Source organism: Cricetulus griseus (assembly GCF_003668045.3).
Source record: "Cricetulus griseus strain 17A/GY chromosome 1 unlocalized genomic scaffold, alternate assembly CriGri-PICRH-1.0 chr1_0, whole genome shotgun sequence".
Classification (NCBI taxonomy): Eukaryota; Metazoa; Chordata; class Mammalia; order Rodentia; family Cricetidae; genus Cricetulus; species Cricetulus griseus.
Window position 1 is genome coordinate 168,918,017 of NW_023276806.1, and position 144,179 is coordinate 169,062,195.

General features: G+C 36.4%; 1 long non-coding RNA gene and 1 pseudogene across 4 annotated transcripts; both read left to right on the top strand.

The window, feature by feature from the left end:
• The first annotated feature begins 27,106 nt into the window (after positions 1–27,106).
• LOC103161883 lies at positions 27,107–108,347 on the top strand. Of its 4 annotated transcripts, none has more exons than XR_003480969.2 (5): positions 27,107–30,443; positions 105,879–105,991; positions 106,524–106,542; positions 107,377–107,469; positions 108,028–108,347. It is a non-coding gene; the product is annotated as an uncharacterized LOC103161883 (long non-coding RNA). The 4 variants fall into 4 exon arrangements; XR_003480968.2 differs by lacking the exon at positions 106,524–106,542 and adding an exon at positions 87,646–87,707 and having other exon boundaries at positions 27,111–30,443; XR_004771787.1 differs by lacking the exon at positions 106,524–106,542 and having other exon boundaries at positions 27,112–30,194; positions 30,350–30,443.
• Positions 108,348–137,223: 28,876 nt separating this feature from the next.
• LOC100751617 lies at positions 137,224–139,954 on the top strand (annotated as a pseudogene).
• Positions 139,955–144,179: the final 4,225 nt, after the last annotated feature.

Consider the following 144,179-nt stretch of genomic DNA (forward strand, 5'->3'; position numbering starts at 1 on the left):
ATGTACAACACTTGTGGTCATCGGGGAAAAGCAAGCAAAACAACAATGAAGATTACATTACACAAGTTATGACAGTTCCAAGCAAAAAGATCTCAGCTGCCAAGGACAGTTCAGGGAAACTGGAATACCTCCATACTGATTTTAGGTGGATAGTGCCAAAAAAGTATAAGAAGGTTCATGAAAAGGTTAGCAGTAACACAACATAAATGTGAATTGTTTAATGAGTGCATCAAATCACTTGTTATAGAAGCTCCATCATTATTTGATTGGATAGGAATCACATTACCATCTAGCTAAGGTGGCACAATAAAACACTGAGCTTACGACATATCAGTTCAACATCCTCTTTTATCTTCTAAAATTGGTGTGAACTGACAAATAATTTTGTCTAATACTATAGAACTCCCCTTATCAAAATAAACAAACACTAATATTCTCCCTAGAAGAAGTTACAAGTTCTCGAGTAATATTTACTTTCTGAGACCTTATACAATAAATAGAAATGTCAATTAACATGGTAATACAAAATGGATGCAAATATTTCTAAGTATTTCCTGAAATAGGGACTTCATCTCATTGGAAAGTAGCATGCAACCCTACATATTTTCTTAATGACATAATGTAGCAACTTACAACAGTCGATTATATTAATATTGTTGTTTTGTATTTTGTGTTTTTTGTTTGTTTTGAGGCAGAGCTTCATAGTGTAGCCTTGACTTGTCATGGAACTCATGCTATAGGTCATGGTGGCATCGAATTTACAGAGATATACCTGCTTCTGCCATCTGAGTGCTGGGAATAAAGATGTACACCACCATTGTCCATAATTATGTTAATCTTATTGCTGGCATACTGTACTTGCTACATTTGCTCTATTACTTGCATATAGGTATTTGAAAATATGTAGAATCACACATTTTTTAATTCCTTCCTTTGTGTCATCCAATTTTATCCTGTATATTAGAGTTCTACGTTTTAATGTACCTTTAGGTTTGTTATTATTATCCCTGATGAATTCATACTTTGTTTTTATAGGCTAGGCCTTCTTTCTTTTTTCATAAGTAACAAACAATGTATTCACCATGAAGGGGCTCCAGCTAATGTACAATGATCACATTAATTTACTAGAATTTTATTCTTTTGCTTTGCATGTGTTTAAACTCCCCTACTCTATATTCTTATCCAACACCTAAGAAGTTTGAACTGTGGCTCCTGTTTTCTTCACACTTTTAATTTCAATGTGTATTAAAGTATTCAGTTATAAGTACCCTATGTTCCATCTGAATAGGTTAACAATCTCTATCTTTTTAATTGGAAAATTTGATCTACTTACCATTATTTTAATTAAAATTATGCCTGCTTATGTGTAACATATTGATTTTTTATTTTTGAATGTTTATGTTTGTGTTATTTTCATGCTTTCTTTGGTGTAAATCAAATATTTTATATATCCATTGTATTTCAATTTTATATTTCTAGTTATGTATCCTTGAAATTTTTTGTTGCTATTACTTTGCAAATTAAAACCTGCATCTTTAATTTATAACATTTGATGTAATTGACCACTCTATAAAAAGATAATAATTTTAAACTCTAAAATGTATCTGTTCTTTCACATTCAGAATTTAGAGGTGGATTTTTTTATTCCACCACCAAATCACATATTAATTTATAATCTCAATAATGAACGATGTGATTCCATATAGTGAGTCTCAAAGAATTATACTTAAATGAAGTCATTAGCATGTGTCCAGATGACCAGTGACCTTTTAAGCAGAGGAGTTATCACAGAATGACACAGAGGAAAGATCACAGAGAAGACTGCCAAAGCTAATGTGACAGAATTTGGGCAAAACTAATCATGTCCAGTCTTATTCTAGCCTTCAACTCTATGAGGAATTAAACTTGATTAGTTTACCTATTTTGGTATGGCATTTTGTGAGTATTATCATATTAATGTATTTTTACTGTATTACTGTATTATTACTGTATTATTACTATCATACATTTGATTTCTACTTGCATGATAAAATTCAAATTGTAGACTTATTTCACTAGTGTTAAATAGTCAGATATCTTTGAAAAGTAACTGAGAAGATGAAAGTACTATGTAACCATCTGCATTTCCATTGATTTTGAGCACTTCCTGTATGAGAATTGTGAATGATGTCATAATTCTGTTCTATCAGATGAGCTCCTTTCAGCTTTGTACATTGCATAGGTTTCCCAGAAACAGATGCATACTATAGTGGTTGAGGATGTTTTCCTGGAAAATAGAATTATAGGCTAGTGAGCTGTTATTATTTACTAATGTGCATGAAACTTGTTTACTAACTGCTTTCATTTTATGGAGACATTGCCTACAGCTTCTTCATAGTCTCTGTGGATTTGATGTTATGTAAACCTCTTGATGTTCTTATGCCTTTACTTATTCCACATTAGTTTAAGATGGAACTGTGTGTTGTTCTCTATATTTACCAATTTGACATTTTCTGGACTTCTTGCATGTGTGGCTTGAGGCTTGTAACACACTGGAAAATTTGAAAGCATCATGCACTTAGGTGTTCTTTTGTTGGTATTAAAACCACTTTAAGATGTGAGCCATTAAAGTTTCAATTAGAGTTGATAAGATTTTATCTTAAATTAAGGGGCATGGTTCATTTTCTTTATCTTCCAATCTATGCTTGTTATTAAAAGTTTGAGTATTTAGCTGGGCAGTGGGGGCACCCCTTTAATCCTAGCACTCTGGAGGCAGAGGCAGGTGGACCTCTCTGAGTTCAAGGCCAGCCTGGTCTACAGAGTGAGTTCCAGGACACAATCCAAAGCTACACAGAGAAACCTTATCTCCGACCCCCACAGCAAAAATTATTTAGATCATTTACATAAATTTAATTAATATATTTTCATATTTATATACTCTTTTATCCTATACTATGACTTGTTAAATCTAGCAGGCATTTAGGAAATATGATTTTAGCTTTTATACTTGACCTCTTGATATACTTTTGGAACAATATTTTTTGCTTTATTTATTATAGTTTCAGTTCATTTTATTTCACTGATGACATCATTTAGCTGTTTTTTAAAAAATATTTATTAGTAATTTTAATTGTGTGTGTGTAAAGTATTTGTTTTTGTTTTTTAATTGTTTCTATTTTTCTTAGCTCCAAAATTGGTGACAATCCTAATTTAATGAAAGCAAAACTTAATTATTAAATAACAATAACAGAGGTGCCAAAAAATTGTAGGGAACGAAAAGAACTTAATTAAGTTGTACTGGATAGGAAAGTATTCTTGAAGTAATAAAAGAACTCACTCAACTATGTCATATTCTATATGAGAAAATTAATCTATAATAAATTAAAATAATTTATTTCATGTAGTTATAACTTATTGGTATTATAGTTTTGATAACTCCCCAAAAAGGTAATAAAAAGAATGAAATAAAGTAAGAAACAGGTAACATTAGCACTGTGGAGGTAAGATGTGAATATTGTTGTGAATTTGAAGCTAGTATGAGCTACATTAGGAATTCCAGTCATACCTGTACTACACATACAGTGTGAGATCTTGTTTCTTATGCTTTTTCTTGTGGGGGGAGGGTTTCGAAACAGGGTTTCTCTATGTCTTTGGAAGCTGTCCTGGAACTAGCTCTTGTAGAACAGGGTGGTCTCAAGATCTGCCTGCCTCTGCCTCCCGAGTGCTGGGATTAAAGGCATGCACCACCAACTCCTGGTGAGATCTTGTTTCTAATAAAAAATCAAAAAGAAAGAAAGAAAATCAGAATTTATGTTCCTGCTAAAAATATTGATATTTGCATCTCCTCTGCCTGTCAAATGGCTTCAGGCAGCAATGCATGTACCACTTCATTAGTAAAACAACATGTAAGTCAATTAAGTTGTAGAAAAATTAAAGCACTTCCTAAATGACTCAGGGGACTAAGAATCATAGGAACAATATTCAGCATCACTGAAGATATTGAAAACCACAACAAAATGTATCTAAAAACTTCAAAAACAGTAATATCAGTACCATGTTGAAAACAACACAGGAAAAATAGAATGCTTATTTATTTTGACCTGTAATATAAAATTATATATATATTACATATAATATATATATATATATATTATATATATATTCTCCTATATATAACTATATAGGAAAAACAATTTGGCAATTTCTGAAAAAGACTAAACTCAGAATTAATTTGCACATGAAAATTAACATTGGTTTCCTCATAATATTTAAGATGATTCTGAGTTTCCTCTGTCAGTTCTACTTTGGACCAGAGCTCAAATATTTCTACTAACTTTGTATTTTGTTGTTGTTGTTTTTTTTATTTTCATTTTTATTTTTTTGAGACAGGATTTCTTTGTGTAACAGCCCTGGCTGTCCTGTAACTCACTTTGTTGACCAGGCTGACCTAAAACTCACAGGGATCAATCTGCCTCTGCTTCCAAATTGCTGGGATTAAAAGTATGTGCCACCACTGCCCAGCTTAACTTTGTAATTTCTAAGCATAACCTAACAATGTTTCTGTGTCATGTCCATAGAGAATTGAAATTCTCTTAAAAGGATCTTCCTGAAAATGGAAGTCAAGTCACAGGCAAACATTTCAAGAAAACACTGAATTTACCTCTCAGTAAAATCTCTGTAACCTTTTCTTTCTGACTCTCCAGTATACAACTGATCACTTCTTTTTCATCAACTCAGTAGGATGTCTGTGCTCTGCCTAGACTATAGCATTCTGCACTAAGGTCTGGATAGTCCCTAAGTAAGTAAGCTATTTATGGTTGAGTTCTTTTTATGGGCTCCCTTCTCTCAGACTTGTAGATTTGGACTGATGACATAAAAATGACTTCATTATATATATTTTCTAGTTTAAAATTACTTAAAGACAGCCAGTCTGGTAATAATTACTGTATCATATGAGAAAGTATATTTAGCTGTGATGGCTAATTGCTCACATATCCTTTGCACTGCAATACTAAATATTTTTAAAAGTTTTTAATTATGAGACAGACAGCAAAATGTTAAGCTTCACCATGGTTGCATAATAGTCATTAAATAATTACTGATCATTTTCCATAACCCTTCCTTTAATATCTGCAATTGTCATCAAAGGCAGCTTTTTAAATTTCTAGCTACTTTATAGTAATGTTCTTTTTCCTCCTCTTCTTTTCGCTCTGTGGTGTTGAGAACTCTAGCAATTGGTTATAACAAGAGCAATCAATACTTGTCACTTATGTATCCTATGGAAAATATTAGAAAAGGAAAAGCAATCTCCTCTCACTTGTCTCCCTCAGAAACAAAATTTATAAAAGTCATTTCTATTTCCCCTAAGACAAAATGGAAAATACATGTTTTTTCTTTTACAAGTATAATGTAGATTGTTTCCTTACTATATGTTCTAGTCTGATGTGAAAATAAAACCACCCTCATTTCTTTTGTGAAATAGAATTCCTGAAAAGAAGCCTCGATTGCAGAGCTAGGCTGATTAAAACATCAAAGGTATTGAGAGATTGGATTCTTGCAGTTCCAAAACCTAATTACAATATGCCTCACTCCTTGATCCCCAACCCCATGGGCTTAACATCCTGGCAACAGCTAAAGACCTTTGACATGTATTTACTTAGTAGAAGTCTAGGTTTTACCAGTCAAAGGTCCAAGAATGCTATCTGTTAACATCTGAGCCCTTTAACTGAAATTTCTCGACAGCACTGTAACTGCTTTCTTAATGTTTACATGACTGTGTTTTCAAAATGTCTTGATTTATAACTCCCCCATTGTGTTACCATAAATTTCCATTAACCTGTTTCCATGTTGGATAATATAGATTAGAGGTAACATAAGCTATGTTTTCCTGGGTCTTGGTTACTTGACGATTGACTCCAGAGTACACTCGCTCTTATTCCTTTTGGGTTGGAAGCTATGGTTTTGGATAAATAGCTTGAATTTTAGACTTTTTTCTTATTGAAAATTCTTTTCCTTCATAAGATAGCATTTGCTCAGCTGTGGTAACACAAATAACAACTATTTCCATTACATATTCCAATTTTAATACATTTCTTTTAACATGTCTAAATTTTAGTACACACAATTAAGTAGGAGGTACATTAATTGTATTATTAATTAATTAACTTATATTTACCAAATCCCATTGCTTTATGCAGAACATTAGTGTGGGTTCCTAAAGAAATGTTTAATCTGTTGAGAATAATAGACAAGGGTAGCAGACACTCTCAAGTTGAATGTGTGAGTCTGATATGAGATCATTTCAGTCACTTTAAAGTACTAGATATTTGGATAGCATTAGTGGAGGGAAATAAGATACTTAAATATAAGATAAGCTCATCAGATAACTGACGCTTTATTGAGAAAATATTCTTTTAATGTAAAGGTAAAGAAAAAACAATATCAACACCCAGTTTGAATTGTATTATCATTCTTCATTTCTGGCAAGTAACAGACCATCAAATAAGGCTGCTACGTGGTACTGGTGGGAAAAATGTTTGAAATTTTACAGATCTTGTGTTAAATTCCAGCTCTATTCCAAAGTATTTGTGCTGGTGGGTTCAAGTTTTATTCCATATGAAATGCAAAGGTATTGATTGAGACATCCCTGAGGTAACATGTAAGGTGTTAAGCAAATGAAGCTTGTAGTGATTGTTATAGGAAGTTTTCCTTTCCCCTGTCTTTAACGAACTGAAATCTCATATTTAGAAGAGTCTCCAAGCCAAGAAAAATGACCTCATAAATTTTACAAATATTATATTTTACCCTTATATTTTACAAATGAAAAGCCATAATTTATTTTAAAAAGCTTCAGTGCAGTGCTTAGTATCCAAGACTATCTGATATTGAACTCAGTGTGCACAAAAATTCAGAGAAATAGTATTAATATATATTCTACAAATACATAGAATAGCAGAAAACACAAGGAAAAGTAACACTATATTGACTAATAGTCAAAATTCTACCTGCTGAGCAGTCAAATATTTGAAATTTTTGTAGGGAATAGCTTGCTCACTATTTCCAGCTGTTCAACAGAATTTAGTCAACATTTTCAGATGAGCAGCACTTAAAATATTCACTTTTTAACTCATATTTTTGGAAAATAAAGCTTATGTGACTAATGTTTTCTGACTCATTTTAGTGGCATAGAAAGTTCCCAGTGAACATTTTACAGAATATGTTTTCAGTTATACTGTGCTATATATACTTGTCTAACAAATTAACTATTACACCTTTAATTTTTGAGTCAACTTGAGTGCATTTTAATGTCCCTTGTGAACATTCTGATCTGTGGCTCATTGTGTTATGATATTTAATTATCAAATGTTTAAAGCTAGTCCCTCCTTTTTTTCTTATTTTGTTGTTTAATGTCTGTGGTAATATTTTGTTTATGATATAACAAATAAAACTTGCCTGAAGATCAGAGTGCAAAGGTAGCCACAGCCATAGGGCCAGGCAGTGTTGGCACACACCTTTAATACCAGCACTCAGGAGACAGAGGCAGATGGACCTCTGTGAGTTCAAGGCCAGCCTGGACAACATGAGAGTGAATGAGTCTGAAGGAGAAATAGAGCTCACACCTTTGATCCCAGCACTTGGATTGACATGCCTTTAATCCAAGCAATAGGAAGTTGGAGACAGGAGTGATATGGCTGGGTGGAAAAAGGAATATAAGGTGGGAGGAGACAGGAACCCATTTCAGTCTAGGCAGTTTGAGGAGCAGTACAGTCTGGAGATGCAATCTGAGGACAGGATAAGACGTGAGGTCTGAGCATTGGTAGAAGTGAGAAGTCTCTAGTGGCTGGATGCTTTGCTTATCTGATCTTCAGCTTGAGCCGAAATGTCTGTCTGTGGGTTTTTATTGCCTGTGCTACAAATATCATTCCTTTTCAATACTCTTATTAAAGGATTGAGATTAAATGAAGCTTCTTGTGTGTCAATATATATGTATATGTAGGAGTGGTCTATTGGGAGGGGCATTTGTGTATGAACAGGTGCTGAGGCCAGAGAAGACCCTAAGGAGTCATCCTCAGGACTACTGTCCATGTACTTTGAGACAAGTTGTCTATTTGTCCAAGAATTCACCATTTAGGCTACACAGATGTCAAGCGAGCACTTGTTTCTTTCTCCCAAACCCTTATATAAGTACACACTTCTAATACCTTGTAATTTTACATGGCTTCTGGACATCAAACTTACCTTGTATTTCAAGGTAAGCACTTTATTGCCATGCCATTCCCCAAGGCCCTCTGTGATCTTAAAATGTAAGATTTGTTTTATACCAAAATATAATCTCTCCTAGATACATTATACATGTGCAAATGGGGGAATATTTTCTGATTTTGTTCTTCCATCTTGCACAAAGTCAAATAGGCTCAATTTGCTGATTCTTTCCTATCATTAGATCTTTCCTTTCTTCCTATTCAATGACTGAAAAACTTTAATTTCTTATTTACTTTAGGCTCTGACTACTATCCATTTCTTTGCTTTTTCATTATTATTTCTTCTTGCAATTCTTTCTCTTTTATTATTTTTATTTGATTGTTTTTTATAGAAATCCATGGATACCATAGTTACATCACTTCCATGCTATTCTTAGGCAGAGCACCTGTGATTGGATAATCTGTCAGTGTGCTGGTCACTGAAAAGAAAATTTCTCCCTCTCTTAGCATCTATTGATGAAGTGAAGCTCTTAATCTAGGGGTGGGTTGGAGTCTTGTGAAATTTTCCTAAACACACTGGCATGCCAAGAAAATTTTGCCATTGTATATGTCTTGCTTATGCTACCAAATTGCTGAAATTTCATAAAGTCACCATCCCTGTAATGGCAAAAAATACAATATCATGCAACAGGCATCCAAGTCCCCTAGTATTACAATGTTTCTGCCTTCTTTTGTTTGCTGAGACTTATGTGTAGGTGTTGTATTCTGTCATAACATCCATCTGTTGCATAAAAGTATCTTTACTGATGAGAGGTGACAGATACATCTACCTGTGGGTATAATGATAGGTATTTAGAATGTATTTTACAGGGTATGGGCAAAAGACTCCTGTAACAGTACACGCTCTTGTCATAGCTGTTGTTTGCTTCCCAGAACTAGAAAGGAAGACTATTATCGAAGACACCATACATCTTGGACTCAGGGCTTGGAGGATTCCAAAGAGAACTGACTTGGAAACCTCTACTCTGTTTATTAACTCTCATAATATTGAAACATGCTATCTATGTATGCAATCCATCATGAGAGAAAAGTTATCAACAACTGTACCCAGCTGCAATCACAAAAAGTGATCAGAACAGTAGGATGTCTGAATGATGAAATAGTAGCTTTTGTCACCCTAGGTTACTTATCAGTTGTCTAATTAGGCCATAATTGAGACATAAGAGCTATTCAATACGAGGAAATACATACCTGGTATTGAAATTGTAGTCAACTACCAGTGACAAGAGTCATAGGCTCTACTTCTGCCATTTTCTTAAATACTATTAATCATTTCCCTCACTGAATGCACTTAGGGAAGTTATAACATCTTGGTGAATTAAAGTCTTGTAGGATTTAAACTATGTCTAAGAAATTTTGTTGTGTAAATCTCTTTTTGCTTGATACTATTAAGATCATTTACCTTTTTGTTTACAGTTTAGATAACACGTTTTATTCTTTCTGTATCTTTGTATTCTAAATGATATTTTATTAACAGTATGTAAGAGGATGTAGCCTTTGCTTCAGCATTCATTTAAAATGTGCTTTTCAGACTATTTATGATTAATGTGATTATTAGTATTGCTTGTTTGAAATCTTCAGTGTGGGAAAGTTTTCTCAATTACTTCCTCAAGTTTTCATTTCTTTTCTTTATTTAAGTCAGCTTTTGGGGCTTTTACAATGTAATTTCATCTCCACTATTGACTAATTAGTTTTTAGTTATATTCATTATCTCTAATTATTCCAATAAATTCCCTAGTGTATCTTCAAACCTTTTTGCAACTAACCCTCACAAATCACTGTAAAGTTTCATTCACTATTTTTGAATTTTCTAACTTTGCAATTGTCTCCTTAGTTGACCTTGATGAAAAAATTCTAGATAACACACAAAATAAAAATAGTTTTTTTTCAATTTTTACAAATATTTAGCCTGTAGATATATTATGAGACATAAGTTAAAAATAGCTTCTGAAACTTTAAAGAATATAATAAAGACTCAGTGAGATAAAAATTAATAGCATGGGTATCCTGCAATACTTATAGGAAAATAAAAATGTTAGGAATCACCTTGTAAAGGTAGCAGACATTTATAATCACAATTATTAAACAGCTAATGATGTTTAAGGTAATATTGCCTGTACAACAGTAGTCCTATGAGCATATATTGGCTGATGACAATTTTAGGTCCATGGGACATGCCTCTTTCGTTGCTTACACAATGTTTACAATTCTGTCAAACAAGACGCTCAAGACATATTTATTACTGATTTCTATTTCATTCTGGGAATCGACCTTTTCTCCCTGGAAACCCAGCTCATCTTCCATACAAATTCTTATACAAAGCTGATTTCTGCAGTGTGCTCATCAATTTTGAGCTCCCTGTGGACATGCTTCAGAAAAATGTACTGTATTTATTTCTCTAGATATTTACATTTATATTGAAAATCATAATTTGACATTGTTTCCACCAATGTCATTCCAAATCTACAAGGTTCACCTGACTTCTTTCTTTGTTTTACTTGTGACATCTTTTCAAACAATAAGACTCCTGGGTAACTGCACATAGTGCATTTATGTATTTGAATTATCTCTATCATCACCCACATTGATTTGTTGTCATTACCACACACAACATAGATACTCCTGTGTCTATGTGGGTTCTGACATTTTGCCAGGATTCTGGCTAAGAGGCCTAATTTCCATTATGTCACTATATCATAGTCTATTATTTATATCATATATCTATCCATACATACATAGACAGGTGTATATATGTATATATGTATCTATCTGTCTATCCATCCATGTATCAGTCTATCTATCAACTATCTATCTATCCATCAATCATTTATCTATCAAACTATCTATCTACTTCCATCTACTTTTTAGCTTTCTATCTGTCTGTGTATACTTTATATATGCCTCTAGTTTCTGAGATAGTACTACTAAACCTTTTCAGACGGAAGAGTTAGGAAAATCTTTGAAACAAATGATAACATAAACATTCATTTCATTTGTTCTAGTGAGATTATTTTAGCAGAGCTCTTTTAAAGCCCGAAATGGAGATTTATTGCTAATTTAACCATTAAGAATTCAGAATTGCTTTCTTTATTTTTTCTCATTATTTTGTTTGTTTTGCTACTGGGATAGGGTATACCATAGAGGAAAGGTGCTATTGGCTTTAGGGTGATCACCTGTGCTCCAAGGCCGGTCTGACCCCTGTCCTCATTAAGTAAAATGAAAGAGACAAGCTAAAAGTAAAAGCAGAAAAAGAAGATTGTTTTAATGTGTACAAAATGAGAAGAGGGACAAGGAGATCGAATGACCCCGCACCTAGTTCTGAAGTGAAATGAAAGCTGAGATACTGGGGAAAGAGAATTGTCATATAGACAGTGCCCTCAGCAGACATCAGGAAAGCACATGGCACATATGTAGGCAAATAGGAAAACACTCATATCCACAAAAATGATTTTTTAAAAATTTTATGTATAATGTGTAGGAGTGCTGGAAATTTTGTAGAAAGATTTGTCTGCAAAGAGCTTTAAAACCTGAATGGGTGGAAGATAAAGGGATGTCTCCTATCTAAATGTGGATAATGTTGTCCATGAACAAATCTCCAGTTGTGGACAAAATCCCCAGCAATGTTCTGCACAGATGAAAAAAAAAAGACACTTTATGAGAGCAATGATCTGCTAGCTCCATTTGCCACAGAAGTTTTTAGCACTCAGAAATTTTTTGCTTTAAAACTTGCTTGCGAATTTCAAGATTCCATTCCTTTTTCTTTTTCTGCTGAGTAGTACTCCATTGCCTAAATGTACCACATTTTCTCTATCCATTCTTCAGTTGAGGGACAATCTTGAAATTCGCAGGCAAATGGATATAACTAGAAGAAACCATTCTGAGCAAGGTAACACAGTCATAAAAAGACAGGCATGGTATGTACTCACTCATATGTGGATTTTAGACATAGAGTAAAGGATTGCCACCCTGCAGTCCATGCTGCCAGAGAGGCTGGTACAAGGAGGACACTAAGAGAGACATACACGGTCCCCTGTAAAGGGATAAGATCTCCTGAGCAAATTGGGAGCATGGAGGGAGGGGAAAGGGAACTAGGAAAATGAGAAGGGGAGAAGAAAAGGGGTGAGGAAGACATGATGGGGCAGGGAGATTGAGTTGGGGGAAGATTAGAAGAGAGCAAGATAAGAGATAATATAATATAGGGAGACATTACAGGTTTAAAGAGAAATCAGGCACTAGGGAAATGTCTGGAAGTTACAAAGATGATACCAACTGACAATCTAAGCAACAGAGGAGAGGCTACCTTAAATGCCTGCTCCTGATAATGAGACTGATGACTAATTCATATGCCATTGTATAGCCTTTATCCAGCAGCTGGTGGAAGTAGAAGCAGACACCCGCAGCTTAACCTTGAACTGAACGGGAATTCAGTTGCAGACAAGGAGGACTGATGAGCAAAGGGGTCTATACCAGGCTGGTGAAACTGAAAGAAACAGCTGATATGAACAAGGAAGAGCTCTTGGTCCCCAGATTGATAGCCAGGAAATCAGTATGGGACTGATCCAGACCTCCTGAATGTGGGTGTCAGTGAGGTAACTTTGGAAAGCTATGGGTCCCCTTGTAGTGGATCAGTACTTATGCCTAGCATAGGAATGGACTTTGAGAGCCCATCCCATATGGGATACTCCCTGAGCCTAGACACAAGGGGGTTGGCCAAGGCCCTATCCCAAAGATTATGACAGACTTTGAAGACCCCCTACGGAAATCTTCACCCCCTGGAGAGCAGGAAGTGTATGGGATAGGTAGGGTGTCAGTTGGGGGGGCAGGGGAGGTGGGGAGGGAGAGGGACCTCGGATTGACATGTAAAATAATTTTCTTTCTAATAAAAAGAAAAAAACTGTTTACCTTAAAAAATAAATTATCTTCTTGCAGAAATATCAACAAAATGGTCATTGTTGTATGTTTCTGAGTTTTGTGAATACAGTGACATATACATCCAATCAAGCTGGCAGAAGTAAGTAATTAAACTTTTCTCCTTGGTTACTCTTATTCTGAAAAGACTTCTAAATTATCAAAGAGCAGAGCTGAATGTTTTCAAAAAGTTGAAATAAGAAATGAGTAATAGAAATTAAAAAAAAAAAACATAATCGCAGCTCTTGAGGATCTGGAAAAGGAGGATTACCACAAGTTCTGGGCTATCCTGGATTACACAGTAACCAACTGACCTGAGCGGTTTGCACAGCAAAAACTTCTCTTGGGCTGTAGATCCCTGAAAATAATATTAAAAAATAAATCAAGAAATAAAATTATAAAGTCAACTGTTATGGTGTGTAAGACATAGAAACTTGCATTTATTTATGTGGAGAATATGCTTCCCACAGTTATAGAGCCTAGAAATCCAGACCCTTTGGGTTTAGAATATAAGCAGATGCAAGACAAAAGACATAACCCTAAAGGTAATGTCCAAAACCATTTTTTGTCTGGGCTTCAGGAGGGCAGATGTTGAAGGGAGTGTGCACATATCATGCTGAGGTATTCAAGAGGACAGATGTTGCTGCTGAAGTGTGAAGACAGCAAGCTGCGTAATTCAGGTGGGCAGATGTTTCAAGAAGTGTGTACACAGCATGCTGTAGAATTCTGGAGGGCAAATGTAGCAAGGAATGAGCACATAGTTCACCATGGGATTCAGATCGCCAGGTGTTCATTGCAGGTGTTCGTTGAAGATAAAAAGTTACATAACTCAGCAGCACAGGTGCTGTAGGTGAGTCTGAAGAAGTGTGTTCTGCAGATCTCCTCCTTTGGGGGATATATAGAGACTGTATTCCAATGTATTCATGCCCTCGACTGGTTAGATGAGACCAAACTCCACTGTGGAGGGCAGAACAATTTGTTTTACTTGTACCCCAAAGCTTCACTAACTTTTATCACAGAAATATGAAGAAAAAACTATTGGTCAGTCAAACTTAACTACCATTGATGGGCAAAATTAACTACCATTCAGGAAAATGTGGAGATATGTAATACAGAATAAGAAAACTACAGGGAATTCCTCTTTATTTGAAAAAAAAAACTGTTTGAAGGACTAAGATTAAAAGTAATTGCTAGCAAGGCAGTGTCTTCTTGCTAGAAACTATGCACACCAGTGTAAACGAAAGACTCTAGAGTAGATAAAATTATCATTATATTCTCACCAAGTTTATTTCAATATTATCATAAAACTATAAAGCTTACTATGAAACAAATGTTTTACATATATTACCAAACTGTACCATTGCAGTTAATTTACTTTCAGGATTTGATATTTAGTTATCAACTGCTAATCTGAAGCCAGTAAGTCATGGAAGACTTATCTCCATGTTGTTTAAGGTTGCAAACAAATCTCATGCCCATAAGTGAATCCAGAGGGTGTACTTTTGATTTCAGTGCCCTAATCCTACTTTCTAATTTTCTTACTCTTTCAAAATGATATCTTTTAGTTTGAATTTGCTGGTGTGGTCTCAAGTTGGTGACAGTTCCCAGTATCCTGGAGGAGGACTTGTGAATTTTAGTCCAGATAATTCTCTCAGATTCTGTTTTCTAATATATCAAATAACAGCTACAACTGGGATACAATGATTGAGATAAAAGAGCCAACATAATTGTTTACACAAAATACAATACAGCAATTTATTTATTGTACCTTATCCCAGCCTATTTTCCTGGTAACTATTGTACATGTGGTGGTTTGAATTAACATGACCCCTATAGGATCTTAGGGAGTTGCATTATTAGGAGGTGGTAGCCTTATTGGATAAAGTATATATATTCCTGTCACTGGGGAGTGGGCTTTGAGGCTTCAGAAGCTTAAGAACAAGTGGCTCATTGTCTCTTCTTGCTGCCTATGGATCCAGATGTACAACTCTTGCCTGTGTGAAGCCAAGCTTCCTGCCTGTTGATAATGAGCTAAAACTCTGAACTGTAAATTCCACCTGTTGTTTTCTGCTGGCACAGCGGCTCCACCTGAATCTACCATTGTTTCAGGCACTAATTGTAAATCCCCAGGTTCTGGCCTGCCTCTGAGTCAGTGGCCCAGCAGGACTTTCGTTTTCCTCAGAAACTCCTCCTGCCCCAGATGAAATTTTCAACTAAATGAAATTTTCAACTAAATATCCATCATTCTATTCACCAAAAAACTTGGGAGGCAGAGGCTGGGGTGAAAACCTGCCATCTTGGAGAGGTTGAGGAGCAACTAATTGATCTTCCTTCTTTGCTAGCATTTAAGAAAGAGAGCATACGTTTTCTCCACCAAGCCAAAAGACCACCATACCCAAATTCCCTCCCTAGAGCCTTTCTTGACTCCCTCTGACTCTCTGATTCTTTCTGTCAAGTAGTTGCCGGTTCAACCACATGACCCAAAGTTGATTAATTTAATTAATGCAAATGCAAACTCAGGGTTCACAATGTGAGAGAATATCCTGCAACACGGCTCCAATTAAATGTTTATAAGAGTTGCCTTGGTCATGGTGTCGCTTCATAGCAATAAAACCGAAAATAAGACAGATCATCTTGCCGAAGATCTATGTAGATGTTCTGAAGTTTCATGGAAAGGAATGTTGTTAAATATTCAGATTCTCAAACTGCACAGCAAAGAATATGATGGCCACAGTATATCTAATATAGGGACCATATGCTATTGATGTACATGAGTACATTAAAAGCAGTGACACCATAAAACACACGCACACTGGAACACAACAGGAATACAAGTGGTCAAGAGGTTGAGTCAAACGATATTCAGTTGAAGCCAGTCTGGGCTGCATAGCAGGATACTACCTCAAAAATAGAAAAAAAATGTTGGAAATCAAGAAATGCTGTTATTTTTTGTCTATAGAGCCTTTACTTCATGCTCAGTGTAGCCAATAAGGTGATGTAGGCATGACTAAATATCAATTAGTGAAGAATTTGCTTTATAAATATATTGTAGCTTTCAGCCCTAAATGTTGGCCCTGATTATGTTTATATATCTATTTTATTTAAAAGATTTTAAAATTCTGTTGGGTAAGGCTTGTGAAGAGGATCTGCAAGGAATTGAGGGAGGGGAAATATGCTTAACGTATGTTATATAAAGTTCTCACAGAAAAAAATAAAATGATTAACCAAAGCACATATTTATTTGTTATATATATATATATATATATATATATATATATATATATTAGACTATGGGTAGGAGAGAGAGATTTTTTTATATATTTTTTCTATAGGAATCAGGCTTTTTTTTAAAAACTAGAAAGTATGGTTGTGTTTTCTCATGTAGTCAGGCAAACCTTGGGATGTTTTCATCTGAATATTTTTCTAAACTTCCTTCATTGTGATTTTTAAATTTCTATTAAATTTTTAAAAATCTGAAATAATTTCAGTAAAATGTAACTATTTTCAAGTTTCATGCTTGTATTGCCAAGTATAGACATTTAATTATGGTATTTTACAAAATTTTCACTTATCTTTTACAAGGATATTCTGATTTTACCATTAATTTCACTAATAAGATAATAACAAGAATTTAACATTAAAGATGAGTTTCTTTGGTTATTAATGGAATAATTTAAACTTAATTTTTCTACATTATACCTTTTAAAGTCAGATTTTCATGGTAACACTTTGATTTATTGTCTGTCTCTTGGATTTCTCAATGTCTGCTCTTTGCTGGTGAGGACCATGAGAAAGGACTGTAAGGAAACAGAAACAGCTGTGTTTCTGTGCCTAAGTCACCCTTGGCTCCAGGCTTCCACTGCTACTTGAGTACTATATCTTTAGCTTAGTTTTGCTCCCACTCCAGTCAATGCAGATATTACACTGTGTGTGTGTGTGTGTGTGTGTGTGTGTGTGTGTGTGTGTGTGTGTGTGTGTGTGTGTGTGTGTATGCATATATATCCTTATATTTCAGGAAAAGTCTGTTTGCTTGTGGTGTTTTATTATTTTTCCTTTTAGGAACAAAGATTTTCATAATCAAGTGATTTCTGTCTGTTTATTTCTTTTTGGCTGCAAACTGCTTTCCAAAAGAAACTCACACATTGACGAACATACATCCAGACATCTCATCTCATTCAAATGGAAGTACAAAGTCATCAGAAAGACAACGTTCTATTCACCATGTGCCAGAGTTCTGCTGTAGCTTTCCCCCGAGAATTTATATCTTCTATTCTTTTTATCCTTTATGGCTATTTGCTTTATGTTTTGAGTGTCAAGAGTTAATTAGGAACAAAGTAAGATTTTTAGAATCTTTATTCTATTATATAAATAAATAAAGATATATGTAAATTCCCCATTTCAAATAGAAGTTTCAAAGTCATAGTTAATGAAGCAGTCTCCATGTTCTTTGAACTTCAACTCAAAAAAGTTATGTACTATAAACTTTATGTCACATATTTTTTCATGTATACATTCTCTTGTTTTCAACAATTCTTTAGGGCATAAACACTTCAGACTTTATAGAGTTTAAGAATCAAGTAAGCAGGTGTTAATCTTACTTTCACATGAATTATTTGCCACTAATAATATTTTTTTTAAACTTCTGAATATATCCAAGTATTTTACCTGAAGAAAATGTGTTTTTTCCCAACTAAAAATGTCAAGATCCATAAAGTACCCAGAGAGCCTGTCAAGAAAACATACTTCTTTGTGTGTTTTAGTCAAGTTCATATGGAATCCTAAGAACCTTGTCAGCACACACAGCATGGTTTCCAAGGGACTACTGGGTGACATTATCCTTCACTTTTCACTATTTTATATTGACATGCTTACAATATATTGTGAACATAAAATAAAACCTAATTTTAAAAAATAAATATTTATGGACATTAAATACTATTTATTTAATATTAAATGCAATATTAAGATATCATGTGTAAGCAGTTCCTGGATGACAATTGAGTCATCAGTCTGCAGTGAGTGAAGGGATGTCTCCCTTATTTTCTAGCACAGCTATTTTACTGCTTGTAGTACCTGAGCATCAACATGCCTGTGGACATTCAATGCTCTCGCTACTATCACTGAAATACGTGGGTAGAAGAGATTCATTTGAGGCAAAGTAAAGAGAGTGTCCTAAAACATGTATTTTTCTTTTTATACAACCAGTAATTTTACAAATCAATAACAGTATTTGTGATGGCATTCTTTTGAAATTTTGCTTCAACAAGATTTTCAATGACAGAAATTATTAATCTCTTACAGAATTCATAAACTACCAAACATTGTTGGATCCATGAACACCTGATTATTAACAAAAAAGCTAAATCTGTAAAATGGAATAAAGAAAGCATCTTCAACAAATGGTGCTGGAATAACTGGATGCTGGCATGTAGAAGACTGTAGATAGATCCATATCTACCACCATGCACACAACTGAAGTCCAAATGGATCAAAGACCTCAACATAAATCCAGCTACAATGAACCTCTTAGAAGAGAAAGTGGGAAGTATCCTTGAACAAATTGTTATGGGAGACTGCTCCCGAATATTACACCTGTAGCACAGACATTAAGATCAACAATTAATAAATGGGACTTCCTGAAACTGAGAAGCTTCTGTAAGGCAAAGGACACAGTCAACAAGACAAAACGGCAGCCCACAGATTGGGGAAATATATTCACCAGTCCCACAGCAGAGGGATGATTTGCAAAATATACAAAAAACTCAAGAAGCTAGTCACCAAAACACCAAATAATCCAATTAAAAATGGGTACAGAACGAAATAGGCAATTCTCAATAGAAGAATCTAAAATGCCTGAAAGACACACCAGAAAGTGGTCGACATCTTTAGCCATCAGGGAAATACAAACCAAAACAACTCTGAGATAACATCTTACACCTGCCAGAATGGCTAAAATCAAAAACACCAATGACAGTTTATGCTGGAGAAGATGTGGAGATAGAAAGTGGAACACTCCTCCCCTGATGGTGGGAGTGCCAACTCATACAGCCATTTGAAAATCAGTATGGTGATCCCTCAGGAAAATGGGAATCAGTCTACCACAAGATCTAGCAATCCCACTCTTAGGCATATACCCAAAACAAGCACATTGATATAACATGGATATCTGTTCAACGTGTTCATAGCAGCATTATTTGTAATAGCCAGAACCTGGAAGCAACCTAGGTGCCCCTCAACTGAAAAATGGATAGAGAAAATATGGTATATTTACACAATGGAATACTACTCAGTGGGGAAAAAAAAGAATGGAATCTTGGAATTCGCAGGCAAATGGATAGAGCCAGAAGAAAACATTCTGAGAGAGGTAACCCAGTCACAAAAAGAAAAACATGATATATACTCACTCATATGTAGATTTTAGACATAGAGTAAATAATTACCAGCCTACAATCCACACTGATAGAGAAGCTAGTAAACAAGGAGGACCCTAAGAGAGGCATACATGGTCCCCAGGAGAAATCGAAAGGGACAAGATCTCCTGAGCAAATTGGGAGCATGGGGGGAGGGCAGGGGGAACTAGGAGAATGAGAAGGGGTGAAGAGAAGGGGTGAAGAGAAGGGGTGAGGACAGGAGGGGCAGGGAGGTTGAGTTGGGAGAAGAGCAGAAGAGAGCAAGATAAGAGATACTATAATAGAGGGAGACATTATAGTTTTTTTCATTTTTTTATTAATTCAAGTTAGAGAACAAGCTTGTTTCACATGTAAGTCCCTTCTCCCTCTCCCTCCACTCACCCCCATCTCTCCTCCCCCACCCCCAGCATACCCCTCACCCCATCCACCCTCCACTCCCCAGGCAGGGTAGGGCCCTCAATGGGGGCTCTGCAAAGTCCTCCAAATCTTCCTGTGCTGGGCCTGGGCTCTTCCCCATGTGTCCAGGGCCAGAGTGTATCCCTTCATGTGGGATGGGCTCTCAAAGTCCCTTCTTACACCAGGGAAAATACTAATCCACTACCAGAGGCTCCCTGGAGTGCAGAGGCCTCCTTATTGACATCCATGTTCAGGTGTCTGGATCAGTCTTGTACTGGCCTCCCAGACAGCATCTGGGATCCATGTTCTCTCCCTTGTTCAGGCCAACTGTTCCTGTGGGTTTCTCCAACCTGGTACTGACCACTTCGATTTTCATTCCTCCCTCTCTTCAACTAAATTTCAGATTTCAGCTCAGTGTATATCTGTGGATATCTGTCACTGCTTCCATCAGCCACTGGATGAGGGCTCTAGGATGGCATAAAGAGTAGTCATCAATCTCATTTTAGGGGAAGGTCTTTTAGGTTATCTTCTCCACCATTGCCTGGATTGTCAGATCGTGTCATCCTTTTAGGTCTCTGGAGATCTCCCTAGTTCCAGATCTCTTATCAGACCTATAGTGGCTCCTCTAATATGGTATCTCTCATCCTGCTCTCTCTCCTCTATTCTTCCCCCTACTCAATATTTCTGCTCCTCCATTTCCTCTCCTCTACTCCTTTTCTCCTGCTCTGATTATGGCAGCTCCCTCTCCCCTACCCTCATGCTCCCAATTAGCTCAGAAGTTCATGCCACTTCCCATTCCTGGGTTCCATTTATCCTTTAGAGTCCTTCAAGCTTCCCAGTGTTTCTTTGGTGAAGAGGATTATAGGCTGGTAATCCTTTTCTCTACGTCTAAAATTCATATATGAGTGAGTACATACCATGTTTGTCATTTTGTGACTGGGTTACCTCACTCAGGATGGTTTCTACTAGTTCCATCCATTTTCCTGTGAATTTCAAGATTCCATTGCTTTTTTTCTGCTGAGTAGTACTCCATTGTATAAATACCCCACATTTTCTCTATCCATTCTTCATTTGAGGGGCATCTAGTTTGCTTCTAGGTTCTGGCTATTACAAACAATGGTGCTATGAACATGACTGAACATACGTCCTTGTTGTATGAACATCCACTATTTGGGTATATACCCAAGAGAGGAATGGCTGGATCTTGAGGTAGACTGATTCCCATTTTTCTGAGCATCTGCCATACTGATTTCCAGAGTGGTCTTACAAGTTCCCACTCCCACCAGCAATGGAGGAGTGTTCCTTTTTATCCACATCCTCTCCAGCATAGATTGTCATTGGTATTTTTGATTTTAGCCATTCTCACAGGTGTGAGGTGGTATCTCAGAGTTGTTTTGAGTTGCATTTCTCTGATGGCCAAGGATTTTAAGCACTTTCTTAAGTGTCTTTCTGCCATTTCAGATTCCTTTATTGAGAATTCTCTATTTAGTTCTGCAACCCACTTTTTAATTTCATTGTTTCGTGTTTTGATGGCTAACTTCTTGAGCTACTTATATATTTTGGAAATCACTCTGTTAGATGTGGGGTTGGTGAAGATCTTTTCCCATTCTGTGAGCAGCTGTTATGTCTTACTGACTGTGTCCTTTGCCTTGAAGAAGCATCTCAGTTTCAGGAGGTCCCATTTATTAATTGCAGATCTCAATGTCTGTGCTACTGGCGTAATGTTCAGGAAACGGTCTCCTGAGCCAATTTGTTCAAGGGTATTTCCCACTTTCTCTTCTAGAAGATTCAGTGTGGCTGGATTCATGGTGAGATCTTTGATCCATTTGCACTTAAGTTGTGTGCATGGTAACAGGTATGGATCTATCTGCAATCTTCTGCATGTCTGAGGCCAATTGTGCCAGCACCATTTGTTGAAGATGCTATCTTTTTTCCATTGCATAGATTTATCGCCTTTGTCGAAAATAAGGTGTTCATAGGTGTGTGGGTTATTATCAGGGTTTTCAATTCAATTCCATTGGTCTATCTGTCTATTTTTGTGCCAATACCAAGCTGTTTTCAGAACTAGGGCTCTATAGTAGAGCTTGAAGTCAGGGATGGTGATGCCTCCAGAAGATCCTTTATTGTAAAGAGCTGTTTGGGCTATCCTGGGTTTTTTGTTTTTCCATATAAAGCTGAGTGTTGTTCTTTCAATGTCTGTGAAAAACTGTGCTGGGATTTTGATGGTCGTTGCATTGAATCTGTAGATTGCTTTTGGCAGGATTTCCATTTTTACTACGTGGATTCTACCTATCCAAGAGCATGGGAGATCTTTCCATTTTCTGGTATCTTCTTTAATTTCTTTCTTTAAAGTCTCAAAGTTCTTATGGTACAGGCCTTTCACTTTTTTGGTTAGTGTTACCCCAAGATATTTTATGTTGCTTGTGGATATTTTGAAAGGTGATGTTTCCCGATTTCTTTCTCATTGGATTTATCATCTGTATATAGTAGGCCTACTGATTTTTTGAGTTAATTTTGTATCCTTCTATATTGCTGAAGGTGTTTATCAGCTGTAGGAGTTCCCTGGTAGAGTTTTTCAGGTCACTAATGTAGACTATCAAGTCATCTGCAAATAGTGAAAGTTTGATTTCTTCCTTTCTGATTTGTATCCCTTTGATTCACTTTTCTTGTCTTATTGCTCTAAGTAGAACTTCAAGTACAATATTGAAGAGCTATGGAGAGAGTGGACAGCCTTGTCTTGTTCCTGATTTTAGAGGAAACACTTTGAGTTTCTTTCCATTTAGTTTGATGTTGGCTATTGGTTTGGTGTATATTGCGTTTATCATGTTTAGATATGTTCCTGTTATTACTGTTCTCTCCAAAATCTTTATCATGAAGGGATGTTGGACTTTGTCAAAGGCTTTTTCAGCATCTAGTGAGATAATCATCTGGTTTTTCTTTTTCAGTTTGTTTATATGGTGGATTACATTGATGGATTTTCATATGTTGAACCAGCCTTGCATCCCTGGGTTTATGCCTACTTGATCATGGTGGATGATTTTTCTGATATGCTTTTGGATTCAATTCGCCAACATTTTATTGAGTATTTTAGCATAGATGTTCATGAGGTTTATTGGTCTGTAATTCTCTTTCTTAGTCATATCTTAGTGTGGCTTGGGTATAAAAGTGATTGTAGCCTTGTTGAAAGAGTTTGGCAATATCCCATCTGCTTCTATTGTGCAGAATATTTTTAGGAGTACTGGAATTAGCTCTTGTTTGAATTTCTTGTAGAATTCAGCAGTGAAGCCATCTGGCCCTGGGCTTTTTTGGTTGGGAGGCTTTTGATGACTACTTCTATTTCATAAGGGGTTATAGGTCGATTTAAACTGTTTATCTGTTCTTGGTTTAATTTTGGTAAGATATCTATCTAGAAAACTGTCCATTTCCTTTAGATTTTTGAATTTTGTGGAGTACAGGTTTTCAAAGTATGACCTGAAGATTCTCTGGATTTCCTCGGTGTCCATTGTTATATCCCCCTTTTTGTTTCTAATTTTGTTAATTAGCATTCTCTCTCTTGGCCTTTTGGTTAGTTTGGCTAGAGGTTTGTCTATCTTGTTGATCTTCTCAAAGAACCAACTTTTTGTTTCATTGATTATTTGTACTGTGTTCCTAGTTTCTACTTTATTGATTTCAGCCCTCAGGTTGATTATTTCCTGGTATCTACTCTTCCTTGGTGAGTTTGCTTCTTTTTGCTCTAAAGCTTTCAGTTGTTCTGTCAATTCTCTAATGTGACTTTTCTCCAGTTTCTTCATGTTGGCACTTAGTGCCCTGAACTTTCCTCTTATCACTGCTTTCAGAGTGTCCCATAAGTTTGGGTATGTTGTGTCTCCATTCTCATTAAATTCTAGGAAGTCTTTAATTTCTTTGTTTTATTTCTTCATCAACCCAGGAATGGTGCAATTGGATGTTACTCATTTTCCACAAATATGTAGGTTTTCTGCAATTCATATTGCTGTTGAATATTAGCTTTAATGCATGGTGATCTGATAAGATACAGGGGGTTATATCAGTTCTTTTGTAATTGTGGAGGTTTGCTTTGCTGCCAACTATGTGGACAATTTTAGAGAAGGTTCCATATGGCACTGAGAAGAAGATATATTTTTTTGTGTTTGGATGGAATGTTCTATAGATATCTGTTAAACAGAGTTGGGTCATAACTTCTGTCTGATCCTTTGTTTCTTTGTTAAGTTTCTGTCTGGTGGTCCTGTCTCATGTGTAAGGGGGTGTTGAAGTCTCCTACTATAAGTGTGTGTCATTTTATGTGTGGTTTGAGCTTTAGTAATGTTTCTTTTACAAATGTTGGTGCCTTCGTATTTGGGGCATAGATGTTCAGGATTGAGACTTCATCTGGATGGACTTTTCCTGTGATGGGTATGAAATGCCCTTATTCATCTCTTTTGATTGATTTTAGTTTGAAGTTTAATTTGTTAGATAGTAGGATTGCTACAGCATCTTGTTTCTTGAGCCCATATGATTGGAAAATCTTTTCCCATCCTATTACTCTGAAGTAACTCCTGTCTTTGAAGTTGAGGTGTATTTCTTGTAAACAGTAGAAGTATGGATTCTGTCTTTGTATCCATTCTGTTAGCCTATATCTTTTTATGGGTAAGTTAAGACCATTGGCATTTAGGGATATTAATGTCCATTGTTTGTTGGTTCTTGTTTGTTTTGGATTTGTTGGTGGTGGTGTCATTGTGTGTGCATTTCGCCTTCCTGTTTCTTTTTGTGTTTGGTAAAATTAGATTATCTATTGCCTGTGTTTTTGTGAGTGTAGTTATATTTGTTGGGTTGGAGTTTCCTTCCAGAACCTTCTGTAGTGCTGGATTTGTGGATATGAATTGTTTAAATCTGATTTTGTCATGGAATATGTTGTTTTCTCCATCTATAATGATTGAAAGTTTTGCTGGGTACAGTAGTCTGGGTTGACATCCATGCTCCCTTAGTGCTTTTGGTGTATCTATCCAAGACCTTCTGGCTTTCAGAGTTTCCATTGAGAAGGCAGGTATGATTCTGATTGGTTTGCCTTTATATGTTACTTGGTCTTTTTCCTTTGCTGCTCTTAATATTTTCTCTTTATTCTGTAGATTTGGTGTTTTGATTATTATGTGTTGGGGGGACTTCTTTTTGTGGTACAGTATGTTTGGTGTTCTGTAAGCTTCATGTACTTTCATAGGCATATCCTTCTGTAGGTTGGGGAAGTTTTCTTCTATGATTTTGTTGAATATGTTTACTGTACCTTTGAACAGTGTTTCTTCACCTTCTTCTATACCTATTATTCTTAGGTTTGGTCTTTTCATGGTTTCCCATATTTCCTGGATATTTTGTGTTAGGGATTTGCTGGACTTGAGGTTTTCAATGTATATTCTCTAGCGAGTCTTCAATAACTGAGATTCTCTCTTCCATCTCTTGAATTCTACTAGTTATACTCACATCTTTAGTTCCTGATGATTTATCCAACCTTTCCATTTCCAGCATCACCTCATTCTGTGTTTTCTTTATTGTGTCTATTTCAGCTTTCATGCTTTGAACTGTTTCAAGAGCTTCCTTCACTTTTTTGGTTGTTTTTTCTTGGGTTTCTTTAGATTCTTTAAGAGATTTATTTATTTCTTGAATATTTTGGTTTGTCTTTTCTCCATTTCATGTAATTTTTTGTTTGCTTTTTCTTCTATTTCTTTAAGGGATTTTCTTGTTTCCTTTTTAAAGGTCTCTATCATTTTGCCAAGATAATTTTTTAGGTCCATCTCTTCTTCATGCTCTGTGTTGGGATTTTCAGATCTTGCTGGTGTGGAGTCCCTAGATTCTGGTGGTGTCATATTGGTCTTTCTGTTGTTGAGTGGGTTCTCATTCTGTATTCTTCCCATATCTTCTTCCAGTTGGTGCAGGTGGGGTCTCTCTATTTCCTCTTGTGACCCAGAGGTTTGTGTGGATCAGGGATTCAATGGCTGAAGCTCTGGATAGTCTTGCCTCTCCTAGTAGTCTCCTTGCTCTGAAGGAGTTAGGCCTCTGTAGGGGATAGGTCAGCGGAACAGGAAGGAAGAGTGGGGTGTTTCCAGATTCAGGGAACTCCTCCCTGCCTGGGCGTGTCTACCCCAAGCAGGCACAGGCCCAGAGAGATTGGGGTGAATGGGGCTCCTTATGGATCAGGTTGGCAGAAGGGGAAGGAGCAAGAATAATTTTTAAAGCATACTTTTAAAATTTTAAAGTCAAAAATTAGTCATAAGTACTATAGAAGGTGTCTATATGTTATACAGAGTGAAACTCATCAAGAAAACCAAACAGTTGTGATTGGATATGCACTGCATATGGGTACTGAATTTCAAAAAGTGAACATGACTATATCTATAGAATAGAGTTACAATACAAAGATAATAAGTAATCTTTATGTCCTACTCTCATCAATAGCTAGAGCACTGAGATAAAAGTTACAAATAAATATAAAATTAATAAGTTAAGTAAAACTTGGCAATTAAATAAGCCAAATGAATTTAAAAAGTTTCTACACATTTTACCCAACTACACATTCTTCTAAAAGTCTATAGAATTTCTTCCACATTTTATTCCAAGACACAAATCAAACTTGAGTAAACACAAAAAGAGAATTTCTAATGATATGTCAATCTTAATTCAATAAATCTATAAATTAATAGCAAAAGACTAAAAATTATGTAAATGTAAAAAAAAACTGAAGTGTGTGTGTGTGTGTGTGTGTGTGTGTGTGTGTGTGTGTGTGTGATGGGGAAGTAAATCTGTGTATGTTTATCTTATTGATTCTTGAGCAAAGTTTTGTTTGGCCAATGAGACAGCAAGTTAGAGGGAACTAGGAGTCAAAGAGGATTCTGGGAAATGTAGTAGAGAAGTGGTGATTCAGGCAGGAAGTGACATAGCAAAGAAACATATATTTAGGAAGGAGAAACAGGAAGTGTCCCTTTTCCTCTTCACATGCTCCAGCGGCACCATGTGAGCCACCGGCATGAGAGGGTGCCAGCAGAAGGCATCCTCTATAAGATAAGTCTTATAAAATACATAGATTTATGATAATTAAGACTAAGCTAACAGATGAGAAATCCTAGTCATTGGCCAAGTAGCATTTGAACCTAATATAAGTTTCTGTGTATTAATTGGTGCCCTAACTCGGGCAGACAAGTGGTGTAAAGCACACACATTGCAGTGGGGCTTGTCGGCTTTTGGCGGAAAGATTTGTTGTAACGTGTGTGTCTGTGTTTTGACTTTTGAGGCCAGGACTTACTGTGTAATATTAGATGGCTCTGCATCCTAAGTTTTAGGATTGCAGGTATGTGACAAATCATGTACATTTCTAAGCAATCAGTGTGTCATTGTGAAAACCAAAGGAAATATTTTCAATCCCTAGAATCAAATAAAAATGAAAAAAGAACTTATGAAAATGTGTTTAGGTAAAGTTATCACAGTACTAATAAATGAGTACATACTTATGATTCCATATATTATAAAAAATAAAAGAAGAGAGGTAATACTGTAGATTATAGGACTCAGCAGATATAGGGAGAGCTAGGAGATTGGGGACAGGTTAACCTAAACTAAGACTGTATGAAAAGCCTCATCAAAACCCACTAGTAAGTAAATAAATTCAAAATACAACTTTCAAACAAAAAGCAGTTTCAAGAGTGTTAATTTGTATGAATGGACAATACTAACCCCAGAAGACATGAGTAATGAAGTAAAAACTTCAATGTGAGGCAGGGGATAACTTCCTATGATTTATTTGTAAAGCTGGGATGGATTCGGTAGTGAATACAATTAACTACACTGTATTCATACATGGCATTCTCAAAAATAAAAATTTATACTTATTATATTATATTATAAAAACAAAACAAAAATAGGAGGTTAAGGTAAACATTAATTGTGGTGATATATTGTTTCTGATCTAATAAAGCTTGTCTTCAAGATCAAAATGCAAAGCTAACCACAACCATAGAGGCAGGCAGTGTTGTACATATCTTTAATCCTAGCATTCACACTAGTTACCCATGGCAGCTGGGCTGTGGTGGTGTGCACCTTCAGTCACACACTAGAGAGGTATACAAGACAGGAGCTCAGGGTTTCATGTGGCATTCAGTCTCTTCTCAGTGTAGTCAGTCTTGCTGAGGATTTGTGGAGACAGGAAAGTCCTTTCAGTCTGAGGTACAGGTGAGAGCTAGCTGCAGGTTGTTCTGGTTCTCTGATCTTCAGCTTTATCCCTCATCTGTCTCTTGGTTTTTATTATTCATACTACAACACTTAAAATTCTTAGATGCCTTCCCCAACTTTCTTGCTATCTACACCTGTGTAACCCATTCCTTTGTGTGTGTGTGTGTGTGTGTGTGTGTGTGTGTGTGTGTGTGTGTGTGTGCGCGCGCGCGTGTGTGTAGTCTGTGCTTTTTAACCAATTAAAATAAGTAATGCTAAAGAAATTATTCATGCTGGTGGGAGTGCATATTTCAGATAGTTGAAAGAGGGGCTAGATAAATAGCTCAATGGTTTAGAGAAATTTTTGTTCTTACAAAACACTGGGGATAAGTTCCCAGCATATATGTAAGGTGTCTCCTAAACTCTTAAAAGTCCAGTACAAGATGTCTGATCTGAAGCTGTCTCCCGGATACCATGTGCTTCTGCATGCAACTGGGGCATATAAACCTATGCAGGAACACACATTTACTCAAATGAACAGATAAAAACATCCTCATTGGACTTGACCTACTTGAGTGAGCTTAAGGGGTTCTCAGCCCTCCTTAGCTAAGATTGGAAGTAATAAACTTACATTTCAATGGCTGCCAATCAACAAGCAAACTATATGAACTGTGCAGCAATGAGGAAATGATGCCTGGCAACAAGCAGAAGGTGCTTGAAAGCAGTGTCTGAGTCAAATCTTCAGAGGGAAATTAAGCTGTAGAGTACAGGGAGCAAGGGGAAGAGCATTCTTCCATGCTGGTGGGAGTGCAAACTTGTAAAGCCATTTTGAAAATCAATATGGTGGTTTCTCAAAATTGTGAATGAATTTGCCTCACTGCCAACTACATCAGTCTTTGAGTACCCAAAGAATGCTCAATTGTGTATGTATGTATGTATGTATGTATGTATGTATGTATGTATGTATGTATGATTGTATATAATGAAAACTGTGATGTCACTGAAAGAATAATTTAAAGCTATGAAGATTGGCTTGTAGAAATTTCTGTATATTTAAAGTATTATGATTTGAGGGATAGAGAAATGCATCAGAAGTTAAATGTACAGGCTGGCTCTTCTGGATATCACAGATTCAATTTTTATCACCCATACGGCAGCTCACTATCTATAATTCCAATTTTATTTTATCCCTAACCCTCTCCTAGATTCTTCCTATACCATCATCCAGGTGGTACACACACACAAACCTGAAGACAAAACATTCGCACACATAAAATAAAATTGTTTAAAGTAGGAAGTGTTCCCTATGATCAATTGACTAAAGAAGACTAGAGCCTGGTTTAATGATGGTTTTACATGTTTTGTAGGCAGTGCCCAGAAATGGACAGCTGCAGTATAGCAACCTCTTTCTGAGACAACCCTGAAAGACACCAGGAAAGAAAAAGCTTTCCAGTGGGCAGAAATTTGGACAGTACACATGGTCATACTTTTTGTTTTGGAGGAGAAATGGTCAGGTGTATTGTTATTTGCTGATTCATGGAATGTAGCCAGTGGATTATTTAGATTGTCAGAGATTTGGAAAATGGCTGTGAAAGACATCTGGAGAAGATGCATGTGACTAGTGTTGTAATAAAAAAAAAGTATTCAAGAGATAAAGACTCCATGCAACAGAATATGGGTGGAGTTTTTCTTTAATTGGAGGGAAAGTGAATAGCAAAATGGGGAAGGGAAGGGGAGACTGGACTCTGAGGACAGGAGCAGCAGAAAGTGAGAGGAGAAAGAGAAACACACACAGAGAGAGAGACAGAGACAGAGACAGAGACAGAGACAGAGACAGAGGAGGTAGACAGGGTCCTTTAAAATGGAGCATAGTGAATGGGCACAGGTGGTGCTCTTATTGGCTGCAGCTGAAAACTCCAAGGGCATACCAATACAGATGCCTGAATACTAACAGCTAGATCTCTCTAAAAGGGTGAAGAATGTGAAGATACTTGTATCCCATGAAAATGTTCAACAGGAGTAAACTTCAGCTGAGGAGGAGTTCAATAGTCAGGTAGATAGGATGACCATTCTGTGGACAGTTGGCCTCTTTCCCCAGCCATTCTTTTCATTGCCCAATGGACCCATGAACAAAGTGATCATGGTGGCAGAGGTGGGGATCACACATGGAACATTAACTTTCACTCATCAAAGCTGACCTGGCTACAGCTGCTGCTGACTGCCAGATATGCCAGAAGCAGAAAACAACATTGATCCCAAGATATGGCATCTTTCTCCAGGGTAACCAAGCAGTCACCTGGTGGTAAGTTGACTATATTGGACCACTTCCTCCATGGAAAGGACAATGCATTCTTCTTACTGGAATAGATATTTATTGGGATTATGTATTTGCCTTTCCTTCATGTAATACTTCTACCAAAACCACCATCTACTGAATATGAAGAATTCCTTACCTATTGTCACAGTATTCCACACAGTATGGCTTCTGACCAAGGAACTCACCTCAGAGCCAGAAAAGTATAACACTGGACAGATGATCATGGAATCCAATGGTCTTAACATGTTCTTCCACCATTCTGAAGTAGCCAGCCTGATAGAAAGATGGCATGGCCTTTTGAAGACATAGAGTGTAGACTAGGTTGAAACAACCTGGCGGGTTAAGGGTAGGATACTTCAGAAGGTGGTATATGCTTTGAATCAGATTTCAATATATAGTAAGTTTTCTCCCATAGTCAGAAACCCTGGGATCAGGAATCAAGGGATGAAAAAGGTAATAGTTACACTCCGTATGACCCCTAGTGACCCACAAAGGATATTTTTCCTTCCTGTTCCTGTGACCTTAAGTTCTGCTGGCATAGAAGTTTTGGATCCAAAAGGGGAGCCCCCTTCATAATGTCATACAAACATTCCATTGAACTGGAAGTTCATACTTACCCCTGGTCAAATTGAGCTTCCAATGCTCTTAAACCAACAGCCTAAGAAATGAATAATGGTATTAGAAGGGGTGATTGATGCAGATAATGATGGAAAGTTTGGTTTGCTTTTCCACACTGGATGTCAGAAAGGTTATGTCTGAAGTGTAGGAGATCCTTTAGGGGACCTCTTGGTGCTACCATGTTCTGGGATTAAAGTCAATGGAAAGTTGACTTACCTACTCCATACAGGAAGAAAAAGGGCACAAACATGTCAGGAATGCAGATATGGATCACCCTTCCAGGAAAAGAGCCAAGACATCCTCAGGTGATAGTTGATGGTGAAGAACAGAATGAGTAGTAGAGGGAGGTATTTGTAAACATAAGCTAAGGCCACATGACCAGTTGCAGAAAAGAAGATTATAATTGTTATGGGTATTTCCCTCATATTTTATTAAGAATCTGTTTGGCAATGATTTGTGTTTTCCTCCCTCAATTTCTTTTTTTTTTTTGCTGTAAATTTCATTTATTTTTTTCCATTCATTTATTTAGTTCATAAATAAAGTCATGCACAATTATGATACAGATTACAGTATGTTCACAATGGCATGGCTAAATTAAACCAATTAACATGTTATATCACACATATTCATCATTTTTGTTTTGAGAACACTTAAAGTATACTATCTCACAACTTTTAAAATATAGCATATTTTTATCAACCATATTTATCATGCTCTCAGTAGACCTCAAGACTTCACAGAGTGCATGCCTCTTGTCCAACTGCAGTTTTATATCCTTAAACCAATCATTTACCCATTGTTAAAAGTCCCACATAGAAGCCTAATAGCCACAGTTCTGCTCTCTGTTCCCATAAGTTCATCATTTCTAGGTTACACATAAAATTGAAATTGTGTGACATTTGTCTTCCAGTGTGTCACTTATTTTTTTTGGCAAGCATATAACTTTACTACTTACTAAAGATGAAATCAAATTTGCATGCACAGGTGAGCACTCACTGAAACACCTTGGATTCATCACATATTTGAGTTTCAATTAGCATATATATATATATATATATATATATATATATATGCAATATATTATGCATCAATAGCAGCAACAGCTTTTCCAGGTTCTGCAGTCCTTTGAACATAATTGTAGAGACATCCAGCACACTCCATTTTAAAAAAACAAAAAACAAACAAACAAACAAACAACAACAACAAAAAGTAAAAAAACAGATTCCCAGGAAACAGCACAGTTCTGTTACTCTTGTGGTACTTGGCTCCATTTTTTTTAATTAGATTCTCAGTCATCATCTGGGAGGAAACCATTCTGAGCAACATCATTAAAAACAGCTCTGATAAAGCATGGTCACTACCATGTATCATAAAGTAGGTCCACATATGAGTGAGTACATATCATGTTTGTCTTTTTGTGATTGGGTTACCTCGCTCAGAATGGTTTCTTCAACTTCCCTCCATTTTCCTGCAAATTTCAAGATTTCATTGTTTTTTTCTACTGAGTAGTACTCCATTGTGTAAATGTACAATTTCTGTATCCATTCTTCCATTGAGGGGCATATAGGCTGCTTCCAGTTTCTGGCTATTACAAATAATGCTGCTATGAACATGGTTGAACATATGTCCTTGTTATATGAATGTGCTTCTTTTGGGTATATACCTAGGAGTGGAATTGCTGGATCTTGTGGTAGACTCATTCCCATTTTCTTGAGGAGTCCCCATACTGATTTCCAAAGTGGCTCTACAAGTTGGCACTCCCACCAGCAATGGAGGAGTGTTCCTCTTTCTCCTCATCCTCTCCAGCATAAACTGTCATTGGTATTTTTGATTTTAGCCATTCCGACAGGAGTAAGATGGTATCTCAAAGTTGTTTTGATTTGCATTTCCCTGATGACTAAGGATGCTGAACACTTTCTCATGTGTCTTTCAGCCAATTTAGATTCTTCTTTTCAGAACTGTCTATTTAGTTCTTTACCCCACTTTTTAATTGGGTTGTTTGGTGTTTGGGGGGCTAGTTTCTTGAGTTCTTTGTATATTTTGGAGATCAGCCCTCTGTCAGATGTGAGGTTGGTGAATATCTTTTTCCACTATGTGGGCTGCCGTATGTCTTGCTAACTGTCTCCTTTGCCTTACAGAAACGTCTCAGTTTCAGGAGGTCCCATTAATCAATTTTGACCACAATGTCTGTGCTACTGGTGTAATATTCAGGAATTGGTCTCCTGTACTGATTAATTCAAGGGTATTTCCCACTTTGTCTCCTAATAGGTCCAGTGTAGCTGGATTTATGTTGAGATCTTTGATCCATTTTGACTTAAGTTTTGTGTAAGGCGATAGGCTTGTGTCTAACTGCAGTCTTCTACAAGTCTGGAACCAGTTATGCCAGCACCATTTGTTGAAGATGTTCTCTTTGTTCCATCGTATAAATTTGGATTGTTTGTCAAAAATCAGGTGTTCATAAGCATGTGGGGGTAATATCAGGGTTTTCAATTCTATTCCATTGGTCTACCAGTCTATTTTTGTGCCAATACCAAGCTGTTTTCAGGACTATAGCTCTGTAATAGCGCTTGAAGTCAGGGATGGTGATGCCTCCAGAAGTTCCTTTATTGTATAGGGATGATTTGGCTATCCTGGTTTTTTTGTTTCTCCATATAAAGTTGAGAATTGTTCTTTCAAGGTCTGTGAAGAATTGTGTTGGTATTTTGAGGGGGATTGCATTGAATCTGTAGATTGCTTTTTGTAAGATTGCCATTTTTACTATGTGGATCCTACCTATCCAAGAGCATGGGAGATCTTTCCATTTTTTTGGTATCTTCTTTAATTTCTTTCTTTAGAGACTCAAAATTCTTACAGTACAGGTCTTTCACTTTTTTGGTTAGTGTTACTCCAAGGTATTTTATGTTGTTTGTGGCAATTGTAAAGGGTGATGCTTCTCTGATTTCTTTCTCCACCAATGTGTCATCATATAGTAGGGCTACAGAGTTTTTTTGAGTTAATCTTGTATCCTGACACTTTGCTGAAGGTGTTTATCAGCTATAGGAGTTGAGTTTTTCAGGTCACTTAGGTAGACTATCATATCATCTGCAAATAGTGAGAGTTTGACTTCTTCCTTTCCGATTTGTATTCCCTTGAGCTCCTTTTGTTGTCTTATTGCTCTAGCTAGAACTTCAAGGACAATATTGAAGAGGTATGGAGAGAGTGGATAATCTTGTCTTGTATCTGATTTTAGAGGAATTGCATTGAGTTTCTCTCTATTTAATTTGATGTTGGCTGTTGGCTTGCTGTTTATTGCTTTTATTATGTTGAGGTATGTTCCTGTTATCTCTGATTTCTCCAGGACTTTTATCATGAGGGTGTGTTGGATTTTGTCAAAGGCTTTTTCGGCATCTAGTGAGAAGATCATGTGATTTTTTTCTCAGTCTGTTTATATGGTGGATTACATTGATGGATTTTCATATGTAGAACCATCCTTACATCCCTGGGATGAAGCCTACTTGATCGGGATGGATGATTTCTCTGATGTGTTCTTGGATTCGATTTGTCAATATTTTATTGAGAATTTTTGCATCAATGTTCATGAGGGATATTGGTCTCTAGTTCTCTTTTTTAGTTTTGTCTTTGTGTGGCTTGGGTATCAAGGTTATTGTGGCCTCTTAAAAAGAGTTTGGTAATGACCCTTCTGCTTCTATTGTGTTGAATACTTTGAGGAGAATTAGTATTAGCTGTACTTTGAATTTCTGGTAGAATTCTGCACTGAAGCCATCTGGCCCTGAGCTTTTTTTGGTTGGGAGACTTCCAATGACTGCTTCAATTTCATTAGAGTTTATAGGTCTATTTAAGTTGCTTATCTGTTCTTGATTTAATTTTGGAAAGTGAAATCTGTCCAGAAAATTGTCCATTTCCTTTAGATTTTCAAATTTTGAGGAATATAGGTTTTCAAAGTATGACCTGATGATTCTCTGGATTTCCACTGTGTCTGTTGTTATGACCCCCTTTTCATTCCTGATTTTATTAATTTGCATGTTCACTCTTTGTTGTTTGGTAAGTTTGGATACAGGTTTGTCTATGTTGTTGATTTTCTTGAAGAACCAACTTTTTGTTATAATGATTCTTTGTATTGTTCTCCTAGTTTCCATTTTATTGATTTCAGCCCTCAATTTGATTATTTCCTGGTGTCTGCTCCTCTGGGGTGTATTGGCTTCTTTGTTTTCTAAAGCTTTCAGTTATGTTGTTAATTCTCTAGTGTGATTATTCTCCTGTTTCTTCATGTGGGCATTTAGTGCTATGAACTTTCCTCTTAGCCCTGCTTTCAGAGTATCCCATAGGTTTGGATATGTTGTGTCCTCATTCTCATTGAATTTTAGGAAATCTTTAATTTCTTTTTTTTATTTCTTCCTGGACAATTCCATGAATTGTGTAATTGGGTGTTACTAATTTCCATTTGATTGTAGGTTTTCTATAGTTCTTGTTGTTGTTGAATTCTAATTTTAAAGCATGGTGGTCTGATAAGACACAGGGGGTTATTTCAATTTTTTTGTACTTGTTGAGGTTTGCTTTGTTGCCAGGTATGTGGTTGATTTTAGAGCAGGTTCCATGTGGCGATGAGAAGAAGGTAAATTGTTTTGTATTTGGGTAGAATGTTCTATAGAAATCTGTTAATCTGTTAATTGCACCATAACTTCTATTAGTTCTTTTGTTTCTTTGTAAGTTTCTGTCTGGTGTTCCTGTCTAGTGGGGTGTTGAAATCTCCCACTATAAGTGTGTTTGGTTTTATGTGTGGTTTGAGTTTCAGTAATGTTTCTTTTACAAACGTGGATGCCTATGTATTTTGGGTATAAATGTTCAAAAATGAGACTTCATCCTGATGGATTTCTCCTGTGATGAGTAGGAAATTACCTTCTTCATCTCTTTTGACTGATTTTAGTTTAAAGTCCAATTTGTTGGATATTAGGATTGCTACTCCTGCTTGTTTCTTGGTTCCATTTGATTGGAAGATCTTTCCCCAACATTTAATTCTTGGGTACCATCTGTCTTTGAGGTTGAGGTGAGTTTCTTATAAGGAGCAGAAGGAAGGATTCTGTCTTCTTATCCATTCTGCTAATCTGTGTCTTTTTATAGGGGAGTTAAGACCATTAATGTTGATGGATATTAATGACCATTGATTATTGTTCATTCTTGTTTGTTTTTGATTTGGTGATGGTGGCAAGATTATGTGTGGGATTCTATCCCTTTTTTCTTTTGAGTGTTGGAAAGTTGGGATTATCTATTGCCTATGTTTTTCTGGTTGTATTTAACTTCCCTGGGTTGCAGTTTACTTTCCAGTACTTTCTGTAGGGCTGGATTGGCTGCTATGTATTGTTCGAATCTGGTTTTATCATGGAATATCTTGTTTTCTCCATCTATAATGATTGAAAGCTTTGCTGGGTATAGTCATCTAGGCTGGCATCCATGGTCTCTTAGTGTAGGTAGAATATTGATCCAGGACCTTCTGGCTTTCAGCGTTTCCAAGGAAAATTCAGGTGTGATTTTGATATGTTTGCCTTTATAGGTTACTTGACCTTTTTCCTTTGCTGTTCTTAATATTTTCTCTTTGTTGTGTATGCTTGGTGTTTTGATTATTATGTATGTGGTGAGCTGACCTTTTTTTTTTTTTTTGGTCCAGTCTATTTGGTGTTCTGTAGGATTCTTGTATTTTCATTGGCATGTCTTTCTTTAGGTTGGGAAAATTTTCTTCTATGATTTTGTTGAATATGTTTTCTGCATATTGAGTTGGATTTCTTCACCTTCTTCTATACCTATTTTTCTTAGGTTTGGTCTTTCCACAGTATCCCATATTTCCTGGATATTTTGTGTTAGGGATTTGTTGGACTTAAGTTTTTCTTTGGTTGATGAATCTATTTCCACTAGTGTCTCTTCAACTCTCAAGATTTTCTCTTCCATCTCTTGTATTCTGTTGGTTATGCTTACATCTATAGTTCTTGATCATTTACCCAGCTTTTCTATTTCCACCATTGCCTCAGATTGTGCTTTCTTTATTGTCTCTATTTCGGTTTTTAGGTCTTGAACTGTTTCTTGTATTTTTTGGTTTGTTTTGTCTTCAATTTCTTTAAGGGATTTTCTCATGTCCTCTTTGAGGTCCTCTGTTTCTATTACAAATTTCATTTAGTTTCTAAAATAAGAACTATTTATACACCAGTTTTAATTTAACAATTAGTAGCTAAGATAGATTAAAATTATTCAAAGTTTATGTTTAAAATGTAGTTCTTTTATACTTTATGTATTAGAGATATGTAGAAAAATGTAGAACTTTAAAGTTTTAAAATTGGAAATCTGTCTATGTTGTGAATTTTCTGATCATCCTCAACACCAGCATACATCTCTGATCTGTTGTTTCTATTCCACAATATCTACTGTTCTCTTAATAAGAATATAGTTTTACAAAGTGGCTAGGTAATATTTGTCCTGGGATAAGATTCCCATGGTATGAATAAATGTCAGTAGGTCCTAAAATCTAAGCATGTGGTAGTGCTAATCAGGCGATTTGCATATGTAGTTGTGATTCCATGAACATCTATAGATCTCATTTGAATGAAATTTATTCTATAGAATGTAATCAAAATATGAACTGTTCTGATATTGAAATAAATTTGAGAAGTGGTTTCCCATGTAAAATAAGGGTAGCTATATGTTCCCATTATTCAATCTTCAAATTAGAAAAAAACTGGTTAGCACTGGTTATTCAAATGGATAGTTGGTTAGCATAAGTCTATTCAAATGAGGAGAAAATGAAAAGGGAATAAGAGGCTGTCTGTGATGTATGTATCTTTTCTTTTAGATTCCATAAACAGTGAAGAAAGGATTGTCAGCATAGTAAATGTCTGTGTGTGTCCTTTTCCTCTGCTATGATTGGGAAAGGTAAAAAGAGTGAAGTAGTAATCATAGTAAAAGAAAAAAAATAGAGAAAAGAATAATTCAATGAAATGGAAGTTATTCCAGCAAACTACACTATGAGAAAAATCCTATTTCAACATAACCAGAAGAAAGACTTATCTTAGCTTTGTGTACTTAACCTCTACCATCAGTGAACAATTGAACAAGTAGGAATGGCAGCAGATAGCTCAATAAAAGGAACCAATAACAATAATATAAGTTACAGAATGGGCAAGTGAATGAGTTAAGACTCTCTAGGGGATTGGAGCAATCTACTGAGAGACTAGCTCTCAAAATGAGCTATATAACCTCATCCATGAAGGAGTCAAATATTTTACTTGGATTGTTGAAGTTAGCCACAGAGAGAGTATAATCTTACTGGAATTATGATTTGCCTGAACAATAAACTATTGGAAAAGACAAAAAAAAGTGAAATGAGTAATATTGTGTTACATTTTTCTGCCTCCCCTATGATTTTATTGTGTCCTTATAATTGGTTTTTACTTTTTTAGTGTATCAGTTTAGTCTGAGTATATTATATGAAGCCTCTCAGGTTGGCAGCAATTTTGAATATTTAGACTAGATGTTAAGCCAAGCTGCTATTCCTAGTTTCACATAAATTCAAGACTCTACATTACAGAATATGAGGAAAAAATGTGCTCTGCATTAATGTAGACTATTCCATATATAATTTTCAAATTAAGAGTCAAAGATACTTTTAATAAGCACTCTGATAAATTCAGTTTCACTCAATTATCTTGCATGGGATAATTACACAATTGTTCTTGCAGTTTAGAGATTTTGCAGTATTATCTTTGTTCTTTGGGTGTGGTAATTAAAACAAATATATTCATTGCATTTACTATGAAACATACATAATATTACATGTACAAAGAATATCATGTCAATTATATAAAAACAATGTCTCTATAATGAACATTCAAGGTGAGAAAGAAATGGCTGACTGCCCAGCAGTCTCTGGTATGATCATGTCTGATCTCTTTATACTAATCCTGGAGTGACTAGTTTGCCAATTGAGTCCTAACTAACGTTCCAACTTTATTATAGTTTTACCATCCAGCATGTCTGTCTACAGCATCTGGCTAATAGTGTATATGTCACCTTTTATACTTCTTATTTTCTTAGTTTTATTCATGGCTTTTCAAACTGCATGTCTATTTCCTAAAATAATGGAATTCTTTGTGGTCAGTATCATCAATCCGAATTATATAATTTATTTACTTTTTGTTATATTTTCACCCAGTGTCATTGTGCTGGTTAATTCATTGTATGGCCAGATTACAATTTCTCTCTCCTACTACCAATATGAATTTGATTGCTTGAGCTCTTTATTAACAATACTAGCAGGATATTGCCTTTATTGTTTTGATGCTTGCTTGTGAAATTTTGATGAGACTCTTTACCTGCAGATGGAAGTGGTAGATAATTGATATAATTCACCTCAGATTGTTAAAGTCAGATAGTTTTCAAAGGACTGTAACTCTACCAGATGAATTTCAAGAAAATGTTCTATGACATATGTAATATTTAGGTTTCCATGTTCTTTGACTTTGTGTCAGTCTGTTTTGTGTTATAGTATTCAATTGCATTTTCTTGATTGGTAATGTCTAATTGTCACTTATTTTTTAATTCTGTCATTTTATTTAAATATAATTTTTAGATTATATTAGTTGTAAAGTAAGCATAGAGTCCTAACATGGGTTTCAACAGGCTAACAGATTGGATACGAAGACAGAATACATCCTTCTGCTGCATACAAGAAACACACCTCGAATTCAAAGACAGACATTACCTCAGAGTAAAGGGTTGGGATAAGATACTCCAATCAAATGGACCCAAGAAACGAGCCAGGGAAACTATCCTTGTATCTAACAAGATAGACTTCAAACTAAAATCAACCAAAAGAGATGAAGAAGGTCATTTCATATTCATCACAGGAAAAATCCATCAGGAAGAAATCTCAATTCTAAACATCTATGCCCCAAATACAAAGGCACCAACATTCCTAAAAGAAACATTATTAAAACTCAAATCACAAATAAGGCCTCACACAGTTATAGTGGGAGACTTCAACACCCCACTCTCACCACTGGACAGGACCACCAGACAGAAACTTAACAAAGAGACAAAGGAACTAACAGAAGTTATGACCCAATTGGGATTAACAGAAATTTATAGAACTTTCTGTTTCTCCTTATTGTTCATGCCTTACATATTCCTCATACACATGTAAACACTGAGAAATTCATGTCAGTACAGGGAGGGGTATAAACAAGAGGATAAACTTTATTGGGACTTTAATGTTTTTGAATAATGTCATTTTTCTGTTTTACTATCCAAATATAATTCCTTACATAAAGCCATTTTGCTTTCAGAACAAACCGGGAATTTGAAAATTTCAGAGAGTAGCTCCTGAGCAGCACAGCTGCTCTTCAAAGGAAATCACATGAATATTTTACAAAATATTCACCTGAACCTTCTGTCCTTACCAGATTTTCTCATTGAAAATTAGTATATTAGAACTTCCATGCCCAATTCCTTAACCCGAATCATTAGTTCTAGTCAAAACTGAAGAAAGAGAGAACTGAACCCTATTTCCTAGAGAGAAATACTGGAGTTTTTGTGAACTCAAATGGAATAACTCACAGGGATCTATAGCAAAAGCAACAATAAAAGCTTTCAATTGTGGTTCTTTAAAGTTCAGTCATTGTTCTTCATGTTCATTCAGTAGCTACTCCTTTTAAGATTATAATTTAATTATAATGTTTCTCCATCACGGTTCCTATTTCCAAACCCTCCCAAATGCCCCCTTCCCTCCTTCAAACACATGACCTCTTTGTTTATATTTATTTAACTTTTTTAGATTTGAATTAGAAACAAGATTGTTTTCCATGTCAATCCCAGTTCCCTCTCCCTTTCCTCCTCCCCTACTACCCCCCCAACCAATGTATACATTCATATGTGTGGTGGCTTGAACAAGAATGGCCTCCATATGCCCATATATTTGAATGCTTAGAAAATGGCATTGTTTAAAAAGAATAGGAAGTATGGCCTTGTTAGAGTCGATGTGGCCTTTTTAGGAAGTGTGTGGCTAAGGGTGCACTTTGGAATTTCAAAAGCCCAAGCTGCGACCAGTGTCTCTTTCTTCCTGCTACTTGAAGATCCAGATGTAGAAATCTCAGCTCCTTCTTGAGCATCATGTCTCTGTATGTGCCATCAATGCTTCCTGACATGCTGATAATGGGCTAAACTTCTGAATCTATAAGCAAGCCCCAGTTTAATGTTTTCCTTTATAAGAGTCGTTGTAGTCATGGTGTCTCTTCACAACAATAGGACATTAACTTAGACAATATGTATATACAGATATTTTTTCTAAATATAACCTGTTCAGTCTGTATAATGCTATCTCTATGTATGTTTTCAGGATTGACCATATTTGGCACTAAAAAACCAATTGGTATGCTCTTTCCTGGGGAAAGCTCTCTCTCTCTCCTTCACTATGTTTGGTTAATAGCCTGTGCGCTTTTCCCCATCCAAATTGGCATGTTCATTGGTTTCCTCTCTGTTCAGCTCACATTTGAGCAGTCATACTGGAGAGATTTTATGGGCATAACTTCAGATATTACTAGAAGACAGTCTGACAGTGAATGCCCTAATCCTTTGACTCTTACAATCTTTTCACCCCTCTTCTGCAGTGTTCCCTTATCCAAAAGTACAGCCATATTTTGTAGATCTATCTATTGACATGGGCTACATAACTTTGCATTCTCCTTGGTTATAGTTTTCTGTCAGTAGTAGTTTCTGAAATGTAGCCATTCTTACTGCCTTTTCTACTCTCAGCTCTCTAGCCATATTATTATTCCTTCTAGATTACTTGGGGTTATAATGAAGATCATTTGATATTCGGTACATCTTCTTAGTGAAATGATTCTGGCCATAACCATTGGTAACTGTGGGAGCTACGTTCCTGACCTGTCCTCAATCCTTCCCTCTCTTTTGATTTATGTCTGCCATTCTTACTCTGTAGTTTTGTCAGATCATTCTCACTATCTTCCCTTTATTGTGGGCACAGAAGCATACATCTTCTGAGAAACCTACTTTCTTTATTGGGCAATGGTATTCAGAAAGCAGATTCTTAATATCTTATATGCTGAGGTACTTCTATGCTTTCAGTGCAGAGGTCATGCTGAAGGTATTGCGATAACCATGTAATCTTAAAACTGTAACTCTTTCTGTATGGAATTATCTATGTTCATAAAGCTAAAATCAAGTTCATACCAATTTCAAATAAAAGTCTGGAAATTGCTTTAGCAAAGGAAAACTCTGAGAAAAATTTAAAATGTAGTTTGGATGTGGATAACAGAAAAAGAAACTTTTAATAATATCCTATTCCCCAAATTACTCACTAAAAAGGCATGTCTGCCTTATAGAAAACAGAAAAATGAAAGATTCCTATATTTGCAAACAGAAATATTACAGACAGCAAATATTTTATGCAAGACTACAAGGTTTACATCTAGGAGTGTTAGTTTTAGCAAACATTCATTCACACTATTATAGCTAAGTCTTTGAATTAAGGGATAAAACATGTCTCCATTCTTTCAACCTTGGCTTCTCCTGTGTTACAGCAAGAGCAAAAACAGATGTTGGGTTGAATTAAAAGCATAAGTTTTTGGTACATTAAATGTCTACTGATTCTCAACATTGTACATGATTATATTTGTATGAACATTTTGACAGTAGCATTTGGCAGAATTTTTGTAAAATTAAAAGTATATCTAAGAACTCAGCTTCCTGTGTATAATTCCCTTTTGAGGTAGAAAGATACTTATAAACTCCTGGCAAACTGAACTTGGGTTTAATGTTATAATTATTCTAACACAACTCCAGAGGCATCAGTCAAATTTCTTTCCTTCTGCTTTACTTAATAAAAATTGCTATGTTGATAAAAGAATGCTTTTCAGATTTGAATTAAAAGTACTCACAAATTTTAGATTAAGGAATATTAATTAAAAGTTAATTAATCCTGAAATGCCTAGAAAATATAGAGAGAAGTGATCACTTCCATTATATACTATCATTGAATCATAATTTATTTTATTGGGTATTATTCTAAATATTATTTTCTGCCTCTTAAAATGATCAGTATAATAGCCACTAAAAATGAATGGTTATTAAAATAAAGTGAAATACTGAGGTCATTCCCATTCAGGCTCCCTGGTTGTCCTAGGTATTTCATTTTTTATTATACATTCCTTTTTCAGTATACATTATACTGACCACTTTAAGAGACACTCTGCATATATGTTATAGTTGTGTAGCTTGTTCTTCTTGTGGGACTCCTAACAGTTCAAACAGGGGATGTCTCTGACTATTTTACTGGCATTTGGGACCCTACTCCTTATACTGGGTTACCTTGCCCAACCTTAATACATAGGGAGGTGCTTGATCTTACTACACCTTGATATGCCATGTTTTATTGATACACATGGGAAACCATCCCTCTTCTGGATGGAGACTGAACTGGAAGGGATTAGGGGGTAGGACCAAGATTAGGGTGGGGTGGAGGGACTGGGAGGGAGGATTTGGGTGAAACTTTGAACAGTATGTAAAATAAGTAAATGAATAAATAAAATGAAATACCTAACATGCCTATCATGTAACTTCTTTTATTTAGTAAATAATTCATTCACAAAATAGAGAGATAAACACACACACACACACACACACACACACACACACACACACACACACACATGAGAGAGAGAGAGAGAGAGAGAGAGAGAGAGAGAGAGAGAGAGAGTGTCACTTACCACAAAGAAAGAAATGGAAATAATAATAAGAAAATAGGAGGTTTATATAAACTAATTAACCAGAAGAAAAGAGAATAGTGGCTGGAGGAATAAAAATGAGCAGCAGTGATAATCACAGCTTCATATATCAGCCTTAAGGTTAGTGAGGAAGATCAGGCTCTCAGTAAATTATTTTTAAGATACTAAGTAAAAAAAAAATAAAACTAGTTTATTAAGTGGGGAAGAATTCTTCCACCAGACTTTCTACAGAATCCATGAGCACAATTTTAGCTTACTATTTTTATTTCAGTTTTGCATGTAGTAATTTTTTTACTACTCTATCATATTTGAGATCATCAGTATACATAATACTTTTTGTTAGGGACAAGGTTGCCCAATGTATCCCTGGCTAGCCTAGAACTTGCTTTGTAGACAAGACTGCCTTTGAATTTACAAAAACTGCCCTGTCTCTTCCTTCAAAGGACTGGGATTAAAAGTCTATCCCGAAATAAGGAAAACTTTTAACACCCCATTGGAACAATCTTCCATCAATGGTGGGTAATTCAACAATCTGCTCTAACTCAGGAAAGTGAGTAACAATTCTAAAACTTTGTGTCTTCCCTTTCCAGAATGTCCTAGAATTAAATCTTGATATTCCCTTTTAAATTAATTTTTATTTGAATAAGAAAGATCATTTTATATGTCAATCCCAGTTGCTTGTCCCTCCCCTCTTCTCCTGCCCCCCTCAACTGACACCCTACCTATCCCCATACCTTTCCTGATTCCCAGGGAGGGTGAAGCCTTCCATAGAGGTCTTCAGAGTCTGTCATATCCTTTGGGGTAGGGCCTAGGCCAAGCCCCTGTGTCTAGGCTTAGGGAGTATTGATCCATGTGGCATGGGTTCCCAAAGTCCATTCCTATGATAGGGACAAGTACTGATCTACTACAAGAGACCCCATTGATTTCCAAAGTCTCCTCACTGATAACCACATGCAAGAAATCTGTAGCAGTCCCGTGCTGGTTTCCCAGCTATCAGTCTGGGGACCAAGAGCTCTCCCTTGTTCAGGTCAGCTGTTTCTATGGGTTACACCAGCCTGGTCTGGACCCCTTTGCTCACCAGTCCTCCTTCTCGGCAACTGGATTCCAGGTTTAGCTGTGGGTGTCTGCTTCTACTTCCACCCGAAGCTGGATGAAGGCTAAAGGATGGCATATAAGTTCTTCATCAATCTCAATATCAGGGGAGGACAATTAAGGTAGCCTGTCCTCTGTTGCTTAGATTGTTAGTTGATGTCATCTTTGTAGCTCTCCAGACATTTCCCTAGTGCCTGATTTCTCTTTAAACTGGGATTGTCATGTAAAACAATCCTGTTTCTAATTCAAATAAAAAAGTTGGAGAAAAAACTATAATGTCTCCCTCTATTATACTATCTCTTATCTTACTGTCTTCTGTTCTTCCCCCAACTCAACCTCCCTTCCCCTCATGTCCTCCTCACCCCCCCTCTTCTCTCCTTCTCATTATCCTAGTTCCCTCTCCCCTCCCCATGCTCCCAATTTCCTCAGGAGATCATGTCCCTTTCCCCTTTTCCAGGGGACCATGTTTCTCTTAGGGTCCTCCTTGTTTACTAGCTTCTCTGGCAGTGTGGATTGTAGGCTGATAATCCTTTACTCTATGTCTAAAATCTACATATGAGTAATTACATACCATGTTTGTCTTTTTGTGACTGGGTTACCTCGCTCAGAATGGTTTCTTCTAGTTCTATCCATTTGCCTGCTAATTTCAAGATTGCACCCCACCTTTTTTTCCAATGAGTAGTACTCCATTGTATAAAGGTACCACATTTTCTCAATCCATTCTTCAGGTGAGGGGCTTCTAGGTTGCTTCCAGGTTCTGGCTATTAGAAATAGTGCTGCGATGAACATCATTGAACAGATGTCCTTGTTAAATGAATGTGCTTCTTTTGGGTATATGCCTAAGAGTAGAATTGCTAGATCTTGTGGTAGACTGATTCCCAATTTCCTGAGGGATCGCCATACTGATTTCCAAAGTGGCTGTATGAGTTGGCACTCCCTCCAGCCGTGGAGGAGTGTTCCCTCACTCCACATCCTCTCCAGCATGAACTGTCATTGGTGTTTTTGATTTTAGCCATTCTTAAGTGTAAGATGGTATCTCAGAGTTGTTTTGATTTGCATTTCCCTGATGGCTAAGGATGTTGAACACTTTCTTATGTGTCTTTCAGTCTTTTTTGATTCCTCTATTGACAATTGTCTACTTAGTTCTGTACCCAAATTTTTAATTGGATTATTTGGTGTTTTGTAGACTAGTTTCTTGAGTTCCTTGTAAAATTTTGGAGACCAGCCCTCTGTCAGATGTGGGGTTGGTTATAGTAAGAAATTACCAATACAGAGTCAGGTAGAAATATAAGGGTATTTAATAGGGAAAAGCCTTACTTACAGAGCGAACCAGCCAGCCGGTGGTAGTCTGTACAGCAAGAAGCAAAGAGAAACCGAAACCGAAAACGCAGTCCCCCTACTCACTCTGACCACGCCCTCACAAGCCCTCAGGTACTCTTGTAGCCAGCCCCTAAGAAGGCGTGGCTACAGCTTCCCCTACAATTCCCCTTTTAGTCTAAAAGAGGATTAAAACTTAACAGTATAAAGGTAAAATATAAGAAGATAACTATCTATTTTAACTAAACCCTAAAGTCATAAACAATAGGAAGCTATTCCTAACTAGGTATATACACTATCCTAAGTGACAACAATGGGGAAAGGGGGCGTAGCATTTTCCAAGTTACTTTCCTGCTGAAATGGGACGATGATAGTCATGTGGGGTCCTGTAGAAAGAAAATGTTAGTATCCAGTCCATGTTAGATGGGATTCACTTGATTGAAGATCTCGCTTGAAATCCTCAACTTGATTGAAGTCAGTACCCGAACCTCTGGCCGGAGTGTCAGCTGAAATGGAGCAAGTTGGATCCAGTGTAGTCGAGGAGATGTGGTGGTGAATATTTTTCCCAATCTGTGGGCTGTTGTTTTCTCTTGTTGACTGTATCCTTTACCTTACAGAAGCTTCTAAGTTTCAGGAGGTCCCATTTATTAATTGTTGATCTCAATGTGTGTGCTACTCTGTAATGTTCAAAGTGTTGTATCCTGTACCAATTCATTCAAGGGTATTTCCTAATTTCTCTTCTAATAAATTCAGTGTGGCTGGATTTATTTTGAGGTCTTTGGTCCATTTGGACTTAAGTTTTGTGCATGGCAATGGACATGGATTTATCTGCAGTCTTCTACACACCAGCATCCAGTTATGCCGGCACAATTTGTTGAAGATTTGTTCTTTATTCCATTGTATAGATTTAGCTTCTTTGTCAAAAATCAGGTGTTCATAGGTGTGTGGGTAAATATCAGGGTTTTCATCTTGATTCCATTGGCCTACCTGTCTATTTTTGTTCCAATACAAAGCTGTTTTCAGGGCTATAGTTCTATAATGGAGCTTGAAATCAGGGATTGTGATGTCTACAGAAGTTCTTTAATTGTACAGGGTTGTTTTGGGTGTCCTAGGTCTTTTTTTTTTCCATATGAAGTTGAGATTTTTTTTCAAGATCTGTGAAGAATTGTGGTAGTATTTTGATGGGGATTTCATTGAATTTATTGATCCTACCAATCCAAGAACATGGCAGATCCTTCCATTTTCTGGTATCTTATTTAATTTCCTTCTTTAAAGACTCAAAATTCTTATGATACAGATCTTTCACATTTTTGGTTAGTATTTCCAGAAGGTATTTTACGTTGTTTGTGGCAATTGTAAAGGGAGATGTTTCTCTGATTGTTTCTCAGCACATTTATCATCCTTCTATAGTTGGGCTACTATTTTTTTGAGATAATCTTGTATCCTGCCACTTTGCTGAATGTATTTATCAGCTCTAGGAGTTCCCTGGTAGATTTTCAGGTCACTTATGTAGACTATATTATCATCTGCAAATAGTAAAAGCTTGAATTCTTCCTTAATAATTTGTATCCCCTTGATTTCCTTTTATTGTCTTATTGCTCTAGCTAGAACTTCAATGACATTATTGAAGCAGTATGAAGAGAGTGGACAGCCTTGTCTTGTCCCTGATTTTAGAGGTATTGCATTGAGTTTCTCTCCATTTAATTTGAGTTGGCTGTGGGCTTGCTGTATATTGCTTTTATTATGTAGAGGTATTTTCCTGTTATCCCTGATCTCTCCAGGACCTTTATCATGAAGTGTTGTTGGATTTTGTCAAAGGCTTTTTCAGCATCTAGTGAGATGATCATGTGGTTTTTCTCTTTCAGTTTGTTTATATAGTGGACTGCATTGATGGATTTTGCAATGTTGAAACAATCCTGCATCCTGGGTATGAAGCCTACTTGATCATGGTGGATGATTTTTCTGATGTGTTCTTGGATTTGATTTGCCAATATTTTATTTAGTATTTTTGCACCAATGTTCATGATGGATATTGGTCTGTAGTTCTCTTTCTAAGTTGTATCTTTGTGTGGCTTGGGTACCATAGACATACCATAGACATAAAAAGTGTTTGGCAATGAACCTCATGCTTCTATTCTGTGGAACAATTTGAGGACTATAGGTATTAGGTGTTGAATTTCTGGTGGTATTTTGCACTGAAGCCATCTGGCTATGGATTTTTTTTTGTTTTGGTTTGGAGTCTTTTGATGACTGCATCTATTTCTTTAGGGGTTATAGGTCAGCTTAGGAAGCTTATCTGTTCTAGATTGAATTTTGGTAAGTGATATCTGTCCAGAAAATTGTCCATTTCCTTTAAAATTTCCAATTTTGTGGAGTACAGGTTTTCTTCCTTTCTTTCTTTCTTTCTTTCTTTCTTTCTTTCTTTCTTTCTTTCTCTTTTTGGTTTTTCGAGACAGGGTTACTCTGTGTAGCTTTGGAGCCTATCCTGGCAGTTGCTCTGGAGACCAGGCTGGCCTCGAACTCACAGAGATCTGCCTGCCTCTGCATCCCTAGTGCTGGGATTAAAGGCATGTGCCACCAACCTCAGGCTGGAGTACAAGTTTTAAAAATATTATATGAAGATTCTCTGGATTTCCTCAGTGTCCATTGTTATGTCCCCCTTTTCACTTCTGATTTTGTTAATTTGCATGTTCTTTCTCTGCCTTTTGCTTAGTTTGGATAAAGGTTTTTCTGTCTTGTTGATTTTCTCAAAGAACCAACTCTTTGATACATTGATTCCTTGAATTGATTTCTGCCCTCAGTTTGATTATTTCCTGGTGTCTACTCATCAGGGTGAATTTGCTTCCATTTGTTCTAGAGATTTCAGCTATGATGTCAACTCTCTGGGGTGACTATTCTCTAGTTTCTTCATGTGAGCACTTAGAGCTATGAACTTTCAAAGTGTCCCATAATTTTCGGTATGTTTTGTCTTCCTTTTCATTGAATTCTAGGAAGTCTTTTATTTCTGTCTGTAGGGGAAGCTGTAGCCACGCCTTCTTAGGGGCTGGCTACAGGTATGCCTGACCACACTTGTGAGGGCGTGGTCAGAGTGATGTAGTGTGACTGCGTTTGTTCTTTCGGTTTCACTTTGGTACTTGCTGTACAGACTGCTGCCACGCTGGCTGGCTAGGTTGCTGTGTAAGTAAGGCTTTTCCCTATTAAATACCCTTATATTTCTACCTGACTCCATATTGGTAACTTCCCACTATATCTGTCTTTATTTCTTTGTTGACCCAGTATGGTGCAATTGTGCGTTGTTCAATTTCCATGAGTTGGTAGTTTTTTCTGCAATTTGTGTTGTTTTTTAATTCTAACTTTAAAGCATGGTGGTCTGATAAGACACAGGGGTTATTCCATTTTTTTTTTTGTACCTGTTGAGTTTTGCTATGTTGCCGAGTATGTGGTCGATTTTACAGAAGGTTCCATGTGATGCTGAAAAGAAGATATATTCTTTTGTGTTTGGAAGGAATGTTCTATAGATATTTTTTTAATCCCAATTGCTTCATAACTTCTGTTAGTTCCTTTGTCTCTTTGTTAAGTTTTGTCTGGTGGTCCTGTCAAGTGTTGAGAGTGAGGTGTTATAGTCTCCTAGTATAACTTTGTGAGGTCTTATTTGTAATTTGAGTTTTAATAATATTTATTTTATGAATGTTGGTGCCTTTGTATTTCAGGCATAGATGTTTAGAATTGAGACTTCTTCCTGATTGATTTTTTCCTGTGATGAATATGAAATGACTTTCTTCATCCCTTTTGATTGATGTTAGTTTGAAGTCTTATTTGTTAGATACTAGGATAGCTACCCCAGCTTGTTTCTTGTGTCCATTTGATTGGAATATCTTATCCCAACCCATTACTCTGAGGTAATGTCTCCCTTTGAACTTGAGGTTTGTTTCTTTTATGCAGCAGAAGGATGGATTCTTTCTTCTTATCCACTCTGTTAGCCTGTGTCTTTTTATAGGTGAGTCAAGGCCATTAATATTGAGGGAAATTAAGGACCATTGTTTATTTGTTTTGGTTTTGTTGTTGGTAGTGGCATTGTATGAGGATTTACCCTGCTTTTTCTTTTGGGTTTTGGTAAAGTGGGATTATCTATTGCTTATGTTTTTGTGAGTGTAGTTAATTTCCTGATGATGGAGTTTTCCTTCCAGTACTTTATTTAAGGTTGGATTAGTGGTTACATATTGTTTAAATCTTGTTTTGTTGTGGAATATCTCGTTTTCTCCATTTATAGTTATTGAAAGCTTTGCTGTGTATACTAGTCTGGGCTAACATCCCTGTTCTCTTAGAGTTGGTAGAATATCTATCCAGGTCCTTCTGGCTTTCGGAGTTACCATGAAGAATTCTGGTTTAATTCTGCTAGGTTTGTCTTTATATGTTACTTGACCCTTTTCCTTTGCTGCTCGTAATATTCTTTCTTTATTCTGTATGTTTGGTGTTTTAATTATTATGTGACCAGGGGACTTTCTTTTGTGGTCCACTCTATTTGGCATTCTGTAGGCTTCTTGTTCTTTCATTGGCATGTCTTTCTTTAGGTTGGGAAAGTTTTCTCCATTCTCCCTTGTTTAGTGTTTTATTCTAAGTATAGAGTTATATTGGTTGTGTCTTGGCTATATTTAAGGTTATAGCATAAGTCCTTCATTCTTGTTGAAACCAAAGGGTGTATTTGTGTAGGATACACATTTCCCTGACTTCACACTGCATTCAAGACTAGTTAAAACAATCTTCTTCTTAAGGCTATTTCCTGCTTCTTATGTATCTGCAATACCATGTCATTTACCAGAAATACTAAATTGACATATTTTTCATTTTTGTTGCTTTTTAAATTCTGTCCTTCAACACCTGGTGAGTTGAGGGGCTGATGTGACCATGGTGATTGACAGTGTGGCCAAGAATCCATAAGCAAATTGAAGGAGTGGCTTTTCAGAACTCTTTCTATGAAATTGTCCACACTCTGCAGTTTTCCTGGGTATGCTTCTGCTTTTCACTCTGCTGAGTATTCTGTAGGAGTGCCCCAATTTTATAGTCAAATCACAGACTAAATATAGAGTATATCCAACTAAAGCTTTGTCCCATGTCTATGGAGGGCTTGTTCTGAATTTATGGAAACTGTCTGACTGCTATGTCACTTCCACAGTGGCCATCATTGCCAAGCAATTATCAAGGGTAGTGCTGAGAAAACACAAATTGTAGCAAACAGAAGGGACTATGAAACTCTTGAACTTCAAATTCCTTTCCCCATGACTTTGCAAGAGAAAAAACAACATAGATTTGTCACAGTTTTCTGTAGAATTCAGACTGTGGTTGCTGGATTGCTGTTAACTCTAAACCTTATAATGCTAGTTCCCAAAATCCTTGTTCACCCTCTCTGAGGAGTGGATGGGAGTGTGGGGGAAGGTGGAAGGAGAGGGAAGCGGAGAAGGAGGGGGAACTGGGATTACTATCTAAAAATAAACAAAGATTGTTTTTAAAAATTAAATTAAAAAATAACAAAAAAACTTGAACTCTCTTCCCTAAGTCAGTGATATTTTAAAACCTGTTCTTCTTGGTTTGCCTATTGCTACAAGAAACATGCTAGGAAATAGATATTTTTATAACTTTAACTTTTTTAGTTTTATGTGTATGAGGGTTTGTTTGGTCTGTATGTGTTTTGTGAATTATGATGTGCAGTGTCCATGGAACCCACAATAGGGTATTAGATACCTTGGGACTGCAACAGAAGGTGGTTGAAAGCCACCATGGGGGTATAGTGAAACAAATCTGGGTCCTCTGGAAAAGTATTCAGAGCTCTTAACAACTCAGCCATGTCTTCAGCTCTGGATACAACTATATTATGAATGCCACATTAAGGATTTTTGTCTTCATATAAGCAACTTAAAGTCTTATTATAACATTATAATGAATGTTGTTGAATATATCATTGGTGAGTTTCAGTTAGATGGTTAAAATCTTAGAGTCTAGATGTTTGAAATTTTATGGATAAGAATCACTCCCAATTTTGATTCTGGATCATTTAATCTTCTTATACTGTTTTCCTTTTTTACCCTCAAATTTTAAATATCATTTTCTAATATTAGTTTCCATATATCTTTTTATATTTCTTTCCAACAGACAGATTAGAGACAGAAGTGATCCTCATTGCTGGGCAGTGTTGGTACATGCCTTTAATCCCAGCACTTGGAAGGCAGAGGCAGGTGGATCTTTGTGAGTTCAAGACCAGCCTGGTCTACAGAGAGAGTGCCAGGACAGCCTCCAAAGCCACAGAGAAACCCTATATCAGAAAACCAAAACAAAAAGTGATTCTCCTATCTGCTTAGTGGCAGGCACAACAATGTGTAGCTCAGTTTCTCCAACAGGATGAACTACCTATGTGAAGGATATGGCTAGATGATAATTTTCACCTTTATGTGTCATTTGAACCCATATCATATGCTTAAAAGGACAATCCCCAACCAGGCATTGCGATAGGTATAAAGACGCCTAAAAATATATTGACTTGATTAACTAACTATTAAATTAGTTATTGAGAATATGTTTTTCTCTTCATAATTGCCTTGTATTATCTCATTCACCAATAACCTTACATCTAGTTTACCCATTGTCCAATAAAGTGTTATTGTAACCTTCCTATCCTAAAGCAATTACTCAGCATCATAAGTTTGGGTATAAAACATTACTTTTCAATGCAATCTAAATAATTGGAAATTTCATTATTTTCATTCTAACTGTGGATTTCATAGTCACCCAGATGTATTTTCCACACAATTTTCCAAGTAGTTAAGTTGGCTTTTTTCGTGCCTTTCATTATTCATACTTAGCTCTTTTAGATTATAAGAGGAAATATCTTGTAAAACAATAATATTCTAAGTCTTGAATGTGTGAGCAATAAAAAGGTTTTCTTAATTTTCTGTCATATGTACATATAGATATGCCACATATACTTAAAAATTAACACATATGCATGTTAAAATATGTTGTGTGTGTGTGTGCGTGTGTGCGTGCATGAGTGCGTGCGTGCGTGCGTGCATGCATGCGTGTGTGTGTGTGTGTTAAACATGGATAAATGAAGATGGAAAGCATCATTTCTGGGTATTAAAGTAAAAATGGGTCAGAAATAAATAAACTGGCATTTGAAATAGTTGGCCAAGTAATGATCTATCAACATGTTCTGAGTGGGTACCATCATCTATACTGAAGGCCCAAATGGAAGGGAAAAAAACAGAATAGTGAACTCAGTGCTTCTTTTATGGAGCTGGGAAGCTCATACTTTTTTGCTTTTGATACCAGAACTCCAAGTCTTTGAACTTCAGACCCTGGTATTTGTACCAACTCTGTCCTTTCCACATGATCAAATTCATGGCTATGGGTTACTGCATTGTAGCTTAATGACACTGTATCATGGAATTTCTCAAACTATATAATCTTAAGAGCACATTCCTCTAATAAAAATGGGCTTATATCTTCCACATCTAATATTTCTTTTCTTTCTTCTTTGCCCTTCACAACTATCTCTCTATGCAGTTGTTTGTTTTTATCTAGAAGAACTTTACCACTATATTTCCATTTGAAGCCTAAGTCAATGCTGTATATAGGCAACACATATGACATGTATTTGTATATAAAAAGTAAATCTTATTCATGATTGCATATTCTTCATAAACATGTTATGTCTCAATTTGAATAAATAGTGAATTTGCTAAAAATAATTTTCAGATGTGTCATCACAATCTCTTTCTAACCCTGGAAGATATTCACTTGGTTTCCATACACTTGTAGAGAATGAGTTGTATGATCAGAACCAGTTTCTTAGAGAGTCTTCTTTCCTCTGTGAGGTGATATGGGGATGATGAGAAGAGGCAACAATAAAAATATCTAGTGAAGGAGATTCCCAAGCAGGAGAGGCACAATGCAAACTCCAAATTTCCCAGAAATAGCTGCATAAGGTCTCTTTACAGAACAGAAGTAAATGTGAACAAAAAAGAAATCAAATGTGAGGTGAGAGGCAAGACAGCTACCTAGTATTTTCCAAGCTAGGTAGCATTAATCTAATCATTCTGGGAAAAGTTTTTAGTGCCATTTTCACCTCTGAATTTGATGTAAAAGCTTACAGAGAGCCAATCATCCCATTGAAAACAAAACAAAACAAAAAGGCCAGATTTATAAATGAAAGGAACAAGTAAAATGTACTTTAGACAGAATGGAGAAATAGTGAGGCAGATAGGATTGGAAAATTAATGGCTGACATTTCCCAGGTGCAGTTTCACTGAGCATCTGTTGTGTTTGGAAAGAAGCAAGGAGCTAGTAACCAGACCCCTTCCCTGGCAGAGTCTTACTGTTAGGAAACAAAGCATAGCTAGAGTATTGCTCTCTATAAGAAAAAGGGAAAGAAAATAATAATAAACCAACAGTCTTATATAACTCGCTGAAAAGGTTCATGAACAGTAAAGTACTTGAAGATGCTGCCATCATCATGATCCACCAAAAAAAATATGAATCAAATCCAAAATGAAGTATCTCAAAAGACAAAATAATGGGAAGATTGTGGGGGAAACTGGAGCTCGCTTGGTTGTTGGCAATGAACAATGTTATAACCACTTTGGAAAAGTGTCTAAAATGTTCTTATATAATTATGTCTACACCTTCCCCAAGAGCCTACAACCCCAATCATGAGTATTTACATAAGAACAATGAAAACATGTGTCTATAAAATACTTGTATAAGAATTGTATAAGAATATTTACAGCAGCTTTACTCTTAACATTTCAGACTGGAAACATTCCATATGCCTGTCAAATGGTGAATGAATGAATATAATGAATATATATACATATATACTTACATATATATGTATATATATTTGGTAAACTTAAGAAATGGAAGACTATATAGAAATACTAAAGTTATATAACATATTGAGCTTCAGAAATTTATATTATATCAAGCCCATATGTATGCATATTTCTCTGTCTTTCTGACTGACTGATACAGCAAACAAGGGACTGATATAAATACATAATTTATGAGTAAAGAAAGCCCTGCCTAGCTATTCTATGCATGTGTAAAAGGAGGTGATAATAATAGAATATTAAAAAAGCATTGCTAATATTACATGACAATTAACTAGGCTAGTGAATGTCCTGGTAGTTGAAAGAACATCATTTCTGGTTGTTTCTACTAGTGTGTGTCTTTGGAGAACAAAAGAGGAGATGTGCATTCCAAATGCTCAAGCTGTTGTAATTACCCTCACCTGAGTACTTGAGTACTCAGTACTATTGAGTACTTGAGTAGAAGGTTAAAGCAGGTTAATGACACCTTGACCTGGGACATCCAGATTTTTCTAGAGTCTCAAAATCAGAATATTAAGTTCTGCCTTTTCTCCAGATTGGCAGTTTTATCATTGTCTCTGTGCTTATCAGGCTTTCAAATTCATATTGAATCATAACATTGGCTTTCTCCATTTGGCTTGCTGATTGCAGCATGTGGGAAGGCTCAGCTTCTGCAATTATGTGAATTCATATCCATGATTAACTCTCTCTCTCTCTCTCTCTCTCTCTCTGTGTCATGTCTCTTTCTCTCTCTATCTTTCTTTTTTCCCTATGCTCCCTCTCTGTGCATAACATAGTCTTCTATCCTTTGTGTTTGGGGAAATTTTCTTGGATGACGATAACAATTCAGCTATTATTAATGTGATAAAATAACAAGATTTTTGTTTTTCTGAAACTGAGCAAATGCTAAGGATATATCTCAGTTGGTACAGTGTTTACTCTACAAGTATAACTATCTGAGTTCCATGCCTTGAGGAAAAATGGCAAAAGCAATGTGTATTTGTAATCTCAATGCTGGGGAGGTGGGACAGATGGATCTCTGGACTTTTTTGTCTACCAGCTTAGCCAAAAAAGTAAATTCCATGACAGTGAGAAATTCTGACAACAACACAGACAAATATGCACAAGAAACATAAGGATAAGACTGTCCTAACACCTTCACATATACCTCTACATGCATATAGATATACAAACAAAACCACACTAGACCGTGGCAACTCTTATAAAGAAAGTATTTAAATGGGGTGTTTTGTTTGCAGTTTCAGAGGTTCAGTACATTATCATCATTACCAGATGCATGGCAGCAGGCAGATATGGAACTGGATCTGATAGTGCTACATCTTCCTGGCAAGAAGTCAACTGAGACACATTGGCAGTTTCCTGAGGATAGGAATCTCCAAGCCCACCCCACTTTTGACACACTTCCTCCAACAAGGCCATATCCACTCCAACAATAGTACCATTCCCTATGAGATTATGGGACCCAATTACATTCAAATTACTACATTTACCTTGCAAGCCATACTAGGCCCTCTGGACTTTTCACTTTCTATAGGAAAGTCTACGTTTTTTTATACTTAATTCTTTTAATACCAAAATTCAGAAAACTTCATAATAATTTGTTTGAGGGCATATGTTTAATCATGATATTCCTTTCAATGAACATATTTGTTTATAGATGTTTGCTCATTGATTTTCAAATATTAATTGGATGGCTTGAAGGTTTTTATTAAACCTTTCAGAATAATAGACAGTGATAAAGAATTTGTTTAAAATACAAACACTATAAAAAGACAATTAATAGTAAGACAGTTTTTTAGCTAAGGCTGAAACTTAAACTTCTTGTCTGGTTGCTTGTCTTCTAAAAGCATCACAGCATATTCACCGGGTTCATTGTGTGTTCTAATATCCCCTGTATGTCCTAATTCACAATCATTAGTTTTGAGAAAGTACATCTGATTGGATTCACCACAGGCTTACCATTGAAATGCAGTTTTCACTGGTTCGTTACAAAAGGAAGAAAGATGGGAATCCCTTATAAACACTGTCTGTGCTGTAATACACAATCCCTGCTGTTTTTCACATTTACACTCAGGGTTGCTCCATGTTGTTTGATTGAACTTGTCTCAACCTCAAGTCTCCAAGTGCCCTGTGACTTTTCATCCTGACATGGGAAAGCTGGGAGTTGTCAGGAACACCTAGATCTATATATCAGTTGAAGAAGCAATGTCCAGTTTTCAGGTGGAGTGGAGGTTAGCTTATTTTATTTTCTGTCATATACACATGAAATAATCTCTTTGGATGAGAGGCAGAATCAGGCAGTCAACTATGCTAGCTTGAAGGAATTTATAAAGAAGGTAAATTCTGTGAGTGCTGCAGCATTGCAAAATGATGGCATGCAGTTTCTGAAGCAAATTCAGTGTTTCCGACAGGCTTTGTATCTGTTTTGCTGATGCTTTTATTCTGAATTAGACAAAATTTAATTTCCTCTACAACAAAATGTTACCTATCAAAAGTAAAAGAGTTCAAAGTGACTATATTTTTACTAAAAATATCAAATTTACTGCAAATTCAACATTCCATCATTTTGCAGTAAATAATCTAAAGCTTCAGCCATGTGAAGAAGCCCCATCGTGTTAGTTAAACATTCATTAATTAAGTCAAATTCTTAATCCTGTTTGTTTGTTTTCTAGCATTGCATTTCTATTATATACTGTGTTTTTGCTCAAGGAAATCATGATAATATGATCTCTGTATCATGTTTATATCTTTTAAAGGGCTTTCAATGCACTGAAATATGATTGGCCTTTGTATTATGGCAATTCTTTTCATTAAAAATAGAACTTGAAGATAACAGTCCTCAAAATGAAGATGACAATACTTAAGTGTGAAACATTCCTAAAGTGGATGAAACTTGGCATAGAGAATGTTTATTTCAATTATTTACGATAATTACCTGGGACTCATAGAGGTATAAAGTACAATAATATTTTATGTAATGAAATGAAATAGTCTTTGTGATCTTTTATGCACCATGTCAAGTGTTATTTTTCAACACACTACTCACATCTTACAGCCATATAACATAACTGTCAGAATCACTTATTATTCAAATAAATACCATTGTCTTTCATATTTCAGACTCTTGAGTAGTCCTGTTTCTGTGTCATTGGTTTCTGGGGGCATCAACATACAAACATTCTTTAAAATTAGTATTTTCTTTCATTTCATATTTATTTTAGTAGCTTTCTATAAAAATTTCCTGTCCTCATAACTCAGATCTGTGATCATATATTGGAGAAATTTTGGTTTCTACTCTGGAAACTTACTATATGTTCCATAAATTGCTTTTCTGGACATTTCCCTTATATAGCCTTTCAAGTCTCGGTACCAATTATGTCCAATGGTGTTACCATATCTGGCTAGCTCAATTCGATCCATTTCTCCAAACTCAGTATTGTTAATTGTCTCATGTGTTCTGAAATTAAAAATGACAAAAACTAAAAACAAGATGGCAATATTTAAATGTTAATAAAAATAGCTAACCCTGAAAAGTTGTAACAACAACAGTATTAATTATCTTTCCAATAATGTTTCCTCTGTGTCTACATAGCTCTCTGTGATGTATGTCAATAAACAGGTGTGTGTGTATGTGTGCATGCATGCGTGTGTGTGCATCTGTGCTTTTATATGTACCCCATAAATTTTAAAAATTCCTCTATTAATTGTATTAAACTAATGTTCATTTTCCACTGAGGCAATGCCAAATAACCTTTCTAAAATTTATAAGGATTTCATCATTGGAATTTGTATATTTCAGATGCTAGGCCTTTGAATGCCTTGTAAAAAAGTGCTCTCATCTCTTTATAAGATACACATTTTTATGTTTCCTCTTTGAAAGTCATGAGTACACAAGGAATTTTACTTATCCAAGCCTGAATCCTGGTCTGAAGAGTGTCTTGGCAGGATGCTATTGCTTTAAACTTTTATGAAGTGCAGTAGACAAGGAATAGTTGGGATGATTTACAGTGGGAATTGATTTTTCTGCCAAGAGATATCTTTGTCAGCTGGACAAATATATTCCTTTCCATGTCTAGCAATTTTAGAGGGGCAAGCAGTGTGTTAGGTAACCATTCATGAGACTGAGAATGTTGTATTAGAATGGTTACTTTGGTCAACTTAACACCAATGATCAAGATCTGGCTTCACTCTCCTCATAGTGAAGTAGGGATTTAGCTATAAGTCTGCCAGGGATCAAAAGAGCAGTTGACAATAAATCTGAGTCATGTTAGGATATGTAGTCATATGTGGTAAGGCTCTTCCTAAAGTACAGCAGAGTGAGGGTAACTTCCTACTATTGCTGTTGTCAGAGCTTAGGTGAAGTTCAATATTGTCAATGCTTAGAAACTTTCCACACTTCTATTTAACTTCCATTACATTTGACAAGTATTTCTCCAGCACTGTAGTTTGGGGTTTCAGTTGCCTCCCAATATTATTAAAACATAATTGCACTACTTAAAGCTGGACAGTTTAAAAATAAAGTTTAGATTCAGTATCATCCCCCAAAAGTGATGCTTAAAAAAGCATTGTATTTCCATAGACACACATGTTACTTATTTATGTTCTCTTACATATTATTTTCTTCTTTGGCACTTCTCTTTTTATTTCCTGGAAATGTATCCTTACCATGCCTCATTTAGAAATTTTTATAAACACATTAGTGATCATAATGGCATTTTTTCCTTCACAAAACTTTTGTGCAGGCATCTTTCCATTTCTGTTCAGCTTTATAGGCCTTGAAATAATAAAATAAAGTCAAGATAATTGTATGGGAAATTTATTATTCAAGTAGAATTTCCTTAAAATATTAGTGAAAATATTTGTATTTAATTTATTTTCAGAAAACTACTCTATTATTTGAATAAATATCATTATGGGCTATAAAGTGAAGCACTGGTCTATGTAAATACTGTGAGGTTGCTTATTTGATTACCACTGAATAATAAATCAAAAATATATTAAATAAATATGCTTATCATTGTTTTTCATTACTTGAAAGAAAATAATGTTTTGTTCTGTCTTTTAATGGAATTTACTGGAATGCAAAAGATCACATGCATAACTTATCGCCTACAATCTTCCAAATATAGCAATGACCCCATAGAAGGCTAATAATAACTTTTCTAGGAAAACTTCAGTGTTATTGTGACCATTTTCTTTTCCAGAATTTGGATGACCACTTGATATTTGCTAAAGCAATCATGATGTTATTTAATATAAAAAGAAATAAGACTAATTTAGGTTGTGTTATCTATACTTTATAAACATAAGTGAAAAAATGTAAGTCCTTTTACAGTGTTACTTATGATTTATTGTGGTCCTCAACTGAAGCTAAATTGTTGGCTAAACAATGTGACATTCATACAATTAAGGAGAATACATATTCTATAGCATAAATTACGTTTGTCCTGGGATTACATATGTTTTTCCTACTTCTGAAAATATGTTATAGGGAAGAACTCCATTTATTTAAAATAATTGATAGATACTATGATGTTCAGTACTGAGAGTCCATTTGGAAGATCTAGAATTACCTGGGAAATGGCACCCTGCCATACTTGTGGAGTATTATCTAGGTTAAGTGAGCCTCTGGACAAGACCATTGGGGCATCATCTTATTTTTTTAGTTATGTGATACGCTCCATCTAAATTATGGATCATACTGTTTACTGGGCATGGGATCTTAATCTGTATAAAATGAGGAAGTAAGCTAAACACTTTTATGTCTTCATCACATAATGCTTTCAAACCTTGAGTGTCATGAAACCATCTGTGTTAAACTTCTCTTGCTCTTATTATCCTGATCTGAGCTGTGAGCCAGAACAAATTCTTTCTCTCTTAAGTGCTTGTGTGTAATCATTTAAACATTGTAACAGAAAGAAGATGAGCAATATCTCCTAAATCAAGTATGGGGTTCAAATAGTGAAATCAAGTATTTAGAGATTTTAGAGAAGAAACAGTGATTCTATTTTGTCATTATATGGGTAGTCATTATAAAGCCAGTGTCTTAATCTTAGTAAAAATAAAAACATGGAAACCATTTCTACTCTCATTACAATTTTCCCTTCTCTTGTGCTAAAATCCCTGAACCTTGTGGAGAGGGATTTGATGAAGCTATCCCATTTAGGACTGAGTGACCCAAAGTCTCTCACTCTCTGCACACTATGCAGCTGTGTTCATTCCCATTTACTGCAAGAAGAAACATGTCTGATAGGGCTGAGTGAGGCACTGATACATAAGGAAAAATCTTCCAGATACAACAGGACTGATATATTCACATACACTGTGGCAGCATGAATAGGACCTATACAGTTTCCAGCCAGATGAGATCCCAGAACTGAGTCGGGGAAGGGGAAATAGGGTTCCTACCCCTAAGTAAACAACTATTTGCAATTGACACCAGCTGGCAAAGGCAAAATCAGTTTCTTCCAATGAAGGGTTACTGGGTGCATCAACCAAGCACACTCCAGGGAAAGCCCCATGCCTGTATGTAGGTGGCCGACACAAAACAAACACTATATATTGTTTTTCTTTGTTTATTTGTTTTACTTGGTTTTGCATTTGGGGGCTTATTGCTTTTTTGCTTTTGGTTTTGAGACAGAGAGACCAGGAGTTTGTGTTGGTATTGAGGTGGTAGGAATCTGGGAGGAGTTGGTGCAGGGGGACAATGATGAAACTGTATTAAAATATTTCTATAAATAATGAAATGAGTGAGTGTTAACATCACACAGGAGAGTAATTCAAATACAATTCAGTCTTTCCCTGTTCTCAACTTATCTGTCTTCATATAGTCTTACAAGAAGATTGAGGTGGACAAAATAACTCAGTATCACTTGAAGTTAATTTTGCACTATAGGAAAATGCTTCACATCACTCTGTAAAAAAAAACCTGATGAAATCAGAATTCAAGTAGTAAGCTTCTTCAAAAATGCATTCTTCACTAATTATATCAATAGCCCAGCAATAATTAAGCAAGTGGGCCTTATATCTGTTTTATTTAAATGACATACTAATTAATTAAACTTAATTTCATTACTACCAAATTAATATTGGTAGTAAACAGACTAATATGCGAAATGCCTGGAAAACTAGTATGCACAAATGTAGACTCAATTGTTTGTGTATGGAGAAACAAACTGAGGTGATTAATTCATAGCTAGAAAATATGTATGCTATTCATATATTAAACAAATATTTTAAAGTCTCCAAATATGTGGTTTTCCTTGCATTATTTCCTTTCATTCAAAGTTATTACTGACTGTCAAATAATTCTTGTTTAAAATTTTTACTTTAAAACTTTTTTCTATTTTCTTTTTAATGTCTGTATGATATAAAGTTAAAAATCTGATCTAAACCACCAGTTCTAAATAAATTTATATTTCTAATTAAGATTAGTCTTTTTGTCTATGAAGAAAATTCTCTGTCTAATAAACAGAGTAGTAGACCAAGGAATATATGAATACATTGAGTTAAGTAATTTTTAGAGTAGTAGAACTCACAGGAATTCTCACAAATTTATGTATAATATCAACTATCTCCAAAAAACATTTTTTTTTGGTTTTTCGAGATAGTGTTTCTCTGTATTGCTTTGGAGATTGTCCTGGAACTTGCTTTGTAGACCAGGCCGGCCTGGAACTCACTGAGATCCACCTGCCTCTGCCTCCCCAGTGCTGGTATTAAAGGTATGCACCATCAACACCTAGCCCAAAAAAATTTAAAACCTAAATTTTGCGAGAACAATAGATTGGATTGCATGGGATGACATTTTCTTATAGGTCAAATCAAGATCACATATTGACTTCTTCATTATGTTTCACTTCATACAGTTATTGGACCTTGTGTCCTCTACCTTCTATCCACTAAACTTTTGCCCTTATTCTAGGATGGCTGCTTTGCTCTCTAAGTCTGTGATTCGGTCAATGTGTTGTATGCAAAATACTAAGGGAGCAGACAGTGGTGGCACATACCTTTAATCCCAGCACTTGGGAGGCAGAGGCAGAGACAGGTGGATCTAAGTGAGTTCAAGACCAGCCTGGCCTACAAAAGCTAGTTACAGGAGAGCCTCCAATGCCACAGAGAAACACTGCCTCAAAAAACAAACAAAAATAGAAATCAAAAATACAAACAAACAAAAATGCTAAGGTAAAACAGTATTTTTTTTTCAAAAGGGGAATTGACTTTGAAAAGGTTTGCATACTTAACATAGTTGTTTCGTTGATATTTTATGTTTATTTGGAGTTCTGTAGAAAGTAGTGCATTATGAAAAGTAAATGGTTATATAAATAATTGTGATTAACTAAAGAAGGAGAAATCATTGTAAATAGATGGTGAAAGGAATTAATTTAAGAATTAATGTTGGAGACAGGCATATATCAATTCAATTTCCTTGTTTATTACTCTCTACGTTCATTTTCCATTTTAAGAATAGAATTATTAGGCAATTGAGATAAATGGCAGGGGTTATCCCTGATTCTCCCATTACCTCACGTCATTTATTTTCTCTTTGAAAAATCTGTTCTAAATTTTAGTGCAAATTTTAATTTAAAATCCACTAATTTACCTCTAATGTGAACAGTGTAATCAACACCACCTGAGTATGCACATGCTTACATTCATAAGTGCACATATACTCACATACATATAAACATCCATGATGGACAGCTACAAATTTAGTGAACACTTTCTGGATGAAGCTTTCTGTCCACCTACCTATCATCTATCTATATATCTATTCTATCATCTATCTATGTATCTATGTATCTATCTATAGATCTATCCATCCATCCATCCATCCATCCATCCATCCATCTATCCATCCATGTTCCTACCTATCATCTCCTCATATTTTTGTAGACAGATGTTTCTGTCCTGCCAGGTCCTATAGTCTTTTCATACCAAATAAACACACAGAGGCTTATAATAATTGTAAATGTTTGGCCTATTGTTCAGGCTTCTTACTAACAAACTTTTACAACTTAAATTATTAACCCATAATTCTTATCTATATTTAGCCATGTTGCTTGGTACCTTTACTCAGTAAGGCATTCTTATATTGCTTCTTGTGCATCTGGCTGGCAACTGTGTCTGACTTTCCTCTTCCAAGAATTCTCCCAGTCTGGTATTCTGGCCTGGCTACTGATCAATCAACATTTTATTAAACCAATAAAGTGACAAATCTTTACAGTGAACAAGATCATTGTCCCACATCATTTCTCCATTTTTCTTTTCAAAACAAGAATCTAATCACCTTTGTTTAGCTTTTTTCTTGACCATTATCCATAACAACTTATAACTAACACACTAAACAAAGACAAACACCCATAATGGGGGAGATTAAATAAAAGAAAGCTCACCAGGATTTCAAAATTTTCTCACACTTTTGTTTTTATATAAATTTATGTAGGATTTGTAGCCTACATAAACATATGTACTTTGATATCCTCTCCAGATTAGTTATGACATGTAATACAATAAAAATGCTTTTAAACCATTGCTACACCCTATTTAGTAATATTGACAAGAATAATTTCTGCATATTTTCAATGCAGATGTAAATTTTGAAGACATTTTCAATCTTTAGTTGGCTGAATTTGAATTTACATCTATATATATATATATATATATAATTAAATTTAACAATTACTATAGCTAACAACAGGCTTATACTTCTAAACTACAGATGAAATTGTTGAGAGCGAATAAATATATGCTATTAATTATATACTCATAGCATATACATATGCTATTAAATATGGATCAGTTAGTAAAATGCTTGCCATGTAAGTACAAGGACCTGAGTTCAGATCTCCATCACCTGTGTAATAAAAGAAAAATTATAGGAAAGAAATATGCATCAATAACCACATAACTGGGAAAGTAGAGACAGGAGGATTTTTAGATGCTAAGAAGATCTAGCTAGTTCAGTGGGCTTTGGGTTCAATGAGAGCTTCCTTCTTAAAACTAAGATAAAAAGCAACTTAGGAAGGCAAACAGGCCAACCTCTGACATACCCATGCTTTTAACCTGCATACACACATACACTGCACACACGTTGCTACTCATAACTACATTATTCATAAACAAACATGTCTAAGAATTTGAATCAACCAATTTGTCTTCCAAACTAGAAGTTTTGTGTTTCCTAACCATGAGATGATACTGTCTGTTCTACAGTCAGGTCCAGGACAGCAGCACATACTTGATACAAGGAATGATTATGTTCCCCATTTTGTTTCTTCCCTGTAACTTTGTATGCCCAAGTCTTGGAGATACCACATTGGTAGAGAGTTAGAGACAAGCATATCTCTGGGACTTTCTGGTCAGCCAGTCTAGTGTAATTGTCAAGCCTTCTATCCCAGTGAGAAGATAGTAATTTGGAGAGCTCCTATAGAATGAACCCTGAGATTAGTGTCTGGTTTCCCATGCATGCTCACATATGTATATAGATACCTGGATACACCTGTGTATGCACACACACACACACACACACACACACACACACACACACACACAATCCCATCTCACCAGCATGAAAATTAACTTCAGTGCTTTGAGCTGTCTGTTGTGCAGACAGAATTGATTGCACCATAAATGAAAAGTGTAAGCCTCTTAAGGCTTGTAACCTTCTTACTTTGCAGAGCCAATGACATTCCTGCCTTTCAATCTTTATGGGTAAACCAGAAAAGCTACAAAAGCCTCATCAACAGAAAGGATATCGCTGATTCCTTCCTAATTCATGTGTACAAAGGCTTTATTTATGCAAATTTTTTTATTTTGGTGTTGGAATGACAACTTTAATAATTTGAAAGAAAAATAGTGCACTGAACACAGACATGATAACAGAGGGATTGGTGACTATACCTGAGAGTTCCTCCCAGTTTGATAACTAGTTTCTTTCTAGGCAGTTACTATTCCAGTGTAAAAATTCAGAGCTGAGAATAATCTGAATTCAAATGAAGGTGAGACAATTGTAGAAATTAATGACATATACATAATCATTTGCATTGTTTTTATGTTTGAAAGAGCTCTGCATAACTTAAAATATCCAATTGTAATCGAAAGACTATCATTTTGAATAGGAAAACAAAAACAAAAATTAACTCTGAATTTTGTGATTTCTGAAGATAATTGGATTTTTTCAAGTGTAATAATATTCACAGGGTTCTTAACATGCCAGCTGTAGTGATAGTTTGTTCTTAAAGTATTTGACTCTCAAATAAAATGATTTTTAGATTTAATGAGATATAAAACTCATTGGCAAAGGTTATAAACAATTGATCTTTTCATAATTCTGCCTAAAAGTTGAATTAGCATTTATATATGGGATGATTAATGAGACTATTATCTGGGATTAAAAGCATAAAACTTCCTTTTAATTTGAGATGAGTTCTAAAATCTAGAATTGATTAAGGCTCAAGAAAATAAGACTATTAAGTGCCCTTAAACAGAACACTCATCATGGGTGGAACTTTATCTTGCTGCATTGGTACAATATGTAACAAAGTCACAGAAAATTCTTTGCTGAAATATGTTTTATAAGATTGAAAATAAAATGCAAAATGAATGTTCAGTATATTCCTTATTTCATGTAGATCTTTCCTGAAATGTATTATATCTGAGCCAAGATGAATGGGTCTCTTTTTTCCCATTCTAACAACTCAGAGTGTCAATCATAAAGTTCAGTATGACCTTGAGTATGTGGAATTGAAAGTAACATGTGTTGGGAGAGAGAAAATGGTTTTCTCAAAGGAGTGACATTGAGTATGTCATGTACATGCTACAGAAGGCCTGGTTCAGCAGAGCAGCTGACCAATAGAATTCATACCTCATGACTTTTTGTGCCTTTATTGTTTGGTTTGTTAAGAGACAGTAAGAACATGAGGTTGTGTGGGTAGGGTATGCTGAGGATTTGATTAGAGTTGGGGAGAGAAAAGAATGTAATCAAATGTACTACATGAAATTCTCAAAAAATAAAAATAATATAAAAATACATCCACAAGATGCCATGCTCAGACTTAATGCATGGGAGAGGGGCTTCTTTTGTCTCCTCATGGGAACCATCAGTCCTGAGGAGGAATGGAGTGGGGGTAGGCTGGAGGGGGAGGAGATGGAGGAGTGGGAGAGGCAGAAGAAGGGGTGGGAGAGAGGTTGTGGTTGGAATGTAAAATGAAATTTAAAACAATAAATAAATTATAGAAATTAACAAACCCACAAAAATTATCAAAATTATTGGACTTAAGAGAGCAATGGATGGGAAATTTTGAATCTTGGAAATGTAAGGAAGAAGGATGTCTGGTCAATTCAAAAGAAGAATGGCTCACAACTTCGAGAACTCAGAGGAGAATACTGCTGGTTCCAGAATTAAAAGAACAGAAGGAGGCCAAGTTCCCAGAAAACCATGTAAGTAGACGGATACTATTTATAAGAACCTGATGGATGCTTGCCAGTTTTACTGAAGAGAGACTAAATCCATTTAAATATATGTTATTAACAGTGCTTTATAACTTCTAAAACAGTTGAATTTTTTAATTAAATAGAACATTGTGGTGTTGGGTATCAAAGGCAGATGTTCATGCATAATAGGCAATTGGGCCAGCAAGCTGCATCCCCAGTACAAAGGGAAGTTTGTTGTTGTTTTCCTTCTGTGGTAACCAATACATTTAAGCATAGCAGTGAAAAGGAAGGCTTTGTCTTGGTTATTTTCTCATTCTGACTGTTCTTAGTCACTATTTACTAACCAGTTTAGTTGGAACAGAGCTTATTTCATACCAAGCAACAAGCAGGTAAGTAGCCCAAATATGTACTCTCCCCAGCCTTTCCTGAATTAGAAGCTGGCCCTCACCCATTAGCTATCAAGTCAGTAGATTTGTCTTATTTTATTTGAGCATCTGTAGTTTGATTTTAGCTTTACTGTAGTTTTTAAGAGAAATAAAACATATACTACAAAGTCTGTGTTAAGAAATGAAACACAACCCTCCACTGGCTTGACCCCTACTGAGGTGAAATACCCTCTGCTCTTGCCTGACTCCTGCCCAAAGTCCCATTAACCCTGGATCTCTCTGGGCTTGTTCCTGCTTGGAGTGGACTCGCCCAGCCAGGGAGGAGCTCCCTGAGTTTGGAAACACCTCACCTTTCCTTCCAACACCCCTGGCCTCACCTTTCCTTCCAACACCCCTGGTCTGACCCCTACTGAGGTTCTACCCTTACCAAGTGAGGAGACTACCAGGAGAAGCAAGACCATCCAGAGCTGTGGTAGACATTGAAGTCTTGGCCCACACACACCACTGGGTCACAAGAGGAGATAGAGAGACCCCACCTGCACCCACTGGAAGAAGAGATGGGAAGAAGACACAATAAGAAAACACTCAACATCAGAAAGACTAATATGACACCAACAGAATCTTGGAACTCCCCACCAGCAAGATCTGAAAATCCCAACACAGAGGATGAAGAGATGTACCTCAAAATTTATCTTAGGAATATTATAGAGACCTTTAAAGAGGAAACAAGAAAATCCATTAAAGAAATAGAGGACAAAAACAAGCAAAAAATTATATGAAATTTAGGAAAAGACAAACCAAAAAATTCAAGAAATAAACAAATTTCTTAAAGAATCTAAAGGACACCTAGAAAAAACAACCAAACAACTGAAGGAAGCACTTGAAACAGTTCAAGGCATGAAAGCTGAAATAGACACAATAAAGAATGAGGGGATGCTGGAAATAGAAAGGCTGGATAAATGATCAGAAGCTAGAGTTGAGTATAATCAATAGAATTCAAGAGATGGAAGAGAGAATCTCAGGTGTTGAAGACTCACTAGAGGATATAGAGTCATCGACCAAAGAAAATCTCAAGTCCAACAAATCCCTAACACAAATTATCCAGGAAATATGGGACACCGTGAAAAGGCTGAACCTAACAATAAAAGGTATAGAAGAAGGTGAAGAAATGCATCTCAAAGGTACAGAAAACATATTCAACAAAATCATGGAATAAAACTTCTCAACCTACAGAAGGATGTGCCTATGAAAGTACAATAAGCTTATAGAACACCAAATAGACTGGATCACAAAAAGAATTCAGCTCACCACATAATAATCAAAATGCCAAACATACAGGATAAAGAGAAAATGTTAAGAGCAGCAAAGGAAAAAAGCCAAGTAACATATAAAGGCAGACCTATCAGAATCACACCTGACTTCTCAATGGAAACTTTGAAAGCCAGAAAGTCCTGGATAGATATCCTACAAATACTAATGGAGCATGGATGCCAACCCAGACTACTGTAACGAAAAAAGTTCCAGTCACTATAGATAGAGAAAACAAGATATTCCATGACAAAACCAGACTTAAACAATACATATCCAGAAATCCAGCACTACAGAAAGTTCTGGAAGGAAAACTCCAACCCAACAAAGATAACTACACTCACAAAAAATTAGGCAATAGACAATCCAATTTTACCAAACAGAAAAAAGAAACAGGAGGGCAAAATACACACACAATGATACCACCAACATTAAATCCAAAACATACAAGAACCAACAATCAATGGACTTTAATCTCTCAATGTCAATGGTCTTAACCTGCCCATTAAAAGATACAGGCTATCAGCATGGATACGAAGACAGAATCTATCCAAGAAGTCATCAAAAGCCTTCCAACCAAAAAAAGCCCAGGGCTAGATGGCTTCACTGAAGAATTCTACCAGAAATTCAAACAAGAGATAATACCAGTACTCCTCAAATTGGTCTACACAATAGAAGCAGAAGGGACATTGCCAAACTCTTTTTACTAGGCTACAATCACTTTGATATCCAAGCCACACAAAGATACAACTAAAAAAGAGAACTACAGACCAATATCCCTTATGAACATTGATGCGAAAATACTCACCAAAATATTGGTGAATCAAATCCAAGAACACATCAGAAAAATCACCCACCATGATCAAATAGGCTTCATCCTAGGGATGCAAGGATGGTTTAACATATGAAAATCCATCAATGTAATCTACCATATAAATAAACTGAAAAAGAAAAACCACATTATCATCTCACTAGATGCTGAAAAAGCCTTTGACAAAATCCAACATCCCTTCATGATAAAGATCTTGGAGCCAACAGGAATAAAAGGAACATATCTAAACATGATCAAAGCAATATACACCAAACCAACAGCCAACATCAAACTAAATGGAGAGAAAATGAAAGCAATTCCTCTAAAATCAGGAACAAGACAAGGCTGTCCATTCCCTCCATATCGCTTTAATATTGTACTGGAAGTTCCTAGCTAGAGAAATAAGAAAAGACAAGTAGATCAAAGTGATACAAATTGGAATGGAAGAAGACAAACTTTCACTATTTGCAGATGATATGATAGTCTACATATGTGACCCGAAGAACTCTATCAGGGAACTCCTACAGTTGATGAACACCTTCAGTACAGTAGCAGAATAAAAATTAACTCAAAAAAATCAGTAGCCCTATTATATACAGATGATAAATGCAATGAGAAAGAAATCAGAGAAACATCACCCTTCACAATGTCCACAAGCAACATAAAATATCTTGGGGGTAACATTAACCAAAAAATGAAAGACCTGTACATTAAGAACCTTGAGTCTTTCAAGAAAGAAATTAACGAAGATGCCAGAAAATGGAAAGATCACCCATGCTCTTGGATAGGTATAATCAACATAGTAAAAATGGCAATCTTGCCAAAAGTAATCTACAGATTCAACACAATCCCCATCAAAATCCCAACACAGTTCTTCACAGACATTGAAAGTACAACACTCAGCTTTATATGGAAAAACAAAAAAAACAGGGTAGCCAAAAGATCTTTGTACAATAGAGGATCTTCTGGAGGCATTACAATTGGGCTCAGACATGCAGAGGATTGCAGATACATCCATATCTGTCACCATGCACAAAGCTTAACTGAAAATGGATGAAAAATCTCAACATAAATCCAGTCACACTGAATCTTCTAGAAGACACACTGGGAGATACCCTTGAACGAATTGGCACAGGAGCCTGCTTCCTGAACATTACACCAGTAGCACAGAGATTGAGGTCTGCAATTAATAAATGGGACCTCCTGAAACTGAGAATGTTCTGTAAGGCAAAGGACACAGTCAGTAAGACAAAATGACAGCCCACACAATGGGAAAATACTTTCACCAACCCCTCATCTGACAGAGGGCTGATTTCCAAAATACATAATGAACTTAAGAAGCTAGCCACGAAAACACGAAACAATGAAATTAAAAAGTGGGTTGCAGAACTAAATAGAGAATTCTCAACAGAGGAATCTGAAATGGCTGAAAGACACTTAAGAAAGTGCCTAAAATCCTTGGCCTTCAGAGAAATGCAACTCAAAACAACTCTGAGATACTATCTTACACCAGCCAGAATTGCTAAAATCAAAAACACCAATGACAGTCTATGCTGCAGAGGATGTGGAGAAAAAGAAACACTCCTCCATTGCTAGTAGGAGTGTGAACTTGTAAGACCACTTTGCAAATCAGTATGGCAGTTGCTCAGAAAAATGGATATCAGTCTAATTCAAGATCCAGCAATTTCTCTCTTGGGCATATACCAAAATAATGCACGTTCATACAACAAAGACATATGTTCAACCATATTCATATCAGCATTGTAATAGCCAGAACCTGGAAGCAACCTAGATGCCCATCAACTGAAGAAAGGATAGACAAAATATGCTATGTTTACACAATGGAGTACTACTCAGAAAAAAAAAATGGTATCTTGAAATTCACAGGCAAATGGATAGAACTAGAAGAAACCATCCTGAGTTACATAACCCAGTCACAAAAAGACAAACATTGTATGTACTCACTCATATATGAATTTTAGACATAGAGCAAAAGATTAACAGCCTACAATCCTCTTCACCAAAGTAACTAGGAAACAAGAAGGACTCTATGGGGAAAATGCATGGACCCCAGATAATGGGAAGTGGCAGGATCTCATGAGCATGGGAGCATGAGGGTAGGGGATAGAGAGCTGCCAGAATGAGAGGAGGAAAAGAGAAGGGGAGAGGAGGAAATGGAGGACCAGAAATGTTGAGTTGGCAGAAGAATAGAGGAGAGCAGGATGAGAGATAATATATCAGAGGGAGCCATTATAGGTCCAAGGAGAGACATGGTACTAGGGAGATTTCCAGAGATCTACACGGATGACACGAACTGACAATCTAGGCAATGGTGGAGAGGATAACCTAAATGCCCTTCCCCTATGATGAGACTGATGACTACTTTTTATTCCATCCTACAGCCCTCATCCAGTGGCTGATGGAAGCTGAGGCAGACACCCACAGATATACACTGAACTGAACTCTGGATCTGAATTTCAGAGAGGGAGGAATGAAGATCATGGGGTCCTTACCAGGCTTGTGAAACCCACTGAAACAACTGTTCTGAACAAGGAGGAGCACATGGAACCTAGACTGCTATCTGGGAGGTCAGCACAGGACTGATCCAGACCCCTGAACATGGATGTCAATTAGGAGGCCTCTGCACCCCAGGGAGCCCCTGGTAGTGGATTAGTATTTTTCCCTGGTGTAAGAAGTAACTTTGAGATCCCATCCCACGTGAAGGGTTGCACTCTTGGCCTGGACACATTGGGGAGGGCCTAGGCCCACCCCAGGATGATGTGGTAGACTTTGGGGAGCCCCCATTGAGGGTCCTACCCTGCCTGGGGAGTGGAGGTTGGATGGGGTCGAGGGCAGGTAGGGGGTGGGTGGTAGTATTGGGAGGAGGGGAGGGAGAGGGAGAAGGGATTGGCATGTGAAGCAAGCTTGTTCCTAATTTGAACTAATAAAAATAAATAAGAAAAAAAAAGAAATGAAACACATTTGCTCATTCTACAGTTGTTTACCATTTGATTATTTTCTTTCTCTGTCCAAAAATTTAGACATAAATCAACTCATTTATATGAGAGATGTGTCTCCTATAAACTTTCTATTAATGAATTTACATGGATGTGTGGTATAGTGCAAGCTAACTATCAATTACCTTTCATTGGGATATAAACAACTTAGCTAAATTATGACAGATTAACACAATAAGTCTCTTCAGCTTGAATTTGTTTAACCAACTTCTCATATAGTTCAACATAATGTGGGTGTCACAAATATTAAACTCTACAAACATCATATAGGTGAAACCTCTCTTCCCACAGTGAAAATTCCTATGAGATTCTATTTGAGTCCTTCGTTTTCGACTGTGTTGTAGCTTTGAGTACAGTAGGGTGACATGCTGATTATCAACCACTTTCAATATATTCAGAAAAGGCATTTTAAACTGTTTTATATGTTTGCAAAAAATAATGCTTGCCAGGGATTTATTATTATTTCCATCTTCCTATTTATGGTCTATGTCACTGCAATTTTTGCCAGTTCTACTATAACAGAGTCTCACAATGGAAATTAATATTGGTGTATTTCAAAAGCTGAGGTTCCCAAAAAAAAAAAGACTAAGTGGTAGTAAGGTGGTTCCTTCTCAAACTTGAACTAAGGATCTCTTCTCAGCACTGTATTTTATAACATTTTTGTAGTGTTACTTTTAAAAAATTGTCTAGTTTTTATAGACACCTGTCATACTGTGTTTAAATCCAATTTAGTGACTTCATTTGAACTTCTTTGTCTTAATAAGACTCAGTCTTATTAAGTCATGACATTGGCTACTGGGAATGGGACATCCACATATGAATTTGTGGCAGGAAATATTACACCCAATAGCATTAATATAAAGATAGTTTTTAAATCACAAAGTTGCTTCAGAGAATCAAGATGCACAATTTTATTTTCCTTTCATTGATACTGGCCTTAATCATCCTGAGGTTGACCTCAATACAGTAAAGGCAGGGTTCCAAAAATAACTTTGCATTTTAATATATTCCGTGTTTATTGCTGGAAAGCATTACACATAGACATTTGTTTCTTAGATATTTTCAATTTCAATATCATTTTTTAACAGTCAAGATTTTATCAATAGGATCATTTGTATCGTTTTTGTCACTTGCACTCTGAAGAAGTCAAGATCAAGCCTAGTTAATGCTACTTTCTCATAACAATATTTCTTGACCACAATACAAATTCATTTCTGCCCTACCTGACTTTAACTATAAACTTTACAACGTAGAATTACCTGAGAAGGTAGTCCACTTGAGGAATTGCCCAGATCATATAACCCTGCAGGCCTATGGGAGCATTACCTTGACTTTTTTATTGATATATGAGGACCTAGCAACTGTGGCCGTTACAATTTCCTTAACAGGTCATTTGGTGCTGTAAAATAAAGCTAGATAATAAAACCCAAGTTTGACAGGCAAATTTGGATAGGGTGAATTCCATGTGAGCCTACCAATATCATCAGAGTACTGGCAGTCATTCAGAGTACTGGCATTCAATGACTTCTGAGAAAAAAATATGGATAAGTTACCTATAGGGAGGAGCTCACAATTAGGTAGAGTAGTCTGAAATTGTCAGTCCTAGACACATGTACAAATGAGCAACACCAAATAGACTCAGTATGTCATATGTCATGAACAAATACATCTAACAATAATAACCAAGAAAGAGATCAAGTCTGGGAGAGAACAGGGAGGGCATGGAAGCAGTTGGAAAAGGGAAGAAGAATCAGGAAAGATATTGATGCAGTGTTAATGTATGATGTTCAAACAGAATAAAATATAAAATAAATAAGAAGAAAGGAAGGGAGAGAGGGATAGAGGGAGGGAAGGAAGGAGGGAAAAGAAAGACAGGGAGAAATAAAGAAAGAAATGCAAAAGAAAGGAAGACAGAAAGAAAAGAAAAAAAGAAAGAAAACATGAGTATTTAAACAAGCCAGAAAGAATTGTCCCTGCATAGTTTCTGCTTCAAGGTCCACCTTGAGTTTCTACCTGGAATTCTCTCAACAAGAGACAATGAATGTAAGTCCCCTTCTCTAAAGCTTTGTTTAGTCATGGGTTTCATCACAGCAGCAGAGTAAAACCTGAACCTCCCCCCCCCCATGATACTATTTCTTTTCAGCTACCTAGAGAGACAAGAAGCTTTATCCTGCATTTCTCTCAAAGGCAGTAGCTGCTGCATGACAAGCCTTGAGCCTACTGTTCATGATTGCCACAACTATTGAATGCCCTAGAGATTGAGGGACAGTTTTTTTTTTTTTTTTTTGGTTTTTCATTTTAGCCTTTGGGGATTTTTCTTATAGTTCTGAAAGGACAGAACTGCATACACAGAGCTTACCTTTTATCTCAAGGAGCTTTCTATCATGGATTTTCCTGGAGATTTTGCTTTTGTCACGTGCATGTTAAAGACATTTCGTGTATCCTTTATCTTTTTGGCAATATAATAACCAAACAATGCTGAACTTTTAACTTTACATCTTTAAAGAGAGAGAAAGAAAATTTAATAATATAATATTGAAGACATGAATATTTTCTTGCTTTAAAATATGTTTTTCATCAATTGATATACCAAAAACTCAATAAAACAAGATAGTGTTTTCATAATTTCTTTAAACTTATAGCTTATAAAAGCCATTGAAAATAATTCTTTCTCTTTTAAATATGGCACCATTTTAAACTCTAAAATCTCTACAATTTTTATCTCCATGAAATTAGAAAAACTAATTTGCAAATAATGTAACATAAACTAAAAGTTGTCCATCAAGCTAGTAGGGATGAGAAATTTTCCAAATAAAATATTTGTTAATTGTTGACATGATTTTTAAATTCAAGCATAAACACAAAGTTAAATGAGTAGGCAGTTCCCATTGAAACTGTTGAAAGTTAGATATATATGGTCAGTTACTAGAGTGATATAACTGCCCTTCTGCATATTGGCAAATCCCTTTTCTAGGTACTCACTGTTCATACAAGCAGATGATTAAGTCCCATTGTTCTGTTCTATTTGTGCTAAATGGACCAAGACACTGTACTAGGTTGTTTAGTATGTGCAGGGCAGGTATAGCCCACTCTTATTAAAGATTCATACTTTTTGTGACTGGGTTACCTTGCTCAGAATGGTTTCTTCTAGTTCCATCCATTTGCCTGCGAATTTCAAGATTCCGTTGCTTTTTTCCACTGAGTAGTACTCCATTGTGTAAATGTACCACAATTTCTGTATTCATTCTTCAGTTGAGGGGCATTTAGGATGCTTACAGGTTTGGCTTTTACAATTAATGCTGCTGTGAACATAGTTGAACACATGCCCTTGTTGTATTAATGTGCTTCTTTTGGGTATATGCCTAAGAGTGGAATTGCTGGATCTTGTGGTAGACTGATTCCCTTTTTCCTGAGGAATTGCCACATTCATTTCCAAAGTGGCTGTATGAGTTTGCACTCCCACCACCAGTGGAGGAGTGTTCTCCTTTCTCCACATCCTCTCCAGCATAAACTGTCATTGGTGTTTTTGATTTTAGCCATTCTGACAAGAGCTGTTTTGAATTGCATTTCTCTGATGGCCAAGGATTTTGAGCACTTTCTTAAGTGTCTTTCAACCATTTTAGATTCCTCTGTTGAGAAATCTCTATTTTGTTCTGTACCCTACATTTTAATTGGATTATTAGGTGTTTTGGAAAATAGCTTCTTGAGTTCTTTGTAAATTTTGGACATCAGCCCTCTGTTGATTATGGGGTTGGTGAATATATTTTCCCATTCTGTGGGCTGCCATTTTGTTTTGCTGACTGTGTCTTTTGCCTTACAGAAGCTTCTCGGTTTCAGGAGGTCCCATTTATTAATTGTTGATCTCAGTGTCTGTGCTACAGGTGTAATGTTCAAGAAGCAGTCTCCTATACCAATTTGTTCAAGGATATTTCCTACATTCTCTTTCTAGAGGTTCAGTGTGGTTGGATTTATGTTGAGGTCTTTGATCCATTTGGACTTCAGTTTTGTGCATGGCGACAGACATGCATCTATCTCCAGTCTTGTATATGCCAGCATCGAGTTATGCCAGCAACATTTGTTGAAGACGCTTTCTTTATTCCATTGTACATGTTTAGCTTCTTTGTCAAATATCAGGTGTTCCTGGTATGTGGGTTAGTATCAGGGATTTCAATTCAATTCCATTGGCCTACCTGTCCATTTTTGTTCCAGTACCAAGCTGTTTTCAGGACTATAGCTCTATAACAGAGCTTGAAGTTGGGGATGGTGATGACTTCGGAATTTCCTTTATTGTACATGGTTGTTTTGGCTATTCTGGGTTTTTTGTTTCTCCATATAAAGTTGAGTTTTTCTCTTTCAAGATCAGTGAGGAATTGTGCTGGGATTTTGATGGGGATTGCATTGAATCTGTAGATTGCCATTTTTATTATGTTGATCCTACCTATCCAAGAACATGGGAGATCATGGTCCCCCGGAGAAGGGGAAAGGTACAAGACCACCTGAGCAAATTGGGAGCATGGGGGAGGGCAGAGGGAGCTAGGAGAATGAGAAGGGGAGAAGAGGAGGAGTGAGGGGGACATAAGGGAGCAGGAAGGATGTATAGGGGGAAGAATAGAGGAAAGCAAAATGAGAGATACCATAATAAAGGGAGCCAGTAATGGTTTAAAGAGAAATCGGGCACTAGGAAAATGTCCAGAGATCTACAAGGATGACACCACCTAACCATCAAAGCCACAGTGGAGAGGCTCCCTTAAATGCCCTCCCTGATAATGAGATTGATAACTAACTTATATGCCATCCTAGAGCTATCATCCAGCATCTGATGGAAGTAGAAGCAGACACACACAGCTAAACATTGAACTGAACTAGAATCCAATTGCAGAGAAGGAGGAGTGATGAGTAATGGGGTCAATACCAGGCTGGTGAAACCCATAGAAACAGCTGACCCCAGACTGACCACTGGGAAATCAGAATGTAACTGATCCAGACCCCATGAATGCGGGTGTCAGTGAGGAGGCCTTGGAAATCTATGTGGCCTCTTGTAGTAATCAGTACTTATCCCTAGCATAGGAATGGACTTTGGGATTCCATTTCACACAGAGGGATACTCCCTTAGCCTAGACACACAGGGAGGGCTTAGGCCCTATCTTAAAGGATATGACAGACTTTACGACTCCCCCATGGAAGGCCTCACTCCCCTGGGGAGCAGTAATGGTATGGGATAGGTAGGGTGTTAGTGGGGGTCAGGGGAGGAGAGAAAGGAGAGGGAACAGGGATTGACATGTAAAACAATCTTGTTTCTAATTTAAATAAGAAAGAAAATAACATAAAATATACCTTCAGAAACCTAGATAATGAAACATCAAAAAAAATAGAAGGAAAAAAAAATGAAAGATTCATAATACACACATCCCTTACCACAACAGGAATATTCATGAACATTAAATTCATGAACATTAAATGATGAACATTGCCTTTAACTTTCTTGCAAAGCATCATTCCAAACTCATTTTAAATTAGTTCCACAAGCTAATTGCATCTGTTTTCCTTATTATGCATCACACCTTCACTGAAATGAAAAATCTTATTTGACAATGGAAAGAATAATTTTTATCTAAGAGACAGAAGAAAAGCTTATGTTTGACACAAAAACTAAACTTTATATAATGTTTAGAAATGGGAATATATAACTGAGTGTAAGGAATCTTTACAAACCCCATATGGCCACAGATGGACATGATATTTTTTTAAGACTATTTCGTCTTCTATAAAGCTTTCAGAATTATTAGTATTAATAAATGTAAGAAAATATAAATCATTTTTAGAGCTCTAGTGTGCTATTTCTTATTGTTGTGTAACCTTGTGACCCACTTAAAATGAACACGTAGGGAATCTATTTTAATAGCTTCTTCCTGTAGGCTTGAGGGATTTGATCATGAGCACCGATCTTAAAACAAAAGTGGAGTTGGGTATTTCAACTCATGTCAACGTCTCTGTGCCAAAAAGTTTCATGTTGAGTTGGCATCTCCTAGGAATAGCACTGAAGAAACAATACAGAGAGAGGTAAGAAAAGAGAAATATTTGCTCAACACTCCGCATGATGAAACAAATTGCAACATCATTTAGAGTAGGTTTCCCCATCCCAAAGTGACAGGGAGCCATAAATCACTAATTTCTCAATTTTGAGGAAGAAAATGGAGTATGGGAGAAGGTCATGTACAGTTCAGGGCAAGAAACCCAAAGCAATGTGCAGGTTGAACTTTGCATAATATTTTACCAAATCTCAGAGGAAGTTCAACATGATTCTATTATTGTTGTTTTCCTTTTAGAAAGATAGGAAATGAAAAACATTTTGCATGGTTTCTAAGATATTACAGCATGACCCATAATAACTTTATTTTTGTTACTAGATATAAAACATTGGCTGACTCTTTTATTCCTAAATGAATATTAAGCAAAGAAGTGTTGATAATATTTTAAATTTTTCTGGTATCCCTAATGTCTAGTCTCCCAATGTTTCTTTGAAACCTACATTGAGAATCCCAAATTCATGTTTCCATTATTTGTTTTATTTTAATCTTAAAATATTTAAAACCATTACTAGAATATGTCTGCAAAAAACACAAACACCAATCTATGTTTATATACATACACATACACATATATACTTATTTTATGTAATATGTGTGATTGTGAATACATTTTCAAAGTTGACAAAGTCTGTGTAATAGGACCCTGGAGAATCTAATAGCTGTTTTCAACCAGAATATTGCTGTGCTAGAAAAATGAGAATATATGTGTTTGAAAGGCCTTTGTTTCCTATTGTGGTCCCAATGGGCCTCTTTTACCATCAATAAAATTTCTATATCTCTCAGTTAACCTGGGCAGTAGAATCACACAATGGGCCACAGACAGGCACTGAGATAAATTGTTTGATAGAAAAAAACAGACTTTTTTTTTTACCTTACATATTTCAGAAAGTATTTGATTGCTTAAAAATGTCTCCCTAATTGGAGTAAGTTCAAGGTGGTGGTTGGGATTGATTCCCTGATACAGCATATATTTCACTTTTAGATTTAGTATCCCAGTACATAGCAACAGGCTTACTGAATAGCATTATTGGATGGATAAGACTTATAATATCTGTCCAAAGAATTTTTTCTTATGCAATCCTTACTCTACTCTTAATTCATTTAGTCCAAAACATTTATTGGCTATTTCCTATGTTAAACCTGTTAATCAATTTAAATGTGGCAGTGGAATTGACGTTTCCTGCCTATAATGGAACTGAAAGCCACGGGAAAGAAATGGATGAATTAAAATTTCAGTAGGCTAAAACAAGAACCTTCATCAATAAATATAAAGTGCAACCTGAGAAAGGGGGGCTTAAATGCAGGGGTCCAGCAGAAGGAAGTAAATGCATCACTATTATTTATGACAAAAGCTACTTTGGAGGACAGAGTTTGCTAAAACTGCAACAAAGAATGCCACTTATTCACCCAGGTACAGACAGAGCTAGAAAACCACAAGTTTCCTCTACTGGAGTTATCCCTGTAAAATTTATAATGTGGACAGATCCCAGACTCTAAATGAGAAAGATCTAAGTTCAATATGTCTGGCTCGTTTTTTCTTTCCCTTTGGTCTCCAATTGAAAATAACACTCCTCTACCCATAGGGGAAAATGTATAACTTGTGGAGAAAAGAGCCTTGAGGTGTTTTTCTAACAAATTCCTGGACACAGAAGCATGGAGAGCTATAATATAAACAGCAATTTACCATGGGGCTTGACTGACAATTGAGGGACCATAGGCAGAGTCTCCCTGGGGCCACTTAACCTGACCACTCCAGTCTTCACAAGTCCATAAGTCCCATTACCAACAAAACCCTATTTGGAGGTAATTGGCCCTTGATATTGGATCAATTCCCAAGAGCAACATGAAATAAAATAGTATAAATAATCCTTATAAGCATAAATATCCTGGGACCTTTTGGCACATATTAATGTATCATTGGTTATAACTCACTTTAGGAAAAAGTAATTGAGGATTTGTTATCAAATTTAAGAAGGAAAGAATTGAACTAGGAAAAAAATCTCATCTAGTTTTCTTTATGAAGGAAATGTTCAGGTCATTTGTACTCTCACAGAATTTGATGTAACTATACAGTTTGGTCAATTCAATAATGACAGTTTTAGGTTCATAAAAGCACATTTAATCCTAATAAGTATTCTCTTATCCTCTTTCCTATTTACAAAGCTGTATCAAGTTAATCATGTGTGTATTATGCAAAAAATAACTCGTGGAAAACCCACCTCTTTTCTTCTTTAATTCTCTGTATATCATGACAGCCTCATTGTGGAAAACAGTTCAATAAATCTTGAATGTTACTACTTAGACTTACAGAGATGTCTCTAGTCAAACCTCAGAAGAGCTCATGTAAGGCACAAGTTCTCAGGAATTGAAAGGCAGGTCTCTAAGTAGAGGGTTTGTTTTCTGAGAATGGCAGACACAGTTTGGCCACAAGGCTGTTGCAGTAAACTCACTGGGGAGTAAGTAACTGCATTTTGGTTTCTTACAGAAAACCACGTGGTACTTTTAAATTATGATGAAGAATACTTTGCTCTACCTATCTGCTGATAATCATGTGGCAAGTTTCAATTTCATCTTCATATGACACAGTATCAGATATACACCAACAGATATGTTGAAAATGTTTAGCCAAGTGTTGTCAAATATTTTTATGTTTACTTTTTCTCAGGAATAATATAAGTACATACTTAATTTAGCTAAAATAGAATCCATGACCACTATGGATTTTTTGTTTATTCTTCTGTGTTTTATTTTGGCCAGTTTCCTTTGCATTTCAGAAGAGTCAGAGTTCAGATTGGGTGGGAATACAGGAGGATAATGAATGCCTGAGGAGTCATACATTTTTACAAACTTGGGACTTTATATTGAACAAATAATTTTATTTTGAAGCATGTCTCACATGCAACATAACTACAGAGAACACATATCATAATATATTAAATAATTTTAAATTGCCAAGTGAGCAATGATTTACAATATTTAGTGAATATCATTATTTTCTTGTCACTGTCCTAGCTACTCTTATGTGTGGTGTTATATTCAGGTGGTGTGTACAGAACTACAGAAGGACAATTAGTGTTCTTAGTTATCAAAATCAGGGGAGGCCAGAGTAGCCCAGCATTGATTAAACATGAGGTTGAAAGTAGACTACCTTATTTACTTATACTACTAAGTCCACATTCTTTTTCCCATGAACCACGATTTTGAAGCAGAGATCTTAAAAAGATACAAAACTATTTCTTTTTTAAACTTTTAATTGACTTTGTGGATTTCACGTAATGCATTCTTATCCCATCCATCTCTCCATCCCCTTGCTTCTGCCCTATGCACTTGCAACTTCCCCTGAAAACAAAATTTAAATGTAAAACCAAAAACCAAAAATCCAAAGAATAAAACAAAACAAACAAACAGCAACAAACCCCCCAAAAAATCTTGGTGGGGAAGTTGTAGTGTGTCACCGTGAGTTACACAGTATACCCTTTAGTCCATACATCTTTACTTCTAAGTGTTCATTGCAATGAGTCATTGCAATGGCTCTCTGGCTTCTGCTACACTGCAGATACTGGGCCCTCACTGGGACTCCTCTTGGATATCCTGTAGCTTTGGATCTGCATGTCTGTTCCCTTTACATGCAATTTACATTGAACTTTGAAAACTCAACCTAATAATATGCAATAAATTCATAATTAAGAAATTTAAAATACAGGGTCAAAGACATGTCTCAGAGGATAAAGCACTTACCTCACAACAGGTTAACCAGAGTGTGTATTCCCAGAATCCACTTAACAAGCCAGGCAGGTATGGTCATCCTTTGTAATCTAACTTGGCATTCCTTGGAGCCAATGACATGAGAATTCACAGAACAAGCTAACTAGCTGGACTACTCTTATAGGCAAATTCTAAATTCAATCAAGAGTCCCTTCTGGCAAAAACAAAGTGAAGAGTAAATGAGAAAAAATGCAGACAGTAGGTTGGGACTCCTGTGCATATCACATGCCCTTCACATACATTTGTGTCCATATAACAAGCATACATACATGCATTCAAAACATGTCTGCAACTCAATGTTAAAAAATACATTTAACAAATACTACTCATAACCTATAAGAGAAATACTACAGTGAAAATCCCAGAGCATTATGAGCATGAAGTTTGCAAGGGAATTAGTGCTCACAAATTGAGACGTTCTAAAACCTACAAAAACTAGTATGTAATCATGCTTTCCCTATGTAATATAAGTAAATATGAATATATCAGCCAAAAATGACCTGATGCCATTAATAAAGAATGAACCAGCATTAGTAACCAGTTCACATTCATCCATTCTTTCTTTGATGCACTGGCATAACTACCATGTTTACTGGGAAATATTCACCCAGCATATTGCAATACTGTTGTGTTGAAGTCATGGAAGTTTTTGTTCATTGGTTAATAGATTAGACCTTTTAAAATCTGAGTGGCTAAAATTGTACAGACATTATTCATCCAGCTCCACAAACAATGCATGCTTTGTGTGTTATTGAGTATGTGTTGTGGAAAAAATGAAACAATATTATGGAATATGTGTATCACCAGCAGACTGATTTCTTAGAAAAATTATTTGCAAACTTAGGGTTATATCTGTATGGGAAAAAATACTGTTATTTTTTCCTTAAATGACAAATTGTATGTTTCAAAACACTTCTGGTAATTAGCATAATCAGAGGCAGATTCTTTGACAAGTCCAAAGAGAATATACAAACCGGAGGTCATGTCACAATTATTATTTCATACTTAATTTTGAATAGCTAAAATATTTAGACTTTCAAATATGCAGAATACTCCAGGAATTCCATGATATGCAGTACATAATGAGGTGGGGACCAAAGGTTTTTTTCCTACTAGATTCTGCTTCTTTTCTCCAACAATGATTTAGTAAAAGGCAATAGTGCACATGCTTGCACACACACACACACACACACACACACACACACACAGGTCATTTACCTTCTCCTTAGTCTCCCCCTCCACCCTATCCACCCTCCGTTGTAAATTCTTCTAAATTAATTTTGGATTAGTCAGAAAATCAAATCCGAAAAATGTAAGAAAACACTATTGATGAATTTTCTTTCCTTGAACTCATACATGTACTTGTTTGTTATAAAAAAATGACCTTGTGCTTTAACTGAAATGACGTAATTGGATGCAAGCCAAGAATGAACATTCAGTATGAGACCTTGTTTTGATTTTTAAAAACTCATCTCTGCCAGGCAAGTAAAAGATAAGAACTTGTTTGGGTTCATGTGTCAAGGAAATGTAGTTTCCTTTGTCAGAACAATAGCATATAGTTTTTATTCCTAGCATCAAAAAGTGTTTGTAGAAGGAGAATATGTGGCAGTGCCCACTGAAGTGGGGACACATTTCAAGCAGTACATAGTTCAGATTGACTCATTCCCTCTTTTGGAGCGAGGTCTCAATACATGCCCTCATGTCTCTCGTGACTCTGTGTTAACAGTACAATAGCTCCTTAGCCCATTGTTCACATTATCTCAGGAAGGTTAAAACAATCACATCTGTCACACATTCCTAAGTCAAAGAGATTTGGTGCTGGCCACCTGAATCAAATTAGGCCAATAAGAAACATGTACCCTCTATCTTGTAACCAAGAGCAGGTGACTTCACTGTTGGTACTGACTTTGATGCAATTAGTCATAGAAGAAATTGGTGACCATACGTCCAGGGACAAAAGCATAGAGCATAGAGTTCCCATGGCACAAGTGAATAAATGATGACTGCCAGGATTTCAGAGCATTCTTGCATTCATATATATATATATATATATATATATATATATATATATATATATATATATATTTTTATATAATCCCAGGAATCCTCATCTTTATTCTCAGAAAGGTGACCTCAACTCACTTAGTAGTAAACATGACTTGGTTAATAGCAATAGAAAACCCCCATTGTGTAACAATGTATTTAGTTAACATAACTGATCCAATTGTTCCATAGAATAGAATTAAGGGATATTCATTCCCTAAATCCCGAAAATAATCTAAAAGCAGTTAAACATATATGGTTATTATTCTTGGAATGTATTCCATATTAAGTGAACGTGCTATTATTATATATGCAGTGGGCATACCAGATAAATTAGATTTCTAGTAATTTAACATTTAGATTGATTGTGTTAGGTTTAGTTTGAGAGATTTTTGTTGTTGCTGTTGTTGTAAGGACTCTGTATTATCCTTTGATACACATATAAATATTAACTTATGTTTATTCCACTTAGAACTCCAATACAGCCACATGTGGCTGTATCTATTTATTTATTTATTTATTGCAGAATTAAGCCTATCTAGCTCAAGAAACAAAATAAATCTTAAGAAACCCATGTAAATTCAGAAAATTTCAGTGATTAATTTATTTTCTTTCACTAAATTCTTTGTGTAGAGTCCATATTATTTATTGTGTAAACAGTATCCAAGATAGTATATAATTAGAATTGAGTATAGCTGGTCAAAACACTCTTCATTAAACCCCACTTCTAACGCATTTTTCATATGAAAAACCCATATTCACTTAATATATATATATGTATAGGAAGTTAGAGTTAGAAAACAACACAGGATAGAGTTAAGCTTAGTGTACACAAATACTGAGCAAGCTCATTGTTTCTTTGTTTTTGCATTTATATCAGTCCTTGCTATATTTAGTAGTGACATTTAATGTTTGTATTAACAATATTGTTTCTGGCCATGCAGTTGCCCTGAGGAGGATGAGGAAACAGGGACAAATCGCTCTCATCTTCCCCAGACAAGTGACCTGAAACATTATTTTTATTGGGATGGATTCAAGATTGTTCTCAACCTCATAAGAATTGCCATGTTCCACTCCAAGTTATGGATCTACATTCTTTCTTCTCATTTATTTAACTTTTTTGTAAGGTCCATTGAATACCCCTTTCTTATTTTCCTGTGGGTGTTTATTTAATACTGACGACATAGTTTTCCTTATTCTCCATCAAGGAATAAATAAACTCCATCTGTCTAGATGCAGAGAAAGTGGGTGGCATTGAAGTAACTGAATCCTTAACTCTTAGAGTTGTAATGGATGTACATTGAGTTGTAATTAATGTACAACTTCAGGAAAATACAAATTTTCTGGTAAAACAACTCCCAAAGAACTAGTCTCTAAAATTGTAGTGACATAAAAACAAAAGAGTGTGAGGGACCAAATACTAAAGAATTACTATTAGGACTAAATTACTGATTTCACTGTAATTATAGTTAATAATCAAGTTCTCAGATCTTCCATGGGACAATTGGTCTATTTTGTTAGATACTACACAGGGTTTGGATATTTCAACTCTGTCTGTCCTAGAAGCACAGTTCACATTCCACTTGAATGCAGCAATGTTCTTACTGAATATTTTCTACTCCATATATCAGTCTTCTCAAATTTAGCTATGTCTTGTTTATTATTTAACAATTACCACTTAAAAATCTTTTGTCTTATTTCAGTTTCACTACCTTATCTTCCTTACATTATTTTCAGATATGCACTAAAACATTCACCATCTTTTAATGTTCTTAATAGTTTCTTAAAAGTATTTCCACTTTTTCAGTCTTCATTTATCATGTTTTTGGTTATACCATACTTCTATGGGAATATATATCATCCCATTTCACTTTTGTCATTAATACTTAAAAATCCAATTCATTTTATTGTAATTTAAATGATCATGTTGGTAACACACTATAGAATGAAGAAGAGATGAATTATGGGGAAACAGTGCATGGTTTGAAATGTGAATTAGGGACTCAATCTAATAGTCTCTGCATGTGAGTGTCCATGTGTGTGTTGGAGAAAGAAGGGGCATTCAAAAGAGGTTTAGTTTATAAGACTTAAGTACTTTCATGTTTTAAGAAGACACTAAATGGTAAAAAGTGAAATACTCAGATTTGATACTTTGCTGTTTTTGTTATAATGGTTGATGCTGGATGGCAAAATTTTGCTGAGTTTCTTTATGGGTTGGAAAGCCAGTGGAATGAATTTGGCTTTGGAAGCACTTAGATATCTGGGGATATTCAGAAACACTTTGTATGCAGATTCATTTATCAAGATGTAATTTTTGGTTTGCCATATATCATGTGAAAACATCATATTTATATAGTACCTAATGTGTGAATGAATCATGTGACATGGAAATATTTCAAGGAGATGAGAAGAAAAAAACATGAATACTAGAGAAATCTACTGTGGAAAATGGGCATTGAGGTGGAATGAAGTATTTCTACCTAATAAGGCTATATCTCACCACAAAGCAATCCATATATAAGAACAATATTCTACATTAGGTTACACATATCCAGTTTTAAGCAAATCAATAATTAGTGTCTGAATCATAATGTTTTAAAGTAGCAGTTATGATCCATTAACTATTATTCTGTAATTGCTTGCAGGGATTCTCAGAGATCCACAATCTTGATCTTCATTCCTGGAGACTTCTATTTTAAATACCATAGTATGTGGACCATTTCACAATCCATGCTTTATGCTTATGCCTAGTAGTTTCATATGAAGTAAAAGTTAAAAGTTTCATTAACAAAACTAATTTATGTAGCAAATATCTGTTGCTATTCATTTTCTTTTTTTGGTGTATGTGTGTGTGTGGGGGGGGGACGACAATGCCTTAGTGCAACTGTGGAATTCTCTCATTCTACTTAAGTTCTGGGCAATGAACTACTATCTCCAGGCTTCCTGGCAGCCATCCTTATCTGCTGAACCATCTAGGCCTTATTTAGGTATTTTAACCATACTGAGTTTGGTGGTATTTGTATTTATTCATTCTGTAGATTTTTCTTCATCCTTATGTTTCTATGACTCAGTGTATATCTTCCACACCTTCAGTGAAATTAAGGTGTGCAATTCACCTCTTTCTGTTGTAGTCCAATTCTTTTAGACATTTGGAGTTTATAGGTCGGCACACACATATTTGATATGTTGTATGTATGTACACACAGAGAAAGACTATGCTAATATATAAGATGAGGTTAGTCTTTGTAAGCACATGTTTCTAATTATGTATCTACTATACACAAGGGACAATTTTTTCACATAGAAAACCACTAGGTGGCATTACAAACTATACTGTTTAATAATGACTTGATTAAACACGTAATAAAATTTTGTTATAAAGCACCTGTATATAATTTCTTTCAGATACTCTGAGATAGGAATACTTTACCTTTATTTGGGATAGTAATAATGCAGGACTTGGTTAAAATTAGTATTCATAGAAAGTTTTATTGAAAATCTATAAAGTCGTTGAAGTATGTCATAAGACTGAAGGACAACATTTGAGGGCCATTATTCTGTTATAATTTTACTCTCCTGAGACGCCTTTAAATTCACATAGGCTCTATATTTCAAAAGCACACCTGTTTTTAATGGACACTGTCTAAAAAATGGAATAGCCACAAAAGCAGCTTAAACAAGAAAATCTTTAGAACATTTTAAATAAAAATTTGTGTGGTCACTTTGAGGGTTATGTGTTACAGGAAGATTGTTTTGTCGCCATGTGTATTTAAAAGGCTGAGACATGCAGTCTGTCTGCCTCCAACCACGAGGATGGAGCTGACACATTATGTTAGTTAGATATCTAGTGGAAGTTATTTCCTGTCTCTGATACGTCTGACTTTGATTTAGATTTTCATGGACAAATGATTTGTGCAATATCCCATATCTGCAGGATGAATATGCACTTTGTTGGAAGTCCTATGAGAGGAGATGAGAAAGTAACTTTAGAGATAAAGTGGATAGAAAAGCAGGAATATATGTTTATAAAATGAGGATTTTAAAGAAATAATGGAAATGGCAGAGCCTCACTTCACTGCTTGAGACCTGCATTGCTGCAGCTATGAGCAAGATGGGATTTAAGATGAAGGAGACAGATCAGGTATGAGCTGTACTCACAAACAAGAATTTAATGGGAAAAATACCTTGATTTGGATCTGCTGGTATAATCTGGATACTATTTTTGAAATGTCCTAGATATATACATGTGTCGTGCCTAGTTATACCAAACTTTGTAAGTTATAAATGCTACCTATATTTTGCCTAACTGATGCTGTCAGAAAGATATGTGTTTATTAGTTATTAAAAGGAATACAGAACTAGAGTTAGTTTAAACAATTCCCAGAATAAGAAATATAAACCCACATTGGTACCATTCTTCATTGTCTTAAGTGTCACACTGGAAAGTAGAGAGAGTACATAGTAGATGGTATGGTTAGGTTTTCTTCCACTTTTTTTTTAACTAAGAAATGGAATAGAGATGATAATTATGTAAATATGGACTTGTTGTAATATTAGTGCCAAACTCAGGAGACCCACTAGCAATGTACTATGACAAATGCTGAAGGATGGGGCAAGTTCTTTTCATTTAAAACTCAAGCTTGAATGTTAATCATCTGAATAGTCTCCTAGGAGAGGACAAATTCACAGCTATTCAAAACACAAAATAAAATTAAATGAAGCATCAAGAAAAACTTACCTTAAAAAGTATTGCTTTATGACTTTGAATTTATAAGAAAAAGGAAAATGAAGCAGAACAGTTCATTCCCCCAAATAAAAGGAAAAACTAACATTTGTTTTCTTTGATTAATTAAGCTAACAATTTAATGTCCATTTGACTCAGACCAGAAGCTTCAGATTATATTTTAAGTATGTTCTAATGCCATACATTCAATCTTATTCAGTGCTAGATTCTGCCATGAACTTATGTTTAGAATCCAATTCCATCTAATCTGCTCTACACCTCCCTATAGGAGCTCAGAAGGACACATGTCTCTTGATGATTTCAGGTATATTTTATTAACTACATTCCTGGTCTCACTATTGTTACTTCTTCAGCATACAAGATGGTTGCTTAAATAGCCTGCGAACACCTATTCTGTAATCCTGTACTATCTGTTTCATAAAATCCTAGGTCATTTTATTATTGAGTTTTTTATTATAAGTGGCTCTGTGTGAATATGTGCACATGAGTGTAGGTGCTATCAGAGAAGCCTGAGGCACTGGATTCCAAGGAGTTCATGCAGAAGGCAGTTGTGAGTCACCTGATGTGGGAGCTCGAGACCAAACTGGGATCCTACACAAGATGGATTACTGCTGAACCATATTTGTACCCCCACCAATGTGAATTTAACTTCTTCACATATGATAAAATCCACCTCTCCCTCACTCCCTTCCTCCCTCCATCTGCCTCTCTCTGTCCCTCTCCTTATATATGCAAACCTTATACAAAAGCTATGTTTCTCCTTGTTTTTGTAAAATCGACAAGTTTTATGTAACATATGATAGAAAAATAGTTGAAAAAGAAAAGAAAGAAAACCCCAATACATATTTAAATAAAAGAATATAAAATATTTTAAAAGTACATGATTAGTATGGGCACCAAATATATGTATCATTTAAAAGTCCATTTAAATCCACTCTCTATTTTCCTTTCTTTTAGTAAGCTTTTTATTTAAAATTACTTTTGTTCATAAAATAAGTTTTGATCACACTATTTCTTTTTTCATCTCCTCTGAGATCCTTCTCACTTCTCTACTCAAGTCCTTGATACTTTTCTCTCTCTCTCAAAAAAAAAAAAAAAACCTCAAAAACATAGAAAGTGAGGCCAACCCTGAGTGCGAACGCATTGCATCCTTGTTCCCCCTCCAGCCTCTGCCCTCTGCCTGCTGCTTAAGTGAGTCTGGGTTCTACTCTTCCCTCAACCTCCCACATCACCTCCTGCTAGGTTCTTCCTGAGCCTCCTCCTGGACAAGAGTGGACCTGCCCAGACTGGAAGGCCCATCCTGAGTCTGGACACACCCTCTGCCCTCTGCCTGCTGCCTGAGCCTGAGCCTGAGCCTCTGCCTGCCACTTGAGAGAGGGAGAGACCCCACATGTACCCACTGGAAGAAGGGATGGGAAGAAGACTGAATAAGAACACACTAAACAACAGAAAGACCAATATGACACCACCAGAATCTAGGGAATCCACACGAGCATGATTTGAAAAGCCCAATGCAGAGAATGAAGAAAAGATGGACATTAAAAATTGTCTAATGAAGATAATAGAGACCATTAAAGAGGTAACAAGAAAATTCCTTAAAGAAATAGAAGAAAAAACATGCAAAAAATACATGAAATGGAGGAAGGACAAACCAAGAAATTTCAAGAAATAAAAAAAAATCTCTAAAAGAATCTAAAGAAAGCCAAGAAAACGAAACCAAACAAGTGAAGGAAACAATTCAAACAGTTGATGGTTTGAAAGCAGAATTAGAAACAATAAGGAAAACACAGAATGAGGGGATGCTGGAAATAGAAAAGATGGGTAAATGATCAGGAACCTCTGATGTAAGCATAACTAATAGAATACAAGAGATGGAAGAGAGAATCTCAGTTGTTGAAGACTCATTAGAGGATATACAGTCATCGAGCAAGAAAATCTCAACCCCAACAAGTCCCTAACACAAAATATCTAGGAAATATGGGACACCGTGAAAAGACTAAACCTAAGAATAATAGGTATAGAAGAAGGTGAAGAAATTCAGCTCTAAGGTACAGAAAACATATGCAACAATATCATAGAAGAAAACTTCCTGAACCTAAAGAAGAACATACCTATGAAGTACAAGAAGCTTACAGAACACAAAATAGATTGGACCACAAAAAGAAGTCCCCTTGCCACATAATAATCTAAACACCAAAATTACAGAATAAACAAAACATATTAAGAGCAGCAAAAGAAAAGGCCAAGTAACATATAAAGGCAGACCCATCCGAATTACACCCGACTTCTCAATGTAAACTTTGAAAGTCCTACAAATGATAAGGAAGCATGGATGCCAGCCCAGACTACTATATATAGCAAAGCTTTCAATCACTATAAATGGAGAAAACAAGATATTCAATGAGAAAACCAAATTTAAGCAACACATATCCACAAATCCAGCCCTACAGAAATTACTGGAAGAAAAACTCCAACACAATGAAGATAACTAGGCTCAAAAAACAATAGATTTTTGTTTACCAAACACAAAAACTTTACCAAACACCACAAAAAAAGTGGGGAAATCCACACACAATAACACCAACAACAACAAATCCAAAACAAACAGAATCAACAATCAATGGTCATTGATATCCCTCAATGTTAATGGTCTTAACTTGCCTATAAAAAGATACAGGCTAACAGAATGGATACAAAGAATCAACCCTACTGCATACAAGAAACACATCTCAAATTCAAAGACAGACAGTGCCTCAGAGTAAAGGGTTGGAAAGATTTTCCAATCAGATGGAACCAAGAAACAAGCAATCCTAAAAATCTAACAAATTAAACTTCAAACAAAAATAAATAAAAAGAAATGAAGAAGGGCATTTCATACTCATCACAGGAAAGCTCCAAAAAGATGAAGTCTCAATTCTGAACACCTGTGCCCCAAATACAAAAGGCACCCACATTTGCAAATGAAATATTACTAAAGCTCAAGTCACACATAAAACCTCACAGAGTTATAGTAGGAGACTTCAACTACCTGCTGTCAACACTAGACAGGACCACCAGACATAAACTTAACAAAGAAATAAAAGAACTAACAGAAATTATGAACCAATTGGGTTTAACAGATATATATATAGAACATGCCATCTGACCACAAAAGAATATACCTTTTTTCTCAGTGTCACATGGAACTTTCTCTAAAATTGACCACATAGTCGGCAACATAGCAAACCTCCACAGATCTAAAAAAATAAATTGGAATAACCCCCTGTATCTTATCAGACCACTACATGTTAAAATTAGAATTCAACAACAACACGAATTGCAGAAACTCTACAAACTCATGGAAATTGAATAATGCACAAGTGCACCATTCCTTGGTCAAGGAAGAATTTAAAAAGAAATTAAAGACTTCCTACAATTCAATGAGAATGAAGACACAACATACCCAAACTTATGGGACAATTTGAAAGCAGTGCTAAGAGGAAAGTTCATAACACTAAATGCCCACATGAAGAAACTGGAGAATAGTCACACTAGAGAATTAACACCACAAATGAAAGCTCTAGAACAAAAGGAAGCAAACTCTCCCAAGAGGAGTAGATCCAGGAAATAACCAAACAGAGGGCTGAAATCAATAAAGTAGAAACTAGGAAAACACTACAAAGACTCAATGAAACAAAGAGTTGGTTATTGAAGAAAGTCAACAAGATAGACTAACCTTTATCCAACCTAACGAAAAGGTAGAGAGAGAGAGATCATGCTAATTAACAAAATCAGAAATGAAAAGGGGGACATAACAATGGACACTGAGGAAATCCAGAGAATCGTCAGGTCATACTTTGAAAACGTGTACTCCACAAAATTCAAAAATCTAAAGGAAATGAACAATTTTCTGGGTATATATCACTTACCAAAATTTAATCAAGAACAGATAAGCAATTTAAACAGACCTATAACCCCTAATGAAATAGAAGCAGTCATCAAAAATCTACCAACCAAAAAACCCAGGACCAGATGATTTCAGTGCAGAATTCTACCAGAAATTCATAGAAGATATAATACCACTACTTCTCAAATTGTTCCACACAATACCAGGAGAAGGGACATTGACAAGCTCCTTCTATCAGGCTACAATTACAGTGGTACCGAAGTCACACAAAGACAACAAAAAATAGAATTACAGACCAAAATCCCTCATGAACATTGATGCAAAAATATTCAATAAAATATTGGCAAATTGAATACAAAAATACATCAGAGAAATCATCCACCATGATTGTCGTGTCTATCTGGACCAGCAAGAGAAACACAACCACGACTCTTCTTCAAGCAGTTTATTCAGAAACCTTGCACATCAGCTTCTCTCTCTTCCAGCCCCCACAAGCCCATAAGTAGATGCTCAGTGCCCAATCAGCTCATGCCATCTTGCAATCCCAGATAGGCCACAGAAGGAGGAAGCGCGCCAGATGCCTCAAGCACTTCCAAATAAGGCTTGTTTACACCTAAGCTCTGACTACCTGGCATCCAGCCAGGCGCCATCTTAGGGCTGTGGCTCTCCGCACATGATCAAGTTGGCTTTATCCCCGGAATGCAGGGATGTTTCAACATAAGGAAATCCACCAATGAAATCCACCATATAAACAAACTGAAAAAGAAAAACCACAAGATCATCTCGCTAGATATTGATAAGGCCTTTGACAAAATCCAACATCCTTTCATGATAAAGGTCTTGGAGAAATCAGGACTAACTGGAACATACCTAAACATGATAAAAGCAATATACACCAAACCAGCAGCCAACATCAAACTAAATGGAGAGAAACTGAAGGCAATTCCTCTAAATTCAGGAACAAGACAAGATGTCCACTCTCTCCATATCTCTTCAATATTGTACTGGAAGTACTAGCTAGAGCAATAAGACAACAAAAAGAGATCAAGGGGATACAAATTGGAAAGGAGGAAGTCAAACTTTTACTATTTGCAGATGATGTAATAGTCTACATAAGTCACCCGAAAAACTCTACCAGGGAGTTGCTACAATTGATAAAGGTTCAGCAATGTGGCAGGATACAACATTAAATTAAAAAAAAAAAAAAACAGTAGCCCTATTATACAGAAGTTAAATGTGCTGAGAAAGAAATCAGAGAAAAATCACCCTTTACAATAGCAACTAACAACATAAAGTATCTTGGAGTAACACTAATCAAAAATGAGAAAGACCTGTATAGTAAGAACTTTGAGTCTTTAAAGAAAGAAAATTTAAAAATGTTTTATTTTTTTTAAATTTAACCAGAAAATGGAAGGATCTCCCATGCTATTGGATAGGTAGGATCAACATAGTAAAAATGGCAATCTTGTCAAAAGCAATCTATAGATTCATTGCAATTGCCATCAAAATCCCAAAACAATTCTCCACAGACCTTGAAAGAAAAATTCTCAACTTCATATGGAAAAACAAAGAAACCAGGATAGCCGAAACAACCCTGCACAATAAAGGAACTTCCAGAGGCATCACCATCCCTGGCTTCAAGCTCTGTTATAGAGTCATAGTCCTGAAAACAGATTGCTAGTGGAACAAAAATAGACAGGTTGACCAATGGAATCGAATTGAAAACCCTTATATTAACCCATACACCTATAAAAACCTGATTTTTTGACAAAGAAGCTAATGTTATACAATGGAAAGAAGAAAGCATCTTCAACAAATGGTGTTGGCATAACTGCATTTGGACATGTAGAAGATTGCAGTTAAAGCCATATCTATCACCAGGCACAAAACTTAAATCCAAATGGATCAAAGACATCAACATGAATTTAGCCACATTGAACCTCCTATAAGAGAAGGTGGTGATACCCTTGAACAAATTGTTACAGGAGACCACTTTCTGAACATAACACCGTAGCACAAACATTGAGATCCACAATTAATAAATGGGACCTCCTGAAACTGAGACGCTTCTGCAAAGCAAAGGACACAGCAAGGCAAAACACCAACCCAAAGATTGGGAAAAGATATTCACCAACCCCACATCTGACATAAGGCTGATGACCAAAATATTCAATGAGCTCAAGAAGCTAGCACCAAAACACCAAACAATGCAATTAAAAGGTGGAGTGCAGAACTAAAAAGAGAATTCTCAACAGAGGAATCCAAAATGGCTGAAAGATACTTGAGAAAATGCTCAACATCCTTAGCCATCAGGGAAATGAAACTCAAAACCACTCTGAGATACCAACTCACTCCTGTCAGAGTGGCTAAAATTAATAACACCAATGACAATCAGTGCTGGAGAGGATATGGAGAAAAAGGAACACTCCTCCATTGCTGGTGGGAAATCAAACTTGTACAACCACTTTGGAAATCAGTATGGTGATTTCTCAGGAAAATGGGAGTCTAGCTCAAGATCCAGCAATTCCTCTCCTGGGCATATACCCAAAGTATGCACACTCATACAATAAGGACATATTATTCAACTATGTTCAGAGCAGCATTATTTGTAATAACTATAACCTGGAAGCAACCTAGATGCCCCTTAACTTAAGAATGGATAGAGAAAATGTGGTACATTTACACAATGGAGTACTACTCAGCAGAAAAAAAAATGGAATCTTGAATCTCACAGGCAATTGGATGGAACTAGAAGAAACCATCCTGAGTGAGGCAACCCAATCACAAAAGATAAACATGGTATGTACTCCCTCATTTTTGATTTCTAGACATAGAGAAAAGGATCACTAGTCTACAATCCATACTACCAGAGGAAACAAGGAGGACCCCAAGAGAAGATTGAATAGTCCCTTGATGAATGTGATGGGGACAAGAACCCCTGACCCAAGTGGGAGCCCGGGGGCAGGGAGAGGAAAGACAGCCTTCATCCTGTTGCTGTTAGAAGCAGAAGCAGACACCCACAACTAAGCCCTGAATCACACTGCTGGAATTCACATGTGAAGAGGGAGAAGGGATGAGCAAAGGAGCCAAGATGGGGCTGGAGAGACCTGCAGAAACAGTGGACCTGACCTACTGATAGCATGGAGACCCTTGTCATTAACCTGGGGAAACCACATTGGACCAAACCAAGCCCTCTGAATGTGGGTGCCAGCTAGAAGGCCAAGACAGTCTATGGGATCTCTAATGGTGGAGCCAGTCTTTATCCCTAGAGCACAGTGGACTTTCGGAGCCCATTCCCTATAGAGGGATACTATTGCAGCCAAGATACAGCAAGGAGGGCCTAGGCCCTCCCCCAAATGATTTGACAGACTTTGATGGTCCCTGGTGGGAGGCCTCACTGTCCCGGGGAATGAGTTGGGGGGTGGGTTTGGGGTGGTCGGGAACATGGGAGGATGGGGGGGAGAGGGAATGGGGGTGGATATGTAAATTTGAGAAGTAATTAATGAATAAATAAGAGAAATGGCAGCATTTGAAGCAACTCCAGTGATACCAAAATTGATGCATGTTATATGATATTTTAATCCCAGATGTGTATAGCATGCCCTCGGTCACATGTGTTTTTCCCCAATGATATTCTTTCCACTCCATGAATTTTCCATACTCAGTAATAGTATATAATTTAAACTTACAATGAAGTTATCGAAACAGAGTCTCTATTTGTTTCTGCCTCCTCTTTACTTGTGAATAAAGAAGCACCACTGTTTAATTATAAAAAAAGACCCATAGAAAATGAAAACAAAAACAAAAAAAACTAGCCAAAAATGCAGAAACAAAAATAAAATTAAACAAAGTGCATGCACTTATATATAAAGAAAGAGAAGTAAAATGGAGTGTGTTTTATCTTGACCAACTCTCCCTGGACATAGCGCCTGTCGTGGAATATGGATAATGTACCCTGTGTCAATCCACTAAAGGGTGAATATTTCCCATCTTCATATAAACATTTAGTTCAATACTGTAGCTAGATAAATGCCTTACAGGAAAAATACAGGTCAGTTGTTCTTAGGAAACTAATGTAAAAATACATGTCAAAATGTTTACAACTGAGTTCTGTGATGTGCTTGGATAATTATATGCTGTGACCAAATGAGAGTTATCCAGAATATGTGACTTTTCAATGATTGAAATCAACTGAGGTGTTTCACTAAAGCAATAGCCTAAAAGTAGTATCATATGGTCACCCAAGTAAATACATTTTTTAATAAATTCCTAATCTGTTCCATGATAGAAATTTGTGATTCAAGAATAGGCAAGAATGTCCCATTCTGGGTAAATAAATTCTTCAAAATCTACAATTAACCTCATATTGGAGGGTGAGAAACTGTAGGAATTCCAATTGATATCAGAAGACAACCAGGTACTAATACCACCACTCTTTTGAAATGCTTCAGGAACAACTTTAGAACAGTAAATGAGAAAATGCATATAAATTGGTCAAAAGGAATAACATTGCCTATGTTGAAACATAGTATCACTGTCTACATAGACAATGTAAAGAATGCACAGACACACCAAAAGCAGTCCTATTATTCATCAACTACAGAAAAGTGAAAGGATACAAACCACATCAATGTGAATCGTTTCCTCTGTAGGAACCTAAGCAATACCACAACTCACCCATCAAGAAGGGGTAAAGAATAAATCCATATTTATGCAGTAAATTATAAATGCATACCAACACAAGCAATCAAATTATGGAGTGGTTGTACCTAATCTACATTGGAGCTTTTAGGTTTATTTATGCAAAGCCTCTATATACAAGTTTAGTATGAAAAGAGATTTTGTTTTTTGCTAGTTGAACATATCCTGTAATGAGTTACCTTCTGTCACTTTATTTTGGTACCAGTGTTTACACAATTGGTATTAATGTTAACCTGACCACTAGTTATAACAATAATATATATCTATAACTGTGTGGCTTTATTTTGCTTTACTCTGATGATAACAAGTATCTTATTGCTACACTTTATATAAGGCAATTATCAAGTTTTCATACAGAATATTTCCATTTTTCTGAAACTCTGATGCTATAAATTGTTTCCAAGAACTGGTATACATAAAAACAATATAGCTGGTTTTCAACTTATTTCATCACAAATTTCTTATAATTCATGTCATTTGTACCTTATATTTACAGTTTTCCCTGTATGCAGGAAAATATTCCAATTTGTAATTATTATGCACACTTTTGTGTGTATGCTAATTCTGTCAGCATCTCTGTCTGTAGAATGGTCCAGAGAATAGCTCACCATTTATGCCCCCCAAAGCAGCTTTGTATTCTGAGATCCATTTAAGTAAACATCTTTTCATTGGATTTTCATAATTTTTAAATAAATAAGTTTATTTAAAAAATTAAAAAGTAGGGAACAGATAAAATGATGTTAACTGTGACAAAAACCACACAAAGTATGTACTGAAAGATCTTCACCATTATGCCATCCTGGGGAGTGATTAATAAGAAATTCATTTGTTTTCTTAGGAAATACACAAAAGGTGTCTGGGCTGCTCTTTGTTCTTTGTATTCTGATTATGGAGAATTGCTGTCAGAACTGAGAAAGTAAGGGGAAGCTGACTAGTGCTTCCAAAATTTCTCAAAGTCAATACTGATGTCTAAGACTGGGATGAGCAGGGACAGGGTGCAATCTGAGTCTGTGCCAGCTCTTCCTCACAATGAGAAAAGGTATCCAGAGAATCCAATCAATGTTCCCATCATCTTGCAGTAATAGAACCTCTCTATGCACATTATTGCTCTCTGTAGTTTCATTGACCTGTTGTCAACCTTAATCTAAAACTGTCAGTTTTTATCTTGAATCAAGAGAAAGCACTGCCACAAAAATTCATTATATTATGTTGTTAGTTATTTTTATTTTTCCTTTTATTGAAAGCAGGTTATTTTGTCATATAATATATCCTGACTATGGTTTCCCTTACTCCACTTCTCCCAGTTCCTCTCAACCTTCCCTACCATATGGATCCACCCACTTTCTGTCTCTCATTTTCTAATTAGAAATCAACCTCCTAAGGAATACTAATAAAATATAATAATAGGATAAAACAAAAACAAGCACATTGGAATAAGACTAAACAAACAAACAGAAGGAAAAGAGCCCAAGAGAAGGCTCAAGAGAAAGAAACCCACTTACAATCACACTCAGGAATCCCAAAAAACAATAAGTTGAAAGTTATAATTTATAACTTTCATAAGAATTGTAGGGTTAACAAAAGAAAAAACTATGTAAAAATAAAATAAATTCAAAACTGAAAATAATAAGATGAAATTAAAAAAAGAGAAACCCTGACAGGATATTATGAGACAAGGAACCTCCAAATGAAGTGTTTTGTTGTTGCTATTGTCCATCTACTTCTGGGGTTGCAACCTATCCTTAAGAATAATTTGTTTCCCTAGTGAGATGGCCTTGAAGGAAACCATATTTTTATTTTCAAGTGGTTCTGAGACAGGGATGAAGGCATGTGTCCACTTCTTTCAGCTTTAGAATTCATCTGGTATTGACTCATGCAGGTCCTGTGCATGCTGCCCCAGTCTCTCAGAGTTCATATGTGCATCAATCTTGTTGATACAGAGTGTCTCATTTGCAGAAGGTTCTCCTTTCCCTATGTCACTTTCAACCTCTTCTATAGGGTTCCCAGAGTAAAAAAGGAGGGATTGGATGGAGATATTCCTTCCAGAGCTGGATGTTCTGAGGTCTTTCTCTAGGATTATTGTCTGGCATTGGTTACTTGTATTTGTTCGCATCTGCTGCAGGAGAAAGATTCTCTGATGATGGCTGAGCAAGGGAGTCATTTATTTTTTGGCTTTGATTTTATATTTACATTCATATATTGTGAAATACATTGTATGGAACTATAGCCATTAAAATGTCCCATTCATGCTGTTTAATGACATTTCTTTTTTTTCCTTTTCTCAATTTTTTAATTTAAATTAGAAACGAGATTGTTTTCCATGTCAATCCCACTTCCCTTTCCCTCCCCTCTTCCCCTGCCCCCACTAACATCCACCTATCTTATACCCTTTCTGCTCCCCAGGGATGGTGAAGCCTTCCATGGGAGAATCTTCGGAGTCTGTCATATCCTGTGGAGCAGGGCCTAGGCCCTTCCCCATGTGCTAGACTGAGAGAGTATCCCTCTATGTGGAATGGGTTCCCAAAGTCCATTCGTGTGCTAAGCATAAATTCTGATCTACTACCAGGGGCCCCATAGATTTCCGAAGCATCCTCAAGAATACCCATGTTCAAGGGGTCTGGATCAGTCCTATGCTGCTTTTCTACTTATCAGTCTGGAGTCCATAAGCTACCCATTGTTCAGGTCAGCTATTTCTGTGGGTTTCACCAGCATAGTCTTGAACCCTTTGCTCATCACCTCTCCCTCTCTGCAACTGAATTCCAATTCTGTTCAGTGTTTAGCTGTGGGTGTCTGCTTCTACTTCCATCAGCTGCTGGGTTATTCTCTGATTTCTTTCTCAGCTCACTTCTCATCTGTATATAGTAGGGCTACTGGTTTTTTTTAGTTAATCTTGTGTCCTGCCACTTTGCTGAAGGTGTTTATAAGCTGTAGGAGTTCCCTGGTAGGGTTTTTCAGGCCATTTATGTAAAATATCATATCATCTGCAAATAGTGAAAGTTTGACTTCTTCCTTTCCAATTTGTATCCCCTTGATCTCCTTTTTGTTGTCTTACTGCTCTAGCTAGAACTTCAAGGACAATATTGAAGAGATATGGAGAGAGTGAACAGCCTTGTCTTGTTCCTAATTTTAGAGGAATTGAGTTGACTTTCTCTCCATTTAGTTTGATGTCAGCTGCTATTTTACTGTATATTGCTTTTATTATGTTCAGGAAGCCCACCTATACACAGACAACAAATGGGCTGAGAAAGAAATCAGAGAAACATCACCCTTTACAACAGCCACAAACAACAAAAAAAATCTTGGGATAACACTAACCAAACAAGTGAAAGACCTGTATAACAAGAACTTCGAGTCTTTAAAGAAAGAAATTAAAGAAGATACCAGAAAATGGAAAGATCTCCCATGCTACTGGATAGGTAGGATCAACATAGTAAAAATGGAGATCTTGCCAAAAGCAATCTACCGATTCAATGCAATCCCCATCAAATACTGGCACAATTCTTCACAGACCTTGAAAAGTCATTAGGAGTCATTTTATTGCTAATTTTGTTGTTCTTTTCTTTTTGCTGTTTTTGGGGGGGTTGTTGTTTTTTTGTTTGGTTGTTTTTGGAAAAATAATATTTGGTTTTACCCTGTATCTTTAGGGTATCTACTCTCAGGTTCTTGGCCACCCAGAGTCAAGTCTGGGATTCCTCTTACAGAGTGGGCCTTTACTCAAATGAGATATTGGTTGATTCCCCCCACAAATATTGTGCCACAGTTTTACTGGCATATTTTTAAGGAAAAATACTATTGTAGATCAAAGTGTTTGTGCCTGGGATGGCATTTATGTTTGTCCTCAGAGCATGCAGAGTACCTTCCTGTACTAAAGAGGTTAGAACATAGGGATGAAGGCTCTATGAAGGAAGCAGATTGAGTTTTATAAGTTCAATGAGTTGTGCTGATAATGTCTTCAGCAGCAATAAGGCTAGTGACAGTCACTTTGTAGAGAGTAACATAGTCTTTAACAAAAGCCAGTGTTTTCGGGGGCTTCCCATGGGAACCCTTTGGTCAACATCATAATTATATGCAACCCAATCCCAGGCCTAGAAGCTTTATTCAGTGACAAGAGATGTCTAGGTATAACTCTGTATCCCCCATTATTTGGCAGTTTCAGTTAGATTGCCTTCATCTATCTTGATAATTTAGGAAGCTTCTACTGTATTACCTTTCATGCTTCCCTTAAAATTGCCTTGAGTTTTAGTTGTGACTTTCTGTGATGCCTCCCTGTGCTCCTTCTTCCTCCCCATCCCCACTTGACTCTCCAATTCCACTCCCCCACTGAGAAGTCAGGTGTTATTCTATAGGTCTGCATATATGTTATTTCGTCTTTTCCCCTAAAGCTTTTAATATTCTTTCATTGTTCCATATGTTTATTGTTTTAATTATTATGTGCCAAGGGGAATATTTTTCTGGTCCAGTCTATTTGGTGTTCTGTATGCTTCTCATACCTCGATAGGCATTTCCTTAACTAGAGAAATTTTCTTCTATGATTTTGTTGGAAAATATTTTCTGTGAAAAAAAGAGAAAGTATTTTCTGTGGCTTTGGCCTTGGTTTCTTTTCCTTCCTCTATTCCTATTATTCTTAGATTTGGCCTTTTCAAAGTTTTCTAGATTTTCTGGATGTTTTGTGCCAAATATTTCTGCTTAGATTTAACATTTTCTTTTATCTAAGTGTCTATTTCTTCTACCATGTCTTCAATGATTCAGATTTTTCTCTCCTATCTCTTGTATACTGTAGGTGATTCTCACCTCTGAAGATTCTGTATAAGTTCACAAATTTTTCATTTCCAGATTTACCTCAGTTTGGATTTTCTTTATTGATACTATTTTACTTTCAGTTATTGAGCTGCTTTGTTCATTTCCTTCCACTGTTAGTGTTTTCATGGCTTCCGTTAAGGCATACTTTCATTTCCTCTTTAGGGATAACTATGTTATCCAGGAAGGCTATTTTAGGTCTGTGTCTTGTGTGTCAGCTATGTTAAAATACTCATGATCTGCTTTGGTAGGGTTGCTTTGCTCTAGTACGTCTGTTGCCCTTGATATTATTGATTTGGTATATTAAGTTCAAGTCTAGGCATCTGGGTTTTGGAAGATTGTAATTCTAGGTACTGATATGTGGTCTTTGTTTGATTGGCACTCTTTTTCTTTGGTTTCTGTACTCCTCTTTGGTTAAGAGTGTGATGACTGTGTGTTACCTGATAAGAAATTCTTCTGGGATCCTGATATGTGTGACAACTGGGGGTTCTGGGTAAAATGCTTGCTCTAGGAATTGGGAGCTGGAGGTATTCTGGGGATGCCTGATAGAGTCCACAGAAGATAGGAAAGTGGGATGCTCAGTCATACCTGCTTAGTTTCCTAGAATGTATGCAGAGAGTGAGGAAAGGCCACATAGGTAGTCTGCTGCAGAGCTGGGAATGAGACTGGGGCATTAGATATGGAGGAAAGGAAGGGAATGGAGATAGGAAGTTTTCCTTGCTACTATGACAGGCTTGACTGGCAGGTTCCCAGAGAAATATCTGCTGGATTTGGAGCTGGGATAACAGAATGAGTGGTGGGGGAGTGAAAGAAAAGAGGATCTTTGTAATCTATTGAACATGGGCAGGGAGGAGAGGGAGGCAGCAACAGCAAGAAGTCTCCTAGAACTGAGGATGAGATTGGGATAATGGACTGGAGGAGAGTAGGAATAGGTGAAGATTTGCTTTTGCTTACCTGCTTCCTTTGCAAAAGTGCCCTGAAGGTTCCCAAGGAATATCTGCTTGAATTGAATATAATGGAATGAGTGAGAGAAAAATATTTGGAAAAGAGCTGGTTGATCTACAAGCAGTGGAGACAGAGAAAAAGGGAAGGCCACAACAGGATTTGTCTTCTAAAGAGCTGGGAATGAGAGTGGGGGACTGGATTTGGAGGAGTGGGTAGAGAGGGGATGATGTGCAGTCAGCCTATGGGTTTCCCTGTTCAGAGTGATTTCATGAATTTTAAGATCCCTATTCTGAGAATATATGTATCTTTTCAAGTAGTCATATTAGCAGGAATGACTGTATATTTTTACAATTAAACTCATCAAAGATAAATCTCTCATTTGCAACTTTATTTATTCTTTGGAAAGGAAAGAAAATCTACCCAAAATGTAATGGAACTTACAGTGATACAGATGACACAAAATGGTTGAGATTTCTTACTTTTGGTAATGTGTAAAAGAAAACATGTTTGTCTCAGAAATCAAACTGGGTTAGGTTTATTAAATTACTTCCGATGATGACATTAGGTTTTAGTTGATTTCACCAGAAATTATGGTAGGACTAATGTAAGCACTCACCATTTATGACTACAACAAAGAGAGACAAGATGAATCCTACAATTTGTTCAATGTAGTCACAGCAGAGGGACTAGAACATTTAGGGTTCCATAAGAGGTTCATGTTTTGGTTTTATTTTTGTTTCTAATTTGAGACAAGGTATTATCCCTATGTATCCCGAGCTGCTTATGTAGAGAAGGTTGATCTCAAAAGATCTGCCTTCTGCTGCCTCCAATGTTCTGGAATTAAAGGTATTCATCATCTCACCTAGCTAGTTTTCTATATCCAGCTGATGATAGTGACTGTAGCAGGACCCAGTTTGTAAGAATATCCTAGACTTAATATAAAATATCTATGTATTCATATTATCCAAAGAGAAAGCATACAGCTTTAAATATAATATCATGGAGTTAACATTTAAACATATTTACTTGTTTTCATAATGATGACACATTAATTTTTGAAACCAAACAATTTTTAATTGTGCATGCTTTGTTTGCTTTTCCAACATATGCTAAAATGAACTGTTGAAAGAGGAGCATAAATTCGGTCTTTAGAATGAGTTTTATGTTCTTAAATTGGCTCATTAAATGTAAAAATAATAAAACAATTAAGTTGGGTGCTGAATTTTAAAGTAAAAAGACAAGATGTCTCTAAAAATAATTTAATTTCATATAAAAATAAATCCCTTTGTAACATTTTCTGTCCAGGTAAAATTCTGATTACAGATTTAAATTCCTTCAAAGTTTTCTTTATTTACTTACAACTCTGTTATTTAAAACCATTCTTTTTGTTGTGGCTCCTGTTTTACATGTATAGAACAAGTTAGTTGGCAAATAAAAGTTGAACATATTAAAGATATAAAATATAATGATTTGGGATAGAGATAGGTTTGCCTTGTGAAATAGAAGCAGAAACTATTCAACAAATCACCATCAATATATCCTCAAGAATTATTCAACTAACATGTGCTCTGTGGCTTGGCTTTGATTCATTCCATTTCCTGATGCAGCCTCCTCAGGAATCTACACATGATTCTTTTTCTATGAGTTCACCTGTTAAAATCTACATACTAAGAAAATAACACTCTGACTCTTTCTGTGTTGGGATTTACTTACTGTATCTTCCAGTTTCATGTTTGTTGTCAAAACTGTCAGACATTTCTTCCTTGATAGTATATGTTATAATACATTTTTCTCCATTTTTCCAGAAAAGCACTTTATGGTGATTATCTGCATTTCTTGAACAGTTCTGCAATGAACATGGATGTTCTGAATCTACTTCCAGTTACCACTTTATTCTTCTTTGCTGGATACATGCTAGGTAAGCTTGATATAGTTTTGTTTCTCATTTTTTTAGACACATCCACTTTGTTTGTTGTGGTGGCTACACCTGTGTCTTTTTCTACCAACAAACAAGTGTTTCATGATTCAAAACTTCCATCAAATCACTTTTATTATTTATTAAAATATAGTTTGTTTACATATTATTATTTGTGTGTGTGTGGTTGTGTGTGTGTGTGTGTGTGTGTGTGTGTGTGTGTGTGTGTGTGTGTGTGTTGTGTAGTATTTGTACCACAGTGAATGTGTAATGATAATTTGGCAAAGTTACTTCTTCCATTTCATTGTGTTGGGATTGAGCTGATGTGATCATGCTTGATGGGGAGTACCTTTACATCCTAGGCCATATTCTCATCATTTCTTAGGACATATTCTGTTATGAATGAACTTTCAGTTTGTATTTAAATAGTGAGTGATATTAATCACACCTTTTGCCATTCACTCTTTGTTCACATTGTTTAGGAAAGTGGATTTTTAGAGTCTTTACTGACTTTTTTATTATGTATTTTTTATAGATACATTTTTGCTGCTAAGGTATGTTTGTTTCATCATATATTTTAGGTATCAACCTCTTATCAAAGAAATGATTTACAAATATCTTGTCTCATTCTGAAAGTTATCTTTTAAATTTTTGTTCACCCCGTTGCTTTTATATAAATCTTTTTTGTTTCTGATATCATCAATTTATTATTTGCTTGGATACTTGGTTCCTACCTGAAGCATGATTACCAGTAGCATCAAAAAACTTTATTTTTATTTTTCTTCTAGGAGTTTCACATTCTCTGCCCTGTCATGAAATCTTGATTTACTTCAACTTAGATTTTACAGAGTTTTAAATGGTGATTCTCAACCCATGGGCTAAGACCTATTTGTCAAACCTCTATTTCCGAAAGTATTTTAAGTTACTACTCATAACTACAGCATAACTACTGTTCTCAAGTAGCAACAGAAATAATCTTATAGTTGGGGGCTTGCCATAACATGAAAAACAGTATTAAAGGGTCTCAACATTTGGTGGGTTGTGAGCTTGCAAGGTAAAAGCACACGGATCTCTGTGAGTTGAAGGCCAGATTGGTATACAGAGTAAGTTCCATGACGGCCAGTGTTACATAGAGAAACTCTATCTTGAAAATCCAAAAGGGAGAAGGAGAGGGAGAGGGAGAGGGAGAGGGAGAGGGAGAGGGAGAGGAGAGGGAGAGGGAGAGGGAGAGGGAGAGGGAGAGGAGAGGAGAGAGAGAGAGAGAGAGAGAGAGGAGAGAAGAGAGAGAGAGAGAGAGAGAGAGAGAGAGAGAGAGAGAGAGAGAGAGAGAGAGAGAGAGAGAGACTACTAGTTTAAAAGAAGACTTCAAAAATTCTTCTTTGGCATAGGCCTGACTATGTTTCCTGGGGCCATCTCTTGAAGAGGATTTTCTTTTGCCATTTGGTGTAGTTAGCACAAGACCAATACATTTGATCCTACAGGTATGTGTACATTTTGTAGTCTCTATGGATCTACTTCTATATGCATCTGTTTTCCAACCATTATAACTACATGATTTTCAATGCAGGTTGAAATTAGAGAGTGTGATCACTCCCACTGTGTTTCTTTTCCTCCAAATTGGTTTTTAATGTTTAAGATTTTGTGGTTGTACCCAAATTTTAGTTTCTTTATTTTTGTTAAAACTCTATTTCCAATAAATAAAGCAACTGAACTTTTATAATAATTGGAAGAAAATATAATTATGATGATAAAGGGTACAACTCATTAAGATAAAATAACAATTGTGAATATAAATATATACATATTCAACATTGGATAAATAAGTTAAAATATATTAATTAACTGAATTAAAAGGAGATTTATTCGTGGATGATATTAGGGAAATCCAGTATTCCACCTTAAACAATGGGCAGTATCTAAAAATATTAAGGGGATATTATATTTCATTTTCATCACAACCCAAATAGACAACACTTTGCAAAAACATTCTAGGAAACATACAAATTTTTTCTTTGTTGTGTTTTTGTTTTTTGAAACAGGATTTCTCTGTGTAGTCCTTGCTGTCTTGGAACTCTGTAGACCAGTGCAAAAGAAACTGCTGACCAACATACCTAAGCCACAGTAGCTCTGTACCCGGTGCCCAGACCAGTCTGCATGAGCATGCACTTGTGCAGCAGGCACTTCCTTCCTGGGCCAAGCCTGCCTCTATGCCCAGAGACTGCTGATCATGGATAGCAATGACAAAAGGACAACACAACAGAGTCAGCCACCTGAGACACTGGGACCTTGGGAGGGAGTATAAAGGCAGGCCTAACTTCTTTAATAAATGAGTCTGTGTCGGCAGCATGCTCTACTATCACTGACTTCCAGTGGCTGAGTCATTTGTGTTGTGTCTTCTCATCCCCTCCCGAAAGGGGTTTATGAGCAGGGTCACCTACAACAAACCAGACTAGCCTCGAACTCATAGAGATCTGTCTGCTGCTGACTCTCAATTGCTGGGATTAAAGGCATGCACCACTACCACCTGGTAACATTTTTTTAAAAAAAATATGGATCATTCACTTAATTTCTGTGTGGAAAATACATTCAAGAAATCAGGCACTAGGGAAATGTCCAGAGATCTACAAGGATGAAACCAACTAACCATCTAAGCAACAGTGCAGAGGCTACCTTAAATGTCCTCCCCTGATAATGAGATTGGTGACACTAATTTATATGCCATCCTAGAGCCTTCATCCAACAGCTGATGGAAGTAGGAGAAGACACCCACAGCTAAACACTGAACTGAACTGGAATCCAGTTGCAGAGAAGTAGGAGTGATGAGCAAAGAGGTCCAGACCAGGCTGGTAAAACCCACAGAAACAGCTGACCTGAGCAATGGGGAACACTTGGCCCCCAGACTGATCACTGGGAAAATAGCATGGAACTGATGCAGACCCCATGATTGTGGGTTTCACTGAGGAGGCCTCGAAAACCTATAGGGCCTCTTGTAGTAAGTAGATCAGCACTTATCCCTAGCACAGGAATGGAATTTGGAAGCCCATTTCACATAGTAGGATACTCCCTCAGCCTAGACACATGGGAGAGGGCCTAGTCCCTATCTGAAAGGATATGACAGACTCTGAAGACCCCCCCAGAAGGCCACACTCTCTCTGGGGAGCAGAAATGGTATTGGATAGGTAGGGTGTTAGTGGGGGCCAGGGGAGAAGGGGAGGGAGAGGGAACTGGGATTGGCATGTAAAACATTCTTGTTTGTAATTTAAATAAGACAATGGAAAGAACGAAATAAAAAATTTAGGACAAATTTTGATCTTGGTATTTTAGAAACATCCTCTGATATGAGTATACTCCAGGTCAAAACCAAATACAACATACTTAAAATAATGTATGTAGGTTATATAGCCCCTCAGAAAATCATTTACATTATAAAATCACCATTTTCAATATAAAATGTAACTTTTATGTATTATGTATGTTATATAAAGTGTAACAGTATTTGATAGAGAACAATTTAGTGGGATTAGTTTGGTCTTGTTAGAAATAGTCTGTTACAGGGAAATCAGTCCAAATGTCAAGAAGTTTCACAGCTTATTTTTGTTCTATTTTTATTTTTAAAGAATATTAATTATTTTTCTGTGCTTATAAATTGAAGTAAAGTATCCAGTAAGCATTTAGAGTTAAGTTACTTATATGAGGTAAGAAAAGTAATTATTTCATAGTCTTCGAAACTAATTTATGATTGCCTAAGAAAGGTTGAATGCACATAGTGATGTCTTGTAAGCTGGTGTTAACCTGACCTTGACCGGACACACCGCATTTCTTGAAAGTAATATAATATTGTTGGTAAATGGTGATAATGAGATCACACACTTGGAGGGCCCTAGGAAGGAAGAACAGTTAAGATCTCCTGAGTAAACTTGGAGGAGGATACAAGGGAGGGGAGTGGGGATGGGAAGATGTGGGATCAAGATACTTCCATCATGTGAAATTTGGAGACCAGAAATAGAGAATAGAGTGATGTGTGTGCATGTGTGCAGGTATATGTATATACTTGAGTGTGTACTTGTATTTATTTATCTTTTTTTATTATACAGATTTTTATTTAAATTCTTTAATTACTACTCATATTTATATATCCATACCCCTATTCCCTCACCCTCAGATCTTCTCATATTCCACACCAACCCCCCCAAAACATGCCCCAACTCCTCCCCAGGGATAGTGAGGCCCTTTACAGGGGACCTTCAAAGTCTGTCATATCATTTGGGGGTGGGCCTAGGCCCTCCTTGCTGCATCTGGGCTGCATTATTATCCCTCCATAGGGAATGGGCTCCCAAAGTCCATTTGTGCTCTAGGGATAAACACTGGCTCCATTGTTAGAGGTTCCATAGACTGCCTTGGGCTACTAGCTGGCACCCACAGTGAGAGGGCTTGGTTCAGTCCAATGCTGTTTCCCCAGCTTTATGAATAGGGTCTCCATGCTCTCAGTAAATGAAGTCAATGGTTTCTGTGGTTTCTCTAGCACCATCTTTGCTTCTTTGCTCATCCCTCCTCCCTCTCCACAACTAGATTCCAGGAGTATGGTTCAGTGGTTAGCTGTGGGTCTCTGTCTCTGCTTTGAACAGCTACTGAATGAAGGCTCTAGGAATAACCAAGGTAGACATCATTCTCTGCCATTCTCTAGTATGGAGGAATTGCATACTCTCCACCACTGCCTGGATTCTTAATTGGGAAAATCCCTGTGGATCCCCTACATTTCCCCTGTGCCAGACCTCTCTCCTATCCTGTACTGTCTCCCTCTATCAAGGTACCTTCATGTCAAAGACAGACATTCCCTCAGAGTAAAGGGTTGGGAAAAGACTTTCAAATCAAATGGACCCAAGAAACAAGCTGGTGTAGCCATCCTAATGTCTAACAAATTAGACTTCAATCTAAAATCAAAAAAAGAGATGAAGAAGAGCATTTCATACTCATCACAGGAAAAGTCCATCAAGAGGAAGTCACAATCCTGAACACCTATGCCCCAAATAAAAAGTATACTTGTATTTAATGTGTGCATGTTCATCTGTACACATCTCTACTGCTTTCTTTCATTCTAGGTGATTGATAAATGAATGTCTTAAAATAAAAAATTAAGACATTGTTGACTCTTATTTTGTCTTAAGTTTAGCAGAGATTAACCTGGGGGGAACGTGTTGACAATATTAGGTAGTGAAAAAAGAAAGAAAGAATAATCTGTCATGGTTATGAGCTGTTATGGAAACTTGATGCTGGTGCCTTAAAAGATAGAAGTTTCTATATCTAGTTTGTTCTGACAAATGCTGTATTTCAAGGCTAGGGTTAGGAAAAAATCTAAGTGGACATGAAAAGTTAAAAATGAATACAAATCCCAAAGTATTTTTGAAGAGATCATGTTGGGTTTGGTAATAGACAATGAGAGGTTGTGAAGTAATCAAACATTACTGTAGAAAGTAAAATGTTCCCAGAGCTATTATTGAGGAGGTTAATTTTAAGCTAGATTCTAAAAGTAAATCACTTGAAGTCTTCTTTGCATAAACATCCATAAGAACACTTCCACCTGTGGAAGTAATATTCTCCACTCATTTTTCTCAAAAGCATATTTTCAATGTCATCTCCAGTTGTCCTGGAGTCAAAGTTTACAAGTAATTCTGTCAATCATTGGACATCTGGAAGAGACAGAGGACTTAATGCTGTCAGATTTAGAGCACACAGTTAATCTAAGTGCATTTATAGAAAGATATAAACAACAGGGTTTAAATTGTTATTTATATTGAAAGTGAAATTTAAATAAGGCAATACTTTTTTCACATATGTTTGGTTCCAAGGAAGGAAGTAAAAATTTCCATGTTCTGTTTTCCCCTCCTCTGGAAATTTGTCTCAAGCAATACAATTTTCATTGAAATAAAGTAATATAAATAGTAGAAAAAAGTTTAAACATATGCTGCTGTTCCAATCCATTTGGAAGATAAAGAGTTTAATCCCTGAGTCTTTCATTCCATGAAAAGTAACTGAGGTCTTTGCAGAGTAAAATAGCCATATGCAAAATGAGGCAACATTCATAAAAATGGGACAAACCTTGACATACCTACACATACTTTTATGGTTCTTCTTTTGTCTACCTCCAGGATGTTATATGGGAAAGAAAATTGAGTAGATGAAAAATGTATTTTGCTCTGAACCTGCGGTATAGCAGCCTCTATTCCATTAAGCCCTCAGATCTTCAGCCTACTAAAAAGGGCAGGATTTAATTATTAGCTTTACATGGAACGTTGTGTGATCTAATATGATTTAATGCAGTCAATTAGCCATGAACTATACAACTTTGATCTACTGATCACCCACTGTTGTCCACATAAGTAAGGAAATTACTCCAATATGCTTCCTCTATGATTAAAATACTAGCATTATCTACACAAAAATAATATTATTATGTCTTTTCTGAGAATTTCACATTCTTAATGTTTGATGTTCTCTCATGTTTTCTCTTTAACTCTTGATTAACATTTGATTCATAAACTCTCATTCTGTTTAACAACTAATAGATACTTCCTTAAGCTCATTCATTTCTATCATATCTGACTCTACATCTCAAGTGGTCACAAAATGACATTTTATTTAATAAAACTTCTACCTATATAATTTCCACTACTTTCCATTTCTCTTGTATTTCCTCAGCATATCTAGAGTATATTCTCTACCACATTTTCCATTAAAAAAAAATGAAAGTGAAAATATTTTCATGAATAATTTGCTTTTATCTAGCCCCAATTCCATTCTGGTCCATATCCTATTGATTTTCTGTTTTTGTAAGTCTGTAGTAATAGCAACAACTACATAATCCAAAATGAATTATGTTCCAGATGCAATGGTTTTTCATCCTGGAATGTGAAGATGGCACAACATATGAAAATAAATCAATGCAATGAACATTATAACATCATAAATAGGAAAGAGAATAAAGAGCATTTTTCTGTGAAAATGCTCAAACATAATAAATATCTTATATGATTAAGTCTGCACAATGATCATTCTAAATTACCGAGAAAAACAAAATCTGTTTCCCATAATCTTGAACAAAGAATTGATGCCCTGTCTTACTGATTCTGTTAATTATAGTGGAAGATATCAGTAGATCAAGTAGGAAAGAAAATACTATGAAATAACGATTCCAGAAAGAAAAAAATACTAATATGTTGACATCATGGTTTGATGAAATTTAATGATTTAGTTCTTCCCTTATGTACAAGGTAAAGGAATTGATATGCAGTTATCAAATGTGAAACTGGGAAATAATCTCAAAATAAATAGAAAAAGAAACGCAAGTTGACTTAAGACATCACTATCAGAAATAATAAGTTTATAATTTTAATTTAATTCAGGGTAACATTTTATCCATCACTCAGAGTGGATTTCCTCATAGAAAACTGTCCTTGCATATAGATACAGGACAGACATTAAACCTGAAAGGTTATAGTTAATATGTTTATTTTTTGTTTTATTTTTTGATATTTGATTCTAACATGTCTTTATACAAGATTATGTTACTGTTATCAACATACCCAATACTTCTTTAATTGTCTCAATACTTTGAATGCCTTATGATAAGGTTAGTATTCAAATGACTGAATTGAAAATCACCTAAACAATTGATTAAATGTGGTTCTGAGTATGGAGAGGATACAAACTGCCATGTATATCTATCAATATCATTTTCTCCTTCTTTTATTAATTTGTTGACACTTTTGCATGATGTGTTTTGATCATATTCACACCTTTGCCTCAACTCCTACCAAATCTACTCTTCTTCTAATTTGTGTCATTTAAAAAAATAATATTATTGGTACAAGAAATTTAGAATCATAATTTATTGTCTCTGCTATACAGTGAAAAAAATCTGGATCTTCCTATTAACTATTTTAATGATTCTAGAAGGCCAGAGTAAAGAGCGTATGTAAATTATTAGAATGAAAAAGCATATAAGTAGAACATCAGTAAACCTAAGTGACTCACAGTGATTTGTGAGCAAAAATGATGACACAGTAATGGTAGATACACATTGCTACAATTTGTTGCAATGTAAAAGAAAGATAGAATATGAATCTAAACTGTGAAGTTTATCAAATAAGAATATAACATTATTACTTGTTAGCCTATAATGTAGATTGCTAAAGATTTCAGATGGAATGAGAGAAAATCTTTGTTAATGACTCAGACAGGAGGAAACAACTAAGTGAACTAAGAATGAAGACTTAATAAAAAATAAGAGTATAACTTTTCATATTGTTTATTTATCCATAATGAACCAATGGCTGGAATTTAACAGAACTTAAAAGAAAAACAAGCTTTCCATTTCTCTTTAACTGTGTTCATGATCCATACCGGTACACATTTGTTATTTATTCATTATTTATTTGCTATTTTTATTAATTAGTTTATTAATGTTTTTCTTTAGTGTGCATGGTGTGTGTGTGTGTGTGTGTGTGTGTGTGTGTGTGTGTGTGTATGTGTATGTTTAGGGTGAATGTGTCTACATGCACATTTGGGTGACAATTAGATGTGTGGGTATCAGACAAGGAAATTACCAGGGTTGAGTCTCTTTACCTTATGAATTCTGGTGATTGAAATCAGTTCATCATACTTCCAAACAAAACCATTTCAATTATTTTAATTTCTAAATAAAACTTTCTGTGTAATGGTGAATGAATAACAGTCTACACTCTATTATATCATTCTTATATCCATATAATGATTGTTATTTACTTAGTTTTAAACAATTTTCTCATTTCCCACCATTGAGATTGTTACCATTATCTTGATTTCACACTCACCAAATTTTACCTTCATGGCCTATTTGACTATACATGCTATTCAAAATTTACTCAAAGAGTATTTTAACTCATCTTCCCCAAGTTGTTTAAATTAACTTGTCATCAACTTTGAAATATATTTTTTCTGAAAGTCACTTTGATTTTAAAATCATTTAAATGGAGATGGGAGATGCATTCATAATCAAACCACTAGCTGTGGATCTATTTGTAATTGATAGCTACTCAGAGAGAAACAGTTTTATTTAAAAGAGTAGCCCCTGGTAAGTCATCTATGATACAGTGGAAGACCATGTGTCCAAGAATATTAGAGCACCACACATTCATCTTGAAAGCTTAAAAATGCAGATACCAATTAATGGATGGGGAAGGGGGAGTGGATTTTGGAGGACTGGGGGATGTGAATATGATCAAAACATGTATGTAACTTGAAAATAGCAAAGAACTAATAAAATTATACAATAAATAATGAAAGCAGTTTCAATTTCATACTGTATAAACCTGTATTTTATTGTATGGACTTTGTTTTTATAACTATTTTTATGTGGTGGACGCTGTTTACTTTTCCTCACTAAATTGTAAGGCTATTATAACAAAGTAGAGTACATAATTTATATGGGATTTTCTCAGTTTATATGTCGGTATTAATATCCATATCGTAAGTATAAGATTTAAGGTACAAGCCGGGCGTTGGTGGCGCATGCCTTTAATCCCAGCACTCAGGAGGCAGAGGCAGGTGGATCTCTATGAGACTCACTCTGGTCTCCAGAGTGAGTGCCAGGATAGACTCCAAAGCTACACAGAGAAACCCTATCTCGAAAAAACAAATAAAAAAAAGATTTAAAGTACAAATTGGTTCCCTTACATGAAATTCTCTCAGTTTTGTTTCACTAACATAATAACTAGAATGTATTTCTGACTACACAAGACATACTCAAAAGTCAATTGTTGGAATAACTGTAATTTGATTTTCTGTATATAGACCCTTGGTGTTATATGTAACTCTTGATTTGTCAATTAATATGGGACAATATTGCATTTTGTTCCCCTTCATTTAAGTTTCAATCCTCTTTTAGACTAAACAGGGAATTATAGGGGACACTGTAACCACACTTGCTAGGGGCGAGGGCATGGTCAGGGTGATATAGGGAAGGTTTAAGAGGAAGGAGCGCACACATGGAACTCCCTTCTACCGTTTCATCATCAGCTTGCTGTACTTACTCCGTGCCCTGCCTGCTAGCTAGGTTGCTCTGTAAGTAAAGCATCTCCCTAATAAATAACCTAAATATTTACCTGACTTGGTATTGGTAATTCCCTCATTAGAGTGTGGCCCTAGTATATCAATGTGGGAATCATCAGTACCACAGTCAACATCTAATGTACATCTGTTGAACTGCATGTCTAACCTCCTTTCAATCAAAAAGACAAACTCCTTCATTCATAATATTAGCAAGAAATCACAAGTAATACCTTGTTTACATGTCACTGGATCAATGCAATCATCCAGTCTCATATAACTAGAGACAAGCTTGGGAAGCGCCATTGTTGTTGAGTTGCAATGTGCTAACCTGAAAGCACTCTCACTGGGAGCCATGCAGACAATCAGGAATGGAAGTCAGATGTTGTTCTCTCACATAAGGACCTGGGCTTTTCAGCCTAATCTTTGATAAAAATATCACCTAAAAAGGTTACTTTTGTTCTTTATTCTTTACACCATGTCACTGTCAGTTCCCATAGCAACCTTCTAACACTGTTGTTGTTATTCCATTATCATAATTAGGTAATAACTCATTCTTTTCTCTGAACTGTAAGCACCTTTAAGAAAAAAAATTTCTACAGTCTATCATGGAACTTAAGTTAATGTAGAGTCATGAGTAAAAAAAATTGATGAGAGTATGTGAATAAGTGGCAATGAGAAAGAAGGCATTTAAATTAATAATTTTCCAACAGAATTTATCATTTTATAATACAAGTATATGACTGATTTTACATTATTTCATTTTCTGAAGTATGGCATTCCCATGTTGTATTTTTTATAGTAGATGATATTTTGTGGTAATATTAATATTATTCTATTTTCATTTTATTTCATCTATATTTGTAGGGAGCTGCAGAATACCGCACCCAAAAGATGGCGCCGGTTTCCGCCCTCCGCCAGCCTGACAGCGAGGTAAACAACTCCAAATTTGGTAAAGGTTATGTATCCTCTTAATTCTGCTTGGAGACAACCTATCCTGGTGCGCCATGTAGGGTTAGGTGATTGGTAGATGTAGACTATATCAGGCCCCGTCTCCCACGACCCGGGGCCGCCACCGCCATTATACACTGTAAAAGCAAAGAGGTTCCCGATTAAACTGTGTTGAAGAAGATTCCTCGGTGTGGCGTCGTTCTTGCTGGTCAAGGGTGGACGCCACAAGTGGTGGCCCGTACGGGGAATTCAGAACTTCTCACAATCGGGGCGGAGCCGGTAAGTTCCCAAGGTAAGTGGAACTGTAAAGTCCGTGGTGAATGCAGAGATAGGTCTCCGGTAAAGGAGTACTAAGGTCCTCAGGAAAGAGGAGATAGGTCTCCAGTAAAGGAGTACCAAAGCCCTCGGGGAAGAGGCAGTAAAGTCTCCGGAAAGGAGCAACACTGTTCTCGACAAAAGCGAACCGAAAGTAAAAAACCTCGCTTCTGCTTTAACTTGTAGAGTGAGAGTAAGTTAATGGACCCCGCTATTATAGTGGTGATTTGGCTGCTTTTTAACATCGCAGTGTGGGCTTTTGTTTTCTGGTGGTGTTATCCGACTTGCACACCTTCGGAGTGCGCTAACTAAGACAAAAGCACAATGGGATCGTCACAATCACATCCAATTTTTCTGGCTCTTCAAGAGCTACTTCATTCTAAAAATTCAAGGTTAACTAAAGCCACATTACAGAGGTTCCTGAATGAATGTGACACCCTGGCACCCTGGTTCGCAGCCTCGGGCAATCTCACTGTGGATAGTTGGGATAAATTAGGGAAAGACCTCGATTTTGCCTGGGAGCAAGAAACATTGAAGCCAAGTGTTCGCCCAGTTTGGCATCTGGTGCGCATCTGTTTAGAGGACAAAGGGGGAAATAAGAAAGCTATAGCAAATGAACAGGCTGCCCTTGAAATGCTCCAAGAAGAAAGATCAGAATGGTCAGAAAGTGAGAAAACAAAGGAGAAACTGAAAGGGGATAAGAAGCGAGTCTATCCTTCTCTAGGAAGGTTGAGGAAGGAATTAAAAGAACCAGGAGAGGATTCAGAATCAGAGCAGGATATATTCGAGGATGAGGACATCATGGAGGAAGAGGAGGAAGAGATTATTGAGCTCATGGAAAAACATTCATTAAAAGTATCAGAAAAACAGCGCCCTAAAATGGCGACTGTAAAACAAGGGCACTGCCCTATTGCTCCTCCCCCCTACTGCTCGAAAGAGGAAGTAGGAGGTCCTGGTTGCTCCACCTTCTGTCGGGAAGTGTGGCGTACGGTTGGCACTGAGCTTCGGGTTACTTGACCACTGGCTTATCCAGTTTTTACAGATGGTAACCAACAGAGATATCATGAACCAATAGACTTTAAAATTGTCAAAGCTCTGGCAGAATCGGTAAGCACCTATGGGGTGACGGCAGCTTTTACAATTGCCCAGGTAGAAGCACTCAGTCGCTTCGTTTTGACAACCAATGATTGGACGAATTTGGTAAGAGCTTGCTTATCACCAGGACAATATTTGGATTGGAGAGCTTTCCAAATTGAGTTTGCCAATGATCAAGGTGTGATTAATAACACAGCTGGTGATCAATGTTGGGATGTGGACATGCTTCTTGGTCAAGGACGTTTTGCACAGCTACAAACAGGATATCCTCCTCAAGTGTATGATCAGATTAATCAAATAGCCATTAGGGCTTGGAGGTCTCTGCCTAACAAAGGTGAGGTCAGTGGAAATATTACAAAGATATTACAAGGTCCTATGGAACCCTATTCAGACTTTGTGGCAAGAATGGTAGAAGCTGCAGGGAGAGTGTTTGGGGATCCAGATGCTGCTATGCCTTTGATCAAACAGCTGATCTATGAACAGTGTACAAAAGAGTGTAGGGCTGCAATAACTCCATATAAGGGTAAAGGCCTTGAAGTCTGGATGAAAGTCTGTAGGGAGTTAGGGGGTCCGCTGACTAATGCTGGCCTAGCAGCTGCTGTGATGCAATTAACTAAGAAAGGCAGAGGTTCAGGAGCTTGCTTTAAATGCGGCAAGCAAGGGCATTTGAAAAAGCAATGCCCCGAGGGAGGAAACACTAAAGTCAATAACTTTGCTCGGCGCCCTAAGCAACCTGGCTTATGTCCTAGATGTAGAAAAGGAAATCATTGGGCTAAGGATTGTAGATCAGTAAAAGACATCAGTGGACAGCCTCTTGTTCAGGGGTATGGAGGAGCCCGTCCAAAAAACGGACGACGGGGCCCACGACCCCAGGGCCCACAAATATATGGGGCCATGGAGGATCAGAACCAGGAGCAGAGTCCTGAAACCTGGCCCTCTCTTCGTCATCCGAGGGACCGAGGAGAGCCACTACAGGCTCCGCGGGGCTGGACTTATGCTCCACCACCAGACTCGTATTAACTCCCAGAATGGGGGTCCAGCTTGTTGACACTGATTTTAAGGGACCCCTTGAGCCTGGCACAGTAGGTTTGCTTATAGGAAGATCATCTGCAGCATTGAAAGGCTTACGAGTACATCCTGGAGTTATAGATCCTGATTACATGGGTGTAGTAAAGATCATGGTAGAATCTCCTAGAGGGATTACAGCCATTTCTCCTGGAGACAGGATAGCACAGCTACTGCTTTTGCCAAGTTTGCATGACAAGTTTCCAGCTCAAACCAGAGAGAGAGGAGAGGGAAACTTTGGTTCCACTGGATCAAACTTAACTTTCCTAGCTTTAGACCTTGATCAATGTCCAACCCTTGAGTTAATAGTGAATGGTAAGAAAATTCTAGGCTTACTAGATTCTGGAGCTGATAAGAGCATCATAGCCACTAAAGATTGGCCCTCTGGCTGGCCTATACAGGTTTCTTCTCAAACTTTACAAGGTTTAGGCTATGCTAAGGCTCCTGATATGAGTGCTAGACAATTGCCTTGGAAAGATCAGGAAGGACATTCAGGGACCATGCAATCTTATGTGTTAGACTTACCAATTTCACTATGGGGAAGAGATTTGTTAAAGGATATGGGTTTTAAACTCACAAATGAATACTCAGAAACATCTCAAGGTATCATGAAACGAATGGGATATGTCCCAGGCCGAGGCCTCGGGAAACATCTGCAGGGTCGTACCAGTCCTATTATTCCACAACCGAGACCAAAGAATCTAGGTCTGGGTTTTTCCTAGGGGCCACTGAGGGAGGTATTCCTATTACCTGGAAAACAGAGGAGCCGGTATGGGTTCCTCAGTGGCCACTTTCCTCTGAAAAACTGGAAGCTGCTAGGACTCTAGTGCGGGAGCAGCTGGATCTGGGGCATATAAAAGCCTCTGTATCTCCATGGAATACTCCTATTTTTGTCATTAAGAAAAAATCTGGTAAATGGAGACTGCTTCATGATCTTAGAGCTATTAATCAGCAGATGCAAATTATGGGCCCTGTACAACGTGGTCTTCCACTTTTAACTTCTTTACCTGCATCATGGCCTATCATCTCTATAGATATTAAAGATTGTTTCTTTTCCATACCTTTGTGTGCTAAGGATTCAGGGCGTTTTGCGTTTACGCTGCCCTCTTGTAATCATGAACAACCTGATCTAACGTATGAATGGATAGTGTTGCCACAGGGGATGGCCAATAGTCCTACTATGTGTCAGTTGTTTGTAGCAGAAGCAATTTCTCCTTTGAGAGTGGACTTTCCAAAGATTAGATGTGTTCATTATATGGATGATATTTTATTGGCTGCCAAAGATGATAAAACACTCAATAAGGCATATACAAAATTGGTAAAATTGCTTGAGATGCATAATTTAGTCATAGCCTCAGAAAAGGTACAAAAGGACACTGTTGTTAACTATCTAGGGGCTAAGATTCTCCCTCATACAATTATTCCACAAAAGATAGAGATTAGAAAAGATAATTTAAAAACTCTTAATGATTTTCAAAAGTTGTTGGGAGATACAAATTGGATAAGATGCTATTTAAAATTACCTAATTATGAGTTGAAGCCATTGTATAATATTCTCAATGGTGATTTAGCATTAGATTCACCTAGGCAGTTAACCACTGAAGCCAGAGAAGCTTTAAAGAAAGTGGAGACAGAATTACAAAATGCCAGCCTTAAATGGCTAATAGAAAATATGGATATTCTTTTGTGTGTGCTTCCAACATTCTCCCAGCCTACAGCTTTGCTGTGGCAAGATGGTCCGTTACTATGGATTTATTCTAAATCCTCCCCAGGAAAAACTATTGAATACTATCCTGCAGCAGTTGCTGACTTGGCTCAAAATGGGATACAGCAATGCATTCAATATTTTGGGAGACTACCAAATAAGTTCATAATCCCATATACTGCTCAACAAGTTAAGATACTTTGTTGAACTGTGGATGATTGGGCAATTCTTCGATGTGGATTTTCAGGAGAAATAGATAATCATTATCCAAAACACCCTCTAATGTCATTTTTTAAAGAACATCCAATCATTTTTCCTAAAATGACTGCAGCAGCTCCTATTGCTGGAGCCACAAATATTTTCACTGATGGATCCAAGACGGGCTGTGGAGCCTAAATGATAGAGCATCAGGATCCAGTGCAATTTCAGTATCAGCCTGGCTCCCCCCAGATTATTGAATGTAAAATTGTTCTTGAAGTGTTTAGAAATTGCCCGTTCTCCTTTAATCTGATTTCTGATTCAGCATATGTTGTGAATGCAGTTAAGGCCCTGGAGGTTGCAGGACCTATCAAACCTAACAGTACAGTTTGCAAACTCTTACAGGAGTTGCAAAAGTTGATCTGGCATCGCGATCAGAAATTTTTTATACAACATATTAGAGCTCATACCAGCTTGCCTGGACCTCTATCAAAAGGCAATGAGATCGTAGATCTCTGTACTAGAGGGGAATATGTATTTTTTGCTTCCTCTATGGAACGAGCACAGCAATTTCACAAACAATTCCATGTATCTGCAAAAACTTTACAGCAAAGTTTTCAGCTATCTCGAGCAGAAGCTGGACAGATAGTATTGAATTGCCAACAGTGTATAACCTTTTTGCACCCCCCTAGCCTGGGGGTCAATCCCAGAGGGTTATTGCCCTTGAAGATCTGGCAAATGGACATAACTCATTTTTCAGGATTTGGAACTCTTAAATATATCCATGTGTCTGTGGATACCTGTTCAGGCATCATCCATGCCACCCCTATGAGTGGGGAAAAGGCTCGCAATGTCATTGGACATTGCCTTGAGGCGTGGGCTGCCTGGGGAAAACCTCAGCAATTAAAGACTGACAATGGTCCTGCTTATACAGCTCAATCTTTTACCTCCTTCTGTAAACAGATGGAAGTCCAATTAAACCATGGCCTGCCTTATAATCCCCAAGGACAAGGAATAGTTGAAAGAGCCCATCGCACATTGAAAGAATGTTTATTAAAACAAAAAGGGGGAATAGGCCATGGTAGAACACCAAAGGAACAACTATCTTTGGCTCTCTTTACTCTGAATTTTTTAAATTTGGATTCTCAAGGCCTTTCTGCTGCTGATAGGCACCAGACTCAGGCACCTGCTCAGAAGGGCTATGTAAAATGGAAAGATATCCTTACGGGTCTATGGCATGGACCGGACCCGGTGTTAGCATGGGCGAGAGGTTCTGTTTGTGTTTTCCCTCAGGATCAGCAAGACCCGGTGTGGATTCCAGAGAGACTAATGAGGAGGTGCAACAAACAAGATGAAGCCTCCGATATTGATCCTGCTGCTGACCTTGACAACACTGTGGCTGATCTAGGCCAGAGAACAAATCCTGTGGGCCATAGCGAAAGCGTGGCCAATTCCCTTGCCTGTTCATAGTACATCTAAAGTTTTGCCTGTCTTCTTTTCTATTAGTTGTGAATTGGGCTTGCCTTGTGTCAATTTAGATCCTGACACTGCCCAGTATTCAGCCACTAATATTTCTCTCCATGGAGCATTATGCTTCTCCCTTATTAATAATTCTAACCCATGCATTTGGTTGAAGAATGGTTCTATTGGCAATTGGCTTGATCCCCTTACTAATAACCAGATCTCGAGTACTATGCTCACTGAAGCCCTTTCTCAGTTTAGTACAGGCGCTAGTTCTGGTTCCGGCACTGGTACAAATGGGACCAAAGATGTAAATATCACTACATTTCTGATGCTGATGGAGGGGCTCCGACCCTCAAATTCATGCTTTAGTCAAGAGAACTCCACTGCTCGACAAGTCTTGCCTTATTGTGCACCCAATCGAGGCTATTCTCCTCATTGGATGCCTTGTCAGAGTCCGGACCACAAACTTAAGCAGATAGCTCCTAGTTTTGAATTTACTCCCCCTCTTGGCAAGTACCAGTATAACCTAACTCAGGGAGGTTCCCAAAGAACAGTCAGTAAAGATACCTGGCCATGGTTTCAATGGGTACTCTCCAACGAGCGTGGAGCATTTACTTCTCTTGAACCTTTTGCAGTTCTCCAGAATCTCTGCATAAGACTTCTTAATGTTTCTGGTACAAGGGATGAGAAGGGACCTTCTCTTAAGAATCTATCAATACATAAAACTTTGAATAATCTCACTGTTCCAGCTAGCCCAGTATGTTTGAAAGCTCCTTTTTTCTTTCTGCTCTCTAATGCTACTGATGCTACCAAAGAAGTGATCTCGTGCAATTCGACTGATGTCTCCTGCATTGCTAGCCAATGTTGGAATGGTTCTGCTAATATAGCAGTAGTGATGAGGATTCCTATGTATGTTCCTATTCCGGTCAAAGTGGATACAGGAACGTTTCCCATTATGGAAATCATCAGAACCAAATGGGATTTTGGCATAACTGCAGCATTGGTTACTGCCATTACCCTTTCTGCAGCAGCGGCTACAACTGCCGCAGTTGCCATGGCTGCTCAGGTCCAATCAGCTGAGACAGTCAATAACATTGTGGAAAAAACAGCTACAACATTAACTACCTTGAGATCTATTGATGGCCACTTAAAAGCTGGCATTCTAACTGTGAACCAAAGAGTGGACCTGTTGCAGGAACAGGTGGATGATTTAGTAACCTTAACTTCCATAGGATGCATTCATTCCTTTTCTTCTTTGTGTATCACCTCCAGGATGGCCAACAATTTCACGGAGAACAGCAACATGAGTTGGCAGCTGAGTGCCTACCTTCAGGGAAATTGGAGTCAACAGTTCGAGAACCTGACAGACACCCTGACACAACAGATTATTGCCATGAATGCTACACACCTGAGCCTGCCCACTGTTAATACCCTCTTAACTACCCATAAGCGAGCCTTTAGTTTAGTTAAGGAATGGACTGGAGTAGGGGTTATGTTTTCCATGATGCTGTTAGCCATTTTTGTTTGCTTGTGGTGCCTATGCAGGATCAGGAAGTCGCAAAAATCCCAAGCTGCTATGTTGGTACAGGCCTTTGCTGCTGTGGAAGAAGGAAAGTCCCCTCAAGCATGGTTATCCATGCTGACAGACAAATAGATGTCTGTCTCGCTGTTGCTGAGTGAGTGATGAGTATCTTAATCAGTCATGCTCAATGACAGGCACCTACCCTCTTGCTGAGTGAATAAGCATACATGTGTTCCCTTCAACCTAAGACATGAGCCTGTGAGGGCGACACAGTGACTCTTTGACGGGTAAGATAGGGACACTGGGGTTGAACCTAAGACAGAGATGACTGAAATCTGACAACAGGTAGATACTGCTACTCCTATAATATTAAAACAAAAAGGGGGAACTGTAGGGAGCTGCAGAATACCGCACCCAAAAGATGGCGCCGGTTTTCGCCCTCCGCCAGCCTGACAGCGAGCGCTCTCTGTGGTAAACAACTCCAAATTTGGTAAAGGTCAAGTATCCTCTTAATTCTGCTTGGAGACAACCTATCCTGGTGCGCCATGTAGGGTTAGGTGATTGGTAGAGGTAGACTATATCAGGCCCCATCCCCCTCGACCCAGGGCGGCCGCCATTATACACTGTAAAAGCAAAGAGGTTCCCGATTAAACTGTGTTGAAGAAGATTCCTCCGTGTGGCGTCGTTCTTGCTGGTCAAGGGTGGATGCCGCATATATTCAATTGCTATTAACTGTTGCTTATTACTTAAAATTACCGTTGCATAATACTTAAAGACATTTATTTTAAATATCTACCATCTAAATTAGAATTAACCCCCTACCCATGTGTTAATTGCACTCATGTCTTTTGAGAATGATACAGAACTCAGTTCCAACCATATGAAAAATAATGGATTTCCTCTCACTGCCAATATTACAGAAACCCTCAACAGAAGATATAGAATAAAGTTCAGAAATATGGCAAATGCTGGATGAGAAAAATCAATTAAACTCCTTGACTTGAGCCTGATGTTCTGATACCTAATAATGAATGTGGGATTATACACTCTGATATCAGTTGTGTATCAGCTTTTGTATGCCATATAGCAAAAAACAGATATGCAATTGAAGGGCAATTATCTATTCATATTTGGGACATTTTGTTCCTGAGTGTTCCCTACAGTGTGTGTGCTATTATTCCAAAGGAGAAGACAAATTTTTCTGCAAAGGTTTTAGCATGGCATACTCAAAAGGAAAACACTTGAAGAAAAATCATGGATAAAAAGGAACACACCAACCTTCAGGAGTACATCTTGCATTACATTAGGAAAATTAAAAATAAATAGTTATATGATTTTGCATAATTATTTTATATTATTCTACAAATGTTTCTACTGTTCTTGTCTAAGCAGAAGTAATTGTACAGATAAATTTTTCTTGATGATAACCTATAATTGTAGATATTTTAGTATTTCAAATAACAGACTCAATGTGGGTGAGTAATTGTTTTAATGGAAGTTCTCATAATAGCAAACTTAACAAACTTAATTAACAAGTAAAAATACTAGCAAAATGATTGATTTCTATGAGAAATCCCTGATGCGGTAGAAATTTGAGAATAACTTAGGTAACAACAAGTTACATTTTTAGTCAACTGGGAAAATCCATATTGTAGATACTGCACTTTGGGGGAAACGGAAATTGACAAACTTAAAGTACACTCAGAAGCTAATTCTGTTTCATATGTGCTCATACTTGACAGTTGCTCTGTCTTTAAAATGTACCTTGATTTGATATGTATAAAAATTTCCTGTATGATCAGTCCTTTCATTCTCCCTAATTTATTTCCACTATGGAGAAAATATTGTTTAGTTCCCATCTAGAATTAAATATATCTTACTTATTTAAATTATTCTAGAAAATGCAACTGTAAGCACATAAAATTTCAAGAATTTATCACTACAAAATTGTGTATTTTTTAAAAATTACGCATAACCTTATAAAATTCAAGTCATTTCACATCTGAGATTTTATGTCATTTTTTCTGAATTTTGAATCAATTCTGCGTTTAAAACATTAAAACACATACTGGGCTGCTGTAAAATTTTAATTCCCAAAGGTATGCTTCTTTCCCACTACTTTTTATTTATTCAATCACCATGGCTACTCACATTAAACTTTTCTCACCTGTTATGTGGCTCAGGCAGTATCTATCTTCATGGGGGCTTGCATGGAATACAAAGTCAACTTCTATCTTTTGTTACCCTTAAATTGTGTTTTACATCAAAGTTAGCAACAGATAGCTATACTATATCCTTCCCATTTATCTGTTTCAGTATCAGTCTAACAAAACATGGCATATCATTTATGATTTCTCACAGCAGAAGGCTGAGAAATGCCTTCATCATACATTCCTGAACTGTTTAAGTAATCAGGTCTGCTATTTTAAGTTTTATCTTGGAATAACGGACTGCACTGTGAGTTATGAGCTCTTGACTGAAAGTCATGCTGCAGTATACTTAATTTTCTTTCCATAAAGTTTATATGTGACCTTGTAAAAATATGTATGTATGAACACATGACTACTGACTATAATTACAGGATACTTTTCTGATTTTAGTTAAAAAGAAAGCCCAATATCTAGTAATAACTAAATTTATAAGTGATTCCTTAAAGAAAATATATGATTTTTAGAAAAATAAATGAATTTTAATTGATTTATAAAATAAAAAAGTGTGTGGTATTTGATAGTACATTTTAGTTGCCAGAATGCCAGCTTATTTAAATCTGAGAATTGCTGTTCTTTCTTCCATTTGTATTTCTAGGTTTTGGGTATGACATGACCTGCGGTTAGTTTTCAAATTCCCCACACTATTCCAGAACACACTAATTTACATGTGGCTACAGGCTTTTGCATCAAATGAGTCCTGAACTTTCTTTTATTGCCTTTTCCTTTTTATTAATACTTAAAAATCCAAGCTATTGCACTTCAGCAAAGGCATTTGTTGCAATTCAATGCCTAAGAAAATGTATAAAGATTGACTTCTCCTAAAGCAGCCACTGCAGGTGATGTTTTAGTGTTCAAATATCTAATCATTTGGGTTACAGACAATGAATTGTGATTGTTGAAAACCCCAGTCACAGATAATATGAGTAAGGAAAACCAAGGGGTGGAAGTGCCAATCAGAATTGCCAAATTTAAATTCCATTAAGTTAAAAGCATCCTCACTTTTATTTGCTGTCTGTGATTTATTGAAAATGATACAGAGATCTTTGTTTTGTTTAATGGAAAAAAGAATTAAGTAATCATTGAAAAAGTCCAGATAACAGCTTCCCAGAATTCTGTGTGCTTTAGTAGACAATAATCCATGGTAGGAATATAATAAATTCTTGAGAATAGCCTCCTTCATAAAATTTATCACCATGAGAAAGCACCATTTCTGAATAAAAAAACATAAACTGTTTAAATGTGCTAGACAGATGTTAGGGTAAATTTATCATACTCTTAATAATAGATGTTCAGTTTATAACCTTTACTTACATAATAACATTCTTTTATCAACTCATTTTTAACATAAAAGTGAGTTAGTATAGATGGAAGCTATTCATTTTTCTCTTGTCTCTGTGAGAGTAAGAGTCATTGTACACAATGTAAAAGCATTATAGACATATTATTGCTCATTTTTCTAAGAAAGTACAGGCATCCTTGAAAACTAAGCAGGTTGCTATGACAATTAGCTGCTGGGCTGGCTAATTTTATGTCAACATGATACAAACTAGAGTTTTTTGGAAAGAGGGGACTCTGAATTTCGCAAAGGCCTTGGCTACTGTTTGTGCCTCCAAGTCCCTGCCCTTTCTAACTTCACTGATGGGCTTAATATCTACAAGGTGAAATAAATCTTTTTCTCCCCAAATTACTTTTGGTCATGATATTTTTACCACAGACATAGAAAACCTGACTAAGATACCTGTCTTACCTACCATATCATTTATTGAAAGTCCAAAAGATATTATTTGCCACAAGACTGCAATTATTAAAGTCAACTATAAATGTGTATTTAATTTATTTAAAATTGTTAACATTCCTTCTACCATCTGGATTTTTAGGATAAAACCAAAATTGTCAGTGTTGATGGCAAGAGTCTTTACCTACTGAGATATATTGCCAGCCCCATTTAATTCAATTTTAAACTGCAGATTCAGCTTTAGCCAGAGGCACGCAATTCAATTGTCTCAGTCCATCAGTAGCTCTCAGAAATGTTTTTTTTTATTTTTATAAATTAATCAATTTTGGTGAACAAGGTATGTTTCAGAATAATAATGCTGAAATGTATGGCTTTGTTATACACTTTATTTGTCATTGATGCCTTTGTTGCTCATCTTAATTAAATATTTAAACACACACACACACACACACACACACACACACACATAAGGTTTTTCAAGTTAGAGTTTCTCTGTACAACAAACCTGGCTGTCCTGGAATTCACTTTGTAAACAGCTGGCCTCAAATTCACCGAGATCTGCCTGCCACTGCCACCTGAGTGCTGGTATTAGAGGAATGTGATACCATGCCTTGACAAAACATTATTTTATTTTTAAAACCGCCATTGTAAATTAAAGGTTAGTAATGTTTTAAATATAAAATAATTGTTTATCAACACAGTTTGATTTTCACACTTTATAACATAATTTTCTACAGAGTTTAAGGTTAGATATTATTTTACGCATAAAATACATTATGAAATATGTTATGGGTTGTGTTTAAGAACTATAATGCAATGTTACAATATAAGTACATAATGAGAAAAAATTATCACAATTAAAGTGAATTAACCTTTCCACCCTCCACTTCATTTCTATAATGTGTAGACTTCACACATATCATCATAGCAACTCTAAAGTAGTAAAAATATTACTGACTTAGGAATCATTCTTTCTCTTAAATTCTTCAGCTTGATCCTCTAGCAAATAATCCATAGTTCTTGAAGACAAGGGCTTTACATAATGAAGCATCCATAATACTCATCAAATTTAATAAGTATACTGATATCAATACAGACAAATGAATTCTAGAATAAAATATTTTTAACCCTTAATGGAAAGCAAAATGAATTGCAGACATAAAGGCAAGATGATGGTAACCAAGCATTCTTTTCATGTCACTTGTTTATTTTTGTTATTTCAACCATTATATTATTGATTTCTTCTGTGATTAACCGACAGTCTCAAAATTTCCAAAGACTGTAATTATATATTTTCTGAAATCAGATGCCATAATAAGCTAAATGTTTATTCCAAAAAAATATCAATTTGGGTTAATTGTTTAATTATGCTAGAGTGTTTAGTGATCATCCATGTATATACACATGCTTGCATATACATTTCTTGGGTAAGCACATGGCTGTCATCTAGAGACTTCTAGAACACTCTACATTAAATGCTGAGACAGTCCTTCGGTTTCATCAAGAGCTCTTCAGTTCCCATAGTCTAGTTAGCCAGTTTGGTACAGGGATTCCCTGTCTCTGCCTGTCCTCTGGTAGAATTATAGTTCCAAATACTGTTTATTTCACCTTTGTACCTCAACCCTTTTACCCACGACAAACTGAGCAATTTCTTTGTCCTGATCCCTTCTCTTTTGAAGTAAGTAATTCTCCAACAAATACAAATAACTTCCTTTTATTTATTACTTTCAGTTATTTTTATTCTAATTTGAAGATCTACTGTCAACACTGTCTCTTCAGAAATTATTGTGAATCTTAGAAATGATAATGGTTTAACCAGAATTTAAAATGGAAATTAAATTGCTCCTCAAAAGTATTATCTCCCACATTACACAATACTGATTGTGTTGTGTGGCTTAAAGGCAGTTTTCCCCTTTTCTTTCTTATTTGATTTCCTCATGTATTGTGTGATTCCTGACTACAGAGAATTAAAACAAAAAAGGAATGACACATAATCTTCTTCCCATACCTCAGTTGTGCTATCTACACATGTTAATGAACACCCCTTATGGGTACTTGTTCTGCCCATCAAAAGGATCTTATCACCATTTTTCTTCAATAGCTTGCTTTTAGAGAAAAACCTATTTGAAATTGTCTGATCATAAATTTCTGAAGAAAATAAGTTGTTATATACATAGACAAATTATGGAATATCCCTAGGAGCAACTGTTAAAGTTGTAGATGAAAAAAATATAATGCTTTTTCTTTGCCCATGTTAAAAATATTACAATGATCCGTTCAGTTGTTAAAAATCCATAGATGTTTCTTTTCAAAGCTTATCTAAATCTTTTCAGTCTATGTTCTTCTGTATTCACCTATGTAGCACTGAGGATACAAGCTTTCACTACAGTTATCCTGCTTATTTTCTTAGGAGAAGAAAAGTAATGTGTAGAAATCTACAAATACTAGATTTTGTCTCTTTCAGTATTTAATCTCCACAAATCCCTAAAAGCATTTATCCACTACTGAAAAATCTAAAGTTATATATTGTTGTTGATGAAACTTTCAGTGATACTATAAGGGTGCAAAATAAATGCTATTATTTCTAGAAGTATTAATAATTCCACTGGAAGGAAATTTAGCAACGATCCCAGGAATTAAATGTGTTCTGTACTGTCCTCATAATAATTTTCATATCACAATATTCCACACCTTTGTATTCCCTAATTTCTCAGTGGAGAAACTTTTGTATTCTATTTTTCCTTTATTCTATATTACCATATTGAAGACTAGCTTTTTATTCTTGATATCTATACACATTAATTGAAATATCAGGGATTATAATAAATATGCAATAAACTGTAATGATAGGGCTTTTGAAATTAGATTTGAATCTTACAATTTGAATCTGAACCATATATCAAGTATTGGGTGTCATATTTTCAGCAACTAGCTTAATACTGGTTAATGTTTTCCTCATATCAAATATTCAAAGTAACTTTATTTATACCATGATAATGATGTGAGGTTTAATGTTTCCAAGTCCTTCTCAAATACCAAAAGATAAGTTTTAGCTGTTTCTTTTTCATTTGACCTTGGCAGCTGCTATTACTCTTGAAGGGATTATAATTATGACACTGACTATTCTTCATACCAATTCAAATACTCCATTCAATGTACTCAGTCTAATATTTTCTAATAACCAGCACTAGATTTTAAAATTCTATAACCTTTGGGAAAAACTTTACCAGCTTCACAGTTTGAGGAAATTAGTTACTCCTTTTGAATACTAGTTTTATTTTTTTCTACATCATCCCAGGGATACTGATTGCAATTGGAGGGCTGCCATTTTTGATGGGTGTCAACATTTTTTTTTTGCCAAAGCTTGTACATGTTAGGCACTGAGAAACATTGGTGCCTGTTTTCCTCTCTAATTTTTCATTAGTATTACACACTGAATGGGAGCAATTTATTTCAAAATTTATTATGATATTCAAAATATACTTTTCAGTGGAGCCTACAGTAACATAAATCCTAAACATGGCAATCTTTTAGTATAATAAGAAAAGACCAAAGAACTTCCATACAAACTACTCCAGATAACTTCTCTCTTTGACACTTGTAGCTCATTGTATTTTTTAAATTGAGTTCATTATCATTGTTCTGTACAAAATAGTGCTTTATTAAGACAGCAATGTAATTTTTCTAATTTTTCAAAAATCCTATATAAACTTATAATATGATAGGTTTTTTCTACTCTTCATTTTCCCTTTTTATTTAACATAAAATTTTCTCACATAATTCATCCAGATTATAGTTTCCATCCCTCTACTTCTCCTAGTACCTCCCTAAGTCCCCTTCCATACAGATCTATTCCTTTTCTAGTCTCTCTCTTATTAGAAAACAAAACAGGATTCTAAGGGGTAATTATAATACATAGGTAAATAAGATAGATAAAACAAAAACTATTACATCAGTGTTGGACAAAATAAGTAAACAGAATGAAAAGTTGTCAAGAAAAAGGGCACTAAAATTAGAGACTACCTCATTTAAACATTTAGGAATCCCATTAAAACACTATGGAAAAAGCTATAATATATGTGCAAAGGATATGATGCAGATCCAAGCAGACACTACTCATGCTGACTCAGTCTCTGTGAGATCTTGTGTGCATTGATCCTACTGATTTATAGGGTCTTGATTTCTTGTTGTCCTCTATCACATCTGGCTCTTAATCTCTTCTCCCTCCTCTTCCAGGGGTTCTATGAAGCTCCAGGGGAGGGATTTGATGCTGATATCCCACTGAAGGATTAGTGTTGCAAGGTGTCTAACTCTTTGCATAATGTGTGGCTGTGGGTCTCTGTATTTGTTCCTATATGCTACAGGAGAAATCATCTCTGATTGTGAATGAACAAAGCACTGATGCATGAGTATAGAAGAATGTCATAAGATATGATCTTATTCACTACTTGTTTCTTTCTTAATTTTTTGATTATAACAATAGTATTTGGTTAGATTGCCATCATATATGTATAAAGTTTAGTAAGTTTCTAATATATTGAGTTTCCATAATCCCTCAAATGGTCCCTAATATTGGGTGTCTCTCCCTGTATTCCCTTCCTCATCTCCCTTTTCCCTTCTCATTCTCATTTGATCATCCTGTTCCACATTCCATCCATAACTACCTATTCTAGATCCCTTTCCTAGGGAGATATATCTGTATGCACTCATCCCTTACTCTATTACTAATCCTTGTTTAAATGTATCACATTTTCCTTACTCATTCTTCTGTTGAGGAACAACAAGATTGTTTCAAAATTCTGGTCATTAATAATAGAGCATCAATTAACATGGGTGTAGGGAGCTGCAGAATACCGCACCCAAAAGATGGCGCCGGTTTCCGCCCTCCGCCAGCCTGACAGCGAGCGCGCTCTGTGGTAAACAACTCCAAATTTGGTAAAGGTCATGTATCCTCTTAATTCTGCTTGGAGACAACCTATCCTGGCGCGCCACGTAGGGTTAGGTGATTGGTAGATGTAGACTATATCAGGCCCCATCTCCCTCGACCCGGGGCGGCCACCATTATACACTGTAAAAGCAAAGAGGTTCCCGATTAAACTGTGTTGAAGAAGATTCCTCGGTGTGGCGTTGTTCTTGCTGGTCAAGGGTGGACACCGCACATGGGTAAGTAAGTGTCTTTGTGGTAGGATTAAATGCCCTTTGGGTACATGACCAAGAATGTATAGCTAGATCTTGAGATATATCAATTCCCATTGTCCTGATGAACTGACACACTGATTTCGATAATGGTTGCAAATGTGAAGCCTCCTTCCTATAGACTGTCTCTCTGAGTACCAGAAAAAACTATGTAACCAACAAGAGAGAAAACTATCAATAGTTCTGTGCAGCTATAAAGTCTTTGAAGCACAATGATGAGCCTGACAATATATTAACAAGGTATGATAGTGACAATTACATCTTGGGGGTAACCAACAGGCACATACTTCAGCTTATTGTCCACCCAATAGGAGGGAATTCATGGTAAACCTACACAACAACCTGTGGCCAGTTACATCAAGAATCCCAGAGAACTGATCACTGCCACTTTGATAGGCCAGTATATTTTTCAACTGCACTCCAAATATTTAAAAGTGCAGGTAACAACTGACAGTGTGATGCTTATGTTCAATTGATATGTTTGCAATACAACCCTTTGCCTAAACTCAGGGAAACCCAGGAAGAGATGTTGAGATTCTAAGAGCTAGAGGACCAGAGTATCTGAATCAAGATAGTCTCTCCCAAAAAAAGAGAAAAGAAAGTGGGAGGGGAAGTGTTACTATAAATCTTTCTGCCACACGATTGAGAGATACAGAGACTTAGGTCCAAATTGCTGCTTGGCCAATGACTAAGATTTCTCATTTGCTACCTTAGTCTTAATTATCATAAATCTATATATTTTATAAGACTTATCTTATCAGATGCCTTCTGTTGGCATCCTCATTCCCGGGATCACATTGTGGCTCTGAGCAGAGAGCAGGAGGAAGAGAAAAGGGGAAAAGAGACCACTTCCTGCTTGTCCTTGCTTAAATATGAGTCTCCCTGCTATGTCACTTCCTGCCTGGATCACAGAATCCTCCTTGATTCCTAGTCCCATCTGACTTGCTGCCTTATTGGCCAAACAGTACTTTATTCAACAATCAATAAGATGAACATACACAGAATTAAATTCCCCATCAGGGAAGAGGGTAAGAAGTGGATTTGGGTGGAGTTAGAGGGAGGAATGGGAGGTGAATATGTTCAAAATAAGTTTTATGAAACTCTGAAATAATTAATAAAATACATATTATGTTTTTAATTTCAGTTTTTACCTGTGTTCAGGTTCTGACTTAATTTTTCATCTGTTATTCCAAGGACTGAATTATAGACAAATAGATTTAGAAAAGGAGAAGGCAACTATATTCAAAGAAAAGTGATAATATAGATAAGAAATACACTAATTTTGCAGTGGACCCAGTGAGTACAATGTACTCCAGGACTCCAATTATTTCAGATTTTTTCCTTTATAAGAGTCAAGAGGAAGAAGAATTTGGTTATTAGAAGCAGTTTGGTAGAGTGTTATTTTGATTGACATTAAGTAATATAGTCATTTCTTTTTTGGGAAAGTCCCATCCCATAATGAATCTGACCTTTAATCATATTTCTGTCAAATTATGTGAAGGTACATGTAGTAAATAAGAGATATTTTCTAAAAGTTAACTTGGAAGTTTTCTTGATGGTGCATGCAACAAAATGAGCCTGATCTATTTTCCCTGTCCTACCTTTGCACCCAGACATACATGAAGGAAAACTGAGGAGAATTCATCTAAGAACAATTGCCATTAAATGAAGGAAATACATTCCAGTTTTCATGGAAAAGCATGTGAAAGCAGCTTAATGAAAAAGGGAGTCCTAGATTGGTATCAGTTGGCTTAGTGCATTATTATAAGTGTGTGTGTGAGAGAGTGTGTGTATTTGTGTGTGTGTGTGTGTGTGTGTGTGTGTGTGTGTGTGTGTGTGTTTGTGTGTGCGCATTATATGTATAAGTAAGTATCTTAGGATGACAACGTAATATTATAAGGGTGCTTGCACAGCCCATGTCAAAATGAGTGCCCAGGTGTTACCCTCTTCCCTATGTTTGCCTACCTTATAGATACAGCCATTTACCCACACAGCAAAGAGAATGGACATTAGAAAATAATGTCTATGTTAACATGACCCCAGTCACCAAAAGCAACAACTCTGAAACTTAGGAAAACTGTTTGTTAAAATTATCTATTTTCTCTCCCATGTCTTGCAAAAGTACATTTATTTCTCACAAGATTTATTTACATGTACTTGGTTTCAAGGAAATCTCCATATCATATATTTTTTGTTTAATAAATTCTACAACAAATTTTAGGGAGGAATTCATGATTAGCATTCCAAATATCCTCCTTGTGCATATTTATATTTCAAACCTCCAAGATATAATTCAACATCTTAGTTAGATTCAGAAAATACCTAGAACATTTACCTCCCCTAAGTGGAGAGGGAAAATCACATTGTTAATAAAATGTCGAAACATATTTCTCAAGAAAAGATTGTGACTCTATGGTATGTAACATAAAATTAACCTTCATCCCTAATTTGTATTTTTAATGCTATATTTTTTAAAAAGTTCACTCTATTGTATAGATTTCAAATTTCTTTAGGACTGTTCTTCAAGGGGGCACAATTAAGTAAACATATTTATGGATAGATGTCTAGGTATATGATTTATAAATGAGAGATTTTAGAATGTAAACGGGATATAACATCTGGATTTCTTAGGGCATTTCCAAATGAGTAAGTGTAAAAGTCCCTTAAAGTAAAATATTCTGTCCTAGAGGGAGTACAAAGGCTCAAAAAGTTCACAAAATGTGCAAGACACATAGACCTCATCCTGACAAAATATAGGCAGTAAACAGTTGCTAAAGGAGAGAAAACTCTTGCAGTGTAGCTTTCTCCAAGTTGTGCAGGCAATATGAGAGATAAAGCCTTTGTGTGTTATCACTGACTTTTTGGTGATACAGCTGCTCAAGTCACTCATGTTCCTGTAATGAACACAAAAGAACTCAATGTTCATGAAGCTGAACTTCCTTGGAATCATTTATTTGCTTTTACATTACCCTCTTTGTCTGGGGTCAATAGAAATAGTATTCACAGGAAGTCATGCAATGGTAAATGCTGATAGAAGAGAGACCTAAAGCGTGATCTTTGTGTTGCTCAAAAATGTTAGAATTCCTAGGGAATATCATATGAGAACTATTATAATCAGATGACTAAGAAACAGACAAAGATATGGATACAAAAAACAGAAACAGTAAGATGATATAGGTAAGTAAGAGTGTGGTATTTCTCCAAGTGAAAATAGATATGCCCAATTTTGGGGGTAAATCTGATCAGCCATGTCACATGCTACTTGCTGTCATTAATATCAATGATAATGTCATTAACAAGTATAAAATAAGTATTACATCTACTGTATGCCATGTGTGATTATACCAGTTTTCTAAGTATGTTGAATATATCAAAACGCAATCCATATAACAATTCTGTAAAGTAAGTATAAATGTATCTTATGCTTTGTACATTAGTATTCTAAACCTCCAAGGATTAAGTGGCATGTGCAAAATCATTATTCTGCTTTGTGTTTTTTCAACCTGACCAAATCCAGTATCATCTTGGATGAATAAGGACTAATTGGGATTATTTCTCCATGTGATTAGGTTGTAGCTGTGTATATAGGAGCATTTTCTTGATTGGCAATTGATGTGGGAAGGGAGAGTCCACTGTGGATGTTGCCACCCCTAGAGAGGTGGTTGTGGGATCTATAAGACAGAGAACTGAGCAAGGATGATGAAGCAAGTGAGTGAGTAGCATTCCTCCATAACTTCTGCCTTTAGTTCCTACCTTTAGTTCCTGCCCTGACTTCCCTTCATGCTGAGATACAGCAATAAGATGAAAGAAACCCTTTTCTTCACATGCTGATATTGGTCATGGTGTTTTATCACAGCAATAGAAACCTAACTAGGACAGACCATGAAATATTGCTATGAAGAACAGAATTGATAGTTTCTTTTATGATCACATTGTAGCATCATTTGAACTTTGAATTGGAAAAGCCATTGAGTGATTAGAGCTCAGTGGGCAGGACTGTTGTAGCTTGGAAGATAAGGGTGTCGAGAGAAATACAGGTGATGGAAACCCAGATTATGAAGTTTCCAAGGGAAGCAACTACCATTCGTGTGATATTTTGTGTTAAGAATCTGTGGTGTTTGCTCAGCTGGAACTGAAGAGTTGGCTGTGATAGCAGGAGCCCAGGACCATTTTAGGAAACCCTTTGATTTACTGACACAATTGATGCTTATTAGGTGGAGCTGAAAAATTAGAAATGATTAAGAAGAGAAAATCTCATGGAGGCTTATAAATCTGAGTCTGTTTCTTCAGGGTCAGTGTGCAGAAGCTGTCTTCTAGAAGTGGTGAAGGCTGTCTCTGACACTGGCAGCTGAACTTGATAATGTATAAGAAACTACCAATGGAACTGGCTGTGAAGGCATGAAGATGTCATGTAGAACAACTGAATCTTGGTCCTTGATAGGCCAAAGGTAAATGGACAGCCTCAGATGAAGGAGAAGACCCATTATTAAAGAGTTTATGGAGAAGTTGAGGCTTGGCACCATGTGCCAGGGTCAGAGTACATGAATAGAGACCAGGAAAAGCTTACCATTAAAGTGCAGCCCTGGTCCAGTACAGACCCCGAAATTATTCAGATGCCAGAACCCTGGTATGACCATCAATGACAACAGCAACTTGGATTAGAGTGGGCTTGTGCCTAGGTGACAAGCCTGTGCTGTAGATAGAGCTGAAGGCTGGAGATGTGATTATACCAAGGCCCTTTGGAAATCACAGGATTATATGTGTGTCACAGATGTCAAGCACTGAACTCTATACTGTTAGTATTTGGGTGCTCTTATTTGATCATGCCTGTGCCCTGGCTCTTCTCTCTTGCAGTGAGAAAGTATTTACCATGTTTTCTGACTTTACAGGAGCCCACAATTAAGAGGATTCTAGGGAATCTTTGAACTTTTAAAGAGATTTCAGACATCTTAACATTTAAAGAGTTTGAGTCTTTTAAAGACTGTGAGCCTTTTAAAGTTATATTATGTTTTATGTTGGGATATTAATATTAACAGGACAGCCTGGAAACAAATGAAAAAGAAAAGTTTTTAGTTGAATAGTGGTGTGTTTTTATGTCAACTTGACGAAAGAGTCTAAGGTTAGATACTATTTTATGCATAAAATACATTATGAAATATGTTATGGGTTGTGTTTAAGAACTATAGTGCAAGGGAGTTCCTTCCACTTTCTTCCTGCCTGAGCACCGAGGCTCCAGCCACTTCCCTCATGCCATTGCCCGGAAACGGCTGTCCGCGCTCCTGCCCCAGTCCAAGAAACCCAAGTCGGTCGCCGCAGCGAAGCTGGACGACAAGCTGACCTTCCTCCGCCTGCTGAAGGGAGAAAAAGAACAGCAAGAAGCAATTGAACACATTGACGAAGTACAAAATGAAATAGACAGACTTAATGAACAAGTCAGTGAGGAAATTTTGAAAGAACAAAAATATAACAAACTGCGCCAGCCATTTTTTCAGAAGAGGTCAGAATTGATCGCCAAAATCCCAAATTTTTGGGTAACAACATTTGTCAACCATCCACAAGTGTCTGCCATGCTTGGGGAGGAAGACAAAGAGGCTCTGCATTACTTGACCAGAGTTGAAGTGACAGAATTTGAAGACATTAAGTCAGGTTACAGAATAGATTTTTATTTTGATGAAAATCCTTACTTTGAAAATAAAGTTCTCTCCAAAGAATTTCATCTGAATGAAGAGTGGTGACCCGTCATCAAAGTCCACGGAGATCAAATGGAAATCTGGAAAGGATTTGACAAAATGCTCAAGTCAAACACAGAAAAAGGCCAGCAGGAAGAGGCAGAACGAAGAGCCAAAGAGCTTCTTTACCTGGTTTACTGACCATTCTGATGCAGGTGCAGATGAGTTAGGAGAGGTCATCAAAGACGATATTTGGCTAAACCCCTTGCAGTACTATTTGGTTCCTGATATGGATGATGAAGACGGAGAGGCAGAAGATGATGATGATGATGATGATGATGAGGAGGAGGAGGAGGAGGAGGAAGGCTTGGAAGATATTGACGAAGAAGGGGATGAAGATGAAGGTGAAGAAGATGAAGATGATGACGAGGGGGAGGAAGGGGAGGAGGATGAAGGCGAGGATGACTAGCACAGAAGACTGATGAATTCCAACCCTCTTTTTGATTTTCTTTTATTTTCAATTTTCTCCAGTCCCTGGGAGCAAGTTGCAGTCATTTCCCTCCCCTCCCCAATCCCTCTTGTGCTCAGTCGCCCTGTTTTTGAGGTCTCTTCTCAACACCATGGTTCTCAACTTATTTGGGGGAAAATACCTTGAGCAAAATACAACGAGAAAAGAATCTCCACTCTTCTGTTCTAAATTCATTTTTATCCTCGTCTCAAACTATGGATTCAACACCGCCAAAGTGCTCTGTGGGGGGGGGGGGAAGAAAAGCCCTCTGGCTCCCTGGGCTCTGCAGGAGACTAGGGGTGCTAGGCCCCTGTGTAGTAGTGCATAGAATTCTAGCTTTTTTCCTTTCTCTGTATATTGGGCTCAGAGATTACACTGTGTCTCTATGTGAATACAGACAGTTAGCATTTACCAACATGTATCTGTCTACTTTCTCATTTAATAAAATGAAATAAAAAAAAACGAGAAAAAAGGGGCGGGGTTAGAAGGTCAGCAAGGGTGGGTTTGAGGTGTGGGGGGGAGGGGGGGTTAGTGGGCATTGTGACAACATGGCTTCTCCTTTGGCATGTTTAATTGTGATGTTTAACAGACATCCTTGCAGTTTAAGGTGACACTTTTAAAATAAAATTCTCTCCTAACAATGACTTGAGCCCTGCCACCCAATGGGAGAATCAACAGAACCTGTAGGGTTTTATTTGAAAATGACATTCTCTGTTGTAACTTTATTTTTATTTTTATTTATTTATTTATTTATTTTGGTTTTCCCTGGAAGGAAAAAGATGCTCATTTTTAAATGTTAAAGTGTACAAGTTGCTTTGTTACAATAAAACCAATGTGTACACAAAGGACCGGATGCTTTTCTGTCAGGGCAGATGCTCAGTATGACCAAGTTTGACCTGCATAATGACATCATGTCAAACTCTGCCTCCCTAACTTGGTATTTTTTGATACGAACTTTGCAGGATGACCTCAGGGCTATGCAGACTGAGTTAAAGGGATTTGAACCATGTCTCAATGTCCGTAATTGAGTGATTGGGTATAGTTTGTTGCCATGGACTTGGCCCCTTTATTTTTATCTCAATTTAGCATTTTTTTAAATGGGCCTTTTGTTACCTGGATATTATGACAGTACCTGTTCCTACCGTGTCACAGAGCTGTTACTCTAATGCCATCTGTACGGCAGACAGCTACAGGGATGTCTACATTGGCAGTGAACTGGCCAAGAAAGTGGGCTGTCAAGTATGCAGTCCATGGGGTGGTCAGGAGTGCTGTGTCCTAGGTATGTAGCAGGAGCTCTCAGATTTGACTTGGAATCTGGGTGGGTAAAGAGCTCTTGTCTGCTCAATGCCTTTGTGTAGAGAATAATGTTTTGGGAAGCTACCTGATAGATAAGCTTTTTAATGTAAAATATAACTAAAATTAAATGCCAATTTTTCAGAGATTAATGGACAGCCTGGTCAAATTCAAAGTTTTTTGATGTATAAAACTTTATAAATGGAACTACTCCATCAATAGGCAAAGTGTAACCGAAATCTGTCTAGATGGATAGTGTGTAATTTCTGCACAGAACTCTGTTTAGTAAATACATCACTGTATATGTCAGGAATCTTGCTCCAATAAAGGAACGTAAAGATTTTTTTTTGAAAAAAAAAAAGAACTATAATGCAATGTTATAATATATGTACATATTGAAGAATAACTACTCACAATTGAAGTCAATTAACATTTCCACCCTATCCTTCTTCATTTGCATTATGTGTAGACTTCACACATATCATCAAAGCAACTTTAAAGTACAAACAAATTTTAATGACTTAGGAATCATTCTTTCTCCTAAATTCCTCAGCTTGATCCTCTAGCAAATAATCCATTGTTTTTTGAAGACAAGGGCTTTTATTAATGAAGCATCCATAATTCAGTTTTTAGTTGAATAGTGGTGTGTTATGTCAACTTGACAAGGAGTTAGTTGTACTGATTAGTTATTTTTGTCAACTTGACAGGAAATATGGTCATCTGTGAAGAGAGAACTTCAATGGGGAAAATTCCTCAATTAGAATGGCCAGGGATTTTATTGAGTGGTCATTGGTTTGTAAGGTCTGAATCCACTGAGGGTGGTGCCATCTCCAGGCAGGTGGCCATAGAGTATATAAAAAAGCAAAGTTTGCAAGCCTAGAGGAGCCAGCTATCAAAGAAAAACCTTTTCATAGCCTCTGTTTAAGTGACTGTTTCCAGGGCCCTTTCTTGAGTTCCTGCCCTGACTTCCTTTCATGTTGGACTACAACTTTTTTTTTTCTTTTGTTTTTCAAGACAGGGTTTCTCTGTGTAGCTTTTGGAGCCTATCCTGGCTCTTGCTCTGGAGACCAGGCTGGCCTCGAACTCACAGAGATCCACCTGCCTCTGCCTACCGAGTGCTGGTATTAAAGGCATGCGCCACCAATGCCCATCTGTTTTTTCCTTTTTTTTTTGGACTACAACTTTAAACTGAAATAAACCCTATTCTCCCTAGGTTGGTTTGGTTATTGTATTTGAGCACAGAAATAGAAATCTAACAAAGGAAATCATACGGCTTTTAGGAAGTGCATTAAGTGTGGCTTCCCCCACAGTCAATGGACTTACACACTCGTTTATTATAACTATTTCTTTTTTCAGTCTTTAGGAGTGAAAGGATTTCAGTATTCTTTCCAATGAATATTTAATCAGCTTGGCCAGTGACTGCTTCAAACTAGAATGTGTTTGTTTTTCATGGGAACTTTCTTGTTCAGGGCCATCATATTTAATTTATTTTTCTGAAAAATTAATACCTTGCATGAAATCACAAATGCAACTATCCTATAGAGACTTTGGAATACAAAACTGTATTCCTATAGTGCTTTATAACCAACCACAAATACATCCCAAATTCCATTACAGTCACATATTAGGATGGTGATTTTTCTGACACATTACTTTGACTAGGGCAGAAATTGAGTTGTTGTGGGGAGGATCAGCCCACCTGTTTCTAATTAAGAGATGGCAGCAGCTGCTAAGGTCTTTGTCTACATTTCTGGACAGAGACTCTAGAGACCATGTCATATTTTTATCCACTGAGTTACTCCAGGACCAGGCAGAAAGGAGGGTCTTCAGTCAGTTTTCCAGAGATTCTCCTAGCAGGGAATCACACACCCTTCAACAGAGCCCCAGACCATAATTGAGATTTCCTGAAAACATACTTCTGTGGAGACGCAAACCCTGAGAAATCCTGCAGGAGAGAATTTCCATTGGTTTCAGGTGTGCTTAATTAGCCATAAAAGTTTAGAGTTTACTAGTGGTTAGTAAGTTGAGGCAGTCTCATGCTGGATGGGACAAAACAGTTGCTGGCAGAGTAAATATAAAAGAGAAGAAAAAACTATGTTGTACTTTTTTCTAAACTGAAAAAACTGTCTGTCTTTCATGCCACTTTAGACACCTATGAGTAAACAAAACTAGCCATTCAGACAGGATGGGGAAATTCTTTTTTTTTTTTTTTTTTTTGCTATTGAGTATATTTTAGTGTAACAAATCTGAGTTCCTTTAGGTTATAGGAACAGACACAGAAAGATTTGGAATCAGACACCCTCAAATTATTCAGTGGGAACTGTGTGATGCGATGTGACAGAGTGCCAGTAATACCTACAGTGAGATCTGTATTTATAAGCAGAGCCTGCTGCTTGTTCACAGAGGGAGTCTTTAACAAATCTAGTACTAGACGCCCGTCAGAAGAATCACATTCAGTCATGTAACTTCGTAGATAGTCTCTAAAAGATTGTAAATGGATGGAAAGAACTATAGTATCCTTTGAAGAAAAGGCAGAAATGGATTGATTGGGCACTCAAAATTTTTCTAGAAACACTAGAAACATTATGAGTAGGACTTGGAGCTTATAGTATTTCTGTTTAAACAAGCATGCAAGCAAGCAAACAAAAACCGGAAGGAGAATGGCATACATGACAGGGATAAAAGTCTGTAGAACAAACATTTTATATAGGATGTATGGGATATTTTTAAAAACCTGAAGTAAAATACTCTCCCCACCATAGCCAAATGAAAATGAGTATTAGAACAGAAAGGAGCACATGGTTCTTGGTGCTTGCTGTCAATTCTGAAAAAGGCACAATTTCTCATCAGTTTTCCTGAACACAAAGGTGTCCTTAGCTGGAGTAACTCAGCATGAGACCTTTTCCTGTGACTGACATTTTTGATTTGTTCAACACTTACAAAATATGTAGGCATTCTAACAACTTGAGAAAAGCCGTTTTCCCATAACATGTATTTGGCAGGTTGTTTGGGAAAGAACTCACACTAAAGCCAGTAAATAATTTTGTTTATGGTTTGCTGTGTTTTTTTTCTTTAACTTGCACTGTTGAGTATGGGTGGAACACAACATTTCAAGTTAGAAACATTATATTAATGAGGGTAGAACAGGGAAAGCCAGTAAGAAATAGACAGTTTGCAGTTTT